This window comes from Tamandua tetradactyla, chromosome 3, assembly GCF_023851605.1.
Source record: "Tamandua tetradactyla isolate mTamTet1 chromosome 3, mTamTet1.pri, whole genome shotgun sequence".
Lineage (NCBI taxonomy): Eukaryota > Metazoa > Chordata > Mammalia > Pilosa > Myrmecophagidae > Tamandua > Tamandua tetradactyla.
Genome location: NC_135329.1, coordinates 23,735,999 through 23,880,177, shown reverse-complemented (window position 1 = coordinate 23,880,177; position 144,179 = coordinate 23,735,999). Strand labels below are relative to the sequence as shown.

At 42.1% G+C, this 144,179-nt stretch overlaps 2 protein-coding genes across 10 annotated transcripts; one reads left to right on the top strand and one right to left on the bottom strand.

Annotated features, from left to right (window-relative positions):
• Positions 1-39,848: 39,848 nt before the first annotated feature.
• LOC143677141 (tumor necrosis factor receptor superfamily member 10A-like) lies at positions 39,849-109,419 on the top strand. 8 transcript variants are annotated; one of them, XM_077152779.1, is made up of 13 exons: positions 39,849-40,023; positions 40,104-40,152; positions 41,382-41,510; positions 42,039-42,126; positions 42,244-42,627; positions 46,616-46,721; positions 58,291-58,404; positions 59,107-59,218; positions 60,175-60,248; positions 60,959-60,984; positions 61,404-61,580; positions 64,784-64,859; positions 83,002-83,093. In XM_077152779.1, exons 5-13 carry the CDS (start codon positions 42,457-42,459, stop codon positions 83,067-83,069), a joined length of 924 nt encoding a protein of 307 aa, XP_077008894.1. In that variant the 5' UTR covers positions 39,849-40,023; positions 40,104-40,152; positions 41,382-41,510; positions 42,039-42,126; positions 42,244-42,456; the 3' UTR covers positions 83,070-83,093. The 8 variants fall into 8 exon arrangements, with proteins under 8 accessions (XP_077008894.1, XP_077008895.1, XP_077008893.1 ...); XM_077152780.1 differs by lacking the exon at positions 83,002-83,093 and adding an exon at positions 109,024-109,419 and having other exon boundaries at positions 39,849-40,152; XM_077152778.1 differs by lacking the exon at positions 40,104-40,152 and having other exon boundaries at positions 39,849-40,045.
• A 1,769-nt stretch (positions 109,420-111,188) lies between these two features.
• Positions 111,189-132,732, bottom strand: RHOBTB2 (Rho related BTB domain containing 2). 2 transcript variants are annotated; one of them, XM_077152775.1, is made up of 10 exons: positions 132,445-132,732; positions 128,400-128,601; positions 127,623-127,726; positions 126,953-127,138; positions 125,305-126,323; positions 124,870-124,988; positions 120,538-120,688; positions 116,579-116,667; positions 115,590-115,695; positions 111,189-114,294 (listed from the first exon to the last, which is right to left on the bottom strand). In XM_077152775.1, exons 2-10 carry the CDS (start codon positions 128,589-128,591, stop codon positions 114,077-114,079), a joined length of 2,184 nt encoding a protein of 727 aa, XP_077008890.1. In that variant the 5' UTR covers positions 128,592-128,601; positions 132,445-132,732; the 3' UTR covers positions 111,189-114,076. The 2 variants fall into 2 exon arrangements, with proteins under 2 accessions (XP_077008890.1, XP_077008891.1); XM_077152776.1 differs by lacking the exon at positions 132,445-132,732 and adding an exon at positions 128,921-128,942.
• Between the last annotated feature and the right edge of the window lie 11,447 nt (positions 132,733-144,179).

Here is a 144,179-nt window from a genome sequence, read left to right as displayed (position 1 = left end):
AGACAATATCATTCTTATTGATACAGACAGTATCATCCTGTGTTATGATTTACCTTATTTCCAACCAGATCAACTTCATAACTCTAATTGAAGTCTGATCTCTATTTAGGCTTCTTTAGCCATTGCTCTATGGAGTAATGCTGCTTTCGGAGCTCTAGAACTCTCTGAGTCTTAGGTATCACACAGGTACCCCAAGTTCCAGGGAGATACCAGGTTATACACATCAAGCACAGCATCTCAGAATTTAGAAATAACCTTTAAAACTAAGGAATAAATGCGACTGCTCTAAGAATTTACAATCTAAGCCCTAATTTTCTAATAAGATTTTCTAAACAAGGCCATGAAATATTTGTCCTTTGTTTCTGGCTTATTTTGCTTAACATAATGTCCTCACAGTTCATTTTTCTTGTTGCATGCCTCACAACCTCATTTTTTCTTTAGCACAGTAATAATCCATTGTATACATAAACCACAGATTGCCCTTCTGCTCCTCAGTTAATGTACCCTTCAGCTACCTCGATCCATCAGCCATTGTGAACAATACCACCATAAACACCTAGGTGCAAATGTCTATTTGAGTCCCTGCTTTCAGTTCTTCAGAGTGTATGCCCAGTACAGGACTACCTAGCCATTTGGCGTTGCTCTATTTAGCCTCTTGTGGATGCACTAGTTTACTCTCCAGAGGGCTGCACCCTTCTACTTACCTACCAACACTGAATAGGTATACCTCTCTCTCCACATTTTCTTTAGCTCTTGAATCTTTCTATTTGTTTTCTTATTTATTTATTCATTTATTTATTTTGAATCTGCAGGTTTTGTTGAGATATATTCACATAGCATATATTCTATCCGAAATAAGCAATCAATATCTCACTGTATCCTCCCTTAGTTGTACAATCATCACTCTCAATTTTAGACAATTTTCGTTGCTCCAAAGAGAAAAATAACAGATAACCATAACTACATCAACGAGAAGACCCTGAATACTTCATAACTCTTATCCCTATCTCCCATTTTAAAAATCTTTTTAAATTGTATGATATGTAAGATATATACAAAGCAAAGAAAGAAAAAAGCAATAGTTTTCAAAGCACTCTTTAACAAGTAGTTACAGGATAGATCCCAGAGTTTTTCATGGGCTACCATACCATCATCTCAGATTTTTCCCTCTAGCTGCCCCATAACATTGGAGACTAGAAGGAATATACATATATATATTATATATTATTTATTTGTATGGGCAGGCACCAGAAATCGAACCCAGGTCTCCAGCATGGTAGGCGAGAACTCTGCCTGCTGAGGGACCATGGCCTGCCCTCTCTCTGTATTTTTTGTCATCACTTTTTTTTCTTTTTTTGTGAAAAATAATATATAAACAAAAAAGCAGTAACTTTCAAAGCACAGCGCAATAATTAGTTGGAGAACAGATTTCAGAGTTTGGTGTGGGTTGCAATTCCACAATTTTAGGTTTTTACTTCTGGCTGCTCTAAGATACAGGAGACTAAAAGAAATATCAATTTAATGACTCAGCAATCATATTCGTTTGTTTCCTATGTTCTCTGTATAACTCCACCACCATCTTTGATCTTTCTCCCACTCTTTAGGGGGTATTTGGGCTGTGGACATTCTAATTTCTTCATGTTGGAAGGGGCTGTCAATAATAAGAGGTAGGGAGAGGGAACTGGCTGATGTTCTGGAGAGGTAGGCCCTACCCCCATTTTTTACCTCTGGTATTAGTGTGGTCCTAGTGAGATGTTCCATTTAAATAGAGTCCATAACATGCAATAGGTTGTTTTTCCCATATACTACTCTATTATTCACTCTTTGTACAAGTGTCATACCTTCAAAATAGTCATGCAAGAACTTATTTATGTTTATAGGGCTAATTGGTGAGATACATGGGTTTAAACAAACCCTTTCAATCTTATTTACCTTAAAACCAGCACTATTACTTATAATCCTGCTAATGAACTATTGTAACCTCTTTCCATTCCCATATATTTAAGTTCAACTTCATTAACAATTCTGTACACATTAGGTAGCAGCTGCCTCTTCTCTAGCTTCTGTCTACCTCTAGGTTCACTATATTCAACCTTTTAAGATTCTGAGTTCACATTTTTTAGGGGGTTCATAATGGGGAACTCATACAATAGCTACCCTTTTGGGTCTGGCTTATTTCACTCAGCATTATGTCCTCAAGATTCATCCATGTTGTCACATACTCCAGGACCTCATTCCTTCTTATTGTTGCAAAATATTTGATCATACGTATATACCATATTGTTGTTTATCCACATATCTGTTGATAGACACTTGGATTGTTTCCATCTTTTTTTATTGTTGTGCTAATACCATGCTGTTTTTACCTGTGTGTAATAAGCTTCAAAGTCAGGAAGTCCTCCCCCTTCACTCTTTCAAATAAATGTGATAATTAGCTTTTCAAAGTCTTCAAAGGACATAGTTGGAATTTTGATTGATATTGCATTGAAATTATAGATCAATTTGGGTATAATTGACATCTTAATGACATTTAGCCTTCCTATCCATGAACATGGAATGTCTTTCCACCTGTGCCAGTTTGAAAGTATTATGTACCCCAGAAAAGCCATGTTTTAATCCTGATCCAATTGTGTGGCAACAGCCATTTCTTTTAGTCCTGATTCAATATTTTAGGTTAGAATCTTTTGATTAGATTATTTCCAAAGCGATGTGATGTGCTCAATTGTGGGTGTGACCTATGAGTAGATGGAGAGGTGACTCCACCCGTCCCAGGTGGGTCTGATTAGTTTACTGGAATCCTTTAAAAGAGGAAACATTTTGGAGAGAGTCAGAAACGATAGAAGCCTCAGATCCAACAGAGGAAGAAGATGTAGATACTTGGAGGACAATTGCTTCAAAGAACAGACACATGGCTATGTGGAGATGCTGGGAGCCAAGCAGCCATCACCATGAGATGTTAAGCAAGCCAAAGTCTGGAGAGAGCCAAGGGAGCCCAAAAGATGAAAGCCAGCCCCAGAGAAGCAAAATGAGGAACCCGCATAGGAGCAGAGACTGAAAGCAACAGAGCCTAGGAGCAAAGAACCAGCAGATGTCAGCCACGTGACTTCCCAGCTGACAGGTTTTCCTGACCCATTAGCCTTACTTGAGTGAAGGTAACCTCTTTGTAGTGCCCTAATTTGGACACTTTCTCTTCCTTAGAACCGTAAACTTGTAACTTATTAAATTTCCCTTTTTTCCAGTTCTGGTATATCGTATTCCAGCAGCTTGCAAACTAAAATACCACCTATTTAGGTCTTCTTTGATTTCTTTTAGCAAAGCATTGTAGTTTTCTGTATAGAGGTCCTTTACATTCTTGGTTAGGTTTACTCTTAGATACTTGATTCTTTGAGTTGCTATTATGAATGAAAAAATTTTTCCTAATTAACTCCTCAGTTAGGTCTTCACCAGTGCATGGAAACATTACTGATTTTTGTGCATTAATCTTGTATCTTGCCATTTTGCTGAATTTATTTATTAGCTCAAGTAGCTTTGTTGTGGATTTCTCAGGATTTTCCAAATATAGCATCATGTCATTTGCAAATAATGAGAGTTTTACTTCTTCTTTTCTGATTAGGATGCAGTTTATTTCTTTTTCTTGCCTAATTGCTCTACTTAGAACTTTTAGCACAATGCTGAATAACAATGGTGACTGTTTTTTTATCAGAAAACGACACTGAATTTTATCAAATGCCTTTTCAGCATCAATTGAGATGATCATGTGATGTTTCCCTTTTAATTTGTTAATGTGTTGTATTACATTGATTTCTTTTCTTATATTGAACCCTTACATGCCTGGAATGTACCCTATTTGATTGTGATGTATAATTCTTTTAATGTGCCATTGAATTCAATTTACAAGTATTTTGTGGAGAATTTTTGCATTTTTGTTCATTAGGGAGATTGGCTTTTATTTTTTCTTTCTTATAGTATCTTTATCTGGTTCTGGTATTAGGATGATGTTAGCTTCATAAAAGGCATTAGATAGTGCTCCCTTTTCTTCAATTCTTTGGAAGAGTTTGAACAGGAATGGTGTCAATTCTTTTATAATGTTTGGTAAAATTCCCTTCTGAAATCATCTGGCCCTGGACTTTTCTTTGTAGGAAGTTTTTTTTTGATGACTGATTGAATCTTCTTTCTTGTGGTTGGTTTGTTGAGATCTTCTGTTTCTTCTCAAGTCACTGTAGATTGTTCTTGTGTTTCTAGGAAATTGTCCATTTCCTCTATGTTGTCTAGTTTGTTGGTGTACAGTTGTTGACAGTATACTCTTGAGTTTTCTTTTATTTCTTTGGGATCCATGGTAATGGCCCTCCTCTCATTTCTGATTTATTTGTTTCTTCTCTCTTTTTTATGTTGTCAGTCTAGCTAAGGGTTTGCCAATCTCGTTGATCTTCTCAAAGAACCAGCTTTTGGGTTTTTTTTATCCTCTCTATTGTTTTCTCTAGTCACTTTCCTCTAGATTCTTCAGCTGTTCAGTTACATCTTTGGTTTTAGTTCTTTCCTCCTTTTATGCATTTGGAGCTATAAATTTCCCTCTAAGCACTGCCTTCACGACATCCCATAGGTTTTGATATGTTGTATTCTCATTTTCATTCATCTCTAAATATTTACCCACTTATTTTGCAGTTTATTCTGTGACCCACTGATTGTTTAAGAGTGTGTTGTTTAACCTCCATATATTTGTGAATGTTCTGGTCATTTGATGGTTATTGATTTCCAGATCCACTCCATTTTGGTCAGAGAAAGTACTTTGAATAATTTCAATCTTTTAAAATTTATTGAGACCTGATTTGTGCCCCAGCATATAATATACCTGGAGAACTTTCAATGAGCAATAGTGAAGAATGTACATCCTGATGTTTTGGTATGCAACAATCTATGTCTGTTAGGTCTAATTCTTTTTTCATGTTGTTTAAGTTCTTTATTTCCTTATTGGTCCTCTGTCTGGTTGTTCTATCTATAGAAGAGAGTGGTCTATTGAAGTCTCCCACTATTATTGTAAAAACATGCATTGTTCCCTTCAGTTTTGCCAATGTTTGCTTCATGAACTTTGGAGTTCCTTGATTAGGAGCACAAACATTTGTGACTGTGATTTCTTCTGGGTGAATTGTCCCTTTCATTAATATATATGGTATCCTTCCTAGTCTCTTATGACATCTTTGCATTTAAAGGTATTTTGTCTGGTTTTAGTATAGCTACCCCTGCTTTGTTTTGGTTACAGCTTGCCTGGAATACTTTTTTTCCATCCTTTCACTTTCAATCTATTTTTATACTTGGGTCTAAGATGAGTCTCTTGCAAACATCATATAGATGGATCATACTTTTTAATCCATTCTGCTTATCTTTATTTATTAATTGGGAAGTTTTGTCCATTCACATTGAAAGTTATTACTATAAAGGCAGTAGTTGAGCCAACCATCTTATCCTTTGGTTTTTATTTGTCAGATCCATTTCCGCCCCCCCACCCCCAACCCTGCTCTCTTTTTATCCTTTAAAGTGACCTTTAATTCTGTGCCTTTCTCCAGACCTCTCACTCCTGTCTTTTTTTTTTTTCCAGCTACAGAACTCCCTTTAGTATTTCTTGCAGGCAGGTCTCTTGTTAACAAATTCTCTCACCATTTGTTTGTCTGTGAAAATTTTGAACTCTCCCTCACTTTTGCAGGGCAACTTTGCAGGATAAAGAAACCTTGGCTAGCAATCTTTCTCTTTCAGAATCTTAAATATGCCTTACCACTTTCTTCTCACCACCTGATGAGCAGTCAGTACTTTGTCTTATGTGGTTTCCCTTGTATGTTGCAAGTTGCTTTTCTCTTGTTGCTTTCTTCTTTCTTCAGCATTTGGCTATCTGATTAGTATGTGTCATAGAGTGGTTCTATTTGAAGTTTGCTGGGCTTCTTTGATTTCCATATTTCTGTCCTATAAGGGTTGGGAAGTTTTTTCCGATTAACTCAAATACTCTTCCTAGCTTTTTACTCTTCTCCTTCTGGGACACCAATGATTCTTTTATTTGTGCGCTTCACACTGTCCATTCTATCCCTTCAAATTTTCCATCTTTTTCACCATTTGTCATTTTGTGCATTCACATTCAATTGTCCTGTCCTCTTGTTTACTCACTTGTTCCTCTGCCTCTTCAACTCTTCTGTTGTGTTTCTCCAGAGTATTTTTAATTTGATCTACAGTATCTTTCATTTCCATAAGATGTTATTTTTCTATTTACTCTTTCAAATTCTTCTTTATGCCCTTCTAGTGTCTTCTTGATATACTTTATATCTTTAGTCGACTCATTGAAGTCATTTTAGAGATTTGTATGTACTTCTTTGATTACTTGTTCCAATTTCTGCATCTCCCCAGCTTTTAAATTTGGTCATTTGACTGGGCCATATCTTCTTGCATCTTCATGTGCTTTGTGATTTTCTGCTGCCTTTGTGGCATTTGATTATCTTGATAAGGTTATTTTGAAAGTTGATTTCCCTCACTCATCTAAAATTTTATGGCTGCTTGGGTTTCATTGAGGTTCTCCTTTGAAACTTGGTTTATCAGTAATTCTCAGGCAGACTGAGGCCAAGGTCTGTCACAGAAGATTCAAGTTTATCTGGACACTTGCAGAAGATTTTTGCAGAGCAATTTGTAAGAGTGAACTTTCCTGGTCTTCCCAGGAGATGGTGCTCTTGGGCCATCTCTTCCCTCAAACCCACTTTTCCTTGACTTTTGGCAGCCCACTGAGAGGGGTCCAAACCAGGTGAAAATCCAGTTGGTACAGCAGGTCTCCAAGTGTGCTGGAGACCGCCAGCCCTGGGGGTCGGAGTTGGGCACTGTACACTGAGGTGGAGAATCTGCTTGAGGGTACAATGTGTCTACTGAGGTTCAGGTTTCCGAGTACAAAAATCTTGTGGGACTAAGTAATTCGGGTTGTGAGCCAGCCGGTGGAGAAGGCCACAGGATAAGAAAACAAGGGCAGCTACAGCCAAAGATCCCAAGGCACGGCATCCTGCCCACAACCCAGTGAGCTGGAAGCACAGCCGCTCCTTCCCAGCCCCGGAAGCAAAGCGGACCCAGCACACAGGGTCACAGTGGCATCCAGAGACGCACAGGCAGGGAATTGGCTGAACCGAGTCTGGAATTCTGAGCCATAGAAACTGCTGTGGTTTTATGCCCCCAGGTGTAAGGATGGTTTCTCCCAAACAGCAGATACTAATCAGGGTCTCAGGATAGGAGCAGGGAGCCCAGCACAAAAACCAAGATTCCTCTGAAATGGCAGGTGTACTAAAGCCTCTTTGATACCTGACACCTCATCGCACTCTCTCTCCCTAAAGCCCTCCGTCCTCCAACTGAATTTTTATTGAAAATGAAACAGCTAACAGTACAGGTCACTTCACATCTGGGACTCATATTTCTTTTTCAATGCATTACAAACATGCATGATTAGCTATTACTACATAAGATGGAACTTCTGGATTTATGAATTGATTCCTTCAATCCCTGTCACAGCTGAGGCTCTGCCTTGTGTCCTTGCTAGTTGCACTTTCCAGAGCCCACGAGCTGGTCCTGAATTGTCTGCTCTGCGATGCTCTCCCAGGGTCTCCAGGCCCCCAGCAGGTTGCTGTTTGAGGCATTGCCCCATCTGTTGAGTCACTGGGTGAGCATTTCCTAGGTTCCTCCTCAGGCCGTGCTGCACACGCCCTGCCCACTGGGACCTCACTGTCCATGAGACCCGTCAGCTCAGGACAGGGCCCCGGAACCAAAGGGCCCATGTCCAGAGAGGTTGTGAAGATCCACTTCAGGGCATGGGGAGGAAAGTCCCAGAGACAGTAAGTTTATTTGTGCACAGCTCAGAAAGGGCAGAGGGTCTTCCACCTGACCTAGAGCCCAAGGGTGGAACCTGATGACCCCTTATTGTGGGAAACCTGCTGCTCCAGGGCTCCCCACCCAGTATCACCATCAACAGGGAATCAGCACCATGGTCTGAGCCTTGACGACACCCAACGCACTGTGCGTTATGGGAAACCAGCCCTAGAAGCAGCAGGCAACCAACATGGGAGGCAAGATATGGATGGAGAAGGAAACAAGCTCCAGTATGAGTCAGAGGGCGAGACAGGCTGTGCCCACACCAGGACTCAGAGGAGGAAACCATGGCTTAGGCTGAGCTTCTCATGGCAGAAGGTCACAAATGTCAGACAAATGCATCTAGCAGAGGAGAAAGGGCCTGGAGAGAGGGAGGTCTCTGGCTTCCCACCCAGCTCAGCCTCACAACACTGGGGCAGGGCCGATGGGGACAATGAACTCTGAGCAAAAATTGGAGCTGTAAGACAGAGCAAAACCCACCCATCTCCTGGCACTGAGGAAGGGATGAATGATGAGTGTGAATGCACTGGACACTGCCATCCAGAAAAGTATGCACGTAGCGACAAATACGGTTCTCTATTTTCTACTAGTCACATTAAAAAGAAGATATTATAATACAGTGGCATTGATTTCCTAAGGGATTGAACTAAATATATAGAAATATTTTCATTTCGACATACTGTGTAATCAGTATATAAAAAGTTGCTAAGAGTGGTCTTTCATTTTCATACTGAGCCTTTGAAACCTGCTGTGTCGTTTACACTCAGGACGCATGGAGGCAGCATGGCTAGAGTTGAGGGCTGGCAGGTGCCCTATTGATGGCACAGCCTGGGCCCTGAACCGCCAGTGGAGGGGAGAATGACAGCAGGAGAAGGACAGAGAGACGGAGACTGTGTTAGAGCCCTGGGATCGGTCCAGCAGGAGGACGGGACGTGGCCTGTGAAGGAAGGACTCAGGCGCCAGGGTCCTGACCATCAGCCCAGAAGGCGCTGCCTGCAGCGGGCCCTGCGCTGGGGGAGCCCTGACAGCTACGGGCTGGGGGTGGGGGGCAATGAGGACTCGGGCCCTGTTCCCTCCTCTCCCGCTGCGCTGTCCTGGCAAAAAGCCACTGACTTTCAGTGCTTTCTGCACCATTCACTGCAACCAGCAGCATCCCTCTCCTCTGAGACCCTTAATCACTCTGCCTGCTAAGTATGGGTGAGAACGTCCTGGGCCCTGGCCAAGAACCCTGGATTCCAGAAGTGATCTGACGATCGGCCAGTGAGAGCTGGACACCCACGGGCGCCCTCAGGGACGGATGAAACACGTCCACGCCCACCCTGCATTGCCCACGGGCCTGCGCAGCGATTGGTCGTATCAAGACCTGGAGAATTCAGGTTAGATCTTCTAGAGAAAGCGCATTGGACGGCAGGTCGTGCGGGTCTAAAGTGACGGAGGGTCAATGTGGTCTGGTCCCCAGAGTGCAAGGCTATGGCTGCTTCCCCTTCCATGCCTTCTGCAGGAGGCCAGACTGTGCTGCCCTCTACTAGCTGCTCCACATCCCTGCAGGGCGGCAAAAGCTCAACTTAGATCTGAGGGTGTTGACTGGACAGGGGCAGGAGCAGGGAGGGAGACCCTCAGAGCACCCCAGGGGAGGAACACAGCGCTGCCCTGCACCACCGCTCAGGGGAAGGACAGAGGTGGCGACACACCCAGGCTCACAGTGTCTCAGGAAGTGTAGATAAGAGGGAAGGTGAGTCACAGAGAATAAGAGGAAGGAAAATGGTTCTTAGGGCACCTGCAGGGCTGAGTAATCAGGGGCCACTGACGAGGAGGGAGGAGAGGCCAGTGGGGAAGAGAAAGTGCAGCTTGGCCGAGGAGTTGGAGGAAGCCCACAGGATCACGGCCGCAGACTCACTCCAGCAGCCAGGGCCAGCGAACCCCTCAGGGACCCACTGCCCCTTCCCCAACAGCTGTCAGAGCCAGTCCACACCACACTGGGGCACAGCAGCCCCAGGTGCCACCCCGAGAAACCACCCTTGGAAGTGATGGGTGAGCCAGGACACTGCTGGGATCTCCCCTCCTGGAAGGGATGGGAAGGTGGGAGAGGAACGTGGTGCTGGAGTCCAACCCTCCATGAACCTGGTACCTAGAAGTCCAGGAAGGTCAAAAACATGAAACCCAGCCCTGCAGGGCAGTCCAGAAGGCATCAAGGGAGAAAGGAAGGAGTGAGTTCCAGAGCCAGAACCTACATCCCTGAACTTGGGACGTCAGAGCTGTTTGCATGGGAGGACGGGGCATGTGGGAGAATAATACACACCTCTTTTTATATAAGGCCCTGTTCTAGTTTGTAAAAGGTGGCAGAATGCAATATACTGGAACTGGAATGGCATTTAAAAAGGGGAATTTATTAAGTTGCAAGTTTACAGTTCTAAGGCTGTGAAAATATCCAGTTGAAGGCAAGCCTATACAAATGTCCAAATTAAAACATCCAGGGAAAGATCCCTTGGCTCAAAAAGGCTGGTGATGTTTGGAGTTTCTGTCTCAGCAGGAAAGGCACATGGCAGCATCTGTTAGCTTTCTCTCCAGACTTCTTCAGCTTCCCCATGGGCATTTTCTTTATGCATCTCCGAAGATCTCTGGCCTTGTGAGTTTTATTGGGTCTCTCAGCTCTTTGTAAAATGGTTCCCTGTTAAAGCAGTCCAATAAACAACCCCATCTTAATGGATAGAGATGCATCTCCATGGAAACCATCTAATCAAAAGTAACCACCCACAATTGCACGGATGACATCTCCATGGAAACAATAAAAAAAAACCTACCCTGCAATATTGAATGAGGATTAAGGACATGGCTTTTCTGGGATACATAATAGCTTCAAACCAGCACAGCCCCCCCCATATTTAATTTGATTATGAATTTATGAACATAAGAATTTTGAACCTAATGGTCTTCATTATATTGTTTTATATCACCAACAAGTTCTTCAAAGAAGAGATCATCCATGGGGAGTAACTGAAGGGACTCTCCACCAGTAAAGAAATACCATATGCCAGGTGCCAATTATGCAGGGGTAAAGCATAAAACAACAACAGGATATCATGCTCTCATGAAGTTTACTTTCTTGTGAAAGAAATACAGCAATCCTAAGAATAACAAAGAATTATTATTCAATCCTAAAAATTGACAAAAATAAATAGGCCCATGCACACTGATGCTTAGAATGGTTTTAGTCAGAAGAGTCGTAAGATGGAAATAGCCCAAATATTCAGCCACCAATGAAAGGATTAACAAAATGTGGTATACATACCATGGAATATAATCCATCTATGAAAAGGAATGAAGTTCTGATATATGCAACGACATGAATGAATCTTGAAGATATCAAGTTGAGTGAAATAACCCAGAGTCAAAAGGACAACAACTGTATAATCTTATGGATATAAAATAATTAAAATAAGCAAATTTGTGGAGTGAAAAAGGAGTATAAAGTTCACCAAAGGCAGAGGTTGGGGACATAATGTATAATTGGTACAAAGTTTCTGTTTGGGTTGAGGGAAGCTTAGGAAATGGATGGTGACACTTGTGAATATAATTACTACCACAGAATAACATACGTGAATGAGGTTGAAAGGGGAAATTTTCAGCTATAATGAGTTACTAGAACAAAAATCTAAAAAAAGAAATCGTAGGACTGAACAACACAAAAGTACACTGTCATTAAGACCGTCTAGATTTCATATATACTTACTACAAACAATTAAGAGATAATTCCATCCCCCACCCAAATACAACTATTTTTCAAAAGATTGTGAAACAAAAGAACCAATGTGACTTAAAAAAATGGAATATATCATTTTTAGCTTCTCAGGTAGGTAATTCTATCTGGCTCACTGATGGTCTGAAATATTCCTTACATTTATACTATACCTGCCATTCCACATTCATGCAGCTACATATAAATTTCATGAAGAGTTCAACATGAATTTTATCTTCCACCATGCCTGGCCAAGGATCCCTGAGGTCCAAAATGGGTTCTCTGTGGGAACCTTGTTTCCCTGTCTTTACCACCCTGTGGATTCAATAACAGTAAAAATGTACACCTCCCTAGATTGTATTCTTTCCTGCCAGTCTAGGGTTGCCAGGTTTAGCAAACAAAAATACATAATGCCCAATTGGGTGTGAAGTTCAGATAAACAACAAGAAAAATGTTAATATAAATATGTCCCAAATATAGCAAGGGAAATCTTTAAAATACAAAATTATTTGTTGTTTGTCTGAAATTCAAATCTAATTGGGCATCTGCTTTATCTGGCAACTCTATCACCCAGTCTTCTACAAAGTTGCCAAGCATTTCTGGGAGCCCCCAGTTTGTCCCACATGTCTGCTTGACAGTGGACACTACTGTAACTTTAGCCAGAATCCCTATCCTGTATTTGCTAAGTATTGTAGAGAAAGGGGAATTCTTATTACCGTGTGTGTGATTAAACATACAGGGTTAGCTTTGATGCTAGATCTTCCTTTGCAGTTTCAAGAATAAGGATAGCATCTCCTCATGAATAGGAAACAAAGGGTTTCAGATTATCACTGAACTTTCTAGCCTGACAAGAAGTAACTACATAGATGATATCTTTGAAATATCCTCAGGTTTGCTTAGTCTAAAAAGTTATTTTAGCAATTTCGAAAAAAAATTTACATTTCCATGATAAATATTGCTTTGAGATGCCAGATAAAGTGTTGGAAAGTCACCGAGCTGTAAAGCAGACCTGGGTACAATGTTTAGCAACTAACTGGCAATCCTGTTTATGAGACCCACATATATGTTTACAACACATTTATGAATGAAAATTAAACAGTTAGTGCAATTAAGAGACATATCTGCTTCTAGTAAAAGTTTTTTGTTTTTTTTTCCTGCTAGCTACATTTATATTATGCAAGAATAAAGGAAATGATAACTGAGAATAAAGTAACTGAGTATTTGTAAGAGAAAAATATTTTCTGGGGTACTTATAATATTCATAAACCACCATGTACTGTATTAATTTAATTTAAATGATCTGATCATTCTTGTGATATAAAGGTTCATAAGAAAAATGCTGTTAAAATCTTATAAACATTTGCAAAGCTGCCACTCTACTAGTATTAAAATGTATTCTACCTTGCATCTTGTACTAATTGTTATGACAGATTTTATATTGCACCCATCTGAGGACTCTGTAAATGTTATGGCTTCATTAAACTACTGCTTTTATATCCTTCCAGTGGCTATTTTGAGACTGAAAGATAAGCAGAGAAAATAAACCAAGATGCACCTAGTTATGTTTTCAATAAAGACTAATGAAAACTAAAAAAAAAAAAAAAAGTACACTGTCAGGTAAGCAATGAACTATAGTTAAACGTATAATTATAAGATATTGCTTTACCACTTGTTACAAAGTTACCACACTAATACAAAGTGTTAATAATGAGACTGGGGCCTCTGGTAACTCCATTGTCACACTATTTTTTGTAAAGATAAAAACTTAAAAAACACATCAGTCAATGTAGGAACTGAGGGCAAGGCATTCTGCAGAGAAGGAACAGCAAATGCCAAGGCCCTGAGGCAGGAAGCACCTTGGCCTTCCAGGATAGGAAAGCTGGGCAGCACAGCTGCACGACAAGTTAGTGGAGAGGGAGGAAGCACCACAGCTGGTGGGGTCACCTCACCCCACAGAACCCACTGACACACCTATACCCTTAAAGGGACCAAATTTTCAGGCACTTCTAAGGTGAGTGCAGCTGCACCAGCCCCTGGAACAAGAAGAAACCCAAAGACTTCAGGTGGAAAAGACCATGCACCCCAGAATGGGTGACTCAATACAAGATCCCGAGGGTTGGTGGCTGTGCCAGGTACCATGCTGAATCTGAGGCCTACCTGGGTTCAGAGCAGGGAGGGGTGGTCTGGTGCCCTGGGTCTGCCCCGAGATCAAGGAGAGAGTGGACAGAGCACTTGGCTTGTTGTAAACGTTTGCTCCCTCGGGATGGGTGGCCCCTCTCCCCTGTGCTGCTCTGAGCTCTGAGCCCCGGGGCTGCCGTGGGCTTGTGGGCTCCCTGTTGGAGGAGCTTGGACTCCTGTGAGCATGTGACGAGTCCTTGAGGAACAGCCTGGGTCCACAGAGAAAGGTTTCCCAGAAGGAGAACCAAACTCGTTACTGAGGATTCAAAAAAAGTACACCTAAGGAAAAATGGGACAGAACCCGCATTCGCCAGCCTTTTCAAGGACCCAGCCTTCAACACAGCCTTTAACTGTTCCATCCAAGTTTTATAATTGTGTACACTCTGTAACCATCACCCAAATCACAGAGAATATTTTCATCCTTCCAGAAGGTTCGCTTGAGCCCATCTAATCAATATCCACAATTCACATATGGAACAACAGTTCTGCATAGAATTTTTATGAGATTCAAATAGGAGAATATATAGAAGGGCACTTTGGAAAATCTAAAGTAGGGTTTATTCTGTAAAAAAAGAGAGAATGCTTTATTAATTATAATATATTGTATCAGTAGACTAAAGAAGAAAACGTCAAATAGTTCAATGGAGGCTGAAAAGACATAAGATAAAACGAAACTCGAAAGCTGACTTTTGAACTACACCTCAGAATAGAAGGAAGCATCCATAATGATAAGAGTTTCTCCCTCAACAGAGGAATTCATGTCATTCTTAATGGCTAAGTACTAGAGGACCTACCAACAAAATTAAATCAACACCAAAATGCCTCCTAATCTAAGCATCACTGAACTTTATTCAGAAAGCTCTGGCCCATGAATCAAAAAAGAAGGCAAAGGAGCAAACAAAATAATCCTATTTTACCCATGACTGTATCCTCAGAAAAACCTAAAGTTTGAACTACAATATTTGAAATACTCAAAAAGTATATCTGAGTACTATTCAAAAAACGAACTAGAAACAACCTATTAGAAAAAGTGTTCATGAGTGAATCCAAGTCATAATGATTGCAAAGCACATAAAATACAAAGAAATAGCCTTGAGAAGGAATAGGAAAAACTGATCTGAAAGCAAACACAAATGTTATTGAGCTGTAATGAAATACATGAATTGAGGAATACTATCTTTTTCCCAAAGAAAAATGCAGAGTATTGAAAAGATTTAAATTCATTCTAGATAAATTGAATAATTTGATGTCAACCCAATCAAAATTCCAATAATTCTTCTTTCATGATACAGAAATCCTGTTAAATATTTCCATATTTTTCATAGGAGATAACATAAACACTGTTTGAAAAAAAGTAAAAGGAAGTGGTGTTTGCTCCTATCATATATTGCAAAGCATTAGAATATAGAATTTGGCAAAGCGTTGTACAAAATGTATTCCCTTTCATTTAAATATACATACATACATACTGAAATACATACATACATAGTACAGGCATAAGTTTTGGCAAAGATCACAAGTAATTATCTATAGCGATAATTTTAAATGCAAAGAACCAGGGAACTGGGGCAAAATTGAGGGACACTTTCATTATTGACTAACTACATCTTATTCTACTGAAATTTTCTGCGGCTATGTAAAAAATGTCAAGTAATTAAACATGATGGAAGGATTATGGGACATTTCCCTGTACTTTTCTAGATCTTCTCTTAAAAAAAAAAAAAAAAAGCAGGAACAAAAAATATGATATTGATGCAAGAAAGCTCAGGACCCAGAGCAGCCGAGGTGGACAGAGAGCCCTGCCCACAGGGAAATGTGACGCAGGATAAAGGAGGGACCAAAGCCAAGTGATGGGAACAATCCATTACTACGTGACCTCGAGGACACGAGATACAATCATTCTGAAAGCTCCTCAGACATCTGGTTTCACAAACTAAATTTCTGTCAAATTATATAGCTAAATGATACCAATCGAACACTAAAAATGAATAGCCCCTACGAAAAGGCAAACAGAATTAGGAATTTATCATTTGTATGGGAGAAAAAAATGCAGGGGACAAAGAACATGTCTTCATGGTAAGAGGCTAATTATCAAGACAAAAATCATAACAGAACAATTGTAAAAACTGAGATTGAAATGGCGAATAAATTGTGAAACATAAGCCAATAAATAGAAAAATTCATACTTAAGCCCACCAATTTTTGTCTAGCTATCAAAAAAATTTTTTTTTAAGGAGCAGCCAATGTCAGATCAAAACTGCCAAACCCTTTATGAGAAGCAAAACAGTGCATGTTTGTGTGTGAGTGTGTGCACACTGCACACATTGACCAGGAAATTCTACATCTTCTAGGAAGCCAGGCTTCCAGCACAGCCAGATTTCCACTCACATATCATCAGTGTAATGATTTCAGTAATTGGAAATGTCTAACATCCTGAGGAATAAGCTCCTAAGCTGTGCAGAACGAGCTGCTCTGTCCGGGTGAGCACGGGCCCCCTGCAGGGACAACTCACCCTCACTTCGGCTCCCACCTCTCCCACGTCCACCCTGCCCCCAGGGCCAGGACAGCCACCTGGGCTCCCCACTCCCCCCTTTCTACTAGGAGCCCCAAGCGGCAGCGAGGACACCCCCAGCCCGTCCCTCACCAGGACAGGCTCTGCTTCCAAAGGCTTCGGCTCTACCGGCTCCTGGCCCTGGGTTTCCTGTGCAGAGTCCAGGGTGGTAAACTGATTTTAAAAATGTATTTTATTTCACCTAGTGCATCACATATATTACCACTTCAACACAGAATCTGTATAAAAATTGAGATAGATTCCATTTTATATTGTAACATAGTAATACTTTTCCACTTTCCAATATCCCCCAGCTATTTCAACTTTTTTGGCAATTATGCACATTCCTGCATGAACTTTCTTAGCTCTGTGCCTTCATCATCTTTCCTCAAGGCTAACTTTGTTGGGTGTTATGCCCAGAGGGACAAACATTAAGAAACACTCGGCTTTATCAGCAACTATGCACACGCATTCTCTCAGCTCTGTGCCTTCTTACCATTCCCGCCATAAAACCCTCCCTTCTCCTCTGGTGGAGAGGAGACTGTGATAGTAAAGAATAGCTGTCTCTTCTCCTACCCCTGAGAATGAGAACCCCATGTAAGTCCCCAATAAAATGCTCTATCTATTCAACAAGCTGGACTTGTCTGACTCGTTTTTTGGTCTTTTATCCCCCTTGCTGTTCCGTGGAAGGCTGCCTTTATTACAAACCCCCTCACCTTACTTGTAAAATGTATTCATCATAAGTCTTTGAACCTGATGTGAATACTTCGTAGCACTTCTCCATATGGAGTAACCACATTTCAAGGACTCAATAGTCACTCAATAATGACAAATGCCTGGGACAGCGCTGTCCTAGTTACTGGAAACCCATGGAAGAAAATCACAATCCCTGTCATCCAGGGGCTCACAGGAAGGGAAGACACAAATGTCATCAGACTAAAGCAGTGGATTCTTTTGCCCATGTGGTCAAATGACCAATTCCTGAGGCATCAGGGTTTCAAAGAAAGAAAGTGTTTATTGCTAGGCATGAAGTAGGAGATCAGTTGGTCTATCCGGCCAAAAATCTGTCCCCCCAAACTGCAGTAATTCTGGTAGCTTTATAGTATTAAGATGGGCAGGTTTTAGGATAATGAGCACCGTGGCTCCAGTCCCACAATGGTGGTAGATTCTTTGCCCGATATGCTCAATGATCAATTCCTGAGACACTGGGGTTTCAAAGAAAGAAAGTGTATTGCTAAGCTCAAAGCAGGATGTTGGATAGTCTGTTGGCCTAAAAATCTGTCTCCCCGAACTGCAGTAATTCTGATAATTTTATAGTATTAAGATGGGCAGGTTTTAGGATAATGAGCACAATGGCTCCGGATGATGTAATTAGAGGTGATTCAACTATTGAGCATGCACAGATTGATGACATGCTTAAACACAGAACATGTATAAGAAACTGGCAGGCTTAATATGATGACAGGAGTGATTTTAGTATTATAATGAGATACAGGTGACTTATAGGTTAAAGTCTAAGCTACTGTGCATGTCAGGCAGGCCCATTTGATAAAGCTTCCTTTATCAAGATAACTTTGGAATTGGGGTGGGTTAGTTCTGGACTGACCCAAGGCTCTTCATTAATAAACATTAGAGGCTATTTTTAGTGATCACATGACTTCAAAGTTGAAAAACTGGATAAAATGGGTAAAAGTGAGGGTCAGTCACAAGGTTTTTACAATCACAAGGGTACAAGATAAAGGCTATACAATCATTATCGGAGATCAAGGTAGTTGGATTACAGTTTAAAAATTTCAGGTATTTCCCTCTCTCTATGCCAATATACTAGAAAGCAAAAAGGAATATCTATAATGATTCAGCAGTCATAATCATCCCTTAAATCCTAAATTTTCAGTTACAACTCCTTCCTCTCATTTGATAATCATTTTTCAATCTCGAAGGATGTCTGGGTGACAACTCTTCTAACATTTTCATGCTGAAAAGGGGGGCATCAACATTATGGGGTAGAGGGATGAAACTGGTTGTTGTTCTTGGAGAGACTGATACTTCTGGGTTTCAGAGCTCATCTGGCTTTGGAACACTGTGGAGACATGAAGTCTCTGAAAAACAAACTTAATGAGTAAAATTTGTATAGAGCCCAGGGTATCCTTTAGGGTTTTCAGAAACACTGTTTGTTGGGGCTTGCCATACTGTGACAGTTTGCAATATCTGGCTGAAACTTGCATGAAAGTAACCTCCAGAATGAACTCTCAACTCCATTTGAATACTTGTCTAGCCATTGAAACATTTTCCCCCTTTTGGTCAACCAATCCCACAATGCCAGAGCCAGGCTCATCTCTGGGTGTCATGTCCCATGTTGTCAGGGCCAGGTGTGTCCCTGAGAGTCATGTCCCACATTGTCAGGGAAGCTTACACCCCTGGGACACATGTCCCATGTGGGTGGGGCAGGGGTCTGGCTTAGAGAGAAATCACATTTGAACAACAAAAGAGGCTCTCTGGGAATGACTCTTAGGTATTAGTTATAAGTAGGTGCAGTTTTGCCATTTTGGAAGAGAATATCAGGAATTCCCTAGGTGGGAAAATTTAATAATTTTGGACAAAATAAACATCTTTTTTTCTCTTACACAAAAGCTGAAGTCCCAAATACAGATATTATCGTTTACCCTGTATTCTGATTCACCCCAACCCCAACCAAATCAGCTTCATTTGCATCTTTAATCTAAGTCTGATATCTTTTTCAGTCTCTATAATAGATGCTATATGGAGCACTGCTGACCCTCAGAAATGGAGAAATCTAATTTTGAGTCTTAATTGTGACAGAGATACTTAAAGTTCCAGGAAACTACCAGGTTATATAAAGAGCAAAGCATTTTAGAATTTAGAAATAAGTTAAAGCTCAAAAGTAAATTTGAGTGCTGTAAGAGTTTATACTTTAAGCCCTGATTTTCTTATAAGCATTTTTAAATGAAGCTACTTTCAGGAATAAAAACATACAGTTGTCTTATATCTACAAACCATAACAGAAGTTTTGCCCTGTCTCACCTTTACACATTTACCAGAGTTAAGTTAATTAACAGATGAAATATAATTTATATACTTGTCTTGCCTCTCTTTTAAAATTTTCTCCTTGTTGCAGATAAAGCTCTGACTTACAGCTGATCACACATACTTTTAGAGAAGCATTAAAGGCAGGTGACTGACAAGCAACTTGGCTTGTTTCCATGAACTGCAGTCTTTTTCTAAGAATAACTAAAACCATGACTAACAACATCATACCACTGTTTAACATCATATAGATACAGTAAGAACATCGTTAAGTCTTTAGGAATTTTTATACAGTCTCTCAATAGCTGAATAATATTTTACCCATATAAATGTAGCTATGAAAAGGGTAGAAAATCCCTTTAACCACTGTAACACTTCCTATGTAATATGTTAAACTATTTTAGCAACTCACTTTGCAAGGTGAAAGAACAAATCCTTTGTAATAGTTTTCCCTTAAAAGTGATAAGCCTTGGGTAGGCCACGGTGGCTCAGCAGGTAAGAGTGCTTGCCTGCCATGCCCGAGGACCCGGGTTTGATTCCTGGTGCTTGTCCATGTAAACAAACAAACAAACAAAAAAAAGTGATAAGCTTCTCTTCTGAAACTAAGGAAGATAAGACCAACATGAACCTTAATAAGGATATTATTCTAATGTAAAATTTTTGTCTTCTGGACAGAGTACTAGGGTGGCTATGAAAAACTTTTTAAAGCTTCAGTAAGAGCAGACTAACAATTCACATTATTTTAGCAGGGATAAAATTAAACTTTAGTTTTGTATGAATACATGATTTGACACAAAAGCTTTTCTTTAATATCTGATAAACAGGCTTATTAAATTTTGGTCAGCATTGACTATGACAGACAGACTTCATTTACTTCTTTCCTATCCATTGAGGGCCTGTAGTGAGTGCACAAATAAAATTTACTTTAATCAGAGAATACTATCATCTTAGTATGAGAAAATAATAAAAATACTATCCATCCTACCTAGAGTCTTTATCTATTCAGACTGTATACAATTAGGAATAAATTTAATAATAGATTTACATACAATGTTCTTTGAACATGCATATTACCTTTAAATAACAGTATTCATGAATGGGAGAAGAAACAGAGATACTACAAAACAATGGAAGAAGGAAGAAATTTGTGCTTGAGTTTGGAACACAGCCAGTTATTTATATACTTTATACTCACAACATGCAAATTATTACTTTACAATATATCTAAAATTTCTTAGTCCACTCCAGCACTATCTTCAAAGGTCAGAAGAGCCCAAGTTTGAAATATAATCAGCCCTTCGATACTTAAGAGATTTATCTCCAGGAAAAACTCAAATTTTTCTCAACATTATGCCCAAGTGCTAAAGAATAAAAGGAATATTTTAGTTTACTAAATTAAGTTATGACTTTAAAAAAATTATTTCAGAGCTCTATTTATTTAAATGCTACTTTCTTATTTAAAGGTCTTACAAATATTATCTTTTCTATAAGGTCTTCTTAGGTCATTCTTTTCTGTTTGCTTTTTAAATTTTTTCAGCACTTTCATTCTTTACTTACCACTGTCTTATACTATGCCCTAGCACGTGGATTTTCTAATTAGAATATAAACTCTCTGAAGGTAAGAATTATGTCTTCTCTATTCATGATAGTACTTAGTAACAAAAACGTACTGATTAACATTAAGGCAGCCACTACAAATTCAAATTCTTCCACATATTGAGGTAACAAGTGGCAAAGTAACTAAAAAACCAGATTCTTTGAAATCTAGGTAACCAAGGTTATAAAAAAAAACCTTATATATTTTTACTAAAGTTTACTGCTTTCTTAAATAGGATATATTTGAAGCATCAGCACATTGTCATTTTATTATATTACATAAATGTCATCATTACTAGGTACATTGCACAGTTTACGTAATCTGTCTAGGCAGGCTATTTTTAATGTCATCATTACTAGGTACATTGCACAGTTTACGTAATCTGTCTAGGCAGGCTATTTTTAAGAGGAATTTTGAGAATATACTTATAATACTAGCTTATTTTATCAGTGAGCTTGTATAAATTTAGAGAGAACATACTTAAGCAGAATAAAATTGCATTTGTTCAATTCAAAAATCATCATAAAAACAGGAATTGGACTAGATTTGCCACTGCAATTTTGCAGCTGTATTTACTTTCTTATTCTTTCAATTGGAGGGTAAAAAAATTTCCTTGTTTTCACAATATCCTAAAATTATGAACAGCTTTAAAGTACACTGACTATCAAGCTTTGGAAAATATACTGCAATTGTTTAATCTGGGAAAATTTTTCCATAATTCTTAAGGCCCTTTCATTTTACTCACTGAAATTTGGCAATTAGATCTTATTCAATTATTCCTATCCAAAAGCTATTTATATTTTAATAATGATCTGATTACTATGGTTACCATTGCAAAGGTTATTATTGGAAAAAACAATTTTAACAAGCTTGGCCTATTCTGCAGCATTTTTTATTCCTACCGTTTCTAATCTCCAGACAAAGAAGAAAAGAATTCTAAACCACACCTCCCACTTTTCTGCACCCAGTCCTTCCCCATAGCTGCCTTAGGTGCTACGGCCCTGGGGGCAGTGAGAGATGGGACAGGAAGAACAAGGTCTGGTCTGATGAATTCATTTTAAATGCTGGAGATGGGATTTGAGAGTTTCTATACCCCCTTAATTATTCCTCATTGTTAGTTCTCTTTCTCTTAAAGCTGTGACCAGACGGTTGGAAAAGGTCTCTGCCTCGCTGTCCAGAGGTTTTGTTTCTTTTTTTCTGGGACTTCAGGAGCACATATATGTGCAGTTATCAATTTTCAAGCAATTCAAATAGAGCTCTTTAAGAATTTTTTTATTAATTGGCTATTACCATCTGGAAGTATGCAAATATATAATGAACAGGCAAACAGACATAAAATAGAAAGTCACAATGAACAGAAACACTGAAATACTTTTGAAAGGGATAAATAAAGGATTGAGTATATATTATCTTATCCCATTTTTGCCCTTTTGCAGAACAATTATAGAGTCATTTTCAGATCATTTCTTCCCTGACTCTAAATCATACTGATGCCAGAATGTGATACAGAAATAAACCTTATTCTAATAGAGTCAAAACTAAAATCTTTCCAATTTTTCAATAGAGCCTAAAGTTCCCATTTTAAAGAATTTCCATAATCAGTAGCCAGTTAGGAACACTTGACCAACACAAATGCAGTAAGATACCAACTAACAAATTTAAAGACATTTAACACTTATTATATATTTAAGTAACACACCCATTAATAACTAGACCAAACATACCAATTAACAATTAAACAGGCATTAAACATTTAACATCTGATTAACAATTAAGCATTAAACACTTACTATACCTAGGTAACACCACTTAATAAGCAAACATACTTAATTATTAACTAATTAATAATAAATATATTATTTATTGGATAACTTATTTTCCAAGAGTATACTCAACAGACAAATTCAGTGCTGGATTTTAAACCCTATGCAGACAAACTTAGGGCAGGGCCTCAAACCCCATATGGAATGATACCCAGAAAACAGACAGGTAAATTGGGTAAATACTAGTGGTCAATGACAGGGGGGTAAGGGGTATGGCATGTATGAAAACAGACAGGTAAATTGGGTAAATGGAAATACTAGTGGTCAATGACAGGCGGTAAGGGGTATGGTATGTATGAGTTTTTTCTTTTTTATTTCTTTTTCCAGAGTGATGCAAATGTTCAAAAAATGACCATGGTGATAAATATACAGCTATGTGATGATATTGTGAACCATTAATTGTACATCTTGTATGGAATGTTTGCATGTTAAGAATGTTTTCATGTTTGTACATTAAGTTTTATCAATAAAAATATTTTTCAAAAAGAAAAAAACAGACAAGTATAGAGGTCAGCACAAGGAGCAAGGGGGCTGGTTCTGGAAACAAGACCTGCCATACTAACTTCCTGATCTACTTTCACCCTGATGACTCATTCACCCAGTCAAATGTCCAGAATGGAATTGGAAATGCTTTTACTCTTAGAAATGTTTAAGGTGCTAATAGAGTCTAGAGTGCCGGCAAAACAGCAAAAAATCCAGTTGCTAAGCTGCTGGACAAAAGCATGTTCGTTGGCCACAAAAGGCTTGGTTATTGCATTTATCAGTTCTGCTGGGGCGCCAGAACTTTGAGCAATTGGACTCCTCAGGAGTCCACATCTGAATTGCAAAAGTGTTACTGGACAAAGGTGATGGATTCTTTGCCCAATGTGCTGACTGATCGATTCCTGAGACACCTGGGTTTCAAAGAAAGAAAGTTTATTGCTAAGCTCGAAGCAGGATGTTGGATGGCCTGTTGGTCTAAAACTCTGTCTTCCCAAACTGCAGTAATTCTGATAGTTTTATAGTATTAAAAGATGAGCAGCATGACAAACTCTGGGAACTGTCCTGTAATCACTTGTTGAAGAGTGCTTTGGAAACTATTGTTTTTTTCTTTCTTTGCTTTGTATATATGCTATATTATACCCCCCCCTCAAAAAAGGCCTGAGAGTCACCCCCAGAGAACCTCTTTTGTTGCTCAGATGTGGCCTCTCTCTCTAAGCTGACATGGCAAGTGAACTCAGTGCCCTCCCCCAGTACGTGGGACATGACTCCCAGGGGTGTAACTCTCCCTGGCAACATGGGGCAAAAATCCTGGGATGAGTCGGGACCCAGCAGCAATGGATTGAGTAAACCTTCTTGACCAGAAGGAGGAAGAGAGAAATGAGGAAAAAATAAAGTCAGTGGCTGAGAGATTTCAAACAGTGTCAAGAGGTTATCCTGGAGGCTATATATTATGCATTATATAGATATCCCTTTCTACTTTATGGTGTATTGGAGTGGCTACAAGGAAATATCTGAAACTGTAGAGCTGTGTTCCAGTATCCTTGTTTCTTGAAGATGATTGTATAAAGATATAGCTTTTATAAGGTGACTGTGTGATTTTGAAAACCTTGTATCTGATGCTCCTTTTACCTAGGGTATGGACAGATGAGAAAAGTATGGATAAAAAATAAACAAATAATAAGGGAGACAAAGGTTAAAATAAATTAGGTATATGGAAACACTAGTGGTCAATGACAAGGAGAGGTAAGGGGTATAGTATGTATGAGCTTTTCCTTTTTTCTTTTTTCTTTATTTTTTTGGAGTGATGCAAAAGTTCAAAAAAATGATTGTGGTGATGAATGCACAACTATGTGATGATATTGTGAGCCACTGATTGTACTCGCCATGTATGGAATGTTTGTATGTTGTCTTATCAATAAAAATATTAAAAAAAAAAAAAAAAAGATGGGCAGGTTTTAGGATAATGAGCACAATGGCTCCAGATGATGTAATTAGAGGTGATTTAACTATTGAGCATGCACAGATTGATGACATGCTTAAACACAGAACATATGTAAGAAATGGGGGGCTTAATATGATGATAATAATCATTTTAGTATTATAATGTGATATAGGTGACTTATAGGTTAAAGTCTATACATGTCAGGTGGGCCCATTTGGGTTAGATCCAGCTTCCTTTATCAAGATAACTTTGGAATTGGGGTAGGTTAGTTCTGGACTGGCCCAAGGCTCTTCATTAGTAAACATTAGGTGTTGTCTTTAGTGATCACAAGACTTCAAAGCCGAAAAACTGGATAAAATGGGTACAAGCAAAGGTCAATCACAAGATTTTTATCATCAAAAGGGCACAAGATAAAGGCTTTACAATCATTATCAGAGATCAAGGCAGTTGGATTACAGTTCAAACATTTCAGGTATTTCCCTCTGTCTATGTCAATATACCAGAAAGCAAAAACGAATATCTATGTAATGATTCAGCAATCATAATCATCCCTTAACTCTAATTTCTTACAAACAAGGGCAGAAGCAAGAAAACAATGAGGGAAAAGCCATCAGATAAAGCTCATTCCTTGTACCTCGGGAGACGTGTGGCTGAAGGAATGGGATCTGGTGCAGGGTGTCCAAGTCTGACCCAAGAAGGGGACCAGGGCTGGCCTGGAAGGGAGGGAGCTCCCCAGGCCTCAGCCCAGGAGGCTAGGAACTGCCCGGGGCCCCGTCTCCAGCTGCCCCCCACCTGCAGGGCCGGGCTCCTTCAGGGACCCTGACTGTGCCTGCGCCATCGACCTCCCCTTTCCCTGATCCACATTTACCAACGTTGAAACCTACTCCAAAACCACAATTTCATCTAAAAATATTCTTAATTAATGTGTAATGAGATGACCTTTGTAACAATAGAGTGTGATGGTTGAAAATGGCGTGAGGTAGCCAAGAGATGGGGTAACCCTCTCTTCCCTGGAGCCTGGCTGAGGCCCCCTGCCTTCAGCTCTGAGGGCGCGTCAGGTGGGGTCGTCCCTCCCACCCTCAGACACCCTGACAAGCACATGTGTCCACTAGGGGCTTCCCAAGGCTCAGGGCACAGGCAGCCTCTCCTGTGGTGCACACACTACAAAGAGGAAATGCACGTTCTTTCCACGCATTTTTTTTTAATTTTATTAATTAAAAGAAATTACAAGAAACAAACACTCCCAACACATACACTCAGCAATTCACAATATCATCACATAGTTGCATATTAATCCTCATGATCATTTCCCAGAACATTAACATCAATTCAGAAAAAGAAATAAGACAACAGAAAAATATAACAAACAGAAAAAAAAAATTTTACAGGCCATACCCCTTACTGATCCCTTTCACTGATCACTAGCATTTCAAACTAAATCTATTTTAACATTTGTTCCCCCTATTATTTATTTTTATTCCATATGTTCCTCTCATCTGTTGACAAGGTAGATAAAAGGAGCATCAGACACAAGGTTTTCACAATCACACAGTCACATTGCTTTCCATGCATTTTTAACACTCATTACACTATCCATGTGTCAGCTCTGGGAGCCTTTGCACAGGAGACTATCAGTTCCTACGTCACACACGTGTGTGACGCAAAACATTAGTCCACACCACCCGCCTTGCCCCAGGGGGGGCTTCTGCTGTGCCCTGCAGAAGGGTCACACGTAACCAGGGACATACTACCTGGGGCACAGGAGGGTCTGCTTCAGAGCCTCAGCCTCGGGTCGCACACACTGTTGCCGTCCTGCTCTTCCCACTGCCAGGAGGCCATGGCAGCCCCTCCTGCCTCTGACCTTCCCCTCTCCATCCTACCCTGAGCACTTGCAAGCACAATGCAGAGGCCATCAGTCCCCTCATGAAAGCTCTCAGGGACCCAGTTTGCTGGTAAAATGAAACCAGAGCTTTCCATGTGGTGCCCAAGGCCCTGTGATCTGCCCGCCACGTCCCTCTGACCCCATCGCCCTCCTCGCCCCTCAGCTGCCCCAGCCTTTGCTGGGGCACCCAGAGCTCCTGCCACTCTGAGGCTTTATATCTTGCTGTCCCCTCTGTGACTCTGATGTCACGTTTGTTCAGAAGGAAAAGCAGCTGAGTCCGGGGACTGTGTCCTCCAGGAATCTATGCCTGACACCCAGCAAATGACTAAATAACTGTGGAATAAAGGAACGGGGACTGCAGGGCCCAGGAGGCTGGACAGAGCCTGGACATGAGGCTGGTGCAAAGGGCAGAGGTTAGTGTTAGAGTGAATCACCCCTTCCAAGGGGTGTGCACTGATCGCTGGGTGACAGCTCTGTCCCTGTGGACCCGACCTGCTCCGGGGATGGTGCCGAGCCCGCCAGGACCTGTGGGGACAGAACAGGGACAGAGTGAGTGGATTCCGGGCTCCACCCGACCCACCCCTTCCCAGCCTCAAGACCAAACTTGTAACTTTCTTCCAGCTCTAAACCCTCAAACATTCTTTTATATTCAAATTTATCCCTTCATCATTTGGTGCTAGCCAAGCCACATATAGTTGAAAACTTTCCCTTGTCCTTCTCTCTTCTAATAAAATAAAACATATTGGTTCTAGAAAATATAAGCAAATGGAGGGGAAATTTGTATTGGAATATAAAGATCTCATATAATCCACTCAACCACAGAAGAATTCACTCACGTTGTGGCTTATTTACTTCTAATACTTGACCACACACATGTGAATATTGTCTCTCTCTTACACATACACATACATGTGTGCTGGTTTGAAAGGATTATGTACCCTAGAAAAGCCATGTTTTAATTCTGATCCATCTTGTGGAGGCAGCCTTTCTTTCAATTCCTATTCAGTACTGTAAGTTGGAAACTTGGTTATATGATTTCCACAGAAATGTGACTTGCCCAATTGTGGGTATTAACATTTGATTAGATGGACATGTGACTCCACCCATTCCAGGTGGGTCTTGATGACTTTACTAGAATTCTTTAAAAGAGGAAACACTTTGGAGAGAGCCATGAGAACTATGAGAGCCCCACAAGCAGAGACCTTTGGAGATAAAATAGGAAAATGCCCCAGGGGCTTCATGAAATAGGAAGCTTAGAGAGGAAGCTAGCAGATGTCACCATGTTCTCCATGTGCCTTTCCAGTTGAGAGAGAAACCCTGAGCTTCATTGGCCTTTCTTGAGAGAAGGTCACCTCCTGTCAGTGCCTTAATTTGGACATTTTTATAGACTTGCTTTAATTGGGACTTTTCTCGGCCTTTGAACTATAAACTTGCAAGTTAATAATTTCCCACTTTTCAAAGCCATTCTATTTCTGGTATATCACATTCTGGCAGGTAGCAAAGTAAAACACATGCACAACTGAATTTTAAATGAAGGTTAATCAAACTTCAAAAAATCAGGAAACAGAATCAATTGTTACATAATAAAATTCTGGTTTTAAAAGCTTCTTGGCAATAGTTGATATCATCAATGTAGCGACATAAACAGATACTGAAAACCTCTTCCCAGAGAGTCTGAAAAAAAGGAACGATTCTTAATTGTTCAGAACTCTGGAGGAAGGTAAACACAGGAGAATAATCCCACAAATGCTGAATCAAAGAAAGAAAAATATCAAGTAGGACACTCTGTCCTGGGCCAGCTGGTCCTCTCTTCTCTCCCTCATACAGTCTCATGCAGTTCAGGAAGTGCCCAGAGATAGCAGTCGGGATCCTACCAAGTATAAAAAATATGAAATCTCACGTAAAAACTCACTCACAGCAGTGAGACACATCCCCACCTATATCCAGACACAGAGACCCAAGTCCACAGGGACCAACAGCAGGATTTAAGACTCTGGAAAGGTTGAATTAAGAACTGCCTTTAAAGTAATAACTCTGAATGTTAATGGATTAAACTCCCCAATTAAGAGATGCAGATTGGCAGAAGGGATTAACTAATATGATCCATCTATCAGCTGTTTACAAGAGACTCATCTTAGACCCAAAGATACAAATAGGTTGAAAGTGAAAGGGTTGAGAAAGATATTCCATGCAAGTAGTAACTAAAAAGAGTTGGGGTAGCTAGAATAATATCAGACAAAATAGACTTTAAATGCAAAAATGTTATAAGAGATAAAGAAGGCCATTATCTATTAATAAAGGGGCAATACACTAAGAAGCAATCATGAATATCTACGTTTCTAATCAAGGAACCCCGAGGTACATGAGGCAACACTGGCAAAATTAAAGGGAGTAAAAGATGAATCTACCATAATAGTGGGAGATTTCAACACACCACTCTCTCCAAGATATAGAACATCTAAATAGAGGATCAATAAAGAAACACAGAACCTAAATAGTATGATAAATGAACTAGACCTAGCAGACATATATAGAACACTGCACCCCAAAACAGCAGGGTATACATTTTTCTCAAGTGCTTATAAGTATTCTTCAAGATAGACCATATGCTGGGGCACACGACAGGTCTAAATAAATTTTAAAAGGTCAAAATTATACAAAACACTTTCTCTGATCATAATGGAATGAAGCTGGAAATGAGAAACAAACAGAGGACCAGAAAATACACAAATACATGGAAGTTAAGCAATATGCTCTTAAACATCAGTAGGTCAGAAGAAATTGCAAGAGAAATCAGTAAATATATGGAGTTAATAAAAATGAGAACACAATATATCAAAACTTATGGGATGCAGTGAAGGCAGTGTTGAGAGGGAAATGTAGCTCTAAATGTCTACATTAAAAAGAAAGAGCTAAAGCAAGTGACCTAACTGAATACCTGAAGAAACTAGAGAAAAAAGCAGAAAACTAATCACCAAGCAAGCAGAAGGAAAGAGATAACAAAGATAAGAGCAGGAAATAATGAAATGGAGAATTAAAAAACGATAGAGAGAATCAATAAAGTGAAAAGTTGATTTTTAGGGAAGATCAATAAAATCAACACTTAATTAGACTGACAAAAAAAAAAGATAGATGCTTCAAATAAATAAAATCAGAAACAGCAGGGGGTGGAGGGTGTATGTGCATTACCAGGGATCCCAAAGAAATAAAAAAGATCATAAAGGTTACAATGAACAACAGTACGACAACAAACTAGACAACTTAGAAGAAATGGACAACTTCCTAGAAACATATGAACAACTTAGATTGACTCAAGAAGAAATAGAAGACCTAGAAATACGTGAGCAATCACAGCAATTCAAGAAGAAAGAGGAGACCTCAACAAATCAATCCTAAGTAAAGAGATTGAATCAGTCATCAAAAACCTACCAAGAAAGAAAAGCCCAGGACCAGATGGCTCCACAGGTGAATTGTTACAAAAAGAACTGACAACATTTCTGCTCTAACTCTTCAAAAAAATTGAAGTGGAGGGAATGTAACCTAACTCATTCTATGAAGCTAACAATACTTTAATACCAAAGCTGTACAAAGATAACACAAGAAAAGAAAACTTCAGACAAATCTCTTTAATAAATATAGATGCAAAAATCCTCAACAAAATACTTGCAAATAGAATCCAACAGCATATTAAAAGAATTATACACTACAACCTAGTGGGTATTAGCCCACATGTGCAAGGGTGGTTTAACCCCAAAAAACCATCTAATGTAATATACTAATTAACAAATTAAAATATACTAATTAACAAATTAAAAAATCACATGATCACCTTGAGTGATGTCAAAAAGGCATTTGACAAAATTCAGCATACTTTCATGATAAAAAATACTTCAAATAGTAGGAGTCAAAGGAAACTTCCTCAACATGATAAAGAGCATGTACGAAAAACCCACAACTAACATTATACTCAATGGTGAGAAATTGAAAGCTTTCCCTCTAAGATCAAGAACAAGAAAAGACTGCCCACTGTCACCACTGCTATTAGATATTGTCTAGAAGTTCTAGCTCAGGCAATTAGGCAAGAAAAGGAAATAAAAAGCATCCACAGTGGAAAGGAAGAAGTAAAACTCACTATTTGCAGGTGACATGATCCTATATTTGGAAAATCCTAAAAAAACAATAACAAAGCTACCTGAGCTAAGTCAAATTCAGCAGAGTGGTGGGATACAAGATTAATGCACAAAAATCAGTAGTGTTTCTATGCACTAATAATGACCTGAGGACGCAATTAAGAAAAAATTCCATTGACAAAAGCCACTAAATGAATCTAGTATCTAGGAATAAACTCAGCCAAGGATTCAAAAGACCTGTATGCTGAAAACTACAAAATATTGCTAAAATAAATCAAAGAAGACCTAAACAGGTGGAAAGACATTCTTGTTCATGAATAGGAAGCCTAAATGTCATTCAAATATTAATTCTACCAGAATTGATCTGCAGATTCAATGCAATACCAATTAAAACTTGAACAACCTACTTTAAATATATATATATACAGTATATTACTGTAAAGGCAGTACATTCTTCTACCATTTTATCTTTTGGGTTTTATATGCTATATGTAATTTTTTTATCTTTACTGATAGTCTTTATATATATATATATATGTTATATTACATATAAGATATTTATTATTATTTATATATATGTATTTTTTTCTTTTGCATGGGCAGGCACCGGGAATTGAACCCGGGTCTCTGGAATGGCAGGCAAGCATTCTGCCACTGAGCTACCATCACACTGCCCTGAACTACCTACTTTTCAGACTTGGAAATGTTAGTTATCAAATTTATTTGGATGAGAAATGGGCCTCATATAGCCAAAAACATCTTGAAAAAGAAGAATGAAATGGGAGGACTTACATTTCCTGACTTTAAAGCATATTATAAAGCTACAGTAGCCAAAACAACATGGTATTGGCAGAAAGATAGACATACTGATCAATGGAATTGAATTGAGAGTTTGGAAATAGACCTTCAGATCTATGGTTAGTTGATTTTTGACAAGGCCCCCTATCCATTGAACTGGGATAGAACAGTCTCTTCAATAAATGGGACTTGGGTAATTGGATATTCGTATCCAAAGGAATGAAAGAGGACCCCTACCTCACACCATATATAAAAACTAACTCAAAGTGGCTAAAAAAAATCTAAATATAAGAGCCAGTACCATAAAACTCCTACAAGAAAATATAAGGAAACATCAAGACCTAATGGCAGGAGGTAGCTTCTTGCACCTTACACCCAAAGCACAAGCATCATAAGAAAACATAGATAAATGGGAATTTCTCAAGACTGAACACTTCTGAGCTTCAAAGGACTTTGTGAAGAGGCAGTCAACTCAATGGGAGAAAATATCTGGAAACCATATGTCTGATAAGTTTTGATATCTACTACATATAAAGGAATCCTACAACTCAACAACAAAAGCACAAACAATCCAACTATAAAATGCCCAAAAGATTTGAATAGACATTTTTCCAAAGATGGAATACATAAAAATAGCTAAAAAGCACACAAAGACATGCTCAGCTTCACTAGCTATAAGGAAAAGTGAATCAAAAGGGCAATGAGATATCATCTCACAGCTATAACAATGGCTGCTATCAAACAAACAGGAAATTACACATGTTGGAGGGGAAGTGGAGAAATTGGAACACTTAGTCGCTGCTGGTGAGAATGTAAAATGAAACAACCACTGTAGAAGACAGTTTGGTGGTTCCTCAAAAAACTAAATTTCAAATTGCCCTTTGACCCAGCAATTTTGTTACTCAGTAAATACCCAGAAGATCTGAAAGCAGTGACATGAACGGACACTGGCACACTGATGTCATATCAGCATTAATGACAATTGCCAAAAGATGGAGACAATCCAAGTGCCTATCAATAGATGAGTAGATAAACAAAATGTAGTATATACATATGATGGGATATTATACAGCAGTTAGAAGGAATGAGATCCTGAAGCATGCAACAACATGAATGAAACTTGAGGACATAATGCTGAGTGAAATAAGCCAAATACAAAAGAAAGATATTGTATGATTTCGCTAATATGAACCACTTAATAAATGTAAGCTCAGAGTCTCAAAATGTAGAATATAGTAGATCTAGAGACAGAAATTAGAGAAGGGGGGAGCTATAAGCCTTCTATTACAATGTGTACAGAATTGTTAGTGAGGTTGGACTTAAATGTTTGGGCATGGATACAGGTGATGGCAGTTAATTATCAGGATTAATTAATAGTGCCATACTAATGGTGAATTTGATTGAGAGGAGTTGTTCAAAGTCATGTACTCACCTATTAACCCTACAAATATAAATAATACAAATGTATGGCACTTGTGCATAGAGTTTATAAAAGAGTGGCATGGGCAAAAATGACCTATTGTGTGCTATGGACTATATTTAGCAGTAATGCCTAACTAGTACCACACCAATAGCAGGGATAAATAACTGCAGGGAATAAGGGATATGGGTTGTTAGGGGTTTTCTTTTGTTTTCTGGGGGTTGGGGGCAGGAGGTGCATGGTCTGGGTATCAAACCTGTTCTTTAATTTTGTTTTTGTACAAGTGTCTATCTGTTATTTTTCCCTTTGGAGCCATGAAAATTGTCTAAATCAAGATTGATGATGATTGTGAAACTAAATGAGGATACTGTGAGACATTGTATATGTTGGAAAGAAACCTGGTGTGTGTCAGTTTGAAAGGATTATGTGCTCTAGAAAAGCCATGTTTTAATCCTGATCTGCTTGTGGAGGCAGCCGTTTCTTCTAATTCCTATTCAGTATTGTAGCTCAGAAACTCAATTAGATTATCTCCACGGAGATGTGACGCCCACCTGTGGGTGTTAACATTTGGGGAGAGGGAGATATGATGCCACCAATTCTGGGTGGGTCTTCATTAGTTTACTGGAGTCCTTTAAAAGAGGAAGCATTTTGGAGAGAGCACAGAGCCATGAGGAAAGAACCACAGAGCACACAGCTAGAGATCTTTGGGGATGAAGAAGAAAAATGCCCCCAGGGGAGCTTCGAGAAACAAGAAGCCTGGAGATAAAGCTAGCAGATGTCTCCATGTTCACCACATGCCTTTCTAGTTGAGAGAGAAACCCTGAACTTCATTGGCCTTTCTTGAGTGAAGGTAACCTCTTGTTGATGCCTTAACTTGGACATTTTTATAGACTTGCTTTATTGGGACATGTTTGTGACCTTAGAACTGTGAAGTTGCAACTTAATAAATCCCCCTTTTTAAAAGCCATTCCATTTCTGGCATATGGCATTCTGGCAGCTTGCAAACTAGAACCGATTTTGGTATCAGAGAAGTGGGATGCTGCTGCTTCTCTGTTTGCAAATGTCAAACATGTCAGAATGGCTTTTTAAATGGATAAAGGGAAGTTCTGGAAGAGTTGTGAGGAGTTTGATAGAGAGGGCCTAGAATGCTTTGAAGAGACTGTTAGTAAAAATGTGGACTCTAAAGATACCTCTGATGACACTCTAGACAGAAATGAGGCTTGTGTTATTGCAAACTGGAAAGAAAGTGATCCTTGTTTTAAAATGGCAGATTATCTGGCAAAATTGACAAGTGGCTTTGACTGGATTTTAAAAGCCATGAACTTGTATATTTAGCAGAAGGGATTTCCAAATTAAATGTGGAAAATGCAGTCTGGTTTCTCCTCCTCGTAGCTTATAGTGAAATGTGACAAGAAAGAGATAAGCTGAGAACTGAACTCTTGTAACCAGAAACTGATGTTCTGGAAAATTCTGAGTTTCCAGAAAGGGAGATTCCAGAGAGTGGTGCTTCATATGAGGATTTGGCCAAATGTGTAACCAGTCAGCCATTTCAGAGAAAGCCAGGATTGGAGATGGAGTTATCCAGGAAGGATGTGTGGAAACTCCTGCTGTCTGGTGGGCACCATCTTTGCTTACCACATAGAAAGTCAACAAGAGTGCTGTGGGGCCTGTGTAAAGGGAGCCACTGCCAGTCTGGACCGGAGGACTCAGAAAAGGGACAAAGTAAAGGTAAAGTAGCTTCAGAGGCAGAACTATAGAAGCTAAAGTCTAAAGTCAAGAAACCTCCGACCAAGAAAGCAAACCCACCCAAGTACTAGGAGAGGGTGAGTTTGTCCCAAAGGCAGAGGGTCGGCCATCCACCTAGTCGCAGTGGAAGAGTTGTAACGCCTCGGGCATTTGAGGGGTGGTACACATTCCTTGGGGATTGGGGAGAGCCTGGCTGCCACACATGGAGGGGTTGAGCATGTGCTCTGGAGATTGCAGAGAGCCCAGGGTGCAGCCCCGATGCTTAGAGAGGGTGGAACCAAGAAAAAGGTGGTCTCCCCAATGTCCCCTAAGATTGCTTTCTGAGAGAAGCAGGCCACTGAATAGGCCCTTAGAAAGGGTGGAACTTCCACTTTCTAAACCCTGAGGATAAATGACTCTTAGACTTTGAAATCTAACGGAGTTAGTCCTGCAGGTTTTCGAAACTGCTTCTATTTGGTAACCCCTGTATTCCTTCCAATTTCTCCCTATGGAAATGGGTATATGTGTCCTATGACTGTCCCTTCTTTGTATGTTGGCAGCAAATAACTTGAGTTTTACAGGTCCAGAACCAGAGAAGATTTTGTCTTAGAACAGACAATGCCTATAACAGACTCTGATGAGACTCTATACTGGTTTTAACTATGTATTGCATTTGTATCGTTACTGAAATGGTTTAAGGTTTTCTGATATTGTGATGGAATTAGTGTATTTTATATATGGGAAGAACGTGTCTTTTTTTAGGGTCCAGAGGGTAGAATGTGCCAGTTTGAAGGGATTATGTACCCTAGAAAAGCATGTTTTAATTCTGATCCACTTGTGAAGGCAGCCATTTCTTATAATCCCTATTCAGTACTGTATTTTGGAAACTTGATTAGGTTATCTTTACGGAAGATGAGGCACACCCAACTGTGTGTATTGACCTTTGAGGAGAGGGAGATGTGACTCTTGGGTCTTGATTAGTCTACTGGAAACCTTTACAAGAGGAATCATTTTGGAGAGAAAGCACAGAGTCATGGGAGGAGAGAGCTACAAGAAACACAGAGCCCATGCAGCCAGAGACCTTTGGTGATGAAGAAGGAAAATGCCCCTGGGGGAGCTTCATGAAACAAGAAGCCTGGAGAAAAAGCAGAATCACCATGTTCACCATGTACCTTTCCAGTTGAGAGAGAAACCCTGAACTTCATCGGCCTTTCTTGAGTGAGGGTAACCTCTTATTAGCGCCTGAATTTGTACATTTTTATAGACTTGCTTTAATTGAGACATTTTCATGGCCTTAGAATTATAAATTTGTAACTTAATAAATTCCCAATTTTTAAAAGCTGTTCCATTTCTGGTACATTGCATTCTGGCAGCTTGCAAACTAGAACACCTGGCATGTGAATATATCTCAAAATCCGCAGATTCAATAAACAAATAAATGAATAAACAAACAGAAAGTTACAAATGCTGGAGAAGATGTGGAGAGAGAGGTGTCCTGGGTTGCTAATGCTGCCAAAATGTGATATACCAGAAATGGAATAGATTTTACTTTTTTTTTTTTTTTTTTTGGTCTGGGAATTGAACACAGGTCTCCCGCATGGAAGGTGAGTGTCCTACCACTGAACAACCCATGCACCCTGGGATGGATTTCAAAGAGGGAATTTATTAAGTTACAAGTTAACAGTTGTAAGGCCATGAAAATGTCCAAACTAAGGCATCCATAGAAAGATACCTTGACTCAAGAGAGGTCAATGTCAGTCACACGGGTAGGCACATGGCTGGTGTCTGCTGATCCTTGCTCCCCTTTTTGTTGCTTCCAGCTTCTGATGCCAGCAGTTTCCTCTCTAAACATCTGTGGGCCTTCACTTAGCTCCTCTGGGACCCAATTCTGAGTTAAGATGTTGCTTAACATCTCATGGGAAGGCACATGGCAATGTCTGCTGGGCTCTGGTTCCCATCTAGCGTCTGTCGGCTATCCTAACTCCTGGCATTTCCAAACATCTATATTTCTCTTGGCTCTGAAGCAACTGTTCTCCAACCAGCTGAGCTTCCTCCAAAATATTTACCCCTTTAAAGGACTCTAGTAATAAACTAATCAAAATCCACCTTGAACGGGCAGAGTCACATCTCCATCTACTTAAAAGGTCACACCCACAACTGGATGCTTAGCATCTCCATGGAAACAATCCAATCAAAGTTTCCTACCTAAACAATAGGTCTGGCCCCATAAGATTAGATTAGGAAAGAAAACATGGCTTTTCTGGGGGAACATAACAATTTCAAGCCGGACAAGAGTAAACCTATTCAATGTGGGTAGAGAAGGAGAAAGGTGCAGTTCCTCTGGAAGGCAGTGTGGCAGACCCATCTGAGGCTATATATAGGGTGACCATATGATCATACACTCCTGTTATTAGGAATATACTAGGAAGAACTTAAAGCATGGACAAAATTAGACATTTACATACCGATATTTCTGGAGGCATTATTCACAATTGCCATTGGATGGAGGTGACCAAAGGGTCCGTTGACTGATGAGCAGAAGGGTGAACTGTGGCTTATATATGTGGTGGAATATGCTGTGGCTACAGAAAGGAATGAAGTCATGAGGCGGGCAACAAGATGAAAGAACCTAGGGGACACTGTGTTGAATGAAATAAAGCCAGAAACCAAAGGATAAATACTCTACGGTCTCATTTAGAAGATTCTTACAAGAAAATTAGGGCCTAGATTGTAAGCTCTTATAGCAGTCATATTTATTTCTGAGTTTTAATCATTATTTTCAAATTCTGAGATGCTGTGCTTACTTGTATGACCTGGTATCTCCCTGGAATTTTGGGTACAGTGTGACACTTAAGATTCAGAATTCGAGTTCTACAGCTCTGAAAGTCAGAGTTAGTCCACACGGCAACTGTTAAAAGAAGCTGCAAATGACATCAGACTTCAATCAGATATGTGAATGAAGCTGGTCTGGTTAGACTAAGGTAAAACAGAATACCCAGGGTACAGGATGCAATTGTTTGTATTTTATATCTTCAACTTCAGTGAGAGACCAAAGTAAGAGGTGTTTATTTTGTCCACAATTTAAATTTCCTGTATCACACTATCTAACTTAACCTGTCTGGTCAAGTGATTTAAATATCCTAATAATACATGCAGTGTAGGATAGGGAATGAAATCTTGTTATTCTGTATGGTTTAATGCAATACCCTGATACATTCCAGAGAATTTTGGACAGAAAATTAAGAAGTATTTCCGAAATCCCTTGAGGGGCTGGAAGGAAAATACAGCATTGTTAACTTCCCCTTCTGGACAATTCCTGAAATTCTCACAAACATTACAGACTCCCAATTTAGCAAGCCAAGCCTCAATCTTGAGGCTTGCCCTTACGAAACTTATTTCTGAATTGGCAATTCCAAGCCTACCAATATGCCTAAGAGTCACTCCCAGAGAACCTCTTTTGTTGCTAAGATGTGGCCTCTCTCCAAGCCAAAATCTGCAAATAAATTCACTACCCTGTCCCCTACATGGGACCTGACTACCAGAGGTGTAAGTCTCCCTGGCAACACAGGTCATGACTCCAAGTGATGAGCCTGGTCCTGGCATCATGGGATTGACAATGCCTTCTTGACCAAAAGGAAGAAAAGAAATGAAACAAAATAAGGCTTGAGTGCCTAAGAGATTTTCAAAAGAGTCTAGAGGTCATTCTGGAGGTTCCTCTTATCTGGCTTCAACCAGATATTGCAAATAGCTATGGTACGCCAAGCCCCAACCAACAGTATTCGTGAAAACCCTAAAGAATACCCTGAGCTCTATGTAAGACTCTGTAAAAGTTTTACTCATTAAGTTGATTTTTTCAGAAACTTAAAATCTCCAGATTGTTCCTATAGCAGAAAAGCCCTGAAACCAAGTACATTAACCAGTTTCATCATTCTACCTCATTTCAGCATGAAGTTTAAAACGGTCATTGCCTAAATATCCTTGAATACTGAGAGATCCATCAATTGAGAGGGAGGAGTTGTAGCAAAGAAGTGAGGATATAAGAAATTATTATCACTACTGATTCATTATATAGATATTTGTTTTTAGTTTCTAATGCATTAGAACAGCCAGAAGGAAATACCTGAAATTGTTGAACTGCAACCCAGTAGCCCAGTATCTTTGATAATGACTGTATATCGATTTTATCTTGAGACCATGTGATTGCAAAACCTTGTGATTGCAAAACTTTGTGACTGATACCCCTTTTATCCACTATGTGTTTAGATGAGTAATAAAATAAAGGTATCCATGAGGAAAAAAATACAGAATATAAAGGACCTAGAGAGACAGAAGCTAGAGAAGGGGGAACGGTTACCTTACATGTACAAAATTGTTAACAAGGTTGAACTTTAATGTTTGGAATGGATTGAGGTAATGGCAGCTCGTAATTGGAATTATAAGAAATAGTAATGTATTGTAGGTGAGTTTGATTGAATGTAGTTGCTTAAAGTCATGTATATAAATATGTCCTTGCATGAACCACTATAAATGTAAAAAATAATAGAGGGGTAGATGGAAAAAAACATATCTATCGCAAACTATGGACTACAGTTAACTGTAAAAATTTAATACTCTCTCATCGGTAGTAACAAATTTACTACACCAATACTATGGGTCAACAATAGGGGATAATAAGGGGTATAGGAGGTTTGGCTTTTATTTTTTATTCTTATTTCTGTTCTGGAGTAATGAAAATGTTCTAAAATCGATCATGGGGATGTATGCACAATTATGTAATGATACTGTGAACCAGTGATTGTATACTTTGGATGGTTTGTTTGGTGGGTGAATATGTCTCAATAAAATTGGGAAAGAATAGAATGAAAGATGACTGGAAAGCAGGTTGCGGTCAGACCATGGGAGTGTGTTAAATGACACACTAGGAAACACAGACTTCATTCTGTTGTTCTGTGCATAAGGTGATGGACTTGTGTAACGTGACTTATCACTTTCCACTCCCCTTGCACACATGGCCACCTTCAAGCAGGGAACTGATCAGCAGGTGAGATTTTGGAAATATAAACCAGTGTCTGATTCTCCTATTCAACCTTAAATCTCTTTCTCTATGACACACTTAGCACTAGTCACTTGTCACCTTATATTGAGGCTTTTAAGTAAACAGGTATTGGATGGCAAAATGGCCCAGATGACAGGGAACCCAGGGCAGACAAGGTGATTATGACATCATAGTGTGGGATGATGAGGGACCTGGTGGGCGATGCCAGGCAAAGAGGGGAGCACAGAGAGTGTGAGCAGAGCACCCCATCCCTGAACCTGCAGATGCTGCCGCTGGACAAGTGTATGCTACAGGGTGGGGAGGCAAGTAAGGAGACTGTCCAGAGTCCTTGACTGCATTTGTGAATATTTTATTCTTTAGGCAAGATGAAGAGGACATGAAGTCAACTCTTAAATTTCTATACCTTTTGGTATGTCATAAACATTTCAAAGTTTAAAAGAGAAAGGGAAAAGGAAGGAAGAAGGGAAGGATGGAAAGACACTGGTGCAATCACCCTGTTGCCTTCAACTGTCCACATGAAATCCCACAATCCAACCTTCATACAGAAGGAGCTCAGATCTGCCCTGTGTGGCCACTACCTTACTGGATCTCTAGATGTCCCTGAAATGAAGAATGTGAGGGAAGAAACTAGGCTGTTCTTCTGGCATCAGGGGCACAGCTTCCAGAGAAGACAGCTACATGCTTTGACAGTTGACTATTCCATGTATGACAGAAGCCTGCCTGGGAGTGGCCAGGCAAGGTCTTCCATTGTGCTGCACTGCCAAACGCATTCTCATCTTAATGTCCATTGTGTTCTACCTAGTAACATGGAGAATCAACCCAATGAAATCATCATGTACTATGAAAACATTTATATAGATCAAGGTTCCTTGAATCATTACTCAAAATGACTAATGGAAAAATGATTATTCAAAATCATTATTCAAAATGATTAATGGAAAAAAGGAAGAAAAAAAAATGGGCTTCCTCTTTCCCTCTTGCATGGATCTCTCATTCTGGGAAAAGTCAGCCTCGGTGTCAGGACACTGAAAGATAACCCCCGTTTCAAGGTTCTGCAGCCTCCTACATTCAACCAAGAAGGAATAGAAGCTTCTGCAGCAGTTGTGTGGTGATGGCACCAATGTGGCAGCAAATGCTCCACCCAGTCAGTCCGACAGATGCCTCTGCCCCAGCAACAGTGTGACTGGGTCTCAGCAGATCCTGCACCAAACCACCCACACCAGCCTCTCATATACTTCTGCCTCATAAACAGTCAGATAGAAAATGTTCGAGATATAAAACTTGGAGATAATTTGAATAGATTTAAATAGATAACTATTATAATATACATGATTATTTATATACCAGTCAAGCCCCAGTCACCCTAAATGTATTCCAACTTCCTCCACACCCCCCTCCCACTCCTCTATCCAGTCTGATGAATGCACTGATGTGCTGAATGCACTGTTGTCTAGATGATGGTAAAACTGCTTGGTTTTTTTTTTTTTTTGCATATATGAGTCATTGTAATCTTCTACAACAAACATGTTTAGCTTTGTAGTATATAAAAATTATATTTAAAAATACGAAATGTTATTTTTGTAAGAGAATCCTCTTTAGTACTGAGAAAATTCACTTTAATGGAATTGTTTCTCTCAGCAAATCAAACACTTAAAAGCAAGTACCACCTAGAACAGGAGTATGAATTTCTTGATCTCAGAAGATGCACCCATACCTACAGGGGAATTCAAGCCAGATTCCAGAAGGAGCAGTCACCTCTTCTTTACGGTATTTGATGTTCTGCCGCAATATGAACTTATACAACTTTACTATATGTGAGGCGCCCTCAAATACATAACTTAAACGAATCCTCCTATCATGCTGTAGAAGTAATTAGTCTCAAATTATTGACATTTCCCCCACACACTGAGCTTCCTTGGTTTTCTTTCAGAAAAAAAAGAGAGAGAAGGTTTGTACATTTGTACTTCTCCTGTTTTAAAAGAATTGCATCTGCCTCCATTATGCTCATTCCACCTGAGAAATGGAACCTGGTCCAGATCTCCCAATGGGGTCAACGGGGTGGAGGTGGGGTGAGAGGGGTCAGTGGGGGCTCTGAAGAGTCCTGGGTGCTGAGGGTATTTACAGGACTCAGGCACATGTCTTCAGCCCCTGATGATGCTTCCTTCTCTTTAGTGGGGCTCCCCTGGAGAAATGAGAAGCAAGAAATCCGTGATTTTGTAGAAAATTTGTAAAACAACATTCCTTTCCAGAAAGGAAACCGAGCAATGGGCATTTCCTTTGTTTCTTCCCTTTTAGCCAAGAAGAAAGCTAGTCCTTGGAAGAACTGGCTGAGGTGCCTGGAGCTGAAGATAAATACATGTTAACTTCAGGAGGGTTGGAAGAGGTAAATAAGGTGGGGAGACAGGGACTGGGCTGCAGTAGAATCGAGGCCCCTTTTCCCCCTGCACAGCACTAGTCTCAACCTTTATTTTAAATTTTGCTTTAAATCTGCCCTTTCCAGTCATCCCTGAGGCCAGGAGAGCAGGTCTGTCTCCACACCTCCGTCCCAGCCCCTGGTTGCACAATCCAGAAGCCAGTAGAAACGAAGGTAGCGCAGGGCCCCAGGCTAGCAGGGCTTTACTCACGCTCGGGAACGCACCGACTGAATCCGGACTGAGTATTTCGGGGTCGCAGCCCCGCGAGCCGCCGCAGACCAGGAGCGCCTCGGCGCAGCATGCCGCCGCGAGGCCAGAGCGCACTGGGCGCCTCGGGGACCGCGGCCGGGCCCGGGACAGCCCCAGCTCCCAGGGCAGCAGCAGGAGCCACACCTGGGCTCCGCGGCCCCCGCAGCGCGCCCTGGGGACCCCTGAACCTTCTCTTCGCGGCCATCTGCGTCCTGCTGCCGGTGAGTCGGCCGCCCGGGTTCCGGGCTGGGAAGCGCGCGCGGGGCTGGGGGGCGGCGGGCTCCGAGGCGGGGCGGGCGCCCGGCGGCCGCGCACCTGGGGCCGGGCAGGGCGGGGCAGGAGCGCGTCCCGGCCCCGGCGGAGGGGACAGGCGCCCGCCTTCCTCCTGCCGGCTCCCCTGCCCTGCTGGCCAGGTGGACGGGCCCCGGGAGTGAATTTCAGAGCCGCCGAGGGGAGGGAATGAAGTTTGTAACCTGAGCAAACAGCGAAGGAAGACTGTTTCCCTGCAATTGAGCCACGGAGGGATTCTCTTTCATTTTTCTTCTCTTTGCTTCCCTTTTCCTTTCCAAACACCGTTTTAATTCTGAAACGAACTCAGTGCAAACGGATTCCACTCATTTTCTTACCTGCCGACACGTGCCGTGTTGTATATAAAGCCGTACACCTGACATTGCTTATCCCAGCACTACAGACTGGTTTAACGACTTAAACGTAATAGATCTTATTTACTCTATTAACAGTATTATGGCAGAAAAAAAACTATACCTACATCTTAATAGATGGACAAAAAGCATTTGCCAAAATTTAATACTCACTCGTGTTTAAAAAATAAGAAACAAAATTTTCATATCAGAAACAGATACCTTTTCCTTCTTCTGATAAAAGGGGCATGTTAAAAAGCTACAGCTGACTCATCTGTAATGGTAGAATATTGGATGTCTTCCCCTGAAGACTGAGGAAAGCCAAAGGTTTTCAGGTCATCGCACGTGTTCAGCTTGTACCGGAGCTCCTGGTCAGTGCAGGAAGGCAGGGAGAAAAGGCACAAGATGGGAAAGGAAGAAATATAACTTCTTCATTTGCAGAGAACAACCACTAGACCTAATAAGCGAGTCTAGCAAGTCTCAGGACACAAGGTTAGCATACAGAAATTCGCTTATTTCTGTACCCAACCAGAAATTATTGACATGATACAATTCAAAATTCCATTTAAAAAGCATCAAAAACATAAAATAGGGCGGGCCACAGTGGCTCAGCAGGCAGAGTTCTCGCCTGCCATCTGGAGACCCGGGTTCGATTCCTGGTGCCTGCCCATGCCAAAAAAATAAAATATTAGAATTTGAAATTTCATTTGAAAGAGCATTTAAAAAAATTAAATCATACATATTTCAGACCTCTACACAGAAAACTGCCTAACATTTCTGAGAGAAATTAAAGAACAAAAATAAATGGAAATTTGTGATTTGGAAGACTCTATGTCATCATTTTTCCTCAAACTGATGTATATATGGATTGAATATATTCCTGGTATCAATTGTAAACTTAAAACTTAGCAGGGTTTTAAATCATATATTTTTATTGAGAAGTACAGTCCATACATGGTGTATAATCGGTGGCTTACAGTATCATCACATGGTTGTGTATTCATCACCATGATCATTTTTGGAACATTTGCATCATTCTAAAAAAAAGAAATAAAAAGAAAAGAGAAAAAACTCATACATCCTATATCCCTAACCCCTCCCTCTCACTGACCACTAGGATTTCCATCTGCCTAATTTATTTTGCCTTATCCCCCTCCTATTGTTTATTTATTTTTTATCCATATATTTTTTTACTAATCTGTCCATTACCTAGATAAAAGGAACATCAGACACAAGGTTTTCACAATCACACAGTCATATTGTAAAAGCTATATCTTTATACAATCATCTTCAAGAATCATGGCTACTGGAACACAGCTCAACAGTTTCAGGTACTTCCCTCCAGCCACTCCAATAAACCGTAAACTAAAAAGAGATATCTATATGATACATAAGAATAATCTCCAAAATAACCTCTTGGTTCTGTTTGAAATCTCTCAGCCACTGAAACTTTATTTTTTCTCATTTCCTTCTTCCCCCTTTTGATCATAAAGTCTTTGTCAATCCCATGATGCCAGGTCCTAGCTCATCCTGGGAGTTCTGTCCCACATCGCCAGGGAAATTTACACCCCTGGGAGTCATGTTCCACATAAGGGGGGGAGGGCAGTGGGTTCCCTTCCCATGTCAGCTTAGAGAAAGGGCCACATCTGAACAACAAAAGAGGTTCTCTGGGGGTGACTCTTAGGTATAATTATAAGGAGGCTTATCTTCTCCTTTGCAGGAATAAGTTTCATAGGGACAAGCCCAAGATCGAGGGCTCAGCCTATTGACTTGGTTGTCCCCACTTCTTGCGAGAATATCAGGAATTCTCCAAATGGAAATTTGAGTATTTCCTCCTTTCTCCCCAGTCCCCCAGGGGACTTTGCAAATACTTCTTAATTCACTGCTTAAATTACTCTGGGATATATCAGGGCATCACACTAACCTGGACAAACCAATATGATCTCACGCCCTTTACAAGATCCCATGTACTTATGGTATTCAACTAAACTGACCATGCAAGTTCACTCAGATCATGCACTACCCAAAAGATAAATTCTACACCAAATAAACATCTCTCCTTTTGGTCTCAACAAGTTGAAGTTTTAAAATATGGAGGATATCATCCTTTACCCTGTATTCTGATCTACCTTTGTCCTATCCACATCAACCAACTTCCTTCATATCTCTAGTTGAAGTCTGATCCCTTTTTCAACTTTTTAAACAGTTCCTGTATGGGGTACTGCTGACTTTCATAGCTTCAGAGCTCTAACTCTGAGTCACGGGTGTCACATAAATACCTGAAGTTTCTGGGAAGACCAGGTTATATACAAACAGCTCAGTATCTCAGAATTTGGAAATAGCTGTTACAACTCTGGAATAGATGTGCCTTCTGAGAGAGCTTACAATCTAGGACCCTTTACAGTAGGCCTCAGCCTGACAACCCATGTTCTCAACTTCAGTTCACCAAGTTTTTATATTATAGTTAGCCCATATGAGTGAGGCATGATAACATTTGTCTTTTTGTTCCTGCATTTCATTCAACATGCAGTCCTTAAGGTTCATTCACCTAGTTGCATGCCTCACAACTACATTCCTTCTTACAGTTTCTCAGTAGTCCATTGTAGGTATGCACCACAGTTCCCCCTTCCTTCTTTCAATCATTGTTCCCTTAGGCCACCTCCATTCATTGTGAACTGTGAACACTGCAGTCATGAATACCAGTGTTCAAATGTCCATTTGTGCCTCTATATACTGAGCAATGGGGTTGCAGAATTATATGGCAGCCCCACCCCTAGCCTCCTGTGGGACCACCACACTGCCTTCCAAGGGGCTGCCCCTCTCATTTTCCCTACTGACAGTAAATTGGTGCATCTGTTTCTCTACATTTTCTCTAGTACTTGCTTCTCTCTGTTTGTTTTTAAAGTTCTATTCACACGTCATACAATCCAACCTAAGTAAACTATCAGTGGTTCCTAGTATAATCATATAGCCACAGTGTTTATTAGGACATTTCCTTTTCTTCCACAAAGAATCCCATATCCTCCTCCCATAGCCCCCGCTTATTGATATTTAATTTTGGTATATTGCCTTTGTTATATTCAATAGAAGCATATTACAATGTTACTGTTATTATTTCCTGACTTTTTAAAGTTTGAGTTACCCTTATTTGAAAAACAGGTTGTGTATGTGTGTGTGTGTAAGTGAGAGGAGGCAATATTCACACATATGCATCAAGTATTAGAATTTAAAAAGCCAAAATGTGAGTGGATTCTTCTGTGATTGAGTGAAATACATGTGATTTTATATTCTAACAACAATTTCCCTTCCACTTGCCTACATTTATTAGAGTCCATGTGTTTTATTTTATAATAAGTATAAAGAGTATAAAAGAGAGTTTTTGAAGTTTTGCAGCTTGATTAGTCTCCAAAGGTGATGTGACAAACATGACTATGAAAGAATGTTTGAGGGTTTAGAGCTCAAAGAAAGCTACAAGCTTGGTCTTGGAGGCTGGGAAGGGATGGGGTGTGTATCCTGGGATGGGTGGAGGCCAGAAGCCACTCACTCTGTCCTTGTTTTGTCCCCACAGGTCCTCGCAGGCTCGGCACCAGCCACGCAGCTGGTCGAGGTCCACAGACACAGAGCTGTCACCAGGCGATCATTGCACACTCCGTGGAAGGGGCTGTGTCCCCCAGGTACACTCTAACACTGACCTCTGCCCTTTGCACCAGCCTCGTCTCCAGGCTCATCCAGACTTCTGGGCCCTACAGTCTCTGTTTCTTTATTCCACAGACATTTAGTGATTTGCTGGGTGTCAGGCATGGGCTCCTGGAGGATACATCCCTGGACTCAGCAGGAATTCCTTCTGGACAAATGTGACATCAGAGACACAGAAGGGACAGAAGACACTGAGCTTCAGAGTGGCAGGAGCTTGGAATGTTTGCACAAAAGCTGGGGCAGCTGAGGGGAGAGGAGGGCAATGAGGTCAGAGGGATGGAGTGGGACAGAACACACAGGGTCTTAGACTTCCTTAGGAGGGCTCTGGTTTCATTTTACCAACAAGCCAGGCCCCTTAGAGCTTTCCGGAGGAGACTGACAGCATCAGGTTTGTCACTATCACATGGAGAGGGAAAGGCCAGAGGCAGTGGGGACTTCCATGGCTTCCTGGCAATGAGAAGAGCAAGAGGACACAGTGTGTGCAAGTCTTGAGGTCTGGGTTCTGAAGCAAACCCTCATGTGCTCCAGGGAGTGCGTTCCTGGTTGTGTGTGATCCTCTGAGGAGGGGGGCAGTAGGAGCTTCCCCCGGGGGTGTGGACTGTTGTTTTCTGTCACACACATGTGCAAAGTAGGAACTAATGTTTTCCTGGGCAGTGGCTTCCAGAAGCTCACTTTGGTTTGGCTCAGCTGCAAGAACCCACCCCTGATTTCACCTAATTCATGTAGATTGACCTCAGTTCAGCCCTCATTCTCTGTCACTTGGCCCCATCTCTGGCTCCCCGGGTGAACGCACAGGATGGCATAAGTGTAGGTAAATCTCATGTCTCCTGTAGGACTCCCTATTGCCCTACGTCCTCCTAAACTTCTTCAGTTCCCAGTACATTGAGAGGCGGGGTTTGCATCTTTCTCCTGTGCTCAGCCAGTCTGGGATATCCTTATATCTTGCTCCACTACAAACATAAAGATTTCTAGAACCTTCTGGGAGTGGTGGCTATGAGTAGGTTTATAGGGGGGGCTAAAGAAATCACACGGTTAAGCTATATATTCCATGATATAGCATTTGGTTTAGGAGGGCGCAGAAGTGTGTAGTGGGGGTGAGGAGGCGTGTGCTGTTTAGAAACCCAAGAACTGGGTTCTGGTTCTAACTACTAGACCTGATTCTCACTAGCAGATCTGATTTTTGACAGGTTACTTAATTCAACCTTTCTAGAGGCTCAGGTCCTGCTGTTGGCCCTGTGTGCTGGGGTCTCTGTGTCCAGATATAGGTGGGTGTATTAGTTAGGGTTCTCTAGAGAAGCAGAATCAACAGGGAACACTTGCAAATATAAAATTTATAAAAGTGTCTCACATGACCACAGGAACGCAGAGTCCAAAATCCACAGGGCAGGCTGTGAAACTGAGGACTCCAATGGAGGGTCTGAACGAACTCCACAGGAGAGGCTCACTGGCCGAAGCAGGAAGAGAGCCTGTCGTTTCTGAATCCTCCTTAAAAGGCTTCCAGTGATTAGAATGAGCATCACTCACTGCAGAAGACACTCCCCTTGGCTGATTACAAATGGAATCAGCTGTGGATGCAGCTGATGTGATCCTGATCTAATTCTATGAAATGTCCTCATTGCAACAGACAGGCCAGCACTTGCCCAACCAGACAAACATGAACCACCACTTGGCCAGGTTCACACATGAAGCTGTCAATGACAGTGGGGATGTCTCTCATTGCTGTGAGAAATTTTGTATACTGTGTGTCCCTGGTGGTACTCATGGAACGTTCTCCAAGATAGATCATATGCTGGGACACAAAACAGGTCTTTTTATGTTTAATAAGATTGAAGTTATCCAAAGCACTTTCTGTGATCACAATGGAATGAAGCTGGAAATCAATAACCTGCAAAGAACAAAAACCTTCACAAATATATGGAGGTTAAATAACACACTCTTAAACCATCAGAGGGTCAAAGAAGACATTGTTAGATAAATTGCTAAATATCTGGGGATGAATGAAGATGAAAATACAACACATCAGAACTTAAGGGATGTGACAGAGGCAGTACTGAGAAGGAAATTTATTGCCCTAAATGCCTATTTAAAAAAGAAGAACAAGCAGAAGTCAAGGACTTAAATCCTCACCTGAAGTAATTAAAAAGAGAGCACCAAAATAACCCTAAAGCAGATAGAAGTAGAGAAATAACAAAGATTAAAGCAGAAATAAGTGAATTGGAGAACAACAATAACATATGTATATATATATATATATACATATTCAATAAAGCCAAAAGTTGTTATTTGATAAAATCAATAAATTTGATGGACCCCCAACTAGGTTGACAAATAAAAAAGAGAGAGGATGCAAATAAACAAAATCAGAAATGACAGGGGTGTTCTTACCACAGACCCTGAAAAAATTTTTTTAAAAATCGTGATGATGCTATGAAAACTGTATGCCAACAACTAGCAAATTGACAGTTTGGAGGTTCCTTAGAAAATTATATATCAAATTGTCCTACATCTTGGCAATAACACTGCTCAGTATATACTAAAAGAATCAAGTATTTAGGAATAAACTTAACCAGGGGTGAAAAGGACCTGTACACAGAAAACTACAAAACAGTGCTAAAAGAAATAAAAAATGAACTAAAGAGGTGGAAAGACATTCCCTGCTCATGGATAGGGAGGTAAAATGTCATTGACTTCAATTCTATCCAGTTGATCTACAGATTCAACACAATACCTATCAAAATTCCAACAACCTACTTTGAAAGTGTGGAAAAACTAGTTATCAAATTTACTTGGAAGGGAAAGAGATATCAAATAGCTTAAAAATCCTTTAAAAAACTACGAAGTGGGAGGACTAACACTTCCTGATTTTAAAGCTTATTTATAAAGCCACAGTGGTCAAAATAGCTTGGTACTGGCACAAAGATAGAAATATTAACCAATGGAATCGAATCAAGAATGTGGAGATAGACCACCAATTCTAGGGTCAATTGATCTTTGACGTGGTCCCCAAATCCACTGAACTGGGAGAGAATAGTCTTTTCAATAATGATATGGGAGAACTGGATATCAATAGCCAAAGGAATGAAAGAGAACCCTTACCTTACACCCTATACAAAAATAATTCAATGTGGGTCAAAGACCTAAAAATAAGAGCCAGTACCATAAAACTCCTAGAAGAAAATAAAAGGAAACACTTTCATAATCTAGTGATAGGAGGTAGATTCTTAAACTTTAGACCCAAAGCACAAGCAATGAAAGAAACAACAGATAAATGGGAACTCCTCAAAATCAAGTGCTTCTGCACCTCAAAGAACTTTGTCAAAAAGGTGAAGAGGCAGCCAACTCAATGGGAGAAAATATTTGGAAATCACATATCTGATAAAAATTTGATATCCTCTATACATAATGAAGTAATACAACTCAACAATAAAAGAGTAAACAACACAATTGTAAAATGGGTTAAAGATATGAATAGAAATTTTTCTGAAGAGAAAATAGAGATGGTTAAAAAGCACATGAAGAGATGTTCTTTTTTTTATTTTTTTATTTTTTTATTAACGGAAAGAAAAAAAAAAAGAAACTAACACAACATTTAGAAATCATACCGTTCTACATATGCACTCAGTAATTCTTAACATCATCACATAGATGCATGATCATTGTTTCTTAGTACATTTGCATTGGTTTAGAGGAACTAGCAACACAACAGAAAAAGATATAAAATGTTAATATAAAGAAAAGAAATAAAAGTAGTAATAATAGTAAAAAACAACAACAACAAACAAACCAACAAGCAAACAAAAACAAAAAAAACCCTATAGCTCAGATGCAGCTTCATTCAGTGTTTTAACATGATTACTTTACAATTAGGTATTATTGTGCTGTCCATTTTTGAGTTTTTGTATCTAGTCCTGTTGCACAGTCTGTATCCCTTCAGCTTCAATTACCCATTGTCTTAACCTGTTTCTAACTCCTGCTGAACTCTGTTACCAATGACATATTTCAAGTTTATTCTCGAATGTCCGTTCACATCAGTGGGACCATACAGTATTTGTCCTTTAATTTTTGGCTGGATTCACTCAGCATAATATTCTCTAGGTCCATCCATGTTATTACATGGTTCATAAGTTTATCTTGTCTTAAAGCTGCATAATATTCCATCGTATGTATATACCACAGTTTGTTTAGCCACTCTTCTGTTGATGGAGATTTTGGCTGTTTCCATCTCTTTGCAATTGTAAATAACGCTGCTATAAACATTGGTGTGCAAATGTCCGTTTGTGTCTTTGCCCTTAAGTCCTTTGAGTAGATACCTAGCAATGGTATTGCTGGGTCGTATGGCAATTCTATATTCAGCTTTTTGAGGAACCGCCAAACTGCCTTCCACAGTGGTTGCACCCTTTGACATTCCCACCAACAGTGGATAAGTGTGCCTCTTTCTCCGCATCCTCTCCAGCACTTGTCATTTTCTGTTTTGTTGATAATGGCCATTCTGGTGGGTGTGAGATGATATCTCATTGTGGTTTTGATTTGCATTTCTCTAATGGCCAGGGACATTGAGCATCTCTTCATGTGCCTCTTGGCCATCCGTATTTCTTCTTCTGGTAGGTGTCTGTTCAAGTCTTTTTCCCATTTTGTAATTGGGTTGGCTGTCTTTTTGTTGTTGAGTTGAAAAATCTCTTTATAAATTCTGGATACTAGACCTTTATCTGATATGTCGTTTCCAAATATTGTCTCCCATTGTGTAGGCTGTCTTTCTACTTTCTTGATGAAGTTCTTTGATGCACAAAAGTGTTTAATTTTGAGGAGCTCCCATTTATTTATTTCTTTCTTCAGTGCTCTTGCTTTAGGTTTAAGGTCCATAAAACTGCCTCCAGTTGTAAGATTCGTAAGATATCTCCCTACATTTTCCTCTAACTGTTTTATGGTCTTAGACCTAATGTTTAGATCTTTGATCCATTTTGAGTTAATTTTTGTATAAGGTGTGGAGATGTTCATTTTTATTAGCTATAAGGGAAATGCAGCTCAAGACTATGGTAAGGTATCACCTCACACCTGTAAGAATGGCTGCTATTAAACAGAAAGCAAATGTCTCCAACAAATGTTGGAGAGAATGTGGAGAAATTGAAACACTTATTCACTGTTGTGAATGTATAATAGTACAGCCTCTGTGGAAGACAGTTTGGTGGTTCCTTAGAAAATTATATATCAAAGTGCCTTATGACTTGGCAATACCACTATTAGGTATATACCCAGAAGAGCTGAAAGCAGTGACAAGAACAGACATTTGCACACCAAGACATTTGCACACTGATGTTCATAGCAGCACTATTCACAATTGCCGAAAGATGAAAACAATCCAAATGCCCATCAACAGATGAGTGGGTAAACAAAATTTGGTATGTGCATTCAATGGAATATCATGCAGCAGTAAGATGAAATGAGATCCTGAACCATATGACAACGTGGATTAACCTTGAGGACATACTGCTGAGTGAAATAAGTCAGACACAAAAGAACAGATATTATATGATTTCGCTATTATGACTCTGGTAAAGGTAATCGCAGAGGTTACGCTGTAGAATATAGCAGACCTAGAGGTACACAGAAGCTAGAGATGGGGGAAAGGCTACCCAATGAGGTTGAACTTAAATGCAAGAGAATGATAGAAGTGATGGTAGCTAATTAGTGCGGTTAGAAGTAACATTGCCATATTAAGGGTGAATATGATTAAAAGGGGATGTTGTAGTGCCATGTAGCCCACTGATTACATTTACAATTATAAATAAGTTCTCACATGAACTATTTCAAAAATTTGATATTAGACAAAGAGTCAATAGTAGAGGGTTATTGCCAAAAGATGGAAACAATCCAAGTGCCCATCAACAGATGAGTGTAGAAACAAAAATGTGGTATATACAGATGATGGAGTATTGTGCAGCCATAGGATGAAATTAGGTCCTGAAGCAAATGACAGAGTGGTTGAACCTTGAGGACTTACTGCTGAGTGAAATAAGTCAGACACAAAACTATAGATACTATACGATTTTGCTATTATGACCTTGGTAAAGGTAAATTCACAGGCTTATAATGTGGAATATAGGGGACTTCGAGATACACAGAAGCTAGAAATAGCTGAATGGTTAGCTAGTGAGATTGAACTGAAATGTAAGGAAATAGATAGAAGTAAAGGTAGTTCATTAGTGGGTGCATAAGTAATATTTCAGTATTGAAGTTGAACATGATTGAAAGGGGTTGTATCCCACAGATCAACACCACAAATATAAATAAGTTATTGAATGAACTACTTCAAAGGTATGAATTTTGTACAAAGAGTCAATAATAGAGGGTGTGTTAGAAAAACTACTATTGGATGCTATGGTCTATATTTAACGGAAAGACATCAACAGTACCTGTATTAGTTGGGGTTGTATTAGTTAGGGCTCTCTAGAGAAACAGAATCAACAGGAAATATTCATAAATATAAAATTTATAAAAGTGTCTCATGTAACCTTGGGAACGAAGAGTCCAGAATCCGTAGGGCAGGCTGTGGAGCTGATGATTCTGATGGAGGGTCTGGACGAACTCCACAGGAGAGGCTCCCTGGCCAAAGCAGGAAGAGAGCCTGTCTCTTATGAATCCTCCTTAAAAGGTTTCCAGTGATTAGATTAAGCATCACTTATTGCAGAGGACACTCCTCTTGGCTGATTACAAATGGAATCAGCTGTGGATGAAGCTGATGTGATCATGATTTGATTCTATGAAATGTCCTCATAGCAACAGACAGGCCAGCACTTGCCCAACCAGACAAACAAATACCACCACTTGGCCAAGTTGACACATGAACCTGACAATGACAGTACCACAGCAATATCAGGAGTAAATAATGGGAGTGGAAGGACAAAAGTTAAGAGGATGTTTGAGTTTTCTATTTGGTGAGGGTGTGTTTATCTGTTATTTTGTTTTTTAACGCAATGAAAATTGTCTAAAATTGAGAGTGTCGATGATTGTACAACTAAGTGAGGATAATGTGAAACATGGGTTGTTTACTTTGGACATTATCCATGATGTCCAATGGATGGAGGTGTCTGAATAATACACTGAGAAGTAAAATGGTGAACTGTGGTGTATATGAGGGAATATTATGCAGCTACAAAAAGGAACAAAGTCATGAGGCAGGCAATGAGGTGAATGAACCTTGGAGACATTATGTAGTACAAAATAAGCCAGAAACAAAAGAACAAACATTGTATGGTCTCTTTTAGAAAATGCTTATAAGAAAATTGGGGCCTAAATTGTAAGCTCTTGTAGCACTCACATTTAGTCCTGAGCTGTAAATGTTAGTTTTAGATTTTGAGATACTGTGCTATATATGTATAACCTGGTATCTCCTTGGAACTTGGGGTACCTGTGTGACACCTAAGACTCGGAGTTGGAGTTCTGCAGCTCAGAAAGTCAGCATTGCTACATGCGACTGTTAAAGAAACCAAAATACAGATCAGGCTTCAATTAGAGATAAGAACAAAGTGGTCTAGTCAGGACTGAGGTATAGAATACAGGGGGAAGGATGACAATATCTATATTTTAGAACTTAACCTATTGTATTAGACCAAGGGAAGAAAAGTCTATTTTGTCCAGAATCTAAATTTTCTTTAGCACATAATCTAACTCAACCTGTCTGGATAGCTCATTTAAACAATACAAACACATGGAGTCAAGAATGGGAATGAGGCGACATAGCCATGAGAAGCAGAGAGTCCACCGACCGGTGACCTTTGGAGGTGGGGAGGGAGCATGCCTCCTGGGGAGCTTCATGAGGCGGGGGGCCGGGAGAGGAAGCTAGCAGATGACGCCGGACTTGCCACGTGCCTTCCACTTGAGAGGGAAACCCTGGGCTTCATTGGCCGTCTTGAACTAAGGTATCTTTCCCTGGATGCCTTTGACTGGACATTTCTATAGACTTGTTTTAATTGAGACATTTTCTCGGCCTTAGAACTATAAACTAGCAACTTATTAAATTCCCCTTTTTAAAAGCCAAAAAAAAAAAAAAAAGAATGGGAATGGGGGCTTGTAATCCTATATAACTTAATGTAATACCCAGATGCTTCCAAAAGTATATTGGGCTGATAATTAAAGAGTGTTGGCAAAGTCCCTGAGAAACTGGAGTAAAAATAAACTTTCCCACTGGGGAAACCTCTGATACTGCTTCATATATTAGGGACTCCCAAGTCAATAGGCAAAACCCTTGAGGCTTGCTCTTGTGAAGCTTATTTCTGTAGTGGAGAAGCTTAGACTACATATAGTTATGTCTAGGAGTTACTTCCAGTAAACCTCTTTTGTTGCTCAGATGTGGCCTGTCTCTCTGTAAACCCAACTCTGCAAGGAAAATTATTACCTCCCCCCTTTGGGGGGGCATAACATCCAGGGGTGAAAGTCTCCCTAACAACATGGGACGTGCCTCCCAGGGATGAGTCTGGCTCTGGTAATGTGGGATTGACAATGCCGTCCTGACCAAAAGGGGGAAAAGAGATGTAACAACATAAGGTATTGCTGGTTAAGGGAGTTCAAGTAAAGTCAAGAGGGTATTCTGGAGGCTACTCCTACGTGATCTTCAGCTAGATATTGCTAGATTGCTAGATATTGGGTTTTTCAAACTGCAACCAGAATCATTCCTGTTAACCCTAAAAAATGCCTAAGGCTCTATCTGAGATTCTACAAAAATTTCATGCACTAAAATTATTTTTCAAAACCTACAACTTCCAAGTGGTTCCTAGGCCAGAAATCCCAAAATCCAGAGGGCCCAGCCTCTCCAAGAGCATCAACCAGTTTCATCCCCCTACCCCATATTATCGACATCCCTTTCCAACATGAAAATTTAGAATGAGCATAGCCCAAATGCCCTTATAGATTGGATATATAGATGTACAGATGGATCAAGGAAGAAGGAGTTAGAATATATGCAGGGTTTAACAAATGAATATGACTGCTGATTCATGATACTGATATTTCTTTTAGTCTCCAGTGTCTTAGAGAAGCTAGAAGTCAAAACCTGAAATTGTGAAATGGTAATCGGTACCGAACGCTGAACTCTGTCCTATAACTAATTGTTACAATGTGCTTTGAAATGTATTGCCTTTATAAATATGTTATATTTCCCATTAACAAATGCTTTAAAATTTAAAAAAAAAAACTTTTAAAGAACTTGCATTTTCTTTTTGTAGTGTGTGCATCACACGAGAGGGTGTTTGTGCCCTGAGCCTTAGGAAGCCCCCAGTGAACACGTGTGCTTGTCACAGTGTCAGAGTGGGAGAGAGTTGGCCCTACCTGACACACACCCTCAGAGCTAAAGGCAGGGGGCTTCAAGTGCCTTGGCTGGGGGCCAGGAAAGAGAGGTTTACCCCATGTCTTGGTTACCCCACACCGTTTTCAATCATCACACACCCTACTGTTAAGAAAGACATCTCATTATATGTCAATTAAGAATATTTTAAGATTAAGTTGTGGTTTTGGATTTGGGAAATGGTCAGGTGGATGGTGCAGGGCAGAGTCAGGGTCCCTGAAGGAGCCTGGCCCTGCAGGTGGGAGGACAGCTCAAGGCTAGGGCCCCTGGGCAGTTCCTGGCCTCCTGGGCTCAGGCCTGAGGAGCACCGTTCCCCTTCTTTGGATCATTCTTGTATACCCTGCAGCAGGATCTATACTTTCATCCACAGATCTCCCAAGATATTAGGGAAAGAGCTTTACTTGAGGGCTCTTCCTTCATTGTTGTATTGCTTCTGTCCGTTTGTTTGTGTCTTCACTTCCTATGAGCTCTTGGAGGACAGGGCTTGTGATTTTCTTCCGTGGACTTCCAATGTCTAGGACAGGGCTGTCCCTAGGCATTAATTAGTCAGATCTGGCCAGTGAGTCTCTGAAATGTGGCAATTCCATATTGAGAAGGGCTGTAAGTGAAGTTTTCATATCGAATTCAAAGAGTTATGATGAACATGTGTTCCGAGTAAGGTGAGTGCTGTGTAATAAGACAGCCTTCCACCAAACTGCGAGAGGTACAACAGACCGAGGACAACTCAGAGAAGTCCAGCTTAGCAAGTAGAGAGAGCATTTATTGGGTACTTCTCTGGCATCTTGATGGCAGGAGGAGACAGCTATTCCTTGCTATGATGGCCTGAACTGATCGTGGGGGGAGGCACTGTTTTATGGTGGGAATGGAAAAAGAGGGCCCAGAGCTGAGACAATACATGGGTGTAGTTGCTCACACAGCCCAGTATTTCTTCATGTTTGTCCCTCTGGACAAATAACTTCCAACAAAGTTAGCCTTGAGGAAAGATAATGAAAGCACAGAGCTAAGAGAAACATGCAGGCAAGTACATAATTGCTGACAAATTTGGAATAGTTGGGCTATCTTAGAAAGTAGAAAAGTGTTACAGTGTTACAACATAAAATGGATTTTACATAAAATCTCTCAATTTTTTATTTAGATTATATATTGAAATGATGACATTTGTACTGCACTGGGTGAAATAAAATACATTGTTAAAATCAATTTTACCTTTTTCCTTTATCTTTTTCAATGTATCTACTAGAAAATTTAAATTTCATGGGTGGTGTGTTTGTTTAAAATTGTTATGTACCCCAGAAAAGTTGTTTTCTTTCAATCCTGATCCAATCTTGTGGGGCCAGACCTATTGCTTAGGGTGGAGACTTTGATTGGATTGTTTCCATGGAGATTGACCCACTCAGTTGTGGGTGTGACCTTTTGACTAGACCTGCCCATTTAAGGTGGGTCTTCATTAGTTTACTGGAGTCCTTTAAAAAGGGAGACATTTTGGAGAGAGCACAGTTGCTTCAGAACTGACATAGACGGAGACTTTTGGAGTTGCTGGAGTGCCGGCAGAGATGCCTGGATGGCCAGCACAGAGAAAGGTTAGGCATAGATGCCTGGATATGCAGAAGGAGCTGACGGAATTACTTGAACCCAGAAGCCAGGAGAGAAGAAATCACTGGCCTCAAGAGATGCTAAGCTAAGAGATGAAGCCCAGAGTTTTGCCCTGGAGCAACTAAGTGAGGGCCAACAGATGCTTAGAGAGGAAGCCACTGGAATTGGAAGCACAAAACATCAAACCAGGAGCAAGGACCTGAGATACCAGCCATATGCCTTCCCACCTGACAGAGCAACCCCGGACACCATTCAGCCATTCTTTGGAGTCAAGGTATCTATCTCTGGATGCCTTAGTTTGGACATTTTTAAGGCCTTAGAACTGTAAACTTATAACTTAATAAATCCCCTTTATAAAAGCTGTTCCATTTCTGGTATGTTGCATTCTGGCAGCAATTGCAAAGTATAACAAGTGGCTTTTATTATATGTCTATTGACAGTGCTGGTCTAGGATGTGTAGTAGCTGCAGAGTTGTTGGGGCTAATGGGGTCTGTGAAGAGTCCATTTTCCTGTTTGGGGCGCCAGATGGCCTGGAGGAGAGTGCTGCTACTCCCCCAACCCCGCCTGCCTCTAGGTCCCTGTGAAGATCGTTCATCAGCTTTTCTCTCCATTTACAGGAACCCATCTCTCGGAGGATGGTAGAAATTGTATCCAGTGCCAGTCTGGAGTTGAGTACACCAGGCAATGGAATGCCCTCTCTTCCTGCTTACCCTGTGCAGTTTGTAACTCAGGTACAGATATGGGCTCCGTGCCTGGGCTTGTTGTGCGGGATGATGAAGTGGGAATTGTAGCCAAACTTGAATAAGGACTCCTGGATTCTCAACTAATATATAAGCTAACAGAACAAAACAAAAAGTAATTTATTATTAAATACATGCTATTTGGTAGGGAAAATTTTTAAACCCTCACCTTGAAGGTGTCCATAATAATCTGTCCCTCAACAAGGAGGCCAGTGTGGTGACAGCCCAGGAGAGGGTGCAGAGGCGTGGAGGAGAGCTCAGCCTCCGCTGGGGCCGGGCTCAGGATCTGGACCCTGGGCTCCTGGCAAGGGTCTCAGCCTCTCAGCCTCATGCCCACAATACCGCCCACCCCTCTGCAGGGCCGGCGCTTGGGGGATTACCCCAAAGCTCCTCTCCATGCAGGGTCCCTTGGACAATTACCCACCCATTGCCATGGACCCAGTGATCTAAAGGATTGTGCTCCTGAGCCCATGCACTAAATAATGAAGCACGCTCAGGAGCACGCTTTGTAAGTGTGAGCACAGCTGAGAGGTGTGTGGTCACACTCTTGCTGTGCCTCGTGTGTGATGCCCCTGAAACCAGCCTCGGCTCCACGTGGGGACCTGAGTTGAGCTGAGTGGAGGATGTGGGTGGTGAAGAAGGGCTGGGGACAAGCAGGGAAACCTGCCTCTGACCCTTATGCTCTGTCCACAGATGAAGATGAGATCAGTCCCTGCATCCGGACCAGGGACACACAGTGTCAGTGCAAACCTGGTACTTTCCTTGAAGAAGATGTCCCGGAGTTCTGCCATAAGTGCAAGACTCGGTGAGCCCAGAAGCACAGGGGCTCCCCACACATCCTGAGACCCCCAGGCCTCCTTCCACCCTGTTCTCCCCCTGCTTCCATGGAGCCCCTCCACCCTGGGGACACCCCTGGGTCTGCGGGCTCTTCCGAGCTGGGGGTCAGCCCCTCCTCACCCACCTGCCTGTTCCCACCACTGCCCCCTGCACCACCCCCACTCACCCCCTCCTTAGCCTGAGTCCCTCAGGCAGGGACCCTTCTCCATGGGCACAGGGGCCAGGGCTGAGGGCCTCGATAGCATTAGCGGACATGTTTGATTGCTTTTGCAATCCAAAGAATTCACTGATGGCCATCCATCTTGGATTATATTCATCTTTTCACCAACGCAGTCAGAATAGACCCTCTAACGTGCTTATCTGAGCGCCCTCAGCCCGCACAGTCACCAAGAGGCCAGGTGGGCAGCTCCTCCCACCCCGCCCTGAGGCCTGAGCCAGCTCAGCCTGCCGCCCCCTCGCCCGCTCCCTCCATAAGGCCCGGCCTGCCCCTCTCTGGGGGTTCAGGGGCCTCCCGTTCCCTCCCCCTTCTCTCCCCTGCTGTGCCTGCTGTGTGCTGGGCCGAGGCAGGTCCAGGTCAGGCAGCCCGGGGGGTGAAGGGCGAGTCTGCTCAGTGAGGACCGGCTGCTGGAGGAGGGGCTCAGCTGACACCCCACCTGGAGAGAAGTGGCCCCTCACCTGCCCAGGTGGCTGCAGGAAGGTGCGGCCCCTGAGGCATGGCAGGGAGCCCGTTGGCTGAGCTGCTCAGGCTCAGCTCCTCCCCCATACTCTACTAGAGACAGGGCTGGGACCCTAGGCCCTGGGGTCGCAGAAGCAGGTTCCTCCTCTACTAACTTGTCAGGGGGCATTGGGGAGAGGACCATCCCTCTCTCTTCGCCTCCCCAGCCCTCTCCATGACACCCTTCTCTACCCCCGTGTCTGCACTAGGTGCCCGGATGGGATGGTGGAGGCGAGTCCCTGTACCCCCTGGGGAGATCTCGCGTGTGTCCACCGAAGCACAGGTACCGTACCAAGGGCATTGCAGAATGTTTCCAGGGAGCAGGTGGACAGTGTCCCTGGCTCTCCTGCCTCGCCCGCTCCTCCCTTAGGTGTTCTGATCACCGTGACTGGGATGGTGGTGGTCCTGGTTGTTCCTGTGTGTGGTGGGGTCTTCTGCGCATGGGATGCAGCTGGTACCAGGAGGTGTGGGTGGGAGGAGAGGCATGGTTGCTGGGTCCCCTGTTGCCGAGTCCTTCTTTCATGGTTTTATTTCTAGCAGATGGTAATGCCCTGTGCTCTCCCCACCCCAGCTGCCCCCACAGGGCCTGCATCCATCCACCCTCACATCGGTGCTGCCCCTCCCTTCCCTCCATGTCCCAGAGGATGGGGACATCTTCCTTGTCTGTACCCCGGCCCGCCAGAGTGGCTGTCAACTCCCTGGATGGTTGACAAGAGTCAAGAGGCGAGGGGTTCATGAGCAGATTCAGGAGATTTTCATTCAGGCTTATGTTCTTTTCATTTCTGCTCACTCTCTCCCCCTCCTGAAGCATCCCTGAGTTGGAAATGGTCCCTCCCTATCCCCCTGCCTCCTGTCTCTGGTCCCAAGTGTTCATTGTCACTGTGTGAACCCCTGGAGATGTCCTCAGAGACATCCCCATCTGCTGTGCCCTTGGGGAGGATGGAGCCGCAGAGAAGGTCCCCAGTCTCTAAATGAGACCCTCTTCTCTTCTAGGCTGTGGCGAACGCTCCAGCTGCATGGTGAGAGTGAACTGTTAGTTCCCTCCTGAAGAATCCCGGTGCCCCTCACTTTCTCCTGTGCTCACTCCCAGCTCTGAGTATTTGCCTGGTGGCTCTGGGGTGACTGTAAGAGGCAAAGGTGCAGGCTGAGCCCCAGAGCCCTGCTGGCAGTGCTGTGCTATGTCCTGCCTGCTGCTTGTGAGACCCACACACGCCCTCACCCCTGCACCTGGGGGCTTGGTGGTGACAATCGAGCCAGGTGAAGCCTCATGAGTCCAGCCCCGGGTCATGGTGCTGACAGCAGGGGCCTGGGGGTGTGGGGCCTCTGTGTCCTGGGGGGACACCCCTGGGAGCGGGATGACGACAGGACCCACCACACCCGGGGGTCCCTGCAGGAGCCACTGTGTGGACTCCTGAGCCGGGGTCTTTGCCTTCCCAAGGTCCTAACGAACACTTGGCGCTTCCCACGAGGGCCTAGGTCTCTGGACAGTGTGCAGAACCAGATGCTGAGCCCCTCGCTGACCGCCCTGGACTCTGCACAGGAAACCCAAGGCCAGGAGCAGGCAGAGCTGCCGGGAGCTGTTGCCCCGAAGCCTGTGGAAGCAGAGCCTGTCCTGGTGAGGGACGGGCTGGGGGTGCCCTCGCTGCCGCCCGGGGCTCCTGGTAGAAAGGGGGAAGTGGGGAGCCCAGGCGGCTCTCCTGGCCCTGGGGGCAGGGCGGATGTGGGAGAGGTGGGAGCCGAAGTGAGGGTGAGTCGTCCCTGCAGGGGGCCCGTGCTCACCCGGACAGAGCAGCTCATTCTGCACAGCTTAGGAGTTTATTCCTCAGGATGTTGTAGACATTTCCAATTACTGAAATCGTTACACTGAGGATATTTGAAAAGAAATCTCAGGCTAGGTTTCTGGCCATCGCTGGGAGCCTGCATTCCTATGGGATGTAGAATTCCTGGGTCAATATGCAGAAGTACTTTTTACTGTACACACACTCTCACACACACACAATCACAATCACATGCTTTTGTCTTCCATTGAGTTCAAAAGTTTTGATCTGACATTGAGTGTTCCTTTTGTTAAAAAAAATTTGGTAACTAGGGAAAAATTATTGATTTAAATATAGGGTTGTCTATTCACATATTTTTTAGCTGTTTCAATCTACATTTTTACAATTATCCGCTTATGATTTTTGTCTCATCTATTAGCATCCTACTATGAACACATGGTCCTTTCCCTGTGCATTTTGTCACATACAAATGATAGACTCCTAATCTTTGTTTGCTTTTTCATCTTGTCTATTTTAAAAATGTATTATAGTTTTAAATTTTGTGTAATTAAATCTACTGACACATTTATTTTCTTATTGCTCATAAGATTAGAAAATCCTCCCCCTACCCTAAGATAGCATCAACTACTCTACTTTCTTAGGTAGGGTTTATTTTTAGTGTTTTGGTTACCATCATTTAGCTATATAATTTCAAGGGGATTTATTTTGTGGAATAATAGGAATGAAGAGATACCAGAATTATTCTGAGTAACAATCTCATTTATCCAGTGTCATGTAGTAACTGATTCTGCCCTTTCCCACTGGTTTTGGTCCATCTTTATCACAACTTCCAAATTGACAATGATCACTTTCTACCTAGACTGCTCTGTGCCATGAATTTTCTTGCCTTGATGCTATGTTTTTGTTTTTCTTTTTAATACAGATAAGGAATAGAAAGAACAAGGAAGTGGCTGTAGTAGTCAGAGTTCCCTAGGGAAACAGAACCCACAGGAGATATCTGTAAATATTTCATTTTATGAAAATGTCTCATGCAACTGTGGGGATGCACAAGTCCAAATTCTGTAGGGCAGGCCGTGAGCTGGCCACTCTGACAAAGGTCTCCATTGAGGAAAGGTTGGTTGGCTGAAGTGGGGAAGGAGATTCTGTCTTCTGACTTCTCCTTCAAAGCCTTCACCTAATTAGATTGAACGCCAGTCATTGCAGAAGACGTTCCCCCTAGTCAATGGTAGATGTGTCAACCATAGATGCAATTAACGTACTGATGATTTAAGTCCACTAAATGTCCTCACAGCCAGTACTTGCTTGACTAGACAACTGGGCACCATCACTTGGTGAAGCCAACACATGCACCTAACCATCACATTGGCCCATAATGCAGCCTACATGTCTAATCACTGTTGACAGTGTCTAAAAAGAAGAGACTACATATCCACAGAAATCCTAAGTAGAATGGATGTGCCCAGTAAAGAAACTTTCCCCACTATTGCCCCAACAACCTGTACATTTTTATTTAAGTTTATCACTATAGATAAATTCTTGTGATTTCTTTGCCAAAAGCTTTATAACTGCTCTATGTATATGTGTATACGTTATTTTAATGAAAAGGAATACATTATGTATAATAATCCACCAAGTGTCATTTTCGAATGTAATATTTGATAAAAATGAACACCTCTTCAATTCTTTTTCAAACATTTATTAATTTTGCCTGGCAGGTAAAATCTATACAATTACTTAATGAACTTCCTGCTTGGACCAAAAAAAAAAAAAATGGAATTTTGATTGTGTTAACATTTAATTCACCAATTAATCTATAATGAATGAAGCTTTCATCATTTCATTACTCAATATTTTTCCTTTGAAGAAGATAATATTCATCAATTCATGTATTTTATTGTAGATTAATTAAGAATTCGTGTTTTCTTTCAGATCAGTTATTCCTATTTCTTGTCAAAGCTGTTTCTTTGTAATTAACGGATTTTGTAATCACTATGAATTGGATCCTCTTATGAGCATATTTTCTAATAGGGTGTTGCTAGTTCATATTTTGAATATCATCTAGATATAATTTTATTTTAGTTGTTGTAGTTTAAAGTTAAGGTTTTTCTAAGAATATAGTCGTATCTAAAATATTTTTTTATTTTGTCTGCTTTTCCTGTTTTTTTAGGAGTCAATTTTTTTTTTAATTGGGAAACTAATGTAACAAACTTAGACTTATTGAAAATGAAATCCATAACTAATACTCTGCAGGCTCTTCTCCCACCTAGTACCAGGGTCTCTGCCTGACATGACCCAATTTTTTCCCTTCTTTTTGATTCATATCTTGTATTGGCCAGAAATTTCTGAGTATGTTCAGTGATGCGAGGGCAGAAGGCATGTTGGTCTTGATTTAACTTTGTAAGCAAGTCCTCCAGCACTCAGCCATTAAGAATGATATTGAGTCTTCTGTTGAGGAAGAAATTCTTACCATTATAGATGCTTCTTCCATGCCGAGATGTATTTTAAAAGTCATATTTGGAGTTTCATTTTGCCTAATACGTTTCCATCCTTCATTGGTCTATTTGAGGTTTTCTTTCTAATTCAGTCTACTGATATGGTTTATTATTGATAATAAAGCATTCTCACATTTTTTTGAATAAATAGATTTTATCCCTGGAGTTTTCAGGGTGTCTTCATATATATTATCCTGTCTTCATCTCATAAAAAATCTGTGAGGACGTGTGTCTCATGTTAGGGTGGGTACTGACTAGATGGGCTCAAAGGGACCTTCTGTAAAGGAGGAAATATTCTGTCTCATTTGTGTGATGGTTACATAGTGTAACAGGGATGGAAGGTCTGTGCCTTTAACTGCATGTTGTTTAAGCCTCAGTGAGAAACAGCAAACAAAGCCTGTGGGGGTGCAGGTTGGGTGTTAAATGATGTTTCTATCAGAACCCAAGTAGGGAAGTGGGTGCCCCAGTCTCACAGCAGGTTGGTAGGGTCAGTTCTGGAATCAGGACTCATGATCATGAATGAGTCCTGATTCCACCATGTTTTACAGGGACAGGTAAAGGCTCAAGGGTCTCAGACAAGAAAGATGGAGCTGGTTCCAGTGCATGGTGCAGATCCCATTGAAAGTAAGTATTTTGTCGTGTGCAGAGGGAGTGGAGGGAACAGGGGCTGTGCCCTCCCTGTCGTCCCCATAGCCGTCAGGGCCCAGCAGGGCAGAGACGCTGGGTGCAGGGCCGTCTACACTGGGGGTCCCTGGACACCAGGCCCTAAATCCTCTTCCCCTGCCCTTCTTCCTCTCCTCCACTCTGCCCCACCCTAACCCTAAAATGTTCTGCATCACCACGTCCTTCCCTCCTACCATCGTTCTCCCTCCTCACTTGTGCTCCAGGCTGACAGTGGGAGGCTGTATTGACCATGCAGCACCCAGTAGCCTGAACTGTGGCTCTGTCACAGGTTTGGCCCCACCAAGCTCTGTCCCAGTGACAGTGAGGCCAAGTTGGGTGGAAAGCCAGTGACCTTCACCTTTGCTCCTCCACTAGATGCAGATGGCACAGCTCTGGGGCCTTCTCTCAATAGGAGCACAGCTTCAGCCAGGTTCTCCTTCTCTGAGGTCCTAGTCCAGCTACAGCCTCTCCCTCCACTCTGTCTTGTATCATATGTGCTTTCTTTCTCTATAATTTCCCTTCTTGCTTCCCTGGTGGGTTGACAGCAGCTCCTAGGGCAGGATTCTCTGTTAACTTTGAGTAACCTACAGTGCCTTGGATGTAGTCGAGGCCCACCTCATGAGGCTTACTGAATTTAAGATAATTTATAGGTTTACTGAAAAATCATTTTGTAGAAAATGCAAAATTGTCAGAAACCCACTCTATTAACTAGTGAATTTGTGTGGTACCTTTGTTATAATTGATGAAAGAATATTATTATAATTATATTGTTAATAGGGTCCTTAGTAGGCATCACTGTTTGTGTTGTATATTTTAATTTATCCCAGTTACATATATACAAGCTAAAATTTCCCCCTTTTAAGGACATTCAAATGTATAATTCAGTGGTGTTAATTACATTCACAATGTTGTGTTGCCATTACCACCTCCATTTGCAAGAAGTTCCTTCACCCCAAATAGAATTCTGTGTCACTCAAGTAACTTCCTATTCCATACTCCATCTGTAACCTGTACTCCAGTTTCTGATTCTATGAATTTTCTTATTCTAAAATTTCATATCAGTGTAGTACGTCCTTTTCTGTCTGGTTTATTTCACTCAACATGATATCTTCAAGGTTCATCCGTGTTGTCTCATGAATCAGAACTTCATTGTTTTTATGGCTGAATAATATTTCATTGTATGTTTTATTATTCAGGGTTCGCCACATAAACATTATGTTGAGATATTATACAAATATTATGAGGTTTATTTTGTGAGATTTGTTATCATGCAACTGTGGGTTATATTATACAAATATTATGAGATTTATTATCATGCAGCTGTGGGGATTGGCAAGTTTGAACTCCTAGGGTCAGCCAAAGCTGAGACTGTCAATGGAGGTTTTGATGATATCCCCAGGAGAAGCTTGCTGACTGAAGTAGAGACAGAAATTCTTTTCTCTGTCAGGTGAAATCACCAGTTTTCCTTTTATATCCTTTAACCATTTGGATGAGACTTCGCTCATTCCTGAAGGCAGTCTCTTTTCTTGATTGTAGATATAATCAGCCATAGATGCAATCAATTTCTGATGATTTAAACTCATGAAACATCCTCTCAGTAGCCATCAGGTCAGTGATTGCTGAACCAAACAACTGGATACCGTAACTTAGCCAATTTGACACATGAACTTAACCATTGTATATATACATACATACATATATATATATATATGTATATATACATATATATATGTATTTGTATAATTATGTATGCATATACATATATATATGTATGTATATACATATACATAACATGTTTTGTTTATCAGTTCTATTGATGGGCACTTGATTTGCTTCCATCTTTAGGCAATTGTGAAGAATGCCGCTTTGAACATCAGTGTGTAAATATCTGAGTTCCTTCATTCAGTTATTTTATCTGCCTAGAAGTAGGATTGCTGGGTCAAATGGTAATTCTATACCTATCTTTCTGAGGAACCACCAAACTGTCATCCAAGAGGCTGCATCATTTTACATACACACCAACCATGATCAAGTGTTCCTATTTCTCCATATTTAACACTTTTTATTTTCTTATTTTTTAGCCATTTTAGTCGGTGTGAAATAGTATCTCACTGTAGTTTTGATTTACATCTCTGTTATGGCTAGTGATGTTGAGCATCTTTTCATGTGTTTTTCATTTGTTTATCTTCTTTGGAGAAATGTCCATTTAAGTTGCTCAGATGTTTTTTGGCCTACCTTTTAACTGGGTTGTTTGTCTTTTTATTGTTGAGTTGGAGAGTTTCTTTATATATTCTGGATATTAAACCCTTATTAGATATGTAGTTTCCAAATAATTTCTTTCACTTTGTAGGTTGTTTTTTACTTTCATAATAACATCCTTTGATGGATTAAAATTTTAAACTAAATTTTAATAATAAATAATAAATAGGCGAGATCCTATTTATCTATATTTTCTTTTGTTATTCATACTTTTGGTGTAAAGTCTAAGAATCCATGCCTATCACAAGGTCCTGAAAATGCTTCCCTATATTTTCTTCTGGGAGTTTTACAATTTGTGCTCTTATATTTAGGTCTTTGGCCAATTTTGAATTAATTTTTTATGGTGGGAGGTAGGAGTCCACTTTAATTCTTCTGCCTATGACTATCCAGATTTCCCAGCGCCATTTGATGAAGAGATTATTTTTCCCTGTTGGGTGGGTTTGGAAAACTTGTCAAAACTCAGTTAGTCAAGTTAATAAGCTAAGCCCTCAATCTTGAGCCTTGCCCTTATGAAACTTATTTATGCAATGGCAAAACTAGGTCTGCATGTAATTATGCCTAAGTGTCACCCCCAGAGAGCCTCTTTTGTTGCTCAGGTGTGGCCTTTCTCTTTAACCCAACTCTGCAAATAAAATCTCTACACTCCCCTTTATGTGGGATATGACTTCCAGAGGTGTAAGTCTCCCTGGCATCATGGGACATGACTTCTAGGGATGCGCCTGACCCTGGCCTTGTGTGATAGACAATGCCTTCTTGACCAGAAGGGGTTAAAGAAATGGAACAAAGTAGAGTTTCAGTGGCTAAGAGATTTCAAATAGAGTCGAGAGGTCATTCTTATGGTTACTCTTATGCAAGCTTTAGCCAGTTGTTGCAGACTACCACAGTATCAGTATGCCAAGCTCCAACTGACAGTATTCCTGAAAACCCTAGGGAGGATCCTGGGTTCTATCTAAGTCTCTATAAATATTTTTTCTTAGTAAGTTTATTTTTTCCAGAAACATAAGGCCTCCAGATTGATCCTACGCCAGATAAGCCCCGAAACCCAGAGGTACCAATCTCTCCAAAAACATCAACAAGTTTTATTGCTGTTCCCCATAATACACAGAGAAGTTAAAATGACATTGCCAAGATATCTCTGAAGATTGAGAGAAAGATCAAATGAGAAGGAGGAGGGTGTAACTGAGAAATTAGGATTTAACAATTGATTGTGACTACTGACTTGTTATGTAGATATTTCTTTTGTGTCTAGTGTTTTAGAATAGCCAGAAGGAAATACCTGAAGTTGTTGAACTGTAATCCAGTAGCCCTGATCTTGGATAATACTTGTATAACTATATTACAAAAAATAGAGAGTCAGTTGCTTATATTTGTATGGATTTTCTTCTATCAGACAGCACAATAGCACATCTCTATTGTAGTCTTAAAATTGAGTAGGATGCAATAGTAGTAATCAGTAAGATAGATGGGTAAGGGGTATGGGAGGTTTTCTTTTTTCTTTTTATTCCTTTTTTCTGGAGTAATACAAATGTTCTAAAAATGATCATGATAATGAATGCACAGTATGTGACGATACTGTGAACCATTGTATATTTTGGGTGGGTTATATGGTGTGTGAATATATCTCAATAAAATCATATTAAATATCAGTTGGTGTAATGTAATTATGTTAAAACACTGAATGAAGCTGCATCTGAGCTATAGTTTTTTTTGTTTGTTTGTTTGTTTTTTATATATATTTTTTCTATTTTTTCTCTGTATTATCATTTTATTTCTTAAAAAAATATATATATATCAATTGGGAGACTTCTGGGAAACTGGATTCACCCCTGCTCCACAGAACAAGATTGGGGATGGGGGAAAAACTGACCTGGTACTGCAGTCCTGGGGGAGTGAGTAATTGAAGAGGATCTTCAATATTTCATAAGGAGGAGAGAGATGGGGAGTTTGGACGGGGAGAGCAGGGTGGACTGATCAGCCGTGACCCCCACCAGGGGGGCAGCATGCAGGGAAGTGTGGATCCGAGGGAACTGATCATCCCTCTACTCTAGCCTGCCCGACTGTTGGCTGGGGAACTGCCCAGCATGGCTCCACAGCCAGCAGCACCCATGGGTTGCCCAGAGGTGTGCTTAGCCATCCATTGCAAAAAGCTTGCACCCCTGGGCACTGGGATCAGTCACCCAACCAGGAACCATGGATAGCCATCCCATCGGGCATGGTAAACAGCTGATCTGCCAGATGCGGGGTGCTGTGACTGGCTGCTTGCTGAGCACTGCAACTGCTCCCCAGTCCCATGTGCCAGGATTGTTTATCTTGCTGCCATGCACCGAGACAGTCCCCGTCACAGTGCACAACATTTTCCCAGCCGGCCACTGTAGTTGGGGGGGTGGGCCAGAGGGGAGGAGGTGCTTTAGGAGCACCACCTGCTTGGAATGAGCAGTAAATGCAGTCCGGCAAACTCCCTATTTGCCTAGGTTTTTAAAAATATGTTTTTCTATATTTTTATTATTAGTATTACTATTTTTATTTGTATATTTATATTTATGGGGTTTTAAAAATATATTTTTAACTTTCTCTCTCTTCTGTGGGCACCAGTCTGAGTTCATTCCCAATTTATTTTGGAGTGTCTCCTTCTGACTTCAGGGCCTACTGAGGTGTGTTTATTTGGGGAGGGGGTAAGCAAGGGCCAGGAGTTATGCCCAGATCTTCCGCATAGTGGGCAGGGATCTGAGCTACCTGTGCACCTCTGCTAACCTTTTCTAGACCCTCAAATAGAATTATACCCCCTACATGAGATCCGGGCCTTCGTTTGGTGGGGAATTACTGACAAACCAAGTGTAAAAGGGAACCTTCAATGCAAAACCAAGTAAATACAAAATTTTAGATGAGTGAAGGAAACTAACTTGCAAAATAACCTTATTAAGATGATCAAATGCCTCAAACACAACAGAAAATCACAAAGCACATGAAGATCCAGGCAGAACTGGCCCAGCCAAATGATCAAATCAAATCAAAACCCCAGAGGGGACACAGAATAAGGAAAAACTACTTAAGGATATTTATAAAGAAATAAAGGATACCAGGAAGACACTAGAAGGGTATAAAGAAGAATTCAAAAGATTAAATAGAAAAATCGCAGCTCTCACAGAGATGAAAGGTACAGTAGACCAAATTAGAAATATACTAGAGACACACAATAACAGATTTGAAGATGCAGAAGGAAAAATAAATCAGCTAGAAGACAGAGGAATTGAACCAGAGTACACAAAAGAACAAATGTCGAGAAAGATGGAAAAAATGGAACTGGATCTTAGGGAAATGATGGACAAAAAAAAGCACACAAATATAAATATTATCAGTGTCCTAGAAGGAGAAGCAAAAAGTAAAGGGCTGGGAAAGTTAATTGAAGATAAAATCAGGGAAAACTTCCCACCCTCATGTTTTAGTTTGCTAAAGCTGCCAAAATGCAACACACCAGAGATGGATTGGCTCTTAATAAGGGGATTTCTTTAGTTAAAAATTTATAGCTCTTGAAAAATGAGGAATGTGCAAATATGTGATGATTTTGTGAACCACTGATTGTAAACCATGTATGGAATGTTTGTATGTTAAGATTTATCAATAACAATATATATATTTTTAATTACAGTTCTTCAGAGGAAAGGCAGCTAGCCTTCATCTAAAGATCTCTGTTACATGGAAAGTCACAGGGAGACATCTGCTGGCCTTCTCTCTCCGGACTCCTGAGCTCAAACAGCCTTCCCCAGGGTGATTCCTTTCTGCATCTCCAAACATCTGGGCTGAGCTGTGAGTCCTGAGATGAGACAGGTAGAGCTGTTAGGGCTGCGCTGTGCTGAGCTCTCTTCTAACCTCTCTCTCTTAAGCATCCAGCTAATTAAATTTAATATCACTCATTGTGCAAGGCACTTCCTTTAACCGACTACGGATATAATCAGCCATAGATTAATTTCACATGCTAGTGATTCAAGTCCACAGCAACAGAACTAGGCACTATCACCCAGCCAAGTTGACACCTGAACCTAACACCTTATAAAGGACAAATATGCAAATCAAAGAGGAAAAGTTTTGTGGAAAAGCAGTCCTGAAAGGAGCATAAGAAAAGTGACCTACTACATACAAGGGAAATCACATAGGACTGAGTACAGACTACTCAAAAGGCTAGAAAGCAGTGGTATGATATATTTAAGGTCCTTAACAAGAAAGCCTTCCAGCCAAGAAGTCTTTATCTAGCCAAGTTGTCCTTCAAAATTGAGGAAGAGATTAAAATCTTCAAAGACAAATACCGAGAGAACTAGTCAACAAGAGGCCTGCCCTATAAGAAATACTGAAGGGAGGACTGTCAGCTGGGGAAAAAAAAAAACAGGAGAGGGGGGTTCTGGAGGAGGGCACAGAATTGAAGAGTACCAATACCAGTATTAAAAGGATAAAAAGATAAAGTGGGAAAAGAATACACAGATCTGACAAATAAAAACTAAAAGATAAGATGGTAGATTCAAGAACTGCTTTTATAGTAATAACTGAACATTAACAGACTAAACTCACCAATTGAAAGTACATATTGACAGAATGGATTAAAAACTATAATCCTAGACATAATAAGGTGTGCTGGTTTGAAAGGATGTATGTCCCCTAGAAAAGCCATGTTTTAATCCTAATCCCATTTTGTAAAGGCAGCCATTTCTTCTAATCCCTATTCAGTACTGTATGTTTGAAACTTTCATAAGGTCATCTCCCTGAAGATGTGACTCAATCAAGAGTGATTGTTGTGCTGGATTAGGTGGAAACATGTCTTCTCCCATTCAGGTGGGTCTTGATTAATTTAGTGGAATCCTATAAAAGAGGAAACATTTTTGGAGAAAGCAGGAGATTCTGAAAGAGCAGAATGAGATAGCCATGAGAAGCCGAGTCCACCAGCCAGCGACCTTCAGAGATGAAGAAGGAAAATTTCTCCTGGGGACCTTCATGAAACAGGATGCCAGGAGAGAAAGCTAGCAGATGACACCATGTTCGCCACGTGCCTTTCCAGATGTGAGAGAAACCCCGACCGTGTTCGCCATGTGCCCTTCCAGCCAAGAGAGAAACCCTGAACTTCATCAGCCTTCTTGAACCAAGGTATCTTTCCTTGGATGCCTTAGATTGGACATTTTTATAGACTTATTTCAATTGGGATATTTTCTTGGCCTTAGAACTGTAAACTAGCAACTTACTAAATTCTACTTTTTAAAAGTCATTCCACTTCTGGCATATTGCATTCCAGGAGCTAGCAAAGTAGAACACAAGGACACAAACAGATTGAAAGGATGGAAAAAGATGTTCTATGCAAGCTGTAACTAAAAGAAAGCTGGAGTAGCTATACTAATATCAGAGAAAATAGACTTTAAATGTAAAGACATCATAAAAGACAAAGAGGACATGACACATTAATAAAAGGGACAATTCCCCAAGAGGAAATAACAATCATTAATGTTTATACACCAAATCAAAGAGCTCCAGGGCACATGAGGCAAACATTGGCAAGACTGAAGGGAGCTATAGATGTTTCAACAATAATAGTGGGAGACTTCGATACACAACTCTCCTCTATAGACAGAACAACCAGACAAAGGATCACCAAAGAAATAGAGAACTTAATCAAGTTGATAAATGAATTAGAACTAATTCATTACAGTCATTACAACTCAAAACACCAGGATTTACACTATTCTCTAGTGCTCATGGAACATTCTACAGGATAGATCATATGCACAAAGCAGGTCACTATAAATTTAAAAACATTGAAATTATTCAAAGTACTTTCTCTAATCACAATGGCATGAAGCTAGAAATCAATAACCACCAAACAATGAGAACTTTCACAAATATATGGAGATTATGTAGCAGCAATGGTCTCAATAATAACTAAGAAGCTCCTGCCGGCAGTATGTAAGAAACAGCATTTGAATTTGGGGTCATGCTTATTTGAAAATCTTCAATGCCATATTTCTATACCATCCTTATAGAAGGAGCCTCATATATCCTTCCCATCAACATGTTTAATTTGCAACAGCCCACAATAACTTTATGAAGTATATGAGTAAACTTTTTAAATAAAACATCAGTATGGAAAATAAATGACAAAATCATTTAGAAGGGAACATCAGTGCAAAAAGATAAGATAATGCATATGGCAATGTTTGTCCATGAATTCTATGTCTTGGGCCTTCAATTAAATGCTGAAGGTGGACTGCAAAATAATAATAATAATAATAATAATAATAAGAGTCCCTGAAAATGAAACAGAACAAATGCTAAAAACTATTATTCAAGGAAACTTTCCTGAAATTAAAAAAAGAAAGAAAGAAATGAAAAGACTTGATATTACATTGAATTAGTTGGGTCCATTCGGGAGAGAGAAACCACAAGATAATTAGAATAGTAAAATTTAATTTAAAAATTATTAACTATAATAAGCAATTGGAGTAATCAGGGAATGGCAATTAGGAGTCAAAAGAACTAAAGAATAAAGGAGTGGCAGATAAAGGAGACGCCTGTACACCTAGGGTTGAGATAAAGGACCCAAGAAAAAGCCCTCTAACCCCAGAGCTGAGAGCAAGACCTCGATAGAGAGGGCACAACTGTGGTTCCTTGGATGGTGAAGAAGATGGCTGAGGCCACAAAGCTGTCCAGGGGGTTGGTGGTCATGCGCTGTTGGCCACCAAGCATTGCTGGAACTGAATCCCGAAGAAGCTGCACGATCCTGGAGAGTGAGGCACACCCGAATCAAGAGAAATCTCTTTGTCCTCCAGTGTCCCTACAGCACCCTCTACTGACAAAGTTTAATATTGGGCCAGCTGGCAAATGAAACATTCACACAAGGTTCAGTTCTGTTACTGCAGAGCATTCAATCAATAAAGGGTGGACTTGGAAATGATAGACAATAGATTAATTATTGGCATATACATATTAAAAGATTATATGATGTTAGAACAGAGACATGGATGTTTGGAGATGTCCATATATATACAATAACACATTCTTAAAAAAACAGTGGGTCAAAGAAGAAATCACCAGAGATATTGGTAGCTATCTGAGACAAATGAAAACGAGAATACAACATATTATTATGGAATGCAGCAAAGACTGTGCTGAGAGGGAAAAGTTTTTGTCCTAAATCCCTATATCAAAAAAGAAGAAAGAGCAAAAATTGAGGACTTAACTGCTCACCTAGAGGAACTTGAGAAAGAAAAGCAAACTAACCTCAAAGAAAATAGAAGAAGAGAAATAAAGAGAAATAACAAAGACTTAAATGAATGGGAGAACAAAAGAACATTAGAATGAATCGATAAAAACAAAAGTTGGTTCTTCGAGAAAATCAATAAAATAGATGGACCACTAGTAAGCTGACAAAGAAAAAAAAGAGAGAGGATACAAATAAACAAAATCAGAAATGAGAGGGGGGTCATTAATACAGACCCTAAAGAAACAAACAAAAAATCATAAGAGGGTACAAATTAGACAACTTAGATGAATTTGGCAAATTCCTGGAAACATGAACAAACGACACCAACTCAAAAAGAAATGGAAGATCTTAACAAACCAATCACAAGTAAAGAAATTCGATCAGTCATCAAAAATCTTCCTATAAAGAAAAGCCCAGGGCCAGATGGCTTCACAGGGGAATTTTATCAACCATTCCAAAAAGAACTAGCACCAATCCTGCTCAAATTTTTCCAAAACATTGAGGAAAAAGATAACAAGCTACTTAACTCACTTTATGAAGTTAACATCACCAAAATCGGGCAAAAATGCCATTAGAAAGGAAAACTACAGGCCATTCTCCTTAATGGAACATAGATGCGAAAATTCTCAACAAAACACTAGCAAATCAAATCCAACAACACATTAAAATAGTTATACAACACAAGCAAGTGGAGTTTAAACTAAGAATGTAAGGATGGTTCAACACAAGAAAATCAATTAAGGTAATACAGCACATGAACAAGTCAAAAGGGAAAAATCACATAATCATTTCGATTGATGCTGAAAAAGCATTCAACAAAATTCAACATTCTTTCCTGCTAAAAACATTTCAAAAGGTAGGAATCAAAGGTAACTTCCTCAATATGATAAAAGGCGCATATGAAAAACCCATAGACAGCATAGTACTCAAAGGTAAGAGACTGAAACTTTCCCCCTAAGACTGGAAACAAGACAAGTATGTCTGTATTTGTTCTTCAGAAAGGTGCCTATTCTTTTGCTGCTTATGCTTTAGGTGTAAAGCTTAAGAAGCTACCTCCTATTACTAAATCTTTGTGGGGTTTTTTGCATGGGCAAGCACCAGGAATCGAACCCGTGTCTCTGGCATGGCAGGCAAGACTCTGCCTGCTGAGCCACTGTGGCCCGCCTCTATTACTAAATCTTAAAGATGCTTCCTTATATTTTCTTCTAGAAGTTTTATGGTACTGGCTCTTTTATTTAAGTCTTTAATCCACTTTGAATTAATTTTTATATAGGGTGTAAGGTGGGGGTCCTGTTTCATTCTTTAGACTATTGATGTCCAATTCTCCCATGCCTGTTTATTGAAAATACTATTCTGTCCCAGTTCAGTGGATTTGGGGGCCTTATCAAAGATCAATTGTCCATATATTTGGTCATCTATCTGCACACTCTTGATTTGATTCCATTGGGCAATACTTCTGTCTTTGTGCCAGTATCATATTGTTTTTGCCAATATCATGCTGTTTTTTGTTTGTTTGCTTTTTGTCATTGTGGCTTTATGATAAGCTTTAAAGTCAGGAAGTGTTCATTAGTCCTCCCACCCCACTTTCCTTTTTTAGTGTAACTAGGGTTTCCAATGATTTTGGCACAAGCAGTGAAAGAAACTCCTTAAAATCAAATGCATCCATGCCTTAAAGAACTTTGCCAAAAAGGTGAAGAGGCCCCCAGCCAACTCAATAGGAGAAAATATTTGGATACCACCCATTGGATAAAGGCTTGATATCCCATATACACAAATAAATTATGCAACCTAACAACAAAAGAACAAACAACCCAATTACAAAATGCGCTGAGGATATATGAACAGACACTTTTCTGAAGAGCCAATACAGATGGCTAAAAAATACATGAAGAGATGCTTATCTTCATCAGCTACAAGGGAAATTTAGATCCATACAGCAATGAGATATCACCTCTCACCTATTAGAGTGGCTGCTAGTAAACAGACAGAAAATTACAAATGTTGGAGAAGATGTGGAGAAATTGAAACACTTATTTACTGTTGGTGGGAGCATATAATGGTGCAGCTGTTGTGGAAAACAGTTTGGTGATTCCTCAGAAAAGTAACTATTGAGTTGTCCTGTATACCCAGCAATATCAATACACAATGTATACCCAGAAGAGCTGAAAGCAGTGACAAGAAACAGACATTTTCACACCAATGTTCACAGTGGCACTATTCACAATTGCCAAAAGATGGAAACAGTTTAAGCCCATCAACAGAGGAGTGGATAAACAAAATGTGGTATGTACATATAATGGAATATTATGCAACAGTAAGATGAAATGAGCTCTTGAAGCATATGACCACATGGATGAATCTTAAGGGCATAATGCTGAGTGAAATAAGTCAGATGAGAAAGGACAGATACCATTTGATTTTGCTATTATGATTCTGTCAAAGGCAATCTCAGAAGTTACATTGTAGAATGTAGCAGACCTAGAGGTACATGGAAACTAGAGATGGGGAAAGGCTACCCAATGAGGTTGAACTTAAATATAAGGTAAAGGATAGAAGTGATGGTAACTAATTGGTGGGGTTATAAGTGACATTGCCATATTGAAGGTGAATATGATTGGAAGGGGATGTACAGTGCCATGTATCCCACTGACTAAATCTGCAATTATAAATAAATTCTCCTGTGAACTATTTCAAAGGCTTGATATTTGGCAAAAAGTCAATAGTAGAGGGGTATGGGGGGAAACTAAAAGTGTATACTGTGGCCAGTAGTTAACAGAAAGACGTCAATAGTACAGAGTACTGCCAGGAGGAACTGATGGGGGGGGGGCAAGAAATAAGGGATGATTTTGATTTATTTAGTGAGGCTTTGTTTGCCAGTTCTTTGTCTCTATGGTCCAATGAAAATTGTCTGAAACTGAGAGTGGGGCTGACTCTACACCCAAGTGAGGGTACTGTGAGTCATGGTTTGTGTATTTTGGACATTATCCATGATGGCCAATAGATGGAAGGAGCCAAAGGGTACAATGACTGAGAAGCAGAATGGTGAACTATGATACATTTATATGATGGAATATGGTGTGACTATAAAAGGGAAGGACATCGAGAGGCATGCAACAAACTGAATAAACACACTGGGGGCAATGTGTTGTACAAAATAAGCCAGAAACAAGATGAACAAATATGTAAGATCCCTTTCAGAAAATACTTACAAGAAAATTGAAGCCTAGATTATAATCCCTTATAGCAGCCACACTTTGTTTGAAATTGTAAATATATGTCTAGATTCTGAGACACTGAGCTATATATGTAGCAGCTGGTATTTTCCCTTGAACTTTGAATAACTCTGTGACACCAGAAATAGAGTGCTGCAGCCCTGAAAGTTAGCATAGCTAATACAATAATAATTAAAATAACCAAAAAAAGAGATCAGGCCTCAATTATATATAAAGATGAAGCCAATCTGCCTGGGAATAAGGTAAATCAGAATACAGGGTAAAAGATATATGTACTCTAGACCTCCACCTACTGTATGAGACCAAAGGCAGAGAGGTTTATGATGTATAGAATGTAAATTCTCTGTAACACACAGTCTAAACCAACAATAGCTCATTTGAAGAACCCAAACTTCTGGAGTCCAGAATGGGAATGAGGCTTTGTAATTCTGTATAGATTAATGTAATGCTAGAATACGTTTCAGATTATGGTGAGCTGATAATTAAAAGTATTGGTAGAGTTCCTTGAGGGTCTAAAGGAAAAAATATATGGAACTATTAAACTTTCCCATCTGGGAAAATCCTAGGTACCCTCTCAACCAATGGGGTCTCTCAAGAAAATAGGCCAAGCCCTTGATTTTGAGGTTTGCCCTTATGAAACTTATTTCTGTAGTGGAGAAGCTAAGACTACCTAAATGAGGCCTAAGGGTCACTTCCAGGAAGCCTCTTTTGTTGCTCAGATGTGGTCTTTCTCTCTCTCTATATATATATAGACCAACTTCATTCACGGGTGAAAATCTCCCTGATAACATGGGATGTGACTCCCAGGGATGAGTCTGGGCCTGGCACTGTGGGATTGACCATTCCTTCCTGACCAAAAGGGTGGAAAGAAGTTGTAATAAAATAAAGCATCAGTGGCTAAGAGAGATCAAACAGAGTCAAGAGGCTATTCTGGAGGCTACTCTTATGCAAGCTTCAGTTAGGTAGTGCTAATTGCCATGGTTTTCTAAACCTCAACCAACATCACTCCTGTTAACTGTTAAAACACCTAGAATTCAATCCTCAACCTTGGGGTTTGCCCCTAAGAAGCTTATTCCTGAAAAGGAGGGGCTAAGCCTACTGATAATTATGCCTAAGAGTCACCCCCAGAGAGCTTCTTTTGTTAGCAAATGTGACCTCTCTCTAAACCAACTTGTCAGATGAATTCACTGCCCTCCCCACTATGTGGGACATGATTCCCAGGGGTGTAACTCTCCCTGGCAATGTGGAACCTGACTCCTAGGGATGAGCTGGGACTCAGCATCATGGAAATGAGAAAGCATTCTTGACTAAAAGGAGGAGAAGAGAAATGAAACAAAATTAAGTCTCAGTGACTGAGAGATTTAAACCAGAGTTAGGAGGTTATCTTAGAGTTATTCTTATTTTATATAGATATCGCTTTTTTAGTTTATGCTGTATTGAAGTGGCTAGAGGGAAGTACCTGAAACTGGTGAACTTTGTTCTAGCAGCCTTGATTCTTGAAGAAGGCTGTCTAACTATATAGCTTTTACAATGTGACTTTGTGACTGTGAAAGCTTTGTGTCTGATGTTCTTTTTTTCTAGGGTATGAACAGATGAGTTAAAAAAAAGGATCAAAACATAAATAAATAATAAAGGGGATAAAGCGTAAAAATTGGGTAGACTGAAATACTGTGGGTCGGTGGGAGGGAGGGGTAAGGAGTATGGAATGTAGGAGGGATTTTTTTTGTTTTTTTATTTCTTTTTCTGGAGTGATGCAAATGTTCTGAAAATGATTATGGTGAAGAACACAAAACTATATGATTACAGTGTGAGCCATTGCTTGTGTAATATGGTTGGGCTGTATGTATGTGGATATTTCTCAATAAAAATATTTTGAAAAAAAGAACTTGAACTGAGACTCTGTATTTTATGCACTAAGTTTGCTTTCCTGGACCCTATAATTTCCAGAGGGTTCCAAGGCCAGATAGATCCTGAAAACCAGAGGTACCAGTCTTTCCAAGATGACCAACTAATTACATCACCCTGTCCTTTAGTGCTGACATTCCTTCTCAACATGCAAAAGTCAGAATGGGCATCGCCTAATGATCCCTGTATATTGGGAGAAGGATCAAAGGAGAAGGAGGAGTTATAACAGAGAAAAATAGGATCTAACAGATGAGTATGACTGCTGAATCACTATACTGATATTTCTTTGGGTCTCCAGTGTTCTGGAGGAGCTAGAAGAAAAAATCTGAAATAGTGGAATGGTAACCCACAACAAACTCTGAAATCTGTTCTGTAATTACCCATTGAAATGTGCTTTGAAAATTAATGTTTTTTTCTTTTATTTCACAATTAAAAATTTTTTAAAAATCAATTTGTCATAGATGTGAGAATTTATTTCTGAACTCTCAATTTGATTCCATTGGTCTGTCTGTCCTTGTACCAGTACAACTCTTTTTTATTACTGTAGCTCTGTATTAAGTTTAAAAGCTGTTATATGTGTGTCCTCCAACTTTGTCCTTCTTTATCAAAATGGTTATGGCTTTTGGAGGCTCTTTACTGTTCCATATAAATTTGATGATTGCCTTTTTTCCATTTCTGCAAAGAAAGCTCAACAACTTGAGCTTAAATTTTGATCGGAATTGTATTAAATCTGTATAGCTTTAGGTAGAAGTGGTATGTTTATATATATTCTTCCAATCCATGAATATAGAATATCTTTCCATTTATTTAGGTCTTCTTTGATTTCTTTTAGCAATGTTTGCAGTTTTCCATGCAAAAGTCCTTTACAACCTTGGTTAAATTTGTTCCTAGATATTGATTCTTTTAGTTGCTATTGTAAGTGGAATGTTTTCCTAGATTTATTCTTCAGATTGTTAACTATTAGTATACAGAAATCTTACTAATTTTTCCTTTTTGAGCTTGTTCCCTGCCACTTTGCTGAATTCATTTATTAGCTCTAGTAGCTTTGTATATTTTTCAGAATTTTCTATATATAAAATCACATCATTTGCAAATAGAAATGGTTTTACTTCTTCCTTTCTATTTGGAATGCCTCTTTTTTCTTTTTCTAGTCTAATTGCTCTGGCTAGAACTATGATACAACATTAAATGATATGGTGACAGTGATATCCTTGCCTTAGAGGGAAAGTTTTCAGTCTTTCACCATTAAGTATGACGTTAGCTGTGAGTTTTTCATATATGTCCCTTATCATGTGGAGGATGCTTTCTTTATTTTTAGATTTCTAAGTACTTTTATCAAGAAGCCCTGCCAGATATTGTCAAATGGCTTTTTATGTTGAGTTGATCACTGTAGTCTTTTCCTTCATTCTGGTAATGTGGTTATTGCATTAACTGGTTTTCTGATGTTGAACCACACTTGCATACCTGGGGTTATATCTTATTTGGTGTATACTTCTTTTAATGTGCTTTTGGATTTGGTTTTAAGTATTTTTGCATTTATATTCATAAGAGATGTTCTGTAATTTTCTTTTGTGTGGTATCTTTATCTGGCTTTGATATTAGGGTGACGTTGGCATCATTGAATAAGAAGTATTCCCTTCTCTTCAGTTTTTTTGGAAGCATTTCAGCAGGTTGGTATTAATCATTATTGGAATGAATGGTAAAATTCACCAGTGGCATCTGGTTCTCCTTTGTTGGGAGGTTTGTGAATACTCATTCTATCTTTTGTTTATATTTGGTTGTGGTCTTCTATTTCTTCTTGAATCACTTTAGGTAGTTTGTGTGCTCTTAGAATTTTCCCATTTCATCTAGGTTATCTAATTTGGGGGCATACAATTCATATTATCCTCTTACAGTCCTTTTTATTTCAGTAGGATTGGTAGTAACGTCCTCTCTTCCATTTCTGGGACGTTAGTAATTTGTGTCCTCTCTCTTTTTGACTTTGCCAGTCTAGCTAAGGGTTTGTCAGTGTACTGGTTTGAAAATATAATGTACTCCAGAAAAGCCATATCTTAATCCTGATTCAATCTAGGTAGCCATTTCCTTAAATCCTGATTCAATACTGTAGGTTGGAATCTTTTGATTGGATTATCTTTTAATTAGATGGAGATGTGACTCCACCCATTCTAGATGGGTTTTGATTAGTTAACTGGAATTCTTTAAAAGGGGAACACTTTGGAGAAATATAGAGCCTACAGACATGACAGAAGCCTCAAAACTGAAAGGGAGAGCAGATGTAGACCCTTGGAGAACAGTTGCCTCAGAGAACAGAGATACCGATGTTTGGAGATGCTTGGAGCCCAGCAGGTGAATGTTGCCATGAGATGTTAAGTGGGCCAGAACCTGGAGAGTGTCAAGGGGAGCCAAAGATGAAAGCCAGCCTCAGAGAAGCAGAGTAAGGAACCCCCATAGGAACAGAGGCTGAAAGCAACGGAGCCCAGGAGCAAGGGACCAGCAGATGCCAGCCACATGACTTCCCAGTTGATAGAGGTTTTCCTGACCCATCGGCCTTTCTTGAGTGAAGGTAACCTCTTGTTGGTGCCTTAATTTGGACACTTTCATCTCCTTAGAACCGTAAACTTGTAACAATATTAAATTCCCCTCTTAAAAAGCCATTCCAGTTCTTGTCTATTGCATTCTGGCAGCTTGCTAACTAACACAGTCAGTTTTACTAATCTTTTCAAAGAACCAATTTTCAGTTTTGTTGATTCTCTTTATTGTTTTTTTATTCTCTATATTTTGTTTATCTCCACCCACTACAATTTTTATTTCCATCCTTCTTCTCACTTTTGGTTTAGATTGCTGTTTTGTTTTGTTTTGTTTTCTAATTTCTCCAGGTGTGAGATTAGGTCACTGATTTGAGATCTCTTTTCTTTTTATTTCAAGATATTTTCTGATTTCCCTTGTGATTTCTCCTTTTATTCATCAGTTGTTTAAGAGTGCATTGTTTAGAAATCCTAGAATGAGCTAGGACTCAGCATCAAGGGATTGAGAAAATCTTCTCAACCAAAAGGGGGAAGAGTGAAATGAGACAAAATAAAGTGTCAATGGCTGAGAGATTCCAAACAAAGTCAAGAGGTTATCCTGGAGGTTATTCTTATGTATTATATAGATATCACCTTTTTAGTTAAGGTGTAGTGGAGAAGCTGGAGGGAACTGCCTGAAAATGTAGGGCTGTGTTCCAGTAGCCATGTTTCTTGAAGATGATTGTATAATCATACAGCTTTTGCAATGTGACTGTGTGATTGTGAAAACCTTGTGTCTGATGCTCCTTTTATCTACCTTATCTACAGATGAGTAAAACATATGGATTAAAAATAAATAAATAATGGGGGAGCAAATGTTAAAACAAATTTAAATGCTAGTGATCAATCAAAGGCAGGGGTAAGGGGTATGGTATATATGATTTTTTTTCTTTTCTTTTTCTGAGTTGATGCAAATTTTCTAAGAAATGATCGTGATGATACACAACTATGTGAAGATATTGTGAGCTATTGATTATATATCAAGAATGGAATGATCCTATGGTAAGAACGTTTGTGTTTGTATGTGGTTATGTTTAATAAATAAAATTTTACAAAAAACAGTTAATTTAAGACATGAAGGAAAAATGAAGACATCTCTAGACAAACAGAAACTGAGCCAATTGTAACTAGTAGGCCTACCTCAAAAGAAAAACTAATGGGAGCCCTTCAAGCTGAAATGAAAGGATATGAGACAGTAACTTGAATCCACATGAAGAAATAGAAAGCACTGGAAAAGCTTACTACATAGATAAACAAAATACAGTAGAACTGTATTTTTGTTGTAATTCTTTTCTTCTAATTGAAAAGACAATCACATAAAGTTGTATAAAGATGTAATTTGTATGACAATAATAGCGCAAAGAAATGGGGAGGGAATAGAGCTATACTGGAGCAAAGGTTTTGTATGGTACTGAAATTAAGTTTTTATTAATCTGAACTAGATTGTTATAAATTAATATCTTAATTATAGTTCCCAGGGCAATCACTAAGAAAAAGATTTTATATATATATAAATATATAAATATAAATTTATATATATATATTTTATATATATATAATATAACATGTATATATTATATTAAAAGAAACTACAAAGGAATTAAATGGTACACTAGAAAATATCTATTAAACATAAAATAAGATAGTAATGGGGGAATAAAACAAAAAGACACAATAAATATACAAACAAATTGCAAATTTTCAGATGTAAACACTATTCACCAGTAGTTACATCAAATGTAAATAGACTAAACACTGTAATCAAAATGCAGAGATTGCCAGATTTAGAAAAAGCATGATTCAATTATATGCTGCTACAAGAGACAAACTTTATATACAAATAGGTTGAAAGCAAAAGGATGGACAAAAGGGTATGTCATGCGAACAATAACCAAAGGAGATCTGGAGTGACTTAACAGCATTATACAAATAGATTTCAAGACAAAAATTGTTATGAAAGTCAAAGAAAGTCACTTTATAATGATGAAGAAGTGCTCACCCATTGGGAGGGCATAACAATTTAAACATAAATGCACCTACAGCAGAGTCCCAAAATGTATGAAATAAAGTCCATCAAGTATAGCATGAAAATCAATTAATGTTGGATTCTTAGATATGACACCAAAAACATAGCAGCTACAGAAAGAATAAGTTGGTCTTCATCAAAATTTAAAACTTTCTTGCTTCAAAGGACACCATCAGGACACAAAAAGACAGCCCAACGCATGGGAGAAAATATTTGAAAATCTTATATCTGATAAGGGACTTCTATTCAGAATATGTAAGGAACTCTTACAATTCAACAATAAAAAGACAAATAATCCAATTTAAAAATGGGGAAAGAAGAGATCAATGCAGAAAAAAAAAATGGGGGAAATTACTTGAAAACACATTTCTCCAAAGAAGATACACAAATGGCCAGTAAATGCATTATAAGATGCTCAACATCATTAACCATCATGGAAAAGCTATTCAAAACCACAATGAAATATTACTTCATATCTACTAGGATTGCTACAGTCAAAGGTTGGACAATAATAAGAGTTGGTGAGGAGAAACTGGAAGTCCCCATATACTGCTAGTGGGGTTGGAAAACAGTTTGGGAGTTCCTCAAAATGTTAGACATAAACCTAAATTAAGCCATTGACCATAGTTAATAGCACTATTATAAAAATGTCCTATCATCAATTGTAACAATTGCTCCACACCAATACAAGGTGTTGATAATAGGGTGGCATATGGGAATCTTGCATTTTATTTGTGATTGTTCTGTACAACCACAACTTCTCTAATACAGAAAAAAAAAGTTAAATATAGTCTATTCATATGACCTAGCAATTCTATCCTAGATATATGCTTTAGAAACATGAAAAAAAATGTCCACACAAAACCCTGTATGAATGTAAACAGCAGTATTATTCATAACAATCAAAAATTGGAAACAGTACAAATGTCCTTCAAACACTTGAACGGATAAATAAAATGTAGTAGATCCATTCAGTGGAGTACCATTAGGCAACAGATACTGATACCTGCTACAACATGGATGAATCTTGGAAACATGCTAAGTAAAAGAAGTCACAAAATACCACATATTGTAGAATTCCATTTATATGAAACATCTAGAATAGGAAAATCCATAGAGACAGAAAGTAGATTAGTGGTTGTCAAGGACTGGGAGAAGGATGTAATGAGGAGTGATTGTTAATAGAAGATAAAAATAATATTACTTGGTCACACAACTGTGTGAATGCACTAAAAGTCACTGAACTGTATATTTTAATAAAACAGATCCTATAGAATGTGAATTATATCTCAGTAAAACTCTCATAAAGAATAAAATTATTCTTGTATCAAGCATCCTAAAAAAAAGAATGCATTGTTTAATTTCCACATATTTGTGAACTTTCAAGTACTCCCTCCATTTGAGTTTCCAGCTTCTTTCCATTGGGGTCAGATGTACTAGTGATCTAATTCTGTTGGAATGCAATATACCAGAAATTAAATGGTTTTTTTAAGAAAGGAATTCATTAACTTGCAAGTTTATGGTTCTAAGGCCATAAAAATGTCCAAAGTAAGGCATCCAGAGAGATATACCTTGACCCAAGAAAAGCTGACAGGTCCAGAACATATCTGTCAGTTGGGAAGGCATGAGGCTGGCATCTGCTGGGGTCTTTGGCTTCTCATTTCAATAGCTTCCTTGGTAGCATTTTCTTTCTGCATCTCCAAATACCTGGGCCTTGTCTTGGCACTGCTGGCTCTAAAGCTTTTCCCAAAATGGTTCCTTCTTAAAGGACTCCAGTAAGCAACCCCACATAGAGTGGGTGGAAACACATCTCCAAGGAAACCACCTCATCAAAAAGTCCCACCCAACTGTCACATCTCCATGGAAACAACTTAATCAAAAAGATCCCACCCAACAACATTGAATCAGGATTAAAGAACATGGCTTTTTGGGATGCACAACAGTTTCAAACTGGCACATCAGAGATGATATATTGCATATCAGTATGTCTGAATTTATTGATATTCGTTTTGTGACCCAACCCATGTTCTATTCTGGAGAATGATCTATGTACACTAGAGAAGAATGTGTATTCTGCTGCTCTTAGGTGACGTGTTCTATAGAATGACACTATCATCAAGTCTTCTGTTTCCTTATTGGTCTTCTGTCTAGTTATTCTATCCTTTGTTGCAAATGATGCATTGATGTCTGCTACTAATAAACTGTCAATATTTGCTTCATACCTTTTTGGGCTCTGCCTTTAGGTGCATTTATATTTTAAATTGTGTTTTCTTGTTGAATGATCGCTTCATCAGTATATAATGGCATTTTTTGTCCTTCATAACACTTTTTGACCTAAAATCTATTTTATCTGATATTAGTATAGCTACTCTAGCTCTCTTTTGTTATTATTCATATGGTATATGGTTTTTTCAATCTGTCACTTTTAATAGATTTGTGTATTTGAATTTAAGGTGCATTTCTTGTAAACAGTATATAGTTGAGTTATGCTTTTTATCAATTCTGCCAATCTCAGGCTTTTAACCAGAGAGTTTAACCCATTTACATTTAAAATCACTACTGATAATGCCAGACTTTCTTCTGCCATTTCACTATTTGATCTTTGTAAGTCTTATAATCTTTTCACCCTCAATATTTCTTGTAATGCATACTTTCACATTTATTTGTTGTATTGTACTATATTGAGTTCTTTCTCATTTCTTTTTATATATATTTTTCATATATTTTCTTTTTTGATTACCATGTGCTTATATTTAACATCCTAAATCTATAACAATCATATTTGATTTGTTACCAACTTCTCTTTGGTAGCATACACTGTTCCTATACCCTTCTGTACTTCCATCCTTTTTGGTATAGTTATTACAAATTATATCTTTATACACATTGTATGTCCTAAACCATAAATTTATCATTACATTTTATCCATTAGTATTTTAGAACATGTAAGAAGTAGGAGGTGTAATTACATACCAAAAAACATAATACAATAGTACTGATATTTATATTTAGCCATATGATTACCTTTACCAAGGGTCTGTATTTCTTTATGCTGCTTTGATGCAGTTTGGTGTCCTTTCCTTTCAGTATGAAGGACTCCTTTTACCATTCTCTGTAGGGAAGGTCTGGTGGTGATGAACAACCTCAGCTTTTGTTTAATCAGCTTTTGTTTATCTATGCATGTCTTAATCCATCCCTCATTTTTGAAAGACAGTCTCACTGGATACATAATCCTTAGCTGGCAATTGTTTTCTTTCAATATTTTAAATATTTTATCCCACTGCATTTTTGCCTACATAGTTTCTGATGAGAAATTAGTTCTTATTCTTAAGGGATTTAGAAAGGACTTCCTTCTAAATAACACAGTGTTTTCCTCTTGCAGTTTTCATGACCCTCTTCTTGTCCTTGGCATTTGACAGCTTGATTTATATGTTTCTCAGTGTGGTCCTCTATGAGTTTATCCTGTTGGGAGTTTGCTGGGATTCTTGAATGTGCATATTCATATCTTTTTCTTTTAATTTGGGAAGTTTTCTGCAATTATTGATTTGAAAACATCCTTCCACTCTTGGATCTCTTTCTTCTCCTTCTGGGACGCCAATAATGCATATATTGGTATGCTGGATAAAAGAGTTTTTCAAGAGTAGACAGTATTCTACTTTTTAAAATTCTTTTTGTTTTCTGCTCCCCAACCTCAATCATTTCAATTGTCTTGTCTTCAAATTCATTTATTCTTTCTTTTGACGGCTCCAATCTGCCACTTAATCCCTCTAGGGAGTTTTTCATTTCAGTTATGGTGGTCTTCAACTCCAGTAGTTCTGTTTGGTCCCTTTTGAAAATTTCTATCTCTTAATTGAGATTCTCATATTGTTCAGTCATTGTTTTCCTAATGTCCTTTAGCCCTTTTTCTGTGTTTTCTTTTATATCTCTGTGCTTATTGAGGATCATTTTTCAAAGTCTTTGTCATGTATGCCTAATTTCTGGTCTTTTCCATGGATGGTTTCTGGGTTTTAACCCTCTTCCTTTGAGCAGGCCATCATTTTCTGTGTTTTGTTAGTTTGTTGTAATCTTTAGTTGCACACTCTACTTTTTAATATTTTAAAGCGCTAAAATTTATGGGCTTTAAGTTTTTATCACCAACTAGTGATATGACAGAGATTTCCTTGAGCACCAGGAGCTAACAAAAACAAAGCTAAAAAATAAAAATAAACTACCTTTCCCAGTTCTTAAAAATTGGCTCTGTGATGGCCCATGCTTTTCTTTAGAGTTTAATCTGCCTACGAAGAAGTTTAGTTGAAGGTAGAAGTGCAGGGCCCTTCACGTCCGTCTTTTCTGAGCCTACATCTTATTCAGGGCTTATGCTCTTGGCATTAGGAATTGCCCTGTTTATAGGAATCCAAATGCCCCCTCCATTTGGAGTGCTCTGTTGTATTACTTAGGTAAGTAATCCTTTGCCCCAGACTGTATTTCATTCTTTCTTAAACTACTTTACCTGTTTGCAAGTTGCTTCTGGCAACAGAACAAGTTCTGGCAGGGCAAGCCTGAGGTGAGTTTCTGGTTCAGTCTTTCAGGCTGCCACCTGCTAGATTGTCACCAACATACAGGCACTCCAGTACGTGCACAGGGGCTACTCTGCTTCCAATGTAACAGGGCCAGGGATCCACAACAGGAATGCAGGCTGGCTCCACATTAGGCTAAGGAAAGCATAGAGGAGGAGCCAGCAAAGATGCCACAAGCTTCTTCTACATTTAAAAATCTACACTTTCTTGATTTTTATACTTGCCCAGTTTCTGCATTCCTTTAACTGTTTTCTGGAGTTTTGAGGAAGATTGCTTTTCCAGTTTTTGCTACTTGTTCAAAGATTCTTCAGGGCATCACATCCTGGGGTGTCTTATGTTGCCATCTTGGTTGAATGGAATTATTCACTATCTTTTTTTTTTTTTTTAATATTTTCATTGACAAAACAACATACAAACAGAAACATTCTTAACATATAAGCATTCTATACATGGTGTACAATCAATGGCTCACAATATCATCACATAGTTGTACAGTCATCACCATGATCATTTTTTAGAACATTTGCATCACTCCAGAAAAAGAAATAAAAAGAAAAAAGAAAAAACTCACACATACCATACCCCTTGTTTTAGTTTGTTAGCTGCCAGAATGCAATATACCAGAAATGGAATGGCTTTTTAAAAGGAGAATTTAATAAGTTGCTAATTTAAGTTCTAAGGCCAAGAAAATTTCCCATTTAAAACAAGTCTATAGAAATGTCCAATCTAAGGCATCCGGGGAAAGATATCTTGGTTCAAGAAGGCAGATGAAGTTCAGGGTTTCTCTCTCAAGTGAGAAGGCACATGGCGAACATGGTCCGGGTTTCTCTCTCATCTGGAAAGAGAACACAGTGTTATCTGCTAGCTTTCTCTCCTGGCTTCCTGTTTCATGAAGCTCCCTAGGAAGCATTTTCCTTCTTCATTTCCAAAGGTCGCTGGCTGGTGGACTCTCTGCTTCTTGTGGCTGTGTCATTCTTCTCTGCTCTGGATTTCTCCAGATCTCCTGACTTTCTCTCTTGTTGTTCTCTCTGAATCTCCCTTTTATAGGAATTCAGTAAACTAATCAAGGCCCACCTGGAATGGGTGGAGACACGTCACCTAATCCAGCTACAACAGCTCTTGATTGAGTCACTTCTTTAGGGAGATGATCTAATTAAGGTTTCAAACATACATTACTGAATAGGGATTAGAAGAAACAGCTGCCTTAACAAAATGGGATTAAGATTAAAACATGGATTTTCTAGGGTATATACATCCTTTCAAACCAGCACACCCCTTACCCCTCCCTCTCACTGACCACTAGTATTTCCATCTACCCAATATATTTTTATTTTTGTTCCCACAAAAAAAATTTTATTTTTTTATTTTTATTGTTCCCACAAAAAAAATTTTTTATTTTTTATTACATTATTTGCTTATTTTTATCCATATTTTTAATTCATCTGTATTACATTATTTGTTTATTTTTTATCCATATTTTTTTACTCATCTGTCCATACCCTAGATAAAGGGAACACCAGACACAAGGCTTTCACAATCACACAGTCACATTGTAAACATTTTATCTTCATACAATTATCTTCAAGTAACAAGGCTACTGGAGCACAGCTCTACAGTTTAAGGAACTTCCCTTTAGCCACTCAAATACACCTTACACTGAAAAGGGATATCTATATGATGTGTAAGAATAACCTCCAGGATAGCCTCTCAACTGATTGAATTCTCTCAGCCACTGACACTCTATTTTGTCTTATTCACTCTTCCCCCTTTTGATCAAGAAGGTTTTCTCAGTCCCTTGATGCAGGGTACCAGCTCATCTTGGGATTATTGTGGGGGGCCAGGAGCAATTAATCAGGCCCAAGCAGGGAGAGTCCCCACACCACTGGAGTGGAATGTCCCCGAGAGTTCAACAATAACCAATGCTAAGAAACTGTGGGAATGGAATAGGTTTTGGCAACGGCTAACGGCATTCTGCTTCTATGAACCGCTTGCTTGCTAGCAACTGCAAAAAAAAAAAAAAAACACAGCATAATTTTAGCCTTTATAAGCACACCTTCAAAACCTCTAGGGGCTGCTCTCTGAATCTTCTTTCTTAGAGGTTTCTGAGGCAGTCGCCAGCTGGCTAATAAAGACTCCAAATTGGCTTGCAGTTTTGAATTGTGTGGTCTCTCTTTCGGTGCGCCCCACAACAATTATGTCCCACTTTGCCAGGGAGATTCACACTCCTGGGTGTCATATCCATGAAGGAGGGGAAGTCATTGGTTCCTTTGCCGTGTTGGCTTAGAGAAAAAGGCCACATCTGAGCAACAAAAGGAATTCTCTGGGGGTGACTCTTAGGCCTAACTTTAAGTAGGCTTAGCCTATCCTTTTCAGGAATAAGTTTCATATGAACAAACCCCAAGATTGGGGGCTTGGTCTATTGATTTGGTTCTCCCCACTGCTTGTGAGAGTATCAGAAATTCTCCAAATGGGGAATTTGAATCTTTCCCCCTTTCTCCTCATTCCCCTGAGGTGACCCTGCAAATACTTCTTTATTCACTGTCCTGCACAAACCAACCAAACCTCATGCCCTATTCAAGATTCCCTGAACTTATGGTGTTCAACTAAACTGACCATACAAGTTAAATTAGGAAATACACTACCCAAAATATAAATTTTGCACCAAATAAACATCTCTCCCTTTAGTATCACACAGAGGTTGAAGTTTTAAGGTATGGACAATATCGTCCTTGACCCAGTCTCGTGATGTAACTTAGTCCTATCCAGATCAGCTTCATTCACATTTCTATTCAATGTCTGATCGCTTTTTCAACTTTTTAAACCATTCTTGTATGGGGTCCTGCTGACTTTCACAGCTTCAGAGCTCTGACTCAGAGCCTCAGGTGTCACATAAATACCCAAAGTTTCTCGAAAAGACCACGTTATATACAAACAGCTCTGTATCTCAGAATTTAGAATTAACGATTACATCTCCTGAATATATGTGACTTCTGTACGAGCTTACAACCTAGGACTCTTTACAATAAGCCTCAACCTGATAACCCATGCTCTCAACTTTAGTTCACCAAGTTTTCATATTATAGTTAGTCCATATAATTGAGGCCTGATAATATTTGTCTCTTTATTCCTGACATTTCATTCAACATACAGTTCTTGAGGTTCATTCATCTAGTTGCATGCCTCACAACTTCATTCCTTCTTGCTTAGTCCATTGTATGTATACACCATAGTTCCCCTTTCCATTCCTCAGTTGGTGGAACCTTAGGCCACCTCCATTCATTGTGGATCATGACCACTGCCACCAGAAACACCAGTGTGCAAATGTCCATTCCTGTCCCCACACTCAGTTCCTCCAAGTATATACTGAATGTGCTGGTTTGAAGGGATGTATGTCCCCTAGAAAAGCCATGTTTTGATCTAAATCCCATTTCATAAGGGCAGAATGATCCCTGTTCGATATTGTATGTTTGGGACTGTGGTCAGATCATCTCCCTGGAGATGTGATTTGGTCAAGAGTGGTTGTTAAACTGGATTAGGTGATGACATGTCTCCACCCATTTGGGTGGGTCTTGATGGGTTTCTGGAGTCCTATAAAAGAGGAAACATTTTGGAGAAGGAGAGATTTAGAGAGAGCAGACTGGAACAACATAGCCATGAGAAGCAGGGTCCACCAGCCAGTGACCTTTGGAGATGAAGAAGGAAATGCCTCCCAGGGATTTTCCTGAAACAGGAAACCAGGAGAAAAAGCTAGCAGATGATGCCATGTTCACCATGTGCCCTTCCAGATAAGAGAGGAAGCCTGACCGTGTTCACCCATGTGCCTTTCCAGATGAGAGAGAAACCCTGTGTTCGCCATGTGCCCTTCCACTTGAGAAAAAAACCGTGAACTTCACCAGCCTTCTTGAACCAAGGTATCTTTCCCTGGATGCATTAGATTGGACATTTCTATAGACTTGTTTTAATTGGGACATTTTCTCAGCCTTAGAACTGTAAACTACCAACTTATTAAGTTCCCCTTTTTAAAAGCCATTCCATTTCTGGCATATTGCATTCTGGCAGCTAGTAAACTAGAACACTGAGAAACAGAGTTTCAGCATCATATGGCAAACTCACCCCTAGCCTCCTGTGGAACTACCACACTGCTCTCCAAGTAGCTGCACCTCTCATTTCCCTACCGACAGTGAATAGGTACATCTCTTTCTCTGCATTTTCTCTAGCACTTGTTTCTCTCTGACCATTTTTAAATAGTTTTGTTCACACATCATACAATCCAGCTTAAGTGTATAGACATGCCTATATTCCATAGACACCACCATACTCTATCTGAAGACATTTCCTTTTCTTCCACAAAAAATCCACACCCCTTTCCCAATGCCCCCACTTGTTGACATTTAGTTTTGGCATAATGCCTTTGTTACATTCAGCAGCAGCATATTACAATGTTACTGTTGACTATAGACCCTAGCTTACATTGATTGTACTTTTTCCCATATACTGTCTATTTTCAACACCCTGCAATATTTTCATTCCTTTGTTCTTCCTCCTGCAAAAACATTTTTTAATTTGTACATTTAATCACCATCATTGTACACTCTAACTTACCTTCTGATTTCATACATGCCCCCAGCCTTTCTCCCTCAACCACACTCACATTTGGCTTCATTTACTGTACTTACACTACTGGGCTACAATCAGGTAGCATTGTGCTATCCATAGCACAGTCAGTCTTGTTGCCCAATCCGTCTTCCTTCAGCACCAATTGCCCAATTTCTACCCTATTTCTATCCCTGATAACCTGTCTTTAAACTTAAATTCTCCGAGTTCAATCATTGAAGTTAGTTCATATCAGTGAGACCATACAGAATTTGTCCTTTTGTTTCTGGCTAATTTCACTCAGCATAATGTCTTCAAGGTCCATCCATGCTGTTATATGCTTCATGACTTTATTCTATCTTAAAGGTATGTAATATTCCATCGTATGTATATACTACAGACTGCTTAGCCACTCATCTATTGATGGACATTTGGGCTATTTCCATCTCTTGGCAATTATAAGTAATGCTGCTATAAACATTGATGTGCAATTGCCTGTTTGTTTCCTTGCTCTCATGTTGTCTGAATACATACCTAGCAATGGGATTGCTGGATCACATAGCAATTCTATACTTACCTTCCTATACTTAGGAACTGCCAAACTGCCTTTCACAACAGTTGTGCCATTTTACATTGCCCCCAACAGTGGATAAGTGTACCTTTTTCTCCACATCCTCTCCAACACTTGTCATTTTCTGTTTTCTTGATAATGGCCATGCTAGTGGGTGTCAGATTTGCATTTCTCTAATAGCCAGTTAAGTTGAGGATCTTTTCATGTGCCTTTTAGCCATTTCTGTTTCCTCTTCTGAGAAATGTCTATTCATGTCTTTTGCCCATTTTGTAATTGGGATGTTTGCCTTTTTGTTGTTAAGTTGAAGAATCTCTTTATATATTCTGGATACTAGACCCTTATCTGATATTTGGTCTCCAAATATTGTCTCCCATTGCATAGGCCACCTTTTTACTTTCTTGTCAAAGTTCTTTGAATCACAAAAGTGTTTAATTTTGAGGAGTTCCCATTTATCTGTTTCTTTCTTCAATGCTCATGCATTGGGTATAAAATCTAGGAAACCACCTCTTATTACAAGTTTTATAAGATATTTCCCTACATTTTCTTCTAAACATTCTATGGTCTTAGATCTAATGTTTAGATCTTTGATCCATTTTGAATTGATTTTTTGTATAGGGAGTGAGATATGGATCCTCTTTTATTCTTTTGCATGTGGATATTCAGTTCTCTAGGCACGATTTATTGAAGAGACTGTTCTGTCCCAGGTGTGTTGGCTTGACTGCCTTATCAAAGATCAATTGTCCAAAGATGAGACATATCTGAACACTCTGAACATATCTGAACTGTTCTATATCTGAATACTCTATTCGATTCCATTGGTCAGTGTATCTATCTTTATGCCAGTACCATACTGTTTTGACCATTGTAGCTTCATAATATGCTTTAAGGTCAGGTAATGTGAGACCTCCCACTTCATTTTTCTTTCTCAAGAGATTTTTAACTATTCAAAGCACCCTGCCTTTCCAGATAAATTTGGTTATTGGCTTTTCTATTTCTACAAAGTACATTTTTGGAATTTTAATTGATATTGCATTGAATCTATAAATCAATTTGGGTAGAACAGATATCTTCACTATATTGTCTTCCAATCCATGAACATGGTATGCCCTTCCATTTATTTAGGTCTTCTCTGATTTCTTTTAGCAATCTCTTGTAGTTTTCTGTGTATAGGTCTTTTGCATCCTTGGTTAAATTTATTCATAAATATTTTATTCTTTGATTGCTGTTGTAAATGGGATTTTTTGTTGTTGATTTCCTCTTCAGATTGTTCATTACTAGTGTATAGAGACACTGCTGATTTGGGGGTGTTGATCTTGTACCCTACCACCTTGCTGTACTCATTTATTAGCTCTAGCAGCTTTGCTTTAGATTTTCTGGGGGTGGTGGTGGATCTTTTACATAGAGTATCATATCATCTTCAAATAGTGAGAGTTTTACTTCTTCCTTTCCAATTTGAATCCTTTTTATTTCTTTTCCTTGTCTAATTGCTCTGGCTAGAACTTTGAATAACATAATAATAATTTAGAATATTGAATAACAACGGTGACGTGGACTTCCTTGTCTTGTTCCTGATCTTAGGGGGAAAGATTTCAGTCTTTCCCCATGGAGAGTGATGTTAGTTGCTGGTATTTCATATATTCCCTTTATCATATTGAGGAAGTTCCCTTCTATTCCCACACTTTGAAGTGTTTTCATCAAGCAAGGATGTTGAATTTTGTCAAATACCTTTTCTGCATCAATCGAGATGCTTTGATTTGTTGATATGGTATATTACATTCATTGATTTTCTTATGTTGAACCATCTTTGCATACCTGGAATAAATCCCACTTGGTCATGGTGTATAATTCTTTTAATGTACTGCTGGATTCCATTTACAGGTATTTTGTTGAGGATATTTGCATCTATATTCATTAGAGAGATAGGTCTGTAATTTTCTTTTGTTGTTATATCTTTGTCTGGCTTTGGTATGAGGGTGATGTTGGCTTCATAGAATGAGTTAGATAGACTTTCCCCCTCTTCAATTTTTTTGAAGAGTTTAAGCAGGATTAGTACTAATTATTTCTTTAATGCTCGGTAGAATTCACATGTGAAGCCATCTGGTCCTGGACTTTTCTTTTGGGGGAGCTTCTTAATAATTGAGTCAATCTCTTTACTTGTGATTGGTTTGTTGAGGTTGTCTATTTCTTCTTGAGTCAGTTTTGGCTATTCATGCCTGTCTAGGAAGTTGCCCATTTCATTTATATTGTTTAGTTTATTAGCATATAGTTGCTCATAGTATCCTCTCATTACCTCTTTTATTTCTGTGGGGTCAGTAGATATGTCTCCTCTTCCATTTTTTATTTTATTTATTTGTATCTTCTCTCTTTTTCTTTTTGTCAGCCTCCCTAAGGGTCCATCAATCATATTGAGTCTCTCAAAGAACTAACTTCTAGTTTTATTGATTTTCTCGATTGTCTTCATGTTCTCAATTTCATTTATCTCTGCTCTGATCTTCGTTATTTTTCTCCTTTCACTTGCTTTGGGGTTAGTTTGCTGTTATTTCTCTAGTTCTTCCGAGTAAACAATTAATTGCTCGATTTTTGCTCTTTCTTCTTTTTATATATAGACATTTAAGGCAATAAATTTCCCTTGGCACTGCCTTTGCTGCATCCCATAAATTTTGATATGTTGTATTTTCATTTTCATTTGCCTGAAGATATTTACTGATTTCTCTTGTAATTTCTTCCTTAACCCACTGGTTAAGGAATAAATAATATAGTCTCCATATATTTGTGAATTTTCTGGCCCTCTGCCTGTTATTGATCTCCAACTTCATTCCTTTGTGATCCAATAAAGTGTTTGCTATGATTTCAATCTTTTTAAATTTATTGAGACTTGCTCTGTGACCCAGCATATGGTCTATCCTTGAAACTGATCCATGAGCACTTGAGAAGAAGGCGTATCCTGTTGTTGAAGGGCATAGTGTTCTATAAACATCTGTTAAGTCTAGTTTATTTATTTATTGTTCAAATTCTCTGCTTCTTTTTGATACTCTGTCTAGATGTTCTATCCATTGATTAGAGCTGGGAATTGAAGTCTCCAATTTCATTATATTCTGTTTGAATACAATGAATTCTATTTGAAGTCTCTCAACTTCAAATAGAGGTGTCTGTTTCTCCCTTCTATTTGAAGTCTCTCAACTTCAAATAGAGGTGTCTGTTTCTCCCTTCAGCATTTTCAGTGTTTGCCTTATGCATTTTGGAGGACTCTGGCTCAATGCATATTTATGATTATTGAGCTTTTGGGAAGATGGAACACTGGAGTGGAATGAGTTCACTCCTGCTCTGTGAACTAAGATAGTAGAAGGGGAGAAAATGTCCAGGACTGCAGGTCCCTGGGTATGAGTTGTCCAGGAGGGTCTTTAGACAGTTTTTTGTTTTTTTTTTTTTTGAAGTGGGGGAGGAGGATCAGGGGAGAGCAAGTAAGTCCGGTCACTGGGATCTCCACCAGGCTGGCTTTGGTGCACCTGGGAAGTGTGATGGGAGGGAACTGATCCTCCTCAGCTCCAACCTGCACAGCTGTTGTCTAGGGAAACCTTCCACGTGGTTGTGATGGGCAGCGCCTGCAGGGAGCCCAGAGGTCAGCAATCGTCCACCACAGGGCAGGCCTGGGGGTGGGCGAAATGATCACTGGGTTGGGTGCAGGAAAAGCCACCCACAAATGCGGTGTCCGGCAGGCCCACCAGTGCTGTGGATCAGTTATCAGGTGATCCCCTACGCGCTGGTCGGTTCCCGAGCCGCCCCACTCCCCCACCCCGCCCCGGCAGAGACCCGGCAGCCCGCTGACCCTGGCGGAGCAGCCGGGCTAACCAAGCCGCCCCCTGCTGAGCACGTGGACCTCGAGTTGCTCCAGCCAGAAGGGGTGGGGCTGAGGGAGGAGGAGACTCAAGGACCATCTGCGGGCCTCACGTAGTAAGTGCGGTAGTGTCAGCTACTCCAGACAAGGAGGGGAGAGCTTGAATGAGGAGAATCCTCATGGTCGCCCCCTGCTGGAGAGAATGGTAAATTCAGGCAAGCTAACTCCCTATCTGCCTAGGTCTTTATTTTTATTTATTTAATTTTTTTCTTAATATTGTTTTTTATTTTCCCCCTTTTAAAACATATTCTTTCTATACATTTTTATTAGTAATATAATAGTCCTTTTCATCACTTTTTAAAAAGTTTATAGATATTTTATATTGTTATATTTTACTCATTTTCTATTTTTTATTTCACATATTATTTTTAATTATTCCATTTCATTTATTTTTATCGTTACTATTATTTTTTTCTCTTAAATTTTTTCTTTCTCTTGTGGGCGCCAGGCTGACTTCACTTCCAGTATGGTCTGGGGTGTTTCCTTTTGATTCTAGTGTCTACTACTATCAAGGTGCATTTTGATGTGGTTGTTGTTTTTGTGTTTCACATTTTATTATATTATTATACTTTATTATTATTATCTCTTTTTACTTTTCTTGTTCTTGTGTGTGTGTGTATGCATAGGCTTGAATCTCCTGCATGGTAGCCAGCCATTCTGCCACTGGAGTACCTGTGCACTGCAGCCTATTATATAATAGACCCTTAGGTTGAACTGTTTCCCTTACATGCGATCTGGACCTTGATTTGACAGAGAATAATCAACAAAGTGAAAAAGGAATCATTCAGCACTGGCCAGATACAAAACTTTAGAAGACTGAAGGAAACCAACTTGCAAAATAACCATATCAAATAAACAAATGTCCAGAACACAACAGAAAATCACAAAGTACGTGAAGATCCAAGCAGAAATGGCCCAGCCAAACAATCAAATCAAAATTCCAGAGGGGACACAACTACTCAAGGATATTTATTTAAAAATTAAGGATATTAGGAAGAAATTAGAAGAGCATAAACAAGAATTTGGGAGGTTAAATAGAAAAATGGCAGATATCACAGAAATGGAAGATACAGTAGACCAAATAAAAATATGTACTAGAGACACATGATAGCAGATTCGAAGAAGCAGAAGGAAGAATAAATGAACTAGAAGACAGAACATTAGAACTAGAGTGCACAAAAGAACAAATGGGAAAAAACGATGGAAAAAATTCAACTTGATCTTAGGGAAATGATGGACAAGAGGCACAAAAATATAAGAATTATTAGTGTTCCAAAAGGAGAAGAGAAGAGTAAAGAGTTGGGAAAGTCAGTTGAAGATATAATCACAGAAAACTTAGAAAACTTCCCAACTTCCCATAAAAGATATGAATATGCACATCAAATAGGCCCAATAAACTCCAAATAGAATAAATCTGAACAAGCCCACTCCAAGACACATACTAATCAGACTTCAGGTATTGAAGAGAAGAAGAAAGTCCTGAAATCAGCACAAGAAAAGCAATCTATCACATACAAGGGAAAACACATAAGACTGACTTCAGACTACTCAAAAGGCACAACAGAAGCAAGAAGGCAGTGGTATGATATTTTTAAGATCTTGTATGAAAAAGTCTTTCAACCAAGAATTCTTTATCCAGCCAAGTTATCCTTCAAAATTGAGGGAGAGGTTAAAATCTTCAAAGATAAAGAAAGATTGAGAAAACTGGTCAAGAAGAGACTAACCCTACAAGAAATACTAAAGGGACACCTGTCAGCTGATAAAAAAAAAAGACAGGAGAGGGAGGCCTGGAGGAGGGCACAGAACTGAAGAATATGAGTAAAGGTAATTTAAAGGAAAAGAGAGAAAGAAGAAAAATAATATACAGGTATGACAAATAAAAACTAAAGGACAGGATGGTAGAATCAAGAAATGCTTTTACAGTAACTACTTTGAATGTTAATGGACTAAATTTATCAATTAAAAGATACAGACTGACAAAATGGACCAAAAAACATAATCCATCTATATGCTGTTTGCAAGAGATGCATCTTAGACTCAAGGACACATCAGATTGAAATTAAAAGGATGGAGAAAGATCTTCTATGCAAGTTATAGCCAAAAGAAAGCAGGAGTAGTTATACTAATAGCAGACAAAATAGACTTTAAATGTAAAGACATCATAAGAGACAAAGAAGGACAGTACTTATTAATAAAAGGGACAATTCACTAGGAAAGAATATAAATCTGTATGCTCCCAATCAAGGGGCTCCAAAGTACATGAAGCACATATTGGAAAAACTGAAAGGAGCTATAGACATACCAACAGTAATAGTGGGAGACTTCAATATACCACTCTCCGCTACAGATAGAATAACTAAATAGAGGATCAACAAGGAAATAGAGAACCTAAACAATAAAATAAATGAATTAGTTTTAATGGACATATTTAAATCATTACATTCCAAAACACCAGGATACACATTCTCCTCTAGTGCACACGGAACATTCTCCAGGATAGATCATATACTGGGACACAAACGGAGTCTCTGTAAATTTAACAAGATTGAAATTATTCAAAACACTTTCTCAGATCACAGCAGAATAAAGTTGGAAATTAATAATCACCAGAGAGCTGGAGCTTTCACAAATATATGGAAATTAAACAACACACTCTTAAATAATCAGTGTGGTTCAAAGAAGAAATTACTAGAGAAATCAGTAAATATCTGGAGAAGAATGATAATGAGAATACAAAATATCAAAACTTATAGGATGCAGCACAGACAGTGCTGAGAGGGAAATTTATTGCCCTCAATGCCTATATTAAAAAACAAGAATGAGCAAAACTTGAGGAGTTAAGTGCTCACATGGAGAAATTTGAGAAAGAACAGAAAATTAACCCCAAAGCAAATAAAAGAAGACTAATAATAATAGAAGACTAATAAATAATAAAGACTGAAACAGAAATAAACAAATTGGAGAATAATAAAACAATAGAAAGAATAAAAAACCCTGAAAGTTGGTTATTTGAGAAAGTTAATAAATTGATGGTTCCCTAGCTAGACTAACAAAGAGGAAAAGAGAGAGAACACAAATAAATGAAATCAGAAATGAGAGGGGGTTGTTACCACAGATCATGAAGAAATAAAAAGAAAATCATAAGAGGATATTATGAAGAACTATATGCCAACTGTTCTAGTTTGCTAGCTGCCGGAATGCAACACACCAGAAATGGATTGGCTTTTAATAAAAGGGGATTTATTTTGTTAGTTCTTCAAAGGAAAGGCAGTTAACTTTCCACTGAGGTTCTTTTTCACATGGGAAGGCACAGGATGGTCTCTGCTGGCCTTCTCTCCAGGCCTCTGGGTTCCAACAATGTTCCCTGGGGTGATTTCTCCAAGGGCCTGGGCTGAGTTGTGAGTGCTGAAATGAGGAATGCCGAGCTGCTTAGGCTGTGCTACGTTGTGCTCTCTCATTTAAGCACCAGCCAATTAAGTCAAACATCATTCATTGCAGCAGGCACGCTTCCTAGCCAACTGCAGATGTAATTAGCAACAGATGAGATTCACGTATCATTGGCTCATGTCCTCAGCAACAAAAGTAGGTACATTCACCTGGCCAAGTTGACAACTGAATCTAACTACCACATGTCCACCCCTTGTCAACTTAGCAACTACAAGTATCACCTTAAACAGATGCAAAACAGTCTCTTCTTGCTGTGGACCAGTGAATCTCAAAATAAGTTGTCTGGTGCCAAGATGCAAAGGAGGATATTCACAGGATATAGGTTTTCATTTCCATAGGGAGAAATTGGAAGAACACAGATGTAAAACCTGCAGGGCAAACACCATTGAATTTTGAAGTCTGAAAGTCATTCATCCTTCGGCTTTAGAAAGTGGCAGTCCCACCCTTTCGGAGGGCCTATGCAGTGGCCCGCTTCTTTCCAAATCAACCTCGGGAAACATTGAGGAGTGCACCTCTCGGCTCCACTCTCTCCAGGCATCAGGGCCACCCCTGGGCTCTCTGCCATTTCTGGGACACATGCTTAACTCCTCCATGTGGTGGCAGCCAGGCTCTCCCATTCCCCCAAGGAGCATGCTACACCTTTTCCAAGGCCTGAGGCTGCACAACTCTTCCACTGCAATAAGAGGGGAGACTCATCCTTGCCCTTGAGGGTAAACTCGCCCTCTCCATGTATAAGGGTGGGTCCATTCTTCTGGCCGAGGTTTCTTGGCTTCAGACCCAAGCTTCCATGGTTCTCACTCTGAAAACTCCAATTTTTTCCCCTTTGTGTCCTCCTTTGTCAAGATTGGCAGTGGTTCCATTTACACCACCAGTCTCTTCAAGCACTCCAGGACTTCTCAATCATTCTCTTCACGGTTCCTCCAAAATCTTCCCTTTAGTCATCCAAAACATCATTCCAACATATCCGGCATTTGCAAACTGCAGCAGCACCCCACTCTCCGATACCAAATCTGTTCTAGTTTGCTAGCTGCCAGATGCAACACACCAGAGATGGTTTGGCTTTTAACAAAAGGGGATTTATTTTGTTAGTTCTTCAGAGCAAAGGCAGTTAACTTTCCACTGAGGTTCTTTTTTACATGGGGAGGCACAGGATGGTCTCTGCTGGCCTTCTCTCCAGGCCTCCAGGTTCCAGCAATGTTCCCTGGGGTGATTTCTCCAAGGACCTGGGCTCAGCTGTGAGTGCTGAGATGAAGAATGCTGAGCTGCTTAGGCTGTGCTACGTTGTGCTCTCTCATTTAAGCACCAGCCAATTAAGTCAAACATCATTCCATTGCAGCAGGCACGCCTCCTAGCCAACTGCAGATGTAATTAGCAACAGATGAGGTTCACGTACCATTGGTTCATCTCTGCAGCAACAAAGCTAGGTACATTCACCTGGCCAAGTTGACAACTGAATCTAACTACCACACCAACAAACTAGATAACTTAGGTGAAATGGGCAAATTCGTAGCAAAGCACAAATTACCTATACTGACTGGACAAGAAATAGAAGCTCTCAACAAACCAATTACAAGTAAAGAGATCTAATCAGTCATCAAAAATCTTCCCACAGAAAAAAAGCCCAGGACCTGATGGCTTCACAGGATAATGTTATCAAAGTTTTCAAAAGGAACCGACACCAATCCAGCTCAAACTCTCCCAAAAAATTGAAGAAAAAGGAACACTACTTAACTCACTTTATGAAGCTAACATCCTTCTAATACCAAAATCAGATAAAGACGATACAAGAAAAGAATACTACAGACCAAACTCCCTAATGAACATAGAAAATTCTTAACAAAATACTGGCAAATCATATCCAAAGCCACATTAAAAGAATTATACATCATGATCAAGTGGGATTCATATCAGGAATCCAAGGGTTGTTCAACATAAGAAAATCAATCAGCATAATACAGCACATTAACAAATTGAAAGGGAAAAATCACACAATCATATCGATTGATGCTGAAAAAGCATTTGACAAAGTCCAGCATCCTTTCCTAATAAAAACACTTTAAAAGTTAGGCATTGAAGGAAACTTTCTCAATATCATAAAGGGCATATATGAAAAAACTCATAGCCAGCATCACAATTAATGGTGAAAAACTGAAAGTATTACCCTAGAGATCAGGGATGAAACAAGGAAGCCCATTGTCACTATTATTCAACACTGTATTAGACGTACTAGCTGGAGCAATTAGATAGGAGAATAAAAGGTGTCCAAATAGGAAGGGAAGAAGTACAGCTTTCATTATTTGCAGATGACATGATCCTGTACTTAGAAAATCCTGAGAAATCCACAGTAAAATTACTTGAGCTAATAAAAAAATTCAGCAAAGTGGCAGGAAACAAGAATAATGTACAAAAATCAGTAACGTTTCTACACATGCAATGACCTATCTGAGGTGACAACTAAGGAAAAATCCCATTCAGAATAACGACCAGAAGAATTAAGTACCTAGGAATAAGCCTAAACAGGAATGTCAAGGACTTATACACTGAAAATTATGAAAAATTGCTAAAAGAAATGGAAAAAAATGACCCAAATAGATGGGAAAATGTTCCATACTCATGGATAGGAAGGTTGAACATCATCAAGATGTCAGTCATACCCAAACTGATCTACAGATTCAATGCAATAAAAATTGCAACAACTTAGTTTGAAGACTTGGAAAAGTTAGTTATCAAATTCATATGGAAGAGAAAGAGACCTAGAATAGCTAAAGGTATCCTAAAAGAGAAGAGCAAACTGGAAGATCTATCACTTCCTGACTTTAAAGCTTACTATAAAACCACAGTGTTCAAAACAGCATGGTATTGGCACGAAGACAGAAGAACTGACCAGTGGAATAGAATTGAGAATGCCTAAAGATTGACACCCAAATATATGGATGTTTATTTTCAATAAGGTCTCAAAACCCACTGAATTGGAGCACAATAGTCTTTTCAATAATTGGTCATGGGGGAACTGGAATTCCATAGTCAAAAGAATGAAAGAGGACCCCTACCTTACACCTTATACAAAAAATAATTCAAAATGGATAAAATGTAAGAGCCAGTACCATAAAACTTCTTGAGAAAAATGTAGGGAAACATCTTCAAGATCTAGTAACAGGAGGTAGCTTCTTAAACTTTATAGCTAAAGCACAAGCTGTGAAAGAAAAAATAGACAAATGGGAACTCCTTAAGATCAAGAACTTCTGTGCCTCAAAGGATTTTGTCAAAAAGGTGAAGAGGCAGCCAACTCAATGGGAGAAACTATTTGGAAACCACATATTATATAAAGGCTTGATATCCTGTGTACATAAAGAAATTATACAGCTCACCAACAAAAGAACAAACAATCCAATTATTAAATGGGCACAGGAAATGAATACGTACTTTTCTGAAGAGCAAGTGCAGATGGTTAAAAAGAACATGAAAAGCTGCTCATCTTCATTGGCTATAAGTGAAATGCAAATTAATACAACAATGAGATATCACCTCATGTCTATAAGAATGGCTGCTAATAAACAAACAGAAAACTATAAATGTACGAGAGGATGCAGAGAAATTGGAACATTTATTCACTGCTGATGGGAATGTAAAATGGTCCAGCTACTGTGAAAATCAGTTTGGTGATTCCTCAGTGTGCTGGTTTAAAAGGATGCATGCCCCCTAGAAAAGCCATGTTTAATCAAAATCCCATTTCATAAAGGTAGAATAATTCCTATTCAATACTGTATATTTGAAACTGTAAATCAGATCATTTCCCTGAAGGATGTGATTTAGTCAAGAGTGGTTGTTAAATTGGATTAGGTGATGACATGTCTCTACCCATTTGGGTGGGTCTTGATTGGTTTATTGGAGTCCCATAAAAGAGGAAACATTTTGGAGAATGGAGATTCAGAGAGAGCCAGAGAAGAATGACATAGCCATGAGAGCCCACAAGCCAGTGACCTTTGGAGATGAAGAAGAAAAATGCCTCCCAGGGAGCTTCATGAAACAGGAAGCCAGGAGAGAAAGCTAGCAGATGATGCCTTGCTCACCATGTGCCCTCTGAGCTGAGAGAGAAACCATGACTGTGTTCACCATGTGCCCTCTTGGATGAGAGAGAGACCCTGAACTTCATCAGCCTTCTTGAACCAAGGTATCTTTTCCTGGACGCCTTAGATTGGGCATTTCTATAGACTTGCTTTAACTGGAACATTTTCTCGGCCTTAGAACTGTAAACTAGCAACTTATTAAATTCCCCTTTTTAAAAGCCATTCCATTTCTGGTATATTGCATTCCTGCAGCTAGCAAACTAGAACACTTAGAAAAACTAAATATTGAGTTGCCCTATGACCCAGCAATACCAATACTAAGTATATACCCAGAAAAGTTGAGGGCAGTGACGTGAATGGACATTCATGGATAGACATTCATGGGTGTTCATAGTGGCACTATTCACAATTGCCAAGAGATGGAAACAATCCAGGTGCCCATCAACAGATGACTGGATAAACAAAATGTGGTATATACATATGATGGAGTATTATGCAGCATTTAGACAAAATGATGTCCTGAAACATATGACAACATGGATGAACCTTGAGGACATAATGCTGAGTAAAATAAGTCAGACACAAAAGGACAGATTCCATTATTATGACTCTGATAAAGCCATCAGTGTTTTGGAGCAGCTAGAAAGAAAAATCTGAGTTGAGAGCATGGTAGCCCATGACAACCTCTGGAAACTGTTCTGTAGCTGCTTGTTGAAGTGTGCTTTGAAAATTATTGATTTTTTCTTTCTTTTCTTTGTATATATGTGTTATATTTTACAACTAAAAATGGTTTTTAAAAAGCTATAGGCAGTTATAGTAATATTAGATAAATAAATTCCTGAAGTCAAAAATTTGAAAAAAAAAATTATGACTATGTTTTACTGTTGAATTGTTCCTTTTATTAATACATAGTGTCCTTCTTTGTCTCTTTTAATTGTTTTACATTTGAAGCCTAATTTGTAAGATATAGTATAACTTCCCCTGCTCTTTTCTGAGTGTTGTTTGCAGGAAGTATCTTTTCCCAACCTTTCATTCCAGCCTATTCTTGTCCTTGGGGTCTAAAATGAGTCTCCTCTAGACAGCATACACATGGGTCCTGTCTTTTAATCCATTCTGCCAGTGTATATCTTTTAATTGGGGAGTTTAATCCATTAACATTTAGTGTTACTACTGTAAAGGCAGTACTTTCTTCTACCATTTTGCCTTTTGGATTTTTTTTTTTTTTTTTTTGCCTTTTGCTTTTTGGATTTTATGTCATATCTAGATTTTTTTCTGTCTTTTTCTATCTTTACTAATAGTCTTCATTTCTACACTCTTCTCCACAGCTCTCTCTCCTGCCTTTTCTTATATGCCTGTAATGCTCCCTTTAGTATTTCTTGCAGAGCTGGTCTCTTGGTCACAAATTCTCTGGGTGATTGTTTGTCTGAAAATGTTTTAATCTCCCCCTCATTTTTGAAGGACAGTTTTGCCGGATATAGAATTCTTGGTTGGCAGTTTTTCTCTTTCAGAATTTTAAATATATCATATCACTGCCTTCTCGCCTCCATGGTTTATGCTGAGAAATCCACACATAGTCTTATTAGGCTTCCCTGTATGTGATGGATTGCTTTTCTCTTGCTGCTTTCAAAATTCTCTCTTTCTCTTTGACATCTGACAGTCTAATTAGTAAGTGTCTTGGAGTATGTCTATTTTGGATCTATTCTGTTTGAGGTATGCTGCACTTCTTGTATCTGTAATTTTATGTCTTTTATAAGAGATGGGAAATTTTCAGTGATTATTTCCTTGTTAGTCTTTCTCCTTCTTTCACCTTCTCTTCTCCTTCTGGGATGCTCACAACATGTATATTCATGCACTTCGTGTTATCATTCAATTCCCGGAGACCCTGCTCATATTTTTCCATTCTTTCCCCTGTATTTTCTTTTGTGTGTTGGATTTCAAATGTCCAATCCTCTAGTTCATTAATTCTTTCTTCTGCCTCTTCAAATCTATCCTTGTAGATGTCCTTTTTTTTTTATTTCTTGTACTGTGACTTTCATTCCCATAGGTTTCATAATTTGTTTTTTCAAACTTTTGATTTCTTCTTTTTGTTTGCCCAATGCCTTCTTTATATCCTCCCTCAACTTGTTGATTTGACTTTTTATGAGATTTTCCATGTCTATTCAAACATCCTGAATTAGTTGTTTCAACTCCTGTATTTCATTCGAATTGTTGATTTGTTCCTTTGCCTGGGCCATATCTTCTATTTTTCTAGTATGATTCATTATTTTTTGCTGGTATCTAGGCATTTGATTTCCTTAATTAGTTTATTCTGGAGGTTGTTTTCACTCTTTTACCTGGAATTTTTCTTGCTGGATAGCTTTGTTCTCTATCTGTTCTTTTATACTCAGTTCAATTTGTTCTAGACCTCTAGCATAGGTTTTGTTTAACTGATCAGAATTTTCAGTTCTTGTTTTTCAGTTTCTTCCCCTGCCTATATGGTGCCTTTTTTTTGAGGAGGAGGAGGATCCCCTCAGACATTATAGACCCCAGTCAGATTTTCCCAGACCAGACTGGCCTCCTCTCAAGAGGAAAGAGTCACCTGCGTCAGTTTTCCCTGACAGTGAGACCCAGCAGGTTGACAGACAGTCCTAAGAAGCCTCTTGACCCTGAGTTTTTCCCATCCTGCCTAGCATAGGGCGCTTGTCTGCCTGCAGCTTCCCACCAGTGAAGAGTGATGTTGTGCCTATAACTTCAACAGACTCTCCCTGCTGGGGGCATGGTTGAGATAGAGGTGAGGCTGGAGGTTGACATTAATTGCTTTAGTTTTCCAGTTCCTGGGGCCTGAATTCCTTGAGGGAAGGATTCCCCACCTTTCTCTTCGGGAAGGTACAGCTTTTAAAGATTTAACTCCTTTCACCTGACTAGTTACCTGTCTCTCAGACAAGCTTAATTCCACCCTTGCCTGGGGCAGTGCTGGAGACTGAGAAGCCTTGCCATTGTATCTGATGAGCTGTTAAGTAGTAGAGACAAAGCGGTGGGGGGGGGGGAGAGGAAAAAAGCAAGACCCCTGCTCCTAGGATTTTGTCAATCAAAAGCTTAAGTTGGTATGTGGGTCTGTGTATCTCCAAGCTTTATGTGTTCCCTTTTTTGGGGGTCCAGCTCTTTTCAAGTATTTTATGCTGATTCAAAAAGCCCCTGTTTTGTTTTGTTTTTTCTTATCAACCCCACCCCTCTCTGCTGAGGCAAAAACTTCTAGTACCTTTATCTCTTAATCCAAGTTTATCTGAGCTAGGGGCTTATTTACAGTAGGCAAAGTTTATTAATTAATTCTGCAATTGGAGCTTGGTTGAGATAAACCTTTGCTGCTAGTAAAGTCTGTTTCCTATCCCCTCGGGGAACCAGACTGCCCTCCCTATGGGTGGTGGTGGGGCAACCAGCCTCCGCAACATCCGGGACTTAACAGTTCTACATGGGATCACAGCTTGTCCAGACTGGCATACTATGTGTCAAGTCACTGATGTGGCCCCAGCAGTTGTTCTGTACTGTTCCTGGCTATTTACTAGCTGCTATGGAGGATGAACTAAATTCCACACCTCACTAGCCGCCATCTTGCCCTGCCTTTCCTCACGAACTATCTTTTGATGGGGAAACAGGAAGGAGACATTTGGGCCACAGAATTGCTATTATAGGGAAGTCACTCATGACCTTTGGCTCCAGGTGTGATTTAGGGCTTTCTTCCCTTTGTGAATCTTGTCCCAACTCATCTAATGCCTTTGTGTTTTCCCTCACACAGATCTGAAATTATACTTCCATTACTTCCTGAACTTAGTGCCCTCTGACTTCTAGAAATTGGTCATGTGGCTGATGAACCTCACAGAAAACTAAATAGAAGTGGCCGTGGATCATGCAATAGGTCCTGAAGAGGTGCCATATGAAATGCTGGTCAAATGGCTCAACAAAATGGGGCAGAATGCCTCAGTCAACAAGCTGCTGGGTGCCTTGGAGATGCTGGGAGAAATAAATGCAAAGGAGACAATTCAGAACTGCCTTTTCAGCTCTGGAATTTATATCTATCAAGAATAAGAGCAGAGTATTGTTACGGAAAATGGTGGAGTAGGCCACTCAGACAGTTGGTCCTTCCATTGAAACAACCATTATACTAGCAAAAAAATGGGTAGAATCAACTTTTTTGAACCTCTAGAATCTAATAAACTTGAAGCAATCTGAGGAGAGCTTAATGAAGAAAAAGACAGCTGAATCCCACTAAGTATATTAGTTTCCTGTTGGTGCCATAATATTTAACCACCAAATGGGTAGCTTAAAAAAAAACAGAAATTTATTCTCTCACATTTCTGGATTCCAGAGGTCTGAAATAAAGATGTTGGCAAGGCCACACTCCCTCTGGACTTCTACAGAGGAATCTTTTCAGGCATCTTACCTCCTTCTGGTGGTTGTTGGTCATCCTAGGTATTTGTTTTAATTTTCCGGGCTTCTTAAAGTGAATACCGTGATTTGGTTCCGCTTAAACAATGGGAATTTATTAGCTTACAGTTTTGAAGCCAAGAAAGTGTCCAAAACAAAGCATCATAAAGGTGATGCTTTCTTCCTAAGGAACAGCTGCCTGCAATCCTTGACTCCTCTGCTACATGGCAAGGCATATGGAGGCATCTGTCGGTCTCTCTCTTCTCTTCTGAGTCTCACCGATTTCAGCTTCTTGCTTCCATGGCTTTCTTTCACTTTGTCTCAATTTCATTCTCTTTAAAGGATTTCATTAGTAGGATTAAGACCCATCCTGAATGAAGTGATTCACACCTTAACTGAAGTAGCCTCATCAAAAGGTTCTATTTACAATGGGTCCATACCCACTATGATAGATTAAATTTAAGAACATGTTTTTATGGAGTACATAGAGCTTTGAACAACTACAGTATTCCTTTGCTTGAAGCTGCATCATTCCCATTTCTGCCTCAGTCTTCACATGGCCATCTTCCCTCTGTGAGTATCTGAATGTCCAAATTTCCCTATAATGTACAGCCTTATAAACAGTGACAAATTCACATTAAAGGTACATGAAGGAGCTGCCATACAACATCATGCAGCTTTGGAAATGTTCTTGAAACCTTTCAGTGGACTTCAAGTAATTTTTATGAAATGTTGGGTGTGATAAGCAAATTCCAGAAATACGTATCATTTCACATGCAGTATATTTATATGTGTGTACATTAATAGGGAGTTATGTCATTTTTAGGACCTTATTCTTTTTAGTATATATTTCATCATAATAGAAATTATTTCTATACCTATTTTATTTAGGATGTATTAATAAATATCATTTTCGTTACTTATTTTAAAGTATTATATCTTAAGATCCATTCATGTTATGCATTCATTTAATTGACTATTGCTTAATATTATATGATGTGCATCTTTCTACTTTTATATTTTTGTGTAAAATAACATGAACATGGAAAGAAATATGGAAATGTCCTTATTAGGTTGTTTATAATTGGTTACCTGGATGGCAGTAGACCATGAAAACAAGAAGAAATAAAAAGGGGGAAGAGGGGAAAAAACAACATTCTAGGATTACACTGGCTGTGTTCTAATTCTCCCTTACATGTACTTTGAGCTCAATCAGGATTAGATAACTGTTGAGTTCTAGAGGAACCAATACCATGTATTTTGGCTCCCATCTCTTTCTCAGGGAACTTTCTTGACTGCTCATCTAATGTATTGGCCTTGTCAGTGTTTGTCATGTTTATTCGTTTACTGAATATCTTTCACAGAAAGTAAGTTTTCTTCAAAGCATGAAAATGTCTTGTTTTATACTCCATCCCCAGTCCAAATGGTACCTGGCATGTGATATTTCTTTAATGGTGGAGAACCCTTTCTTGTTCTCCCCAGCGGAAGATCCCTTCTTTGAGGAATTTGTTGGTAATATCAGACAATACAAGGAAGGCCGGTAGGTACAAAATACTTATGTATTTATGAATTCATGACCAAATTAAATATGAAACCTTATATAAAAAGTTTTTTTTTCTCCTCCATTACATTCTCCCCATACTTTCTTGCTCTGGAACTCTCTTCCTTTCTCTCTTGATACCTTCTGGCCTGCCCTGCATGGGTGGGTTTCATGCTTTTGATCCCCAGATTTCCAAGTGCCAGGTTCATGGGGGATAGGAATTCAGCACCTCCTCCCCCTCCTGCCTGCCCTTCCCTTCTGGGGAGAGCAGATACCAGCTTTGGCCTGGCTCACCCGTACCTTCCAAGGGTGGTTTCTCTGGGTGGCACCTGGGGCTGCTGTGCCCCAGTGCGGTGTGGACTGGCTCTGACAGCTGTTGGGGAAGGGGCAGTGGGTCCCTGAGGGGTTCGCTGGTCCCGGCTGCTGGGGTGGGTCTGCGGCCATGATCCCGTGGGCTTCCTCCAACTCCTCAGCCAACCTGCACTTTCTCTCCCCCACTGGCCTCTCCTCCCTCCTGGTCAGTGGCCCCTGACGGCTCAGCCCTGCAGGTGCCTGGGAGAACCATTTCCCTTCCCCTTGTTTATGGCCAGCTCTCTTACTCACCTGCACTTCCTGAGACACTGCGAGCCTGGCTGGGCAGCTGCCTCTGCACCCCTCCCCCTGATGAACAATGTGGATGCAGCACTGCACTACCCTCGGGGTGCTCTGTGCATCACCCCTGAGTCTCTCCCTTCCTGCTCCTGCAACTGCTCTCTCCTATCACCCTGGGGCGTAGTTACTTGAGCTCTTGGTGGCCTGCAGGAAAGCTGACCAGCCAGTGGAGGGCAGCAAGTCCTAGAGAAGGACTTTCAGTGGGGAAGCAGCCATGCCTCGGTGGCATCTCGGACTCACCAAACACTGGACTTCAGCCACTTTAGACCTGCTCCGCCTGCCACCTGCTGCTCCTTCTCCTGAAATCAATTTAACCTGAAATCTCTTGGTATCAGTATCGATATCACAAAACCGTGGCAGAGATTGCCTTTATCCTAGGCTTACTCTATCCTTGACCTAATCAGAATTTTGGTGGTGGAGCCCCAGCTGGACCTGGGACGGAGAGCCAGTCTTTTCTCTTTCAGTGTCTTTCTCAGCCCAGGGGCCCCCTGAGCTGTGTGCCCACATGGCCGTGCTGCCCCGGCTGCCCTTCAGTGGTGGGGCCTGGCCTTCAAAGTCTAAAAAGGGCTTGAGGGGCAAAGAATAGGTCAGGCCAGAAAGTAGGGAAGGGATCAGTTCCGGCCCAGCTTTTGCCTGACCGGGGCAGTAAGCTGCTGTTGTGATCTTCTACCATCCTAAGACTCACTCGATCTTCTCTGATCCTTGCTTTTGCTTCTGCTCAATTCCCCCCTTTATCTCCTACCGTCTTCTCCAAACCAGCAGTGGGTAGGGCTCTACATCTGAGATCCTTCATGACAGCAGCTCTATTCTCCAGCTCAAGGGGCCTTTATCCTGACACTTGACCCACACCCCAACCCCCACATGACAAGTATCAAAGGGACCTCCTGTTGCCGTAAAGGAGATAACATGCCTTCTTATGGCGGGCAAAGGCTGCCGGACAACGCTGTGTTCAAGCCCCGAGTGGGACTCACTCCCCACCCCATAAACCTCCGGTATGTTACCGGCCAAGTCCTTACGCTGCTCCTCGGAGCCAGCCCAGCAGGGCCGCAGCATTCTCAGGCAGGGAAGGTGACAGTTTCCTTCCTGAAAGCCACTGGAATTGATTCTACAGCTCAAACTTTTGTCTTATCATCATGGGGACCTGTTTGATCTTACAAAAAATGTAAGCTATACAGCATCTTTTTTTGTTTGTCATTCTCTAGGGGTAAAAAGGATAAAGTGTTTCTGTTAGGGTAATTTTTGTTTTAAGTTCTGTTTTTTTGTTTTTGGTTTGGGTTGTTTTTTTTTTTTTTGCTAATTTTGCCCCACCCCCAAAAATGCAGTGCTAACCAGAGGCAGGGAAGGGGCCCAGAGGAGTTCGGGATTGCTGGGCATGTACTCCCATGAACTCCCTTCCATTCCCCTCCCCCTATCCCAGTTGTCCCCTCTGGTTCTCATCCTCAAATCTGAGGGAGGTTCTAGGAAGTCAGGGGGTGAGGGAAGTGGGAGGGAAGCATTTATCTTTGCATTCAGGCACTGCTTCTAAGCCTGGAGCTCTGAGCAACCTGTTCCCGTGGTTAGGATTATCAGGCCTGAATCATCTACAGCCTTGGTAGGGATGCTGGTAGGATGGCAGCCCTTCCACCTGTGGTCTCCTGTAGCTGTACCCCAGATCTAGAAGCCTTGAGTTGGGCTCTAGAGGCTAATTTCTACCCTGACTTCTCCAGTGAGGACTTGAGTAGGTTCCAAATGGAAATGCCCACAAAACATTTGAAACTTTCAAGTCTATTGGTAGGAAAACATGGCCAAGTGAGGCAGGACCCTCTTCTCCTGCTCCCTTCTCCTCCTCGGGGGTGGGGGATACTGCCTCCCTGGCCCATAGCACAGACCGAGCCACACAAACAAGCCCTGGAACCTTGGGGCTGAGAGGATGTTCCCTTCAACTCTAGGGTTCTCAAACTCAAAGATACAATGCCAGAGCCCTGTTGGCTCTTCCCCTGCCCCCAGGTCTCCCAGCAGTTGTCTCCTGCCCCACTGTGGAAATGGGGACGTCTGGAGGTGGTCCCTGTCCTCCTCCACAGGGCCTGGCTCCTCTCTTGCCGAGCTACGTTGGCTGGTGAGGACAGGTCCGCCTTGAGGGTCCTGGTTCGTGGGTCCCGTTGTCCCTGGAAGGTGGAGGGGGCGATGCCGAAGAGCAGAGGGGCAAGGGCAGATGGGGACAGCGGCAGTAGGGTCTGAAGAGGGTGGAGGCATCTCAGACCACAGCCGAGGAGGAGGAAGGGGAGGACGAGGCAGCCGCAGAAGACGAAGGGGAGGAGGGGCCGTTCCAGAAGAGCCATCGCCGCTTGGGCTGCCGTTTCAGGTGGAGATAGTCTTCCTTCTCACGCTCCTTCCGGGCTCGCTGGTAGTGATCCTCCTCCTTCAGGTACCAGACCGGTGGCCACCGGTGCTTCTCAAAATACTCCTGGTTTTCTGAAGCAGAATGCAGCAGGGCTTGCTTAGAAGGAGGGGCAAGAGAAGGCACAAGAGGAGCCCTGGGGCACAGAGGGGGGCCAAGGACACCCACCCCCCACCCCGCTGCCCCCCCTAGCAGGCCTTCAGTCCCCCAATACACACTGACCCCTGTGGTCCATGAAGGGTCAGCCCCTGGCCCTGGGCCTGGCACGGAGCGTCCACTCTAGTTTCAGAGTTCGCTAAAGATATGTCAGTGCAGTGGAAAGGCACTGCAGAAAATGGTGTTTTTCTTCAAAGACTAAGGAAAGATCTGAACTGGGGCTTAATGTGTAGCTGTGAATAAAACAGCTTCACACAGAGAATGCAGGAGAAGAGGGGAACAGAGGTGTCCTCAGGAAGGCATTCGCATGGTCAGGGGATAGGAGTAGAATCATCTGGCCAGAGCCACATATTTCCAGAAGGGGGCAGGGGATAGGGTTGGCTGTGAGAGGACTTCGGAGTCAGACCCCAGGACCTTATTCTAGAAGGCATGGGGATCCGTGGGAGGATTTGGAAACAGGAGAATGACACAATTGGATCTGAGCTTTAGAAAGAAAACACCAGAAAGTTTGGGAAAAGGAGGAGAGAACAGGTTGAGAACTGGTAGGGAACTGCAGGACCTGGCTGCAGGGAGGACGGTCAAAGCAGAGTGACGGGAGCCCAGGCAGCAAAAGTGAAGACTCCCAATAACACCCAATGGCAGACCCATCAAGGAGGCCAGTGACCCTCTCCCTGGAACCCGTGCAGTTCATTTTGGGCTCTGGCTCCTGAGAAAACAATTAGGCAGAGAGGGAAATGCAAGAGACCCCAGAGTTTGTGTATCCCTGGGCCACAGGCTATGGCTTTTGTCCAAGCTCTGGGCTGTTCCTATTACTAGGTTGTCAAACTAATTTAGCAGGTCATGAGCAGCACTAAAAAAAAAAAAATTTCCATTTTTCCTATATGTGTACTAGGTTACAATAGAAAATATATTTCTTATTGTGGAATTCTTATCAAAAAAGTATAAAATATACCATCTCTAATCCAACACCTCTTTATACCTCAAGAAGAAGCCCAGAGAGGTAGAGGTGAGTGGTTCAAGGTTCCCAAGCTGGTTGGTGGCAGAGTCTACCTACAACTCAGGACTCCTGCCCTGCAGACCAGTGCTTCTCCTGGTCCCTCTCTGCTCAGCTGGCTTCACCTTTGTATCCCAAGCTGTCCCTGGTTCCCCTGGGGTCAAGTCAGAACAGTGGACCCACACTTGGGTCTTGCTCAGGCAGGCCCTGGGTGCTCACCTGGGGACATGGCCTTCATGTCTCGGGGGAACTTGCGGCACACGTTGTTGTAGTTGGTGCAGATGTGGTGGAGGCACCAGTCAGCCAACTGGTACGCACAGTGGAACTGGAGATGGAACAGAAGAGTGTCTGTACTGAGGCGCCCTGGAGGTGGGGGGAGTCTGCACAGATAGGTATCGGTTGTCCTCAGAGCTGAAGCTTTGGCGCTGCTTGGCCAAAGACCCTGTAGTCATAAAAAGCTCACCTCCAGAGGCAACCACACACAGAATTAATTATAAGGAAGCTATGTTTGATTTTGGTTCCTTGGTGCTGCTCCCAGCACCCTATCACCTTGCCTCTGCCCTGCATGTAACAAATACTGCCTTCACACTATGGACATCCTTTGCCCCATACTGTGGCTTCCTATGATGTCTACCCTCCTCAGACCTTACCCTGATAACTTCCTTCTCCTCCCCACCAGGGGTCCAAAGCAGTCTACACTAAGGTGTTAAGAATCAGGACTGGAAAGCTCACCTTGCCAGGTATGTCTGTAAGCCTTGAATCAGCCATGCTTTAATATAAACTATTCATTAGTGGTAAAATTTCTGACATTGTAAGGGATATTTTGCTTGCATGCTTATTTGTTTGAAAGTAAGTGGATGGGACAGTTAATTTTACATGGATGGCCCTTAACTAACCCTTAGTAGGTACAGGCCATGTCTAAACAAGAGTCTGGGTGTTCCATCCCTTGCCCTATGGTTCCTAAAGTCTCAGTCCCTCCTCCCATGGTCAGCTTCTCCTCTCCTCTTGGCATGTCACAGAGTTCTCTAGCTGCTTCTGAGCTAGGGGGATGAGGTAGGCTCTCCCCAGTCAGAGTGGTGCTGCTGGAAACCAAGTCTAACTTCTGGTCCACTTTCTACCCATCACCTCCTAGTCCTCCCTTTCACTACCAATGGACAGACAGAGCCAAGAGTTGAGGATTTTGGAGAGTCCTTTCCTTGCCAATATACCTGAGCCAGTTCCAGGAACACAAGGACGTCCCCATCAATGTCCACCATCATCTGGGTTGCCTCCATCAGCCCGGTCACTGTGTACTGCTCTGTGACACACACAGTCAGGAGTCAGCTGAAGAACCACATGAATGGACATGCACTCACTTACACCCCGCAGCAGGGGCTCGCTGTAGGGCAAAGAGAGATCAGGGCCACGGGCAAGTCCCAACAGGCCAGGAAAGGCTGCTGGCAGTTTAGTCTCTTCCCACCAGTTGGGAAACCAGGATTACAACAAGACTTTCCCCATGGAGTAGGAGTGGGGGTTGAAAGAAGAGATTAGAGTCCTCTAAGGGGATCCTTCAAATTATACAAGTCCCATCAAGTATTCTGAATACATAAGGTGTAAATTCCCAATGGAATCAGCCGCTGATACTGACAGGTCTTAAGGCCTCAGTTTTGTTGAAAACAGAAAATTATGAATTAGAACTACGATCAAGCCTAGTTATTTGTATTAACTGAAATTTTGCAACAAATTTTGTGCTAACCTTCCATTTTACTTTAAAATATTTATATTGAAGAGGTTAAATAAACACCTTTAGTTCTGAATTTTAATTGGAAATACCAGTTTAAAATCACAAGGAATTTTATCCTTAAAAAGATAAATATGTTTATGGAAATGGCCTTAGATGCAATAACCAACCCAATAGCCATGGACATTCCCTAGTGTTCAGATTATGGTCTTGAAATGCCATTTCAGTTTCCAACTATAAGAAACCAGAGCTTCTTGGAAAAAAATTATTGATTCTAGGTCTATGGCAGGAAATGCACATGATGAGCATGGAACATCTTGTCATTCCAGATAGTAAGAAAGCTATGAAAGCCTCTGGAGGCAACTCAAAGAGACTCCAACCAGCTAAAAATGGAGTATAGTGTTTGAGCTTCAATAAGAATAACTGCAATTAATTAAAACCTATCACGTACATGTAAAGCCTAAGGGTTTGTAACAACACTTTTAAAAAAACCTAACTGGTCACCTTCAAGGATGATAGAAAACAGAGTTTTTATCTTGAAACTGGTAAATAAAAGGAAGGAACTGAGCATTTGTCCTGCATTTTCTATATAAACCTTACCATTAGGTTATCAAACTAGGTGAGAAGTTTCTCTGTTTAGAAGTCTTCCCACAAATAAATGAGGAAGGATTGAATTGGAATATCATCATTTTGTAGTACCTAATGAATTAATGAATTAATTAATTTTGTAGTACCTAATGAATGAATTAATGAATTAATTAATGTAGTTAGCACCAGTTGTGGGTATTAACTTTTGATTAACCATTCCAGGTGGGTCTTGATTAATTTAGTGGAATCCTTTAAAAGATTCCATTAAAAAGAAGCAGTTAGATATCTGCTAACATCTCCAGAAGAAAGAAAAATAGACAATATATGCCTTGACAAAGAACAGAAACAATCTATGAATTAGTCTTACCAAAAAAAATAGAATATGAATCTGATGTAGCCTCTGGATGCATCTACCAATTTATGGGAAGTAGAGAGGACAGAGGAATATGTTAAACAATATTATAGAAGTGCAATCAGCAAAACCTAGATCGTGGTTTTGGTTTCAACAAATGCAAACTCCAAGGGCACACTTTTCTTTTTAAATAAGAAAGTACCTATAGATTAAAAGAGACTTAAAGGACATGTAGAAAAACAAAACCATGCTATAGTGTTTATGGATGCACACTTGAATGATGAAACTATAAAGAAAAATTAGGAAGTAAATCTACAAAAAGTACCATAAAAGTGTCATTGGCAGAGTAGTTAGACATAAGGAGACCTGTGATCGGCACAGTTAGGTCGGGGCTTCTGGTGAGGCTGGCAGGGTTCTAGCTCCTGATATGGGTAGTGATTAGATAGTTCATTAAGCTAAACATTTGTTTCATGCAGTCATGTGTTTATGTTATATTTAACAATAAAAATTTTTTAAGTTTGAATTAACTTCATAGAAAGCATACTTCACAAAAACTTAAAACTTCACCAACTACACAATATTTGGCACGTTCCTCTGATTCTTAACCAGGTACACAGATACATGTTTGTTTCCATTTTCTAGTGTGTATGGACCAGTTCACAGGAAGTCATTCAACATTATTTTCTCTAAGCCCTTCCATAGTTCAGTGCAGTTTAACATCTTTAATGGCTACTCTGTGAGAATTAACTGGATATGCTTAATCAGTGGTGCTTATTTGACTTGCTCCTAATTGCCTGCCATGATGAAACAAACATCTTTGTATATTTTTTGCTTTGGGTCATTTCTTTAGAAATAGATAGTTTTCAAAAGTGAAATTATGAGTTCAAGAGCTTGAACAGTTTCATGTGCTCTGGGAAGACCACACCATTTTTCATGACAGCAGTGGATGACATATTGTTAGAGCTGTCTCTCTCTTGTTCCTTGCTCTAAAGCCCTCTGTCCCCCCAGTCACCACCTCTGGACTCCCTCTGCAAGCTCAGCTCTTAACATTTCAGTTCTGATAAATGATTTCTTCCTTTGACCAAGCCCCACCTTAAAATTCATTTCCCATCACTAGATGGCTGTTTTCCCCTCCCACCTGAAGCCCTTTCTTGAGATTCTGCCTAGAGCCCGAGCTCCTCTGAGGAACTTTCCTGAACCTCAGTTTTAATACCTTAAGCCCTGTTCCTGTCTGCCCCCAGACCTTCCCTACAACACTAACTCTGACATCAACACCAGCACTGGTACCTATGCTAACACCAACACCATCATCACCAACTCTGACATGGACAGAAGCCTGGATCTCAGCCCAGACTCCCTTTACCCGCGGGTCCCAGCCACCAGCTTGCTTGGCTTCCTGATGGCCTCAGTGCTCATTTACCCCAGAGGGCCTCTAGAATATAGCTCTTTCTAAAATCTGAGCTCTGGTTCTCACAATCCTTTCCAAGAATTAAGAGTGATAACAATGTTTGCTTTTTATTTCTGGAAGAAGAAAAAGAAGGAGTAGGAGAAAGAAAAGAAGGAGAAGGTGAAGCAGCAGAGATGGATAGAAATGCAAAATGGCTTGTATAACTTTGCTTGAGTGAAGCCAAGCAGATGAGAACATAAACCACTATTATCTAATGGAGACCACTTATTAGGCTGTGTGCCAGTTTGAATCTATGGTGGACCCCAGAAAAACCATGTCCTTTAATCCTCATTCAATATTTCTGGTTGGGAGCTTTTTGATTGTTCCCATGGAGATGTGACTCACCCAGCTGTGGGTACCAAATTTGATTAAAGGGAGATGTGACTCTACCCATTCCAGGTAGGTCTTGATTAGTTTAATGGAATTCTTTTAAAGAGGAAACATTTTGGAGAGTCCCTTTTTAGAACAACGAGAGAGTCATGAGGCCAAGAGCCCATGCAGCCAGGGACTTTTGGAGATGAATGCCTCTCTGGGGGGCTTCATGAAACAAGAAGCCTGGAGAGGAAGCTAGCAGACATCACCATGTTTGCCATCTGCCTTTCCTGTTGAGAGAGAAACCCTGAACTTCATTGGCTTTTCTTGAGTGAAGGTAACCTTTGAGTGCCTTAATTTGGACATTTTTATAGACTTGCTTTAATTGGGACATTCTCATGTCCTTAGAACTGTAAACTAGCAACTTAATACATTCTCCCCTTTTAAAAGCCATTCCATTTCTGGTGTATCACATTCCTGAAGCTAGCAAACTAGAACAGGCTGAAATAACATTTGGAGAGAGCGTAAAAAATGACTCCATAAATCATCTTGCACACATTCCTTGACATCTTAATGTGTCCTCCCCCAAAACTTAATATGTACCAACAGGTTTCATTTTATGCAAACTTATTCCCTTAGTGCTCACAACCTCCCCTAAGAAAAGTGAGGTGAAAGATGAACTATCATCACACCTCAGGATTTCCCTGACTTCTCCTCCAGGGAAGTCCCTGAGTGCTCTGGTTGTTACCTGTGAGGGCAACCAAGTGTGGCAAGCAGAGGCGGTTGGCTAGGATGATGAGTTTCATGTCATCCAGGTCAGGACTGGAGGTGAACATGCCCGTGTAGAGGTATTCCAGCACTGCCCTCATGCAGCTCTTGCTTGTGTATGGAAACACCACCTGGGGAAAGGAAGGCAGACACCCAGGAACACTGAAATTCCACTTTAGGGAACAATTGCCCAATATGGAGAAACTCAAAAGGCCCCAGCCCACCCATCTGGCCTGTGGCAGGCACACAATCTTCCCAGAGCTGTGCTCCTGCCCCTGCCCAGAGGATCTCCAGAGGCCTTCCTCCCAGACCAGCAATCTGGACTGTGAACAGTGCTCTAATATCATTTAAAGGGACCTGGATTCTTACTGGCATCCCTCTGAACCTGATCTGAAGTGAAGGATGCTTGGAAGGGTCCTTTTCAGTCACCTGAACCCACACCCTGGTCTCTCGGGTTCCTGCAGAAAGCAGTGAAAGAAGGGTAGAGAACGAGCAGAGTTGAACACCAGCTGGCTTCTCTCTGGCTGCTTGAGGCTGTTGGTCTGGGCCTCCGGGATCTCTTCAGAGCAGCGTGGCAACCAAAACTGCTTTCTCATCAAACACAAGCCTCTCCAGGCTGCCCTGGGAATCAGCTAGAGCTTTTAAACTGGCTTTTATGGCACTGAGAAGTGCCTAGGGCTCATATGTCCCTAGGGCCTCTGAGTTTCTAGTTCCAAATCCTATTCCTGCTTCAAGATCAGAGACCAACTCAAATCTCAATCCCTCCATTTAGCCTTCTACTGCTAATACTTCTTTCCCTAGGCTCGTCCCTCAAAAAGAAAGAAAAAAAAAATTACAGACCAGTTGGGAAAACTAGAGGTGGATACTTAGAACATTTAGGCAGCTGTACAAAGTAGTCTTATTAACTAGAAGGCTGAAAAGTAAACAATCAATGTTACAAGAGTTCAGAGAAGATGGAGAACACCAAGGGCTATGGCCTGGGCCACTCAGCTTGGCTGGAAGAATGCAGAGAAGGGGGTAGACTTAAGAGAAATATTTCTAAGGACACATTGACGGGCCCCTTCCATCTAAGTGCTATGATTTGTTCAATTCTGAGCTTTCTAGTCTAGGTGCCTGAGAAAGCAGTGGTGTCAGGGAGAGAAATGGTAAATTGGAGGGGCACTGATTAAGGTAAAGGTGATAGATTTAGCTTGGGACAACAGTGAATTTTTTCTACTTGTTTCATGTATCTGTATGTGTCAGAGAGCCAGCAGGGTACATGTGCTGGTTTGAAAGGATGTATGGACCCTAGAAAAGCCATGTTTTAATCAAAATCCCATCTCATAATGGCAGAATAATCCCTATTCAATACTGTATGTTTGAGGCTGTAATTAGATAATCTCCCTGGAGATGTGATTTAATCAAGAGTGGTTGTTAAACTGGGTTAGGTGATGACATGTCTCCACCCATTTGGGTGGGTCTTGATTAGTTTCTGGAGTCCTATAAAAGAGGAAACATTTTGGAGATTGGAGATTCAGAGAGAGCAGAGAATGCTGCAGCACCACGAAGCAGAGAGTCCATCAGCCAGCGCTATGGAGATGAAGAAGGAAAACGCCTCCCAGGGAGCTTCATGAAACAGGAAGCCAGGAGAAGAAGCTAGCAGATGACACTGTGTTTGCCATGTGCCCTTCCAGATGAGAGAAGACACTTCTAATAAAGGCTTAGAACAGATTTTGGTACCAGAGAGTGGGGTGCTGCTGCTGCATTTTACAAATATCAAACCTGTTGGTATGGCTTTTTAAATGGATAAGGGGAAGATTCTGGAAGAGTTGTGAGAAGCCTGATAGAGAAGGCCTAGAATGCTTTGAAGAGACTGTTGGTAGAAATGTGGACTCTAAAGATACATCTGACCAGGCTTTAGACAGAGATGAGGCACACGTTATTGTAGATTGGAAGGAAAGTGAGCCTTGTTTTAAAATGGCAGATAATCTGGCAAAATTGACTAGTGGCTTTGACTGGAAGGCAGATTTTAAAAGCCATGAACTTGGATATTTAGCAGAAGAGATCTCCAAATTAGATGTGGAAAGTGCAGCCTGGTTTCTCCTCGTAGCTTATAGTGAAATGTGACAGGAAAGAGATAAGCTGAAAACTGAACTCTTGAGTACAAAGAAACCAGAAATTGATGTCCTGGAACATCCTGGGCTTCCAGGAAGGGAGTCCCCAGAGAATAGTGCCCCACGTGAGGAGTTGACCAGATGTGGAACCAGTCAGCCATCTCAGAGAAAGCCAGGATCAGACATGGCGTTATCCAGGAAGGATTTGTGGAAACTCCTTATGTCTGATGGGCATGACCCAAGGTTACTGCATAGAAAGCCAACGAGAGTGCTGTGGTACCTGTATAAACAAAGCCACTGCCAGTCTGAACTGGGCAGTTCAGAGAAGGAACACACTGGAGGAAAAATAACTTCAGAGGCAAAACCATGGAAGCTGAGGTCTGAAGTCAAGAAGCCTCAGGCCTGGAGAGTGGACCCACCCAAGCCCGTGAAGAGGGTGAATTTGCCCTGAAGGCAGAGGATGGGCCTTCCAGCTCGTTGCAGTGGAAGAGTCATGCCACCTCAGGCCTTGGAGAGAGTGAAGCACACTCCTTGGGGTTTGTGGAGAGCCTGGCTGCAACCACATGGTTGTGTTAAGTGTGTGCCCCGGAGATGGCAGAGAGCCTGGGTGCAGCCCCAATGCTTAGAGAGGGTGGGGCCGAGAAAAAGGTGGTCTCCCCAATGTCCCCCAAGGTTGCGTTTGGAGAGAGACAGGCCTCTGAGTAGGCTCTTAGAAAGGGTAGGACTGCCACTTTCTAAAGCCCTGAAGATAAATGACTCTCATACTTTGAAATCTCATGGACTTTGCACTGCGGTTTTCGAAACTGCTTGGGTCCAGTGACCCCTGTGTTCCTTCCTCCCTATGGAAATGGGTATATGTATCCTATGAATGTTCCTCTTTTCTTTGTTGGCAGCAAATAACTTGTTCTGAGTTTTACAGGTCCAGAGCAAATGGAGAAAATTTTGCCTTAGGACTGTCCATGCCTTTAACTAACTTTGATGAGACTTTGTACTAATTTTAATCTTGTATTAATCTTGTATTTGAAATGTTGCTAGAATAGTTCAAGGTTCTCTGATATTGTTGTGGAATGAATGTATTTTGTATATGGGGAAAAACACATCTTTTTTAGGGTCCAGAGGGTGGAATGTGCTAGTTTGAAAGGATGTATAGACCCTAGAAAAGCCATGTTCTAATCAAAATTCCATCTCATAATGGCAGAATAATCCCTATTCAATACTGTATGTTTGAAGCTGTAATTCAATAATCTCCCTGGAGATGTGATTTAATCAAGAGTGGTTGTTAAGCTGGGTTAGGTGATGACATGTCTCCACCCATTTGGGCGGGTCTTAATTAGTTTCTAGAGTCCTATAAAAGAGGAAACATTTTGGAGAATGAGAGATTCAGAGAGAGCAGAGAAGAATGACACAGCCACAAGAAGCAGAGAGCCTACAAGCCAGTGACCTTTGGAGATGAAGAAGGAAAACGCCATCCGGGGAGCTTCATGAAACAGGAAGCCAGGAGAAGAAACTAGCAGATGATGTTGTGTTCGCCATGTGCCCTTCCAGAAGAGAGAGAAACTCTGACTGTGTTTACCATGTGCCCTTCCACTTGAGAGAGAAACCCTGAACTTCATTGGCCTTCTTGAACCAAGGTATCTTTCCCTGGATGGATGCCTTTGATTGGACATTTCTATTGACTTGTTTTAATTGGGACATTTTCTTGGGCTTAGAACTGTAAATGAGCAACTTATTAAATTCCCCTTTTTAAGAGCCATTCCATTTCTGGTATATTGCATTCCTGCAGCTCGCAAACTAGAACAGTGCAGTAGAAAGAGCCAAGGAATCAGAAGTCCTGGGTTTAGCTCCTAACCACTCTACTTCCTACTTACACCACTTTGGGCCAGTCACTTACCTTCTCAGGGCCTCATTTTTCTCATGTATAAAGTGGGAACACTATGGTATATGTAAGAATAGTGTGAATTAAATGAGATATATATTGAAAATGCTTTCCAAACTACAAAAGTGGTATTTTTATGTTAAGATATTATTATAACTCTCCCTCCAAGTATATTATAAAATCCTTGGATATGGGAACCATCTCATAAACTTTTCTTGGACCCATCATTATGTGGTTAGCACAGAGTCAGTGCTGAAGAAAGTATCATTAAATGACAGATGCCTCAGATGCAAAAAGTATAAATCTCTCTCTCCTTCCCATCCATTCCCATCCTCAGCCTCACCTCCCTGGTGGAACTCTCCACAAATGGGCCTCCAAACATGGCAGCCATCCAATCACAGCTGGAAATCAACAGGGGCTTGTGGGCACTGATGGTCCCATCATCTAGGATGAAGGTCACATCTAGCCAGAAAGAGAAGAGGTATTGCATGAGGATATGGTGAAAGAATGTGGGATAACCAATCCCAAGCGTTGTCTCTGAACCCTGACAACCCAGCCACCTTCTGAAGCCATTCTCCCCATAAGATGTGAGCACTGCACAACCACGCTCTCAGTCTTAGAAGACGGGGCTTCAGAGCAGATAATCCATCTCTTCACAACAGTAGAAGCTGAAACCTATTTGGAATGCAAAGTGGACCAACCCCAACTCATCTGAAATTACTTAGAAAGAATTCCCCTGCCTTCTGGTCATCTGTTCTTTCCTAAGCATGTTCCATACCTGAGAAGGTGCCTTTGGCCAAGCACTCCTTAACCCGGTTGGTCCGGCGAACATGGAAGGCCTTGGTGATCTCCTGGTTCATGAAGGCTTCATTATTGAGAATGTTGGCCACCATCATGCGTAGGTCAAAGACCTCCAGCAGCTCGGCAATGTGAGCAATGTGCATGAGGTCCCGCTCATTCTCATCCAGCTCCCCTGTGTACAGGTACTTGAGAACAGCCCGAAAGGGCCCTGGCTGGATGGAATTGTCCATTTTTACCACCACCATCAGCCGGGATTTGTAGGTCAGAGGATCTTCTGCCATCTCTTCCTGGATGCTCACAAAAGCACGGCTCCAGGAAGAGAGCACTCGACCCCTTCCTGGCAGGTACCCCGACCCATTGCCCCGTAAGATGCCATCACTGGTTGAGGCCCGGAGTCCAGCAGGACCAGAACCCCCACCCTCGTCCACGCTCTCGCACACGTCAAAGCTGGCTGCCCGAAGCAGGAAGTCCCGCCCGTGGTGGTGGTGGTGATGGTGGTGTTGTTGATCAGAGTGACCCCGGTGGTCCTCTGGGCGGGGGCCCCCTGGCCCAGAGGGGCCCCCCAACTCCCCCTCACTCAGGTCCATGAGGAATAGGTCGTAGAACTTGGAGGAGGAGGTGGAGAGGTAGATCTTGTGGGCAAAGATGCGCACCCGCTCCTGCAGCACCAGGATGACGTCCGCACAGAGCGGGTCCTCCAGGAGGTGGGCGGGGCACTCCTCACTGCTGGAGGGGGCGTCGGGCACCACGATGATGGGGGGCGGTGGCTTTGGGGGCAGGAAGGGGGCCTGCAGCAGAGGCCGCTGCACATTGCGGAGGTGGGACTTCCAAAACTGCAGGTGTCGGCGGGAGATGAGAGCGGCCCGGATGGCATTGTCAAAGACATCCTTGATGCCGAACTGGGCCACCACGCTGGTCTCGTAGTAGGGGATGCCCAGTTCCTTAGCCACCTCCCGGCCCTTCTCTGGGGGAAGGATCTCATTGGGCTTGATGGGCCTGGAGGGTTCAAAAAGGGAAATCAAACATGTGTTGATAGTGGAGGGCACAGTGCAGGGAGAAGCAGCTCTCCAGAGCCTGCTGTCCTCCAGGCTGAGAGATTCTGCTCAGGATCTGTTACTGTGGTCCTTGTTCCTGTCTTGCTCGTGTCCACAGCCTTTGCCCCTTCTCCTCTGTCTAGCTAAATCCCACCAGACCCTCAAGTTCTACTTCCAGTTCCCTCTGCGTCCAGGAAGACTTCCATATCCACAGTGACCTCCCCAGCTAAAAGCAACAGTTGTATGAATTATCTACCTCATTGGCAATAGCTTGCATTGTTTCACATTGGTATTTAACATGTTGACATATTTAGTTTATCTCCCTGCAAGATTTTCAGACTGTCTCATAAAAAGAGACTACCTGCTCCTCTCTTTTCTCACAGTGCTTAGCACAGTATTGCCCACACAGTAGGTATGCAATAGATATGTGAATGAATGGACAGATAAATGAATGAATGCACACCCTTGAGCTATTTCCAAATGGAGGGGGAGATGTAAGGCTTAGTGGGATTGCCTCAGGGCTGAGCAGGGAATGTGGTAACTCAACCGCCCCTCCTGTTTTCATCATTTTCCCTCCCTAGCACCCCCTACCTAGCCAAGGGTCGCCTGGCCCTATTGACAGCCTCCAGGTCGGCATAGCGTAGGTCCAGCTGGCAGCCCACCAAGATGACAGGTGCTCGGGGACAGAAGTGCTTGATTTCTGGGTACCACATGGTCTTGACATGGTGCAGGGAATTAGGGTTGGCAATGGAGAAACACAGAACCACCACATCAGATCTGGGGGCAGGAGAGAGAAGTTATGGGCAGAGAAAGTCAGAAGTAGGTCATTGCCTCCTGGAATGAGGGAGCACATGCAGACTCTGCTCCGCCTTCCACAAGACGGTCCCATGCCCACCATATGCATCTGCCTACATGATCCTACACAAAGCATAGTCTAATAATACCTCTATTTATATAGCAGTTTAGAGCTTTCAAAAACCCTCATTGTGACCTCACAGCAATCTTGTGAATCAGAAATGACCATTTTTACCATCTCACAGCTGAGAAAATCATCTCAGGGCAGCTCCCTAGCTGCTCAAAATCCCATAGCTAATAAGTGGCAGAGCTGGGATGCAAATCAGGTCTCCTAACTCCAGATCCCATATTCCTTCCCTGGCCCCTGACTGCCTCACCTTCTGCCGGTCCTGTTTTCTCCACCCCTGCCTCCCAGTTTCAATTTCAGAGCATTATGCAGCTCATTGGGAAAGCAGACCTTCCCTACCTCCCATAAGCAAAGCGACGGTCTTTGTGGTGGTCTCCAAAGGTGTCCCAGAGGCGCAGTGAGACACTGACATCATCTACCACGTCTCGGGAGCGTTCCAGCACCTGTCAGGATGGGGGTTGGGAGTGGGAAATAAGGGCAACAATTCTTGGGGCCAGCTGCATGTCAGCTCAGGGTGGGTGCCATGCCACCCCTAAGGGTTCCAGGCAGTACTGGGGGACTGGACATAGTGCTATGGCTCACTGTGTGCCTTGCCCATGCTTTATCCAAGTGAAATCTGTGTGTCATCAATAACAATAGTTATGTAGAACTAAAGTAGAAGAGACCATAGCAGTGCAGTTGGTTTTGTGTGCAGGAAGGGCTCTTGTAGGCAGCCTGCCTAGTTCCCTGCTTCCCCTGCAAATCTTGTTTATAAGCCTCCAATCCTTTGCTCTAAGCCAGCAGCTTCTTCCCCCTTGCAGCTCCCTTCTCTCTAAAACCCCAGCCATCCGGTGCTCCCAATACTTAGAGTTGTGATCACTCAAGATGTTATGTCCCAGGCAAAACTCTGGCTCCGGTTACTAGCTCAACATTGCAAAACAGAAACAGTCAAAGACTTCTCCCAGGGGGCAGGTCCACTTCGGGCCTCTCTCCTGGGGCTCCTTCCTCTTCAGCTGCCCCCACCCCACCCCTGGGGGGCTTCAGTGAGCTCAACCCAGCCTACCATTTGGAGACACCAGCTATGGCTCGGAAAGAAGTCTAGATGCACAGCATGGACCCCCCGCTCGGTGGCCTTACCTCCTGGCACACCCGGTACTGGTCGATGGCCCAGACTGTGGGCACGTGGGTGGCGAGCAGCTGGTACTGCGTGAGGGTGGCATTGCAGGCCCGGGCACAGATGAGCCTGGTCTTGCCCACGGCGTTGTCCCCGACCACAACGCACTTGATGGTCTCTACGTTTGGCCTTTCATAATCCATGTCAAAATCCATTAATTGGGACCTGAGGGGGAAGAGGGAATGGGTCAGAGGGACTTCACAGGCCAGCACCCCACAGGCCAGGCCCGACAGCTCTCCTCTGCCAGGGTTCCCCACTCTTCAATCAGTGGGCAACTTTCTGGGCAGTCTTCCTGCAGAAGCCCGGAGGAGATAGGCACCACATTCAGGCGGAGATGGACATTTCCCCCAGATTCCCACTTCTCTGGCTCCTCTTCCCACCATCCTCCAGGTGGGCTTCTGGATGAAGGGAGGTCTACAGCAGACCCCACCCTGGGCCTGTCCCCACTCTCCCCAAAAGAGAAGAGTCTGCCCTGGAAGCTCACTCATCATCTGCTCTCCTCTTCTCCCAGCAGGGCTGTGGCGGCAGAACAATAAACAGCTGAGAGAAGCAGAGTTGGGGCCAGGTCCCCACCCCTTCCCAGCATGCCGGAGGGCAGGGCCACTTTAAAATTTAATGGACTTGTCAAAGCTAGGCAGAGGCTCTCCTGGTCTCTCCCCTCTCCCCTCTACCTCTTTGGTGGGTGCACCTCCATCCTTCAACCCCAGCCCTCTTTACACAGATAGGCATTCTTTCCTCTTCCCAGCCTCTCCAGGCTCAGGAGCTTCTGAATGCACCTGCCCAGGCTGCAAGCCTCCCCTCCTCTCCTCAGGGTCTGTCACGCTTCCTGCAGGTCTCACTCAGCTGCAGGCCCAACTTTGTGCTGGGGGTGAGGGGCAAGGCACGCGCTGTGACTTGTGCTGATATACTCCATGGCTGCTGGGCCTTCTCCCAGGGCCGCCTCCAAGCGTCCTGCACCCAGTCTCAGGCAGAGTGAGCTATGCCCCCTTCTGTACTGGGTGTTCGTAGGGAGGGGGGTTCTCAGACTGGAAGCATCCAGACAGCTGGCACTTATGGGAGGATGCTTACTAAGTTGACGACCAGGATAATGGGGGTGCTAGAGGAAGCGGGGGTCAGAAACGTAGGCCTGGATTTTGGGGAAAGTGCTTGCTTCAGTTTCCTTCCGTGCTGCACAGAGGGGAAGTGGCTTGTCCCCCCACAGAGAGGGATGGCTCAAATGAACAAACAGGCCATTCTGTAGTCAAAATGCCATGTTAGTGCTCAAAAAGCTGGCAGCAGGAGGCTCCCAGCTCAAGGGGGCTCTCACTGGCAGCCTCCCAGTTGACACTCACCTTCCTGGGAGACTTGGGGTAAAGGGATACTAGTGAGGAGCAGCAGGGCAGGCGTGTCCATGAAGCCTGGTGATCTCCAGGGCCACCGACCTGCCCTGTCTCGCATTCCCTGCATGCATGGCAAATAGTCTGGGGACTGGGGCAGGCTGGAGTAATCCTTCCTCCCCCATGAAAGGCTAAGCTCACAGCAGCCCTGAAGGCCAACCAGGCCCTCTCACTGCTGAGCCATCCAGCCCACGAGCCAGGTCACCACCTAGCAACAGAGAAGTTCCCTTCCGGTCAGGCTGCCTGCATGCTGTAACTGGATGCCAGCATGCAGGAATGCAGAAAAATATCCACATAACAATGGCAACTGGAATTTGCGTGACTGGAAGTACCTCAGCCACCAAAGCAAAAAAGTGCAGCAAAGGCTTTTCAATGAGAAAACCCCTTCCTGCTTCTTGGCATTTTATAGGCTCTGGACCCTACATAACAAGGGGTCTCCATGCAGCTTGCTCCCCAGTCCCCAGGGGCAATTGTCTGCAGCATTCCTTCCCCTCCTCCACCCTGCCTCGCCCTCTCCCAGCAGGCAACCATTACTCTAGCCACCATCTTGCTCTTCTCTGCTCTCTCTCCTGATCTGAGAACTGGGAACTCCACCTTGACAGTTGCTGGTCTAGAGTCAGGAAGCTGAGGGAGGTGCTGGCACTGGCAAGAATCATCTGGGCTGTGATTTCCGTTTTATTGAGTAAGAAACAAAACACATAGACTCCCAAATACAAATATGTGCAGCTGAGAACTTTTTTCTCAAGTTTAGATTGCAGGAGCATGTAGGTCTGTAAGCAGAACCAGGGAATAGGGAGGCAAAGGGCAGAGCCATCAATTCTTAACTCCAGGAGCATCTCACTATCAAAGATGATGCCAGGACGCCAACAAGCAGTGTCCATCCACATTTAGCCACTTTATGATTAAAGTGGCTTCTCCTTCTTGCTCCTCGATTTCCTCCCCATTTTTATGATTCTCAACCATTCCACCTGCGCGCATGACTGGCAAACTTCATTGTCGTATCTAGAAAACAGCAAATCATTTCACTTTTCTGGGCATTAGTCTCCCCTTCTGGAAAATGGGTATGAGATGGGAGCTACGGAAGAAAGTTTCCTGAATCCTGGTTAATTTGGGGCCAAGAGAATCTGGGCTGAAAATAGGTATTTGTCTTCTTATGTAATGCCAGGATTATATAATACTAGATTACATATCTATATGTGTAATTATATCTCTCTTTAAGGTACTGAGTGGCCCAATCAAGCCAGCAGAACTCTCAGCCTATTCAGGCCTGTTTGAAATGAGGACCTTATACAGGAGAGAACATGCCAACAGGAACATAATTTTTTGCTCTGAATATTGCTACTTTACTGTATAATTGCTCATGTATGATGATACAACTCACTCAGGATGCTTCTCTGCGTACCCTTCCCCTCTGGCACTCCCACCTTCCATGACTCTAGACTTTGCCTCACAATCACCTCATCCCCATTTCTTCTGAGTCTCCTGACTAACCTCCTTAAACAATGCTTTCTTTTCCTTATCTCCCTGATCCCAGAGTCAGGGAGAGGCTCCCCCACCCCACAATCCCTGGTTCTTCTTCAACCCCCCCCCCCCCCCAAAAAAAAGAAAAAGAAGCAGCCTCCTACCCACTGCTCTCCTGGCAATTTGTACTCAGTCCAGGCCAAAATGTGTTTAGGTAAGCTACAACCCTCATGGGCTCCCATTTCCACCCCCACCCCCCTACACACACTCTGAGCAGAGCCCAGAAGAGCCCCCGTTTCCCTCCCACAGCTGATAGGAGGCTTGTTCATCTGTGGCTGCCCTAGTCTGGTTGTCAAGGAAACTACAGAATCTCCCTAGGAGCCTGGCTTGTCTCCTAGCAACCAATATTCCACATCCTGCATCTTACAAAATGTGAAAGGGAGGAAAATGCTGAAAATGTAGGTAAAAATTAAGGAGGCTGGATAGGAGGGGAGAATCAAGAAGAAAAGCCCAAAGAGAGGGGTGGATTCCCAATTAAAAGAGGCTACTACTGGGGTGGCTGACATTGTAATACGGGGTGATGGAGAGATGAATCCAGCCCAGCTCCCACGGAAAGCAAGGCCCAAAGGGATCCTGGACGGTCATATTAACAACAATGCAAGCCTAAACACAGCTCAAGCCATCGCAAACCTAAAATGTGCAAACATCGGCAAGCAACGCTAAAGGTTTTCCCCAGCAGGTTTGCCAGAACTCAACTGCACAGACTGCAGTGGGGTTGGACTGAAAGAAACATCTCTCGAACCACGAGCGAACCACCCAAATTCCATTCATTTTTAACGGAAACACTTTCACCACGCTAGACCTTTTTTTCCTGACACGCCGCTGTGCATACACACAATAAAAATTTAAGATGGGGAAAGGGGAGAAGTACAACACACCGAGACAATAAGTCATCTTCTTTCCCCTAGGCAAAAAAAGAGAAAGAAAGAAAAAAAAACCCGGAAAAGGTTTGTCTCAGTGGCCGCTACAGCCGAGGGGGCAGCGGGAGCCGATGGAAATAAGGAGGGGCAAGCAGGCGAGCAAGGGGGCAGGAGGCAGCGGGAGGGCGAAGCGGCGCATTTCCAGACACTGCCGGCAGCCCGGCCATCGCACACATTAATCATTTACTTACACCACTACATGTGACGGGGTAATTTCTAGTGTAAGGAACACATCTCTTCCTGCTAAGCACGCTCATTTTAGTGAAATGTCTGGGGTCCCTCCTGCGTGCAAGTTAGGACGCTGCTGCCGCCGCCGCTGCCGCGCTGCTGCTCCAGCCTCCGGGCCCGGGTCGCTTTAGATCAGAAACTCTGCCCGGGCAGTCCAGGCCGGACGGCGGACCGGGGGCAGCCGGGCGCTCTGCACTGCAGCCATCGCCTCTTCCGTCTCAGCATCGCCCCGGGCACCTGGCGCCCAATGTCATGGAGACGTGGGGCCCGCCGCGGCGGGCGGGACCCGGGCGCCGGATCGCGGGCTGCGCGTCGGCCGGTCAGACCTCGGGCGGCTGGGCCGCGCCGCCGCCGCCGCCGCGGGTTCTCCGGTGGCCGAGGGGAGAGGCGGCGCGCAGGAGTGGAGGAAGAGGGGCGAGGCTGCGACTGCTACGCGCCCGGGTCCTTTCCAAATGCAGTGCCGCGAAGACGTCTAGCGCTGCAGTACCGGGGACCGCTCGCGACCTCCTTTTTTCATTCACAAAAAAAGAAGAAAAAAAAAACAGACAGAAAAGGAAGGAAAAAAGGGGGGAGGAAATCGCTCTCGGAACGTTTGCGGAGACAGGCACCGCCCACCGCCGCGCTCCGTTGGTGGAAGGGGGTCAAGGGGGCGGGGACGGGGCGGGGAAAGAAGGGGATTGGGCGCCCCTGCGGCCCGCCCTCCGGCCCCGCCCGGCAGCCGCCGCTCCCTCCCATCCCCCTCCCCGCGAAGCTGGTTGCTGGGCGCTGGGCGCCGGGCGCGGCCCTCCGCCTGGCCGGGCGCAGGATTGCACTGGACCCCCGCAGGAGTTGCTCATTTCCTCTGAAGGAACTCTGAAAGCCATTCCAGTCCTCCCTGGAAGGGATGCGGGTTGGAGGGGGGGGGGACGGGAACTCCAGGGTTTTTCCTCGTCCTTCCCATTAAACTCAGGCCTCCACCACCTGCCCACTGGGAGAGAAGAACGTTTCTGTACAAGCCCTCTGCCGACTTGGGAGTTTTCCTGGAACTTGAGAGTTTTCCCTGCAACCGCATCTTGTTAACCTAACTGCCATCTCCCTTAATGAGTTTCTGGGCGGGACAGATCCAGTAGCATCTCCCGTCTTCTCCACCTGGTAGGGGTTCCCCCCTTTCCCTTCTTCTGCCCCCACCTGCATCCCACCCCCATCCTCTTGCCCCCTGGAGTTCACCAGCCTCTCTAACCTCTCAAGGAAACGCCAGAAGACACTAGCCACGCAGAACATAGCTAAAGCACCTTTGGGTGCCCTGTCTCAATTTCCCCCTTAGTATAGTAAAGAGCTTATAAGGGGTCAAATGTGATATGGGTGGTCCTTAAAAGGAAGTTTCCATATTCAAGACTGGTTTATGATGATTATCTTGATTATACATACTATCTTCATTATAATAATCAGCTCAGATTGATGATGACCAGCTTGTGGGTCACCTTTGGGCATTTTTAAAGCCTCACACTTATATTCTTCTTTGCACATCCAACTTGTGCTCTGAGAATGCAAATCCTTTAATATTGATCTAAGCAAAATATGATTAGGAAGAGAAATCCACTGCCAAAAATTAACTCCAAAGAGAAATATATAATGAATTTTGCCTAGTCTGACCGCGATTTCCCATCTACTAATGCACGTAATTTGGAAATTGACTGTCAAGGTTCACAATGAACATACTCTCTGGCCTGATCAACATAAATTAAGTGCTTTATTGCTTGAGAATGTTTCTCACCCCCACCCACCCACCTTCTGAGTCTTCCAAGAGCTGGAGAAGAGGTTAAAGATGATGGAGGGTGCTACCTACTTCACACTTCAGGTTAGGACTTCACCCTTCCATCAAACAGAAGTATTGGTTTGAATACTGAAGGAAGCTAAACTATGGCGCTGATGCATTCCTTCCAATATGTTTGGTATTGAGGATATGTTTCCCATATGTTTGGTATTGAAGATACCTCACCCCATCCTTTGTGTGCCAAATAGTCACCGCACCAAAGAAAAGTCCAGTATGAGATCTCTGCACGGACTGCGCAGTTGGCTAGGTCTCTCCCTGTCCCCCGCCCCACCCTAGCCCCCAGCTCCAGCAAGATGTGTGTTGTTCCACACGCTCATTAGCATCTCCCACCACACATTCCAGCAGCAGGCACAGCCCCAGTCCAGCGCCCACTCAAAGTCACACCCACCCTAAGCCACTGAGCCCATAGCTGTGGAGCCAAAGCCCTGTCCCTCTTTGGAGAAAGAGCCAGCCCAGCTGGGAACCCACTGTTCAAAGGTGCAGGCCTGGGGCGGGGGGTGTCTTGGGCCAAATGCAGGTACAAAATAAAGTTGCAGACCCAACACATTTTCAGTCAATTCTCTGATGCAGACCCTCGTCCCTTGCTGGAGAAGGCCACCTCGATCCCCAGCTCTGCTTTCTGCTCACTGCTCCCTCTTTCAGCTTTTCTTCAAATCAGCATCCTTCCGATCACCTCATCTCTCAGACATCCCCGGTGAGAAACTCCCACACAGTCCTCAACAATCATCACAGTTTTCTTGAAGTCCCCTTCTCCAGCACCCTGCTCAGAAACCACTGTCCACCCCCTCCTCTTCAGGCCCTTTATTACAGGCTTTTTTGAATCCACATTACACTCCTAGGCTGTCTTGGGACCTCCACAGACCACGCCTCCTCCTCAGGCTCCTTCCTCACACCCAGCTCAGTAACCCGGATCTCCAAGCGCCAGCTCCCAGGATTCCCCCCACACCAGGGTAACGGAGGATTCTGGGCATGAGGTACAGATGACCACCAGACTTGAGCACTCAGCTGCCCCTCCGGTGCCTGATGGCAGGCCCTGTCCCCACCCAGCCTCTCCAGGTCCTCAACTCAGCCCTCTTCTGTCAGACCCCAGCTCCCAGACCAAGGATCTGGCTACCACGTTTGCTTCACCTTTGCCCAGCCCTCCCAATGCCATAATCCTGGAAAACGGGGCCTTTTCACGAGGCCGGTTTCCCTCCCCAGCAAGCAGGAGACTGTCAGCTCCCCACCCTTACCCACCTCCCCCTCAGCTCTCCAGGCTCAGCAGCAACATCCCTCCCGAGCACAGGCCGCCTCCTTCATTCTCCCTCGCCCACAGCCTGGTTCCCACTCCAGCCCCGGGAGGAGACCATTTTCTCTGCTCTAGGTTACTTCTCAAGTCACACCTGGGTGGGGGGTGTGAGCCTTTGAGAAAGGAGCCTTTGAGAAAAGCTCCTGGCCTCTTTCCTTTCTCTGCCTCCCCTTTTCTGTTACCCACCCTCCATCCCCATCCCCATTGCCTGCCCACTTGCTGCAGCTTGGAAACCACTGCTGTAATCTGAGGGGTGTTTATTTTCCACAGCACTGCAGCAGGGCTCCCAAGCCCCTCCCTCTGGCAGCCAGGACACCCGCCCTGCCACCTGCTCTGGCTTACTTGCCCCAGGGGCAGTGCCTGGCCTGAGGAGTTCCTGGTTGCTTGGAGGCAGGTTCCATGCCTGATCTCCTGCCTCGCCCAACATCTCTTCCTCTCTAAAGCCCTCTCGAACTTGTGGTACACACTTTGAACTTGTCTCCCAAAGACTCCCTGGCCGGCCAGCCCCACAACCACCGTCCTCCAGGACGTCACACTGCTGTTTCCCTGAAGCCAGGCAACTGTCTGCCTGGAAGCAGGCGGCTTAGTCTGGGGAGAATTCTCCATCCTGTTCTCCTGAACTGCACTCAGCCTTCAGGAAGGTGCACCCGGTAGGCTCTTGGCCAGTCTACCAGGCTCTTTCTGGGGCTCCAAAAGCCCCTGCCCACGCTTGTTTAGTGTCAGCCTAAGCAATGCAGACCCCTCTCCTCCCCCTTCCTCCAACCTGCACATTCCATTTGCTTCACAGGCAGCTTTGATCCTTTAACTATTTGCAAGCTACTGACCTCTCCCCTTTTCACCCTTCTCCTTGGACACTAACGCCTCTGGGAAGCCAGTGCAGTCCCGAATCTGCAGGCTTGTGACAGCAGTTCTGCCCGCTCCCCAGCAATGTGCAGAGCCTGAGGCATGTGGCATCGCAACCCTGTACCCGGGGCAAAGTTCAGAACCAGCTGAGAGCAAAACCAGAGGCATTTCAAGATGCAGAGCCTGGCAGAGTGAAGGCACCAAATTTGGAAAGCCTGGAGTCTCTTAGCCTCCTTGCCGAGGAGAATTGGGGGAGGGGGCACTACTCAGTCCCTACAAGGAGTTGGGACTTCCAAGGCCTTTACACAGCAGTCTCTCCTACCTGAACACTCTTCCCCTACCAACCCCATCACCTGGATAATGCTTATTCCTCCTTCAAGTCTCAGCCTAGACATCTCCAGGAAGCCTTCCATGAATACCCCTCAAGTCCAAGTTCCCTGTCCTTTCTCTATGCTCCCCTACTAACACCAACCACACAGCTCTATAATTGGGTATCTCTCTCCCTAACCGATTAGAGAAGTCTTTTAGGGAAGGGGCTATGCTTACTCTAAAGTGTCTGCTTCCTGTCTGGTCTACTACCTGCCAAAAAGAGCACAACAGTTGCTCAATAAGTGCCTGTTGGATGAACAAATATTTGGGAGGGGGAGGTTGAGAAGTAAGGAAATGGTACCCCAAGGTGGCTACTTCCGTGCCTTCCAGAGAGGTCTTCTGTGGGTTGTACTGGCCTTTGTTTCAGGCTGTCATTGCTCTGTGGACTCTCTGGGCCCCTGGATGGGACGGATGGAAGAGGATGGATGGGGCAGCAGTGGCCTACAGCGGGGAGAAAGGGTGAGCACGTGCTCACCTTCACTCAATGCCGCACCACTGGGTCAGGCAGCCCAGACAGCCCGCTCAGGGTGAGCCTGGGAGCCAAGACAGAGGCCACCTCAGGGAGGGAGGGGCAAGATCGTGGTCACAAGACATCCCATACTGAGGGTATTTGCACACTCCCAGTGGTTGGATAATTTGAAAGGAGAAGCCAGCTGTTCGTCGGGAGGCGCCTCGCATCACGCAGCCGGGTAACCTTGGGCACATTTCCTCCCTGCTCTGGGCCCCAGCTTCCTTACACACAGGGGCGGGGCCAGGTGTCTGCCAAGGATCATGTGGCCCTCACATCCTGGGTGACTTCCTGGCAGGTAAGTCCTGCACCCCATTCATAATCCTTTTCGTCTGAGCAGCTCCTGACCCTAGTTGGGCCTCAACAAAATATCAGCCAATGGTCACCATTGCTGAGAATGGAAGGGGAGAGTCGTTGCTTGTGTTTTGTTTTGTTTTTTGATGGAGGTGGAGATTAGACCCATGGTAAGAGGCAAAGAGAGAATCTAATTCTGCAGTCTTCCCACCTCCAACTTCCTTAGATGGTCAATCACAATCTTTTTGGTCATTCCAGCCAAAGAGAATTCTAGAATTTCAGGACAGTTAAGGAGTAATCAGGGAAGAGCTTGGAGAGGCCAGGAAGCAGTTGGTACTGTATAGCCAGAGGGGATGGAGCGGTGTCTCTGTGGCAACCCGCCCCCCCCCCCCCCTTCGAGTGAGGTGGGGACATGGAAGAGGAAGCCGAATGCTGATGTGGGCAGGGCTGTGGGGCCTGCTGCAGGACACCCCAGTGGAGGAACAGCATTGTGCCAGCTGGTGCCAACCTTTGTTCTTGTCTGGTCTCCACCAGGAACCGGCTGTGTGACTTTGGATATGAAACTTAACTCCTCTGGTCTTCCACTGGAGATAGCATTATTATTTTCTGGAAAACAGGGAGTGGCTAGATGGTCTCACAGCTCCTGTCAGTGCTGAGATTAAAGGTTTTATGATCTTTCTAACCCTCCCGCCACTTCTTTCCCACCTGCTGCCTGTGCCTGTACCCCATCACAGACCTATGCTCATGCCCCCAAGTAAAGGGGGACCTACCACCTTTGTGCCCTCAGGGCAGCATGAAACAGGAGGCAGCCCAGAGGGCCCGAGGCAGTGCTATGGCTGGAATGCCGACTGTCTAACCCAGCAGAGTTGGAAAATCCCATCCCCGCCATGGCCCTGGTGACCTGTGGAGGTCCTGAGAAAAGTGAAGGAACCAGTGGAGGCAGGGAAGGGAACACAAAGGGGTTTTCTGCTGGAGCCTGGCTGTCCCCTCACAGCATCCCCGCAGCAGCACTGGCAGAGTTTCTCAAACCTGGACCCGAAAAACTCCACAAGTCTGGTCTGGCCAGGCTACAGCCAGCCCCCAGGCAGAGGTCCGAGCATACAGACCCCTTTGCCCAAATGCATGACCTTCTACCCTGGCACCCCCCACCTCCCCACCATCACCCCCGGGGAAGCAAGGCTGGTAGATACCTCCATGAAACATGGCCTGCAGCTCTGGAGTGGCTGCTCAATCAGCAGAGAGATCTGGGCTCTTGTTGGTTTATGTTTTAAAGAGCTACAAACACCATCACTGATGTCATGGGGGAAATATAGGGTCCGTATTGATGGCTGCTTATCCTTCCCAAGTCTCCTGGGATGTTGATTGCTCAGGATGACACACCCAAAGCCACCCTCCGGCAGGCCTGCACTTAAAGAAGCTGGACGGTGTTCCTTCCGGCCTGTTTTATGAGCAGAGAAAGTTACAAGGCAGGGCAAAAATGCGACCCCTGGCCAGTGCTTCCAGGCCTGCAAATTCTTCACTGCAACAAGCTGCAGGCCTCCGAGAGAGGGGGCAGCCCCCATTCCTTGAGCCTTGCAGAGCTGGGAGTGAGAAGCTATGAGGAGGATGATCACCCCAAAATAGACTTGTTTTTTTTCACAACTTTTTCAGGAGGCATTGGCATCTCTTGCAGCATGGGAAAAAAAATAGCCTGAACTGTTAACAAATAAAGATTATAAAAAGCCCCAACTGTTCCCCACGGTTTCCACGTGGCTGCAGTGTTCTAGAAAGAACGGGGAGGCTGGGAGAGAGGGCAGGGAAGGTGGGGGTCCAGGAGGCCCCGATGTCTTCACTTCTGACCCATTTTTCTCCCCCAGTATCGGATCCTACAGATGCTCACAGTGACAATAATTAATGTGAGGGATGGGAACGTTTTGTGCTGACCCTCAGAAGTGGTCCGCTGTGAGTGCAGATTGTTTACTGCTTCCAGATAAAGGAACGCGTGCACAGAGCAGGGCGTCTTAGCCGCATTGCAACGAGGCCAATCTAAATGAGGTTGCCCAATTGGGAGGACAAGGTTTGCTCAGGAAATTCAAGGAAGGGCCCAAAGTCCTGGCCAAGGTCAGCTTATCCTGCTCTCGGACTCACTTTGGGCATGGTTGGATGTCAGTAACCAGACATGAATTTGAGGTTCTAACTGCCTTGGTCCCAGGTTAAAGGATTGTCAGGAGCTACCCAGGAAGGAATCTGGTTCTCGCCTGCTGCCCTAACTTCCCTTGTAAAGCTCCATGCTAGACAGGATCGAGCACCCTCGGCCCTCGCCCCGAGAGCCTGCTTGGTACCTGGGCCTCCAAAAACAAAAGAAAAAGAATAGAATAAAAGAGTCTGGAGTAGATTAGAAACCGGGGTCCTGTCCTTTGGGGGTCCTCAATAAAATGAAGTGCTCAAACTGGATGATATCTGAGGGGCCCCCTGGCCCTGATATTTTATAATCAGAAGAAGAGATTGCCCCCAGGTCTCCAGAGCTCCATGTTCCACGAAGTCTGGGATGGGTCAGAGCCCCATTCCATCCCACCTGCATAGGCTCCTCTCTCTCTTCTCCTGCTTTCCTCTTTATGTTTCCTTCTCCCTTTTGTTTTTCTCCTCTTTCCTGCCCACCCCCTCACTTCCTGGGTGAAGGAGAGGAGGTGGTCGCTGGGTGAGCAGACGGATGAACAACCAGCAGACTGTGGACTGTAAAGCACCTTATTTAACCCTGGGAAGAACTTCGGGGGCCGGGAAGCAGGCAAATGCTGACCAGAAGTTTCCAGAGGCAGGGACTGCAGTGAAGGACCCACAGGGCAGGAGCATTCTCTTCAGCTCCTTCGAGTTGGCAGACCGTCCTCCAGCTCCCACCAGCCAGGTGGCAGCTCTCACTTTTGTTGCCAACTTCCCAGGACATCCACACTCCTCCCTGGGTCGGGCTCTTAATTAAGCGGCTGGAGAGCAGGGAAAGAACTGGACACGAATACGGTGTCCACTGCGACTTGCCATAAGCCATTGTCTGCAGTGTGCGGCCATCTCCTGGGCCACCTGGGGCAGGGTGTGACCTGAGAAGGGGAGAAAGCAAGCAGGGCAGACCACAGGTAGCTGACACGAGACAAAGAAGGGAAAGAAGCTGCTACACAGAGTGGCCACAGAGTGACATCAGTGGTCCTGGGTCTCAGGTTTTTTTCTTTGAAAACGTTGAGGCAATTCTTTCTTTCTTCCCTTTGTCAAATGTATGTGAACCTCCTACTAGGGCCAGACACTTGGCCAGGGCGAGGAAAATTATAAAATGACTATGATACCATCCCTCTCGTTCAGGAGCTTACATTTAATGCTGAAATGAATGACAATATCAATTTATTGACCGCAGGTTGCATACCCAATATTGTGCTATGCCCCTGACCCCTTCAAGTTCAAAACAATCCTACGGGAAGTAGGCACTTGGACTTCTCCATTTGGCACATGCGGACATGGAAGCTTTGAAAGGTGGTGTGACTTGCTGGGGTCACGAACCGGACGGGGCCCCCCTTACCACCTCACGCTGCTCTCCTGGAGCATTACCATGTTGCTATTCATTCACACACAGATACTCCTCTTAATCTTACGGATGAGCAAACCAAGGCCCAGTGTGGAAAACGACCTACCCGTCACCCAGCCAGGGTGTGGCCGTGTCGGGCCCCCAATGCTGGGACTGCTAGGCCCGGCCTTGTCTCTGGGCTTCAGTTTCCTCGTGGGTGAAGCGAGGTGGTCTCGAGGAATGCTCTCTCCAGCCTCCAGTTTTGAAATCCTGACTGTATTACGTTGTGACATGATGCTTCTCTGCCTTCCGGGAGGGTCGTGAGCTCGCCAGCCTTGGGGACACAGAGAGCCGCGAAGCAGGAACGGACTCCCTCCGACTTGTCTGAAAGCTCCCCCCAGCCCTCGTCCCAGCACCCAGGGTTGGGGGTGGCAATCCTTGCTTTAAGGAGCCAAGTAGATGGAAAAGTTTTCATATGTCACGTTCTGAGCTTCTACCTTTGATCAGGTCGATAGATCATAGAGGGGCTGACAGGTTGCAATAACTGAAGATGAGGAAATTTGCCCTGGAGGTGGGGACAGTGGGGGAAGATATAAAATCATGTGCCTCAGAGCCTGGGGCAGGATTGACTGTAAACACAGGCAGCCGGATCCTTAAGGGTCACTTCAGATAAGACCATCTCAACCAGGCTGAAACCTCTGCACAGGCTGCCCCTTCCCTGGGTTTCCCCAGCTCTCCAGCTCAGCTCCTTTGGAGTTACCACTGGTCCCAAGAAGCCTTAAACACAACCTGGTCTGTTCCTAAAGCAGAAGAGGGCCCCTCGCTCAGCTACTCCTTTGCAGGCTACAGGCTGGGGGTGAGGAGTGGGAGCGGAGGGAAGGGGTGCATGCTGGTTCCCTCCGTTAAACTGGATGGAATTCCTAGAAAGGAGAACCAACTAGCAGGGCTCGGGGCGAGAAAGGGGAGAAGTCAGAGTTGGGACGCTGGTCAGTCTCGTTCTGGATACACAGATCCTCTTCCAAAAGAGTCAGGCAGGCCTTGGAGTGAGGAGGGGCTGTGAAAGGGCCTCCTGGGGCCTGGGGGTGATTGGCAAAAAGAGGCAGTTGCAAGAGAGAGAACAAAACGCTAGCGGGCTTGGCGGGCGCCTTCCTGGGGTGCGCCAGGCACCTTCAGGAGCCCTGCAGACAGGGGAGGGAGAGGAGGATAGAGAGGGCACGAGGGTCGCCAGCGGTCCCTGTGCTCTGTCCAGGCCTGTGACCCCTTTGATTGATGAGGATTAATTCGGTGGTCACGGAGACGGACTGTCGCCCGCTTGCCTCCCCCGACAACCCTTCCATCCTGGCCAGGTTCGCAAGGGGGATCCAGGGCTGCCCGCCGACACCAGGCGACTGTCGACCCTGCTCCTTCATATCCCAATTGCAGCAGGAGCCCCTCGGCTCCCTGCTCTGGGGCTGGCCGCACTCAAGGGGCAGCAGCACCTCATGATGGGCGAGACGCCCAATTCTTTAACCCACCCCTTGTCCCCCCTTCTTCGGGAGCGATCTCATCCTGACCACTGGGAGTCTTCCGAAATGGGCAGGTGACCAGGCAGAGACGGGTAGGGCAGCCTGGAGATTGGGGGTTTCTCTCTCTTCCCCAGGCATGGAGGAAAGGCTCAGGGGTGGTGACGGGACCCGGGGAGGCATCAGTCACAGGCTTACCTGCCGCATCTCCTCTGGGGCCCGGCTGGCCCGTCACCGTGACCGAAAGTGGCATCTGGGGCCAAGTCACTGAAGGAACATGTGAGAAAACAACATGTGGATTTTAAAGGCCGTGACCCTAAACCTGTCCTGTGGGGACCCAGGTGAGGAAAATGCATACTGTATCCAGGGGTATGGCAACCTCCGGGTCAATTCCTTTCCCTCTGCATCCTTCCGCCCTCCCCGCCCAAGGCTTGTGCAGAGCCCACCATCAACCCTCCTAGGCCAGAGGCCTGGTGCCCATCTCTGGACAGGTGGGCATTCCTGTGCCTCGGCCCAGCCCCAGGCCCCTGGGTCCCTGTTTTGGTCTGCCCTCAAGCCCTCATCTTGACTTCTGTCCTGGCCTCTCCTTCGTGGTCTCTGGTGACTCAGATTGCTTTGGAATTTCACTCACTGGCTTTTTCTGACGCACATCCTGAGACCCTGGCCTTGAGCCAGGGAACAGAGCTTTTGCTTCAATGCCACCAGTGATTAATTTTGGCTATCTGAACTTGAGGCTATAAGAGTTGGGGAGAGAAAGGCAGGTGGGGGAGAAAGGTGGGGGTGTCTGCTGGTTGAAGGGGGGAATGGCTTTCCTTCTGCTCTGCTTACCTGCACACAGGTGGAACACAAACAGCAGAAAAGCTATTGGTTTGTCATGGTCAGACATACCCGACTGGCCAGCCAGGAGGCACAAGAAGATAAAGTTAATGTGGTTAAAACTAGGCTGGGGTAGGGAAAAAGGGAGGTGGGAGTGGATGACTGCTTATGGGGTTTCTGTACGGAATGATAAAAATATTCTGGAATTGTGTGCAGTGATGGTTCCCCAACTCTTGCGAATATAGTAAAATATGCTCTAAATAGGTGACTTGTGTGAGTATGTGAATTGTATCTCAAAAGGGTGATTTAAAAAAAATAATAAACCAACAAAAAACTTAGACTGGCCACTGTGCTTTTTGGATTTCTGAATTTCAATCTACCCTTTTAAAAAATGGAGACTGTGTGACTTCAGGGTTTGACAGCTCCACTGTTTCTCTGCTTTTGAATGCTAATTACTACTGCTCTTTTATTTTGTTGATAGAGCTCCCATATCACTCCAGATGGCTTGAACTCTGTTACCTCCCCATGTCGTGTGAGGGGTTGGCCCTGAGTGGATTATGAGAAGGATGACGGGGCGCTGGGCTGGGAAGTGGAGAATGATTCTGTTCCTGCCTTGCCGTCACCTCCACTCCTGGACTTGGGCACCTTGCCTGGGATGGGCTTCAGGGAGTACTCCCGGGAGCTCAGGGGTGCCGGGTAATGTGCCTCTCCCCACCTCCACCTCTGCTAGGAATTAGCTTTG

What these genes read in the sequence shown, in the direction of transcription:
- LOC143677141 (XM_077152779.1), top strand. Translation starts at nt 42,457, where the DNA reads ATGCCGCCGCGAGGCCAGAGCGCACTGGGCGCCTCGGGGACCGCGGCC. An exon ending in CCATCTGCGTCCTGCTGCCG is followed by an intron (nt 42,628 to 46,615) that starts GTGAGTCGGCCG and finishes TTGTCCCCACAG; the next exon opens with GTCCTCGCAGGCTCGGCACC. An exon ending in TGGAAGCAGAGCCTGTCCTG is followed by an intron (nt 61,581 to 64,783) that starts GTGAGGGACGGG and finishes CATGTTTTACAG; the next exon opens with GGACAGGTAAAGGCTCAAGG.
- RHOBTB2 (XM_077152775.1), bottom strand. Translation starts at nt 128,591, where the DNA reads ATGGATTTTGACATGGATTATGAAAGGCCAAACGTAGAGACCATCAAG. An exon ending in GGCCAAAGGCACCTTCTCAG is followed by an intron (nt 124,989 to 125,304) that starts GTATGGAACATG and finishes CTTTCTGGCTAG; the next exon opens with ATGTGACCTTCATCCTAGAT. An exon ending in TGGAGAGTTCCACCAGGGAG is followed by an intron (nt 120,689 to 124,869) that starts GTGAGGCTGAGG and finishes TCCTTTCCCCAG; the next exon opens with GTGGTGTTTCCATACACAAG.